The sequence below is a fragment of the Pelophylax lessonae genome (genome assembly GCF_965119305.1).
Source record: "Pelophylax lessonae genome assembly, chromosome: 6".
Lineage (NCBI taxonomy): Eukaryota > Metazoa > Chordata > Amphibia > Anura > Ranidae > Pelophylax > Pelophylax lessonae.
This window is the reverse complement of record NC_138773.1, coordinates 232,401,212-232,545,390: the sequence shown is the minus strand read 5'-3', so window position 1 is coordinate 232,545,390 and position 144,179 is coordinate 232,401,212. Positions and strand designations below refer to the sequence as shown.

At 40.9% G+C, this 144,179-nt stretch overlaps 1 protein-coding gene across 1 annotated transcript; it reads left to right on the top strand.

Annotated features, from left to right (window-relative positions):
- The first annotated feature begins 59,608 nt into the window (after positions 1 to 59,608).
- Positions 59,609 to 131,962, top strand: COL6A1 (collagen type VI alpha 1 chain). Its single transcript, XM_082260059.1, has 35 exons — positions 59,609 to 59,957; positions 70,526 to 70,655; positions 77,485 to 77,685; positions 77,852 to 78,011; positions 78,097 to 78,219; positions 78,960 to 78,980; positions 79,501 to 79,521; positions 79,608 to 79,652; positions 79,735 to 79,788; positions 80,805 to 80,849; positions 80,937 to 80,963; positions 81,135 to 81,161; positions 83,871 to 83,915; positions 84,021 to 84,074; positions 85,424 to 85,486; positions 86,172 to 86,234; positions 88,358 to 88,411; positions 88,498 to 88,533; positions 96,232 to 96,294; positions 97,112 to 97,174; positions 106,854 to 106,916; positions 113,449 to 113,511; positions 117,038 to 117,088; positions 117,420 to 117,455; positions 117,549 to 117,611; positions 120,575 to 120,640; positions 121,105 to 121,140; positions 121,503 to 121,539; positions 123,867 to 123,875; positions 125,743 to 125,876; positions 126,381 to 126,490; positions 128,355 to 128,538; positions 128,618 to 128,792; positions 128,912 to 128,941; positions 130,675 to 131,962. Exons 1-35 carry the CDS (start codon positions 59,783 to 59,785, stop codon positions 131,283 to 131,285), a joined length of 3,138 nt encoding a protein of 1,045 aa, XP_082116185.1. The 5' UTR covers positions 59,609 to 59,782; the 3' UTR covers positions 131,286 to 131,962.
- Positions 131,963 to 144,179: the final 12,217 nt, after the last annotated feature.

The window sequence follows — 144,179 nt, the reverse complement described above, 5'->3', positions numbered from 1 at the left end:
TGCTTCCACATGTTGCTGAGATCACTTACAGACCTTGGAGTGTATCGGATCACTTCCCCTTGGTGGTGCAACTACTGGTGTCCCCACAAACTGCCCTGTGTAAAGCCCAGTGGAAATTTAACGCATTCTGTCTGAAACTATTTGATTCCCCTGCCACTATAGAAAAGCATATACGTGACTTTTACTCATTCCAGAATCCATCTGGCTCCGGTGTTTTCCATTGGGAGGCCTTCAAGGCATATCTGAGGGGATTGTTGATTGCTGAAATTTCCAGGGTGAAAAGGTCCTCCACTGCATTGGTTAGCGAGGTTGAGTCTAGGGTGCGAGACCTAGAACAGCAGTACATTTCCGACCCTTCTGACTCGACCAGGGAGGCTTAGCGGGTGGCTCAATCTGCTTATGAGTACCTGTTGACTTCAGAGGCTGAGAAGAAGCGGTTCTTCTCCAAACAGGGGTTCTTTGAGGAAGGGGAAAAAACTGGACATCTCCTGGTGAGGATAGTTTCCTCTCATCAACGCTCACCCATCATAGGGGCGATTAAGTTCCAGACGGGGTCCTTGGTGAGAATGCCTGAGGATATCACGAGGGAGATAGCCAATTTCTATGAAACTTTGTATTTACCAACTACCACATATTTGCTGGGGGAGCTAGGACAGTATCTACTATATATCCCTTTCCCTACTTTGACTGACGCACAGAGGTGGAGGCTGGATGCACCACTCACTTTGGAGGAATTACAGGAAGCGGTATGCTCATTTCCAAATTGTAAGGCACCAGGGGAGGACCTATAGCAGTGTATAAACAATATGATGATGTGGTACTCCCACAGTTACTAAAGGTTTTTAACGAGTTCCTAGAGGGAGGAGCTCTACCCTCCTCTATGTACAAAAACCGGGTAAGGATCCGGTTGATCCTGGGTCGTACAGGCCGATATCCTTATTACAGTGTGATGTGAAAATTCTGGCTAAGGTATTGACAATTAGACTGAATGGTGTGATTACATCCTTAATACATTAATACATTCTGTTCAGGCAGGGTTTTCTGCTCCACAAATCCACTGCAATCAATCTTTGGAGCTTATGTCTGAATATGCAGTCCCAGGCGAACAACATGGGTTAAAGAGCGCTGCTATCACTTGATGCCACTAAGGCATTTAAATGCATGGATTGGACATACCTGTGGGAGGTTATGAAGAAATTTGGGTTCGGCCTGGTATATATCTCCTGAGTAAAACTTTTCTACGCTAAACCACAGGCTGCAATTAGGACCTTTGGCAAAATTACCCACTATTTTGAGCTAGGGAGGGGAACTAGGTAAGGGTGCCTTTTGTCCCCCCTCCTCTTCACTTTGGCAAATGAGCCCCTGGCAATGGTCTCATCCAGGCATAAAGGGTTTTCGATATGGGAATATTCATGAAAAGGTGATGCTTTATGCTGATGACACTTTATTTATGCTGGGCGACATGGGACTCCTAAAATCAAACTTGAAAATTTGCAGAGGCCCAAGGACGAGGGAGTGCTTGCTCTACCTAACCCATGGTTATACTATTTAGCTTCAAAACCTAATAGGGACACTGGGTGAAGAGGACACTGTAGATAGCATAAAGACTAACCCATCCCTGGGGATAATGAGACATACAACTCGCAAAGGTCCTCTGCCCTCGGCGTTGGAGGCGCAGGCATTTGGGAAACCACATAAGAGTTACCCAACCTACATCCTTATTCAAAAGGTATAAAACAAAATATATACAGGGGGCGGAGGGTTATACTGAATTTAGTCCTATATGGCTTAATGATACCTACCTGGAGATTGCTAAGCTGCAATCAGGGACCAGGTGGTGAGAGTATGGGTTGATGCACATCAAACACATTTTTTTAATATGGGATAATACTAAAGTTTGCTGAATTACAGGCTAAATACAACCTTCCATTATCTATGCATTTCTTATATCTACAGCTCTGACATGCGGTTGAGGCCCAAAGCGCATCCTCTGTATGGGCGTTATCCCCGACTCCAGATTTTGAAATGATTAGGGACACCAGAGTGTCTAAGGGGTTTATTTCACAATGCTATGCTCAGCTATTACAAATACACTTGAAACAGCACCCACTTGGTGTGCTGGCGAAATGGGAGAGGGATATAGGTCCAATGGAGTGAACAGTGGGATGAGGCTTTTCAGATGGTGACTGGCTGCTCTCTGAATGTCACACAAAGTCTGACGCAATTATACATAACACTTAGTGTATACTATACTCCTCACCGACTGCACACAATGGGACTCCCGACTGACCCCGCTTGTGCGTGGTGCCGGAGGAATATTCTTTGTTTTTGTAATACATGCACTGATGTTCCATGCATCCCATGCAGGCAGTCCTATTCATGTCAATTGAGATGCAGCAACAGAACAGACATGCCCGCTGCTTCTAATTAGACATTCCTTGGTGGCAGGCTGGCTGGCGAGTTGAGCTGGGAATTTTCTTTGTTTTTGTAATACATGCACAGATGTTACATGCATCCTCGTGCAGGCAGTCCTATTCATGTCAATTGGGATGTAGCAGTAGAACAGACATGCCTGCTGCTTCTAATTAGACATCCATGGCGGGTGCAGGCTCTTGAACGCACACAATCTGTGTTTGGTGACCCGCACAGGCCTGCACCCACACACACACATGTCTGGTAAATTGGTAGCTGTCCATGCTGCTGCTGTGTCCCAACTGACATCAATGGGACTGCCTGCATGGCAGGGCCGGCCCTACCATGGGTCCCACTGGGTCCATTGGACCCAGGCAGCACTTGGAGAGGGGCAGCAAATTGACTCCCAAGATTTTTTTTTACAGCAGTTTTGTGTGTCATCAGTTTGCGGCGAGTTACGGGGGGCATTTCCCCATCTCATACTGCCGCCTTTAGTGCAAACTAATGAGTACGAAGAGGCAGAGTGACTCCGGGTAACTTCCCTCCCATGATTGTTATGAGCACAATGACCTCAGACATCAGCACACTCTATCTCACACAGGGCAGGATGGATCTTCTAGGGCGGTGGGCACTGCAGACACAGGAGTGACAGGAGGACTGAGGACAGACAGTGGGTGTTTGGCGGACCGGTCCGGTGGTGAGTTATGGAAGAAGATATCAGTATATATAATATTATTTCCAAAAGTTATAGTTATATAAAATAATGGATGCGGGAGCCTTTTGTTGGGCGTGACTTTTTTTTTTTTTTGGGGGGGGGCAGCATTTCATTCTTGGACCCAGGCAGCACAATGTCTTGGGCCAGCCCTGCTGCATGGGGATGCATGGAACAACAGCTGTGCATTCCAAATATGGCCCTCACACATGTGTACGCTTAACTATGTGAACAAGGCCTAAATGTTAAACTTAACATTTATTCTGCTTAATTTTTGCCATCCTTGGATCCTCTATTCCCCACTCATTAATCATAAAATCTTTTTTTATTTTCATTAAGGCTACATGTACACGTGACGTTTTTAAAAAGTCCCTTGAACGCTGGAATTTAAAGGACGTTTAAAACGTCTGTTGTGTCACATTTGCAGCCGCTTTTAGCGGGTGTTTGCGCTCAGAACCGTTTCTAGAGGTAAAAAAATCATTCCATTAAAATGGAAAAACGCTAGCGCTAAACGCGGATGATCGTGTTCAGTCGCATTCAGTCGCGTGTTTGCATTTGAAACGCCGGTAAACACACGTTCTGAACATCCTGAACGCAAATAATTGCTTTCCAAAAAACGACACTGAACTCAACTGCCTCTAAATGACTGTAAACGACCCAGTGTACATGGACAGATAAGATAACATTGAGGTGGGTTCAGGGGCTTCTGAAAAAAAAACGCCCAACTGCTCAAAAACGTCCGTTTACAAGTTGCAGTGTACATGAGGCCTAACACTTTAAATTAGACCCAGTGATGTCATCAGTAGGCTGGGGGCCAGATCCAGCAGAAGCTGTATATGAAAACAGGTGTAATGTTCCGGTACCTTTGGTACCCTAAATTACTCTTTTCACAAGTGTATGCGCCCCACCATTCTCTTTTGGAAAGGTGCGCATACACCTTTAAGACTGAAGCTGTCATCACTCAGCGCCGGACTAGATGGCTATTTAAATCGCCGGTTCTCACTCACATGTGTTCGTTCAAACACCCTTACCTGGATGCTAACTTGGCTTGAAGCTTTCGTGCTTGCAAGCATACCTCGCTGACGGAACCTCGCTGCGCTGATCCCTGCATCCCGCTTCCGGATCATCCGCTCCTCCTGAACCAACCTTCGGCTGTATTGCTATTAGTGCTAAGTACCCCGCAGGGGAACCCTCTATAAACTTATACTAAGCTTACACTATCTAGCTCTGCATAGTAAAGACTATTTATCACATCTGCATATCTAGATTGCTAGCTCTTAAGACTACTGCTACTTATTCCTGCACTGGGTTGATCACTCTTGTATGTCCACCTGCTACTCTGTCATCTGCTACCATACATGATTGCTAAACCTACCTGCATCCATCTGCTACTGTCTTACCTTCAAGTGTCTGTCACCTACCACCTCCACTCAACCTGTCTCTTAAATCTTCATCACTGTGTTACTACATACATAAAGTCACTCTAGGAACCAGCTTGTTGAGTGTGTGTATTTACTAGCTGAATTAAGACCTTCCACACATGATGAGTCATTGAGGTTGGGAATGGTATCTCAGCATCTCTCTTACATGACTACTGAAGTGGAATATTTCTGCAGCTGAAAATCCACACCATACAAGAAACGCAGGAGCGTTACAACAGGAAACTGTGGCTGAGCCCCCATGGCTAAAAGATCTGAAATCCAATCAATGAAAGGAGTGGTTCAGAGACAGGAAGACCGGGGAGCAAAGCACTAGAGGAGGTTGAATGTCCACCACCCAGGAAATGAGGTGGGCTCTGTCTGACTTGCTGTAGTTTCTATTGCACTGTGAGAAGCTCAAAATGTGCAGTAAAATTAGAGTAAGCAGTTCCAGTACAGATAAGGGGCCTCTACAATGGTGGAAAACTGAAGATAAGGCTGGAGTTCAAATGTAACATTTGTGATAAATGCCTAGTTTCAGGTAGTCCAAATACTAATAATGATCAGATGTTTGCAAAGAAGAAAAACATTTTACTGTCCCAGAATAATACACACGTGTTACTAGATTTTCCTTCCAAAACAGAAGCCAAAAAAAATTGTCAATGTAATTTCTTTGGAAATGTTTGTACCCAAGAGTCAAGGTTTCCAGAGATTTCAGATAAGAATTATCTTACCAGCATGCCAAAAATGTAAAAATCTAAAACAAAACATAAACTGAAGCAAAAGCAGGAACTGCAACTGATTTAATAATGGGGCAGTTCATTTGGTACAAATTCTAAGGCACAAAGGAGTCTGGGGGTACGCTCTAGTGAAGCAGGCACCTCTCTTTACTCATGACTGGTTCTGATACTCAGCACTTTGCTCCATTCAGACCATTCCCAGTGTTAGTGGTGTCACAGCATTTTTTTACAATCTTTTCATGTGCCTTGCATGGCATTAAAACTGTAAAATTCCTGATTAGTGTCTATTGGCTTTTCATACATAAGAAGTGATAATAAGAATCAGACTTTTTTTCAAAGAAGCCAATTGTGTGGTTTTTCCCCAGTTCAAATGTGTTTACTATCAAAAATCAAACTGAATTTCTGTAGAAATATGACCTGTTCAAGAAATTCAAGATATGTTTCAAAACAAAATTCTGAAATATTTACTAAAACATAAACTGAAAAATTCTATGGCCATCACAAATAGAATTTTTAACTTGAATTTTATGTATTCAACAGGGCAGGTAATGTGAAGCTTTACTCTGCCCTTCCCTTCTTACCTTAACTGATAGGTTGTCCTCAAAAATCATACTCAAATGCCCAGGGAATCCAACTTTGTCTGCCTATCTGCTGACACATGGCGGATCCCACACCGTATTTTCTCTTTTGACATCATCAGGAGACTGGCTGCCTCTTCTGGGTTCTTGAAGCCAGCCCCTGATGATGTGTGGTGGCACATGCACATTTTACTGAAATTTGCTCAGCACATTCGCAACATGCTGGAGATGCATGAAGGCATTATCTCAAGAGCTTCAGCTGGCAGAGATGTTGTTCCTGCCTAGGAGCTAGGAGAGCAAGTCGGAGGTGCGGGACCAGGTCTCCCTAACAAAAAAAATTTAGTTAGGAAAAATTTCAATGTCAATTATGTAACAGAAGGACAGAGGAGGAAGAAAAATGTGTAAACTGTTAAAAAGGGTGAAGGTGAGCTTTACATGAACTGTCCCCTTGCAGTGTTCAAAGGAGCAGAATGCATACAGAAACACTATTCGAATTCAAATGTATTCTATTTGAAATTTGCATTTCAGAAATGGTTATATTCTTTCTATTTTACTCTGTTCTATTCTTTTTTCTATTATATCATTTTCTTTACTTTATCCTCTGTTCTATTTTGCTCTATTTGATTTAAAATGTATTTTATTTGAAAGTTGAAGTTCAGAAGACAGTTATATTCTTTTTATTTATTCTATTCAATTCTATTGATTTTTTGTTCTATTCTATTCTTTTATTTCCTATTCTAGTCTAATCTCTTTTATTTTAATTCAAATGTATTCTATTCTAAATTAGAATTTTTGGAAGATGGTTATATTCTTTCTATTTTACACTATTCTATATTCTAAACTATTCTATTCTAAACTATTCTATTCAAATTCAAATTTATTCTATTTGAATTTTGGAAGACAGTTTTATTCTTTCCATTCTATTGTTTTTTTTTTTGCTATTTTAATTTATTATTGTCTATTCTATTCTTTTATTTTCTATTCTATTCTATTCTTTTCTGTTCTATTCTTGTATTTTGTATTGTATTCTGTTCTGTTTTACTCTATATTTTTTCTATTTTATTATTTTATATTCTGTTCTAATACATTATTTTCTATTATTTTCTATTCTATTTTATTCTATTCTTGCTTTCTAATTCGTTTTCAAATTCGATTCAAATTTTCAGATTTAGTTTTTTTTTTTTTCAGATTCTTTCTAAGTTAATTTCTTATTGTAATTCGGAGATTCAGATAAATCAGAAATTCTAAATAACGAAAAATCCGTCCAAATTTTGTTTTAGTATGAAATGAACTGCAGATGTCTACTCTTTCATATTCACACACATTTTAGATCATTGGCCATAATGAACCACACAAATTATGGGTGACTATAAAAAAAAGACATCTTGCCTATTCTATCAAACTCTCCTCCCTCGATGGAGCCTATTGCACATTCTAAAATCTCTTACCTTTTAATCTTCTTCACCTACTGGACTCTTATGTGAAATCCTCAGAAATGTCTGTGTATACAGGACCCCGACACTTATCATGGGGAACCCAGACATCACTTCAGGCTCTGAAACTGGAAGACTATATATATGGGTTTCTCAGAATTCTTCACCTATCTGTTTCGCCTTGGTGCAGCCCTGCTGCTATAAAGGGATGCACTTGAGGCCCCCTTTATCAAGTAAGTTACCTTCAACTGCATTTTTAGGTATATATGAAGCCAAAACCTTTTTTTATTTTTTTTTTTAAATCCGTTTTTTTTTTTTTTTCTTGCGTTATGTGCCCGAACCAAGAGATTTCTTATGGACGCAACAAAAGGTGAGAGAAAAATTCTCTCTTATACAGGTGTTTCAGGATTAAGAGATTTTCATTCTATTATATATTATGTATTTGTTATACAGTAAATCCCCCTCCATTGTGGGGGTTACGTTCCGGACCCAGCCGCGAAAAGTGAAAATCCGCAAAATAGAAAAACCCTATTAAAATGCATTGTAGGCATGTTTTTTTTTACTGTCACTGTACGTGTAAAAGCATTTTAAGGTCTTTAACCACTTTAGCCCCGGAGGATTTGGCTGCTAAACAACCAGGGGGTATTTTGCGATTCGGCACTGCGTGACTTTAACGGACAATTGCGCGGTCGTGCGACGCTGTATCTAAACTAATTTGGCGTCCTTTTTTTCCCACAAACAGAGCTTTCTTTTGGTGGTATTTGAAACTGGAAGGGTGGGGGGGGAGGGAAAGAGGGAAATAGTCCCCACATTCCCAAAACTTACACAGTAGTTCAGGCAGTGACCGGTGCTGGAGCTGGGGGCATAGACCCAGGCACCTCCCACGGGAGCTGAGCTTACATTTGATAACAACTTGCTGGCCGATATTTTGTTTTATTTTACTGCACAGTAAGCGTCACGTCCTGCGCCAACGTGTGACGTCATTCTGGCGCCAACACACCGACGGCTACTCTTTCATCTCAGTGCATAAGAGGGAGACCGCTGGACAGTTTGCCATCTTGCCTGCCGTCTCAGTGCATAAGAGGGAGACCGCTGGACAGTTTGCCATCTTGCCTGCCGTCTCTGCATGTCCTTATTTATGCACCGACGTGACGCTGAGTGCATTAGAGTCGGCGGTCCTTGGCGAATCCGGGGCACGCTTCCTTCCTATTCTGGGATCTACTTTGGTAATTTGCTATTCTCACCTTACCACTTGATCTCTTTTTTGCACATCCCTCCTTTCCTCCAGCCAACACTGTGGTGGCAATTTCCCAGGCATATTGTTTAGTCGGTTGCACCCGACTTTACTCACTCTTTTTCCCTCTCTCTTTGATACTTACCCACATTGGTTCATCTTCTTATCACTTAATTTTCCTCACATCCAGTCCTGGGGTTACTTTCTATTCCCTTATTCACTTTTTATTTTACTCACCTTTCAGCCTTTCCATCCCCCACCTCACATTCCTACTCTCCATTTATACCATGCAAGTAGCATGATGCTTTTTCTATATAGTATACACCTACTTACTATTATTTTATACTCATTCTATATAGATACATTTTTTATGTGGCTACCCAGCATTACTCAAATCATCTCCACCCACACTCCTTCCGGTGTGTAACGATTTTCGCCCTGCCCGCGTGCCTCATGCGCCCTCAGCTCCCGTGGGAGGTGCCTGGGTCTATGCCCCCAGCTCCAGCACCGGTCCCTGCCTGAACTACTGTGTAAGTTTTGGGAATGTGGGGACTATTTCCCTCTTTCCCTCCCCCCCCCCCCACCCTTCCAGTTTGAATTAACCATCATTTAATGCAATGTTTCTATACGCATATATTTATTATTTTTTATAGACATGGATCATACACCTACTCTGAAGAAGTGGCGAATCTAGTCCACGAAACGCGTCAGTCTATGGATGTTATGATGTCATTCAATTACCTTGTTACTATTGTTTTATTGCCATGCTGGTTTTCTTGAATCTGGTCTTGGGGTTATATATTTGTTTTTACCATTCCAGTTTCATATCATTTACTCAATATGTCTGTATTTTACATCATGTTTACTCATTTTTGCATGTATTAATAAATGTGGTATTTTTGCCCTACCAGCCCTGTCATGTCATGTCTCTCATTCAAAGTCCCAACCTCTTTTTATTTTCTATTGATATTAGGGATGGAGGCACATGGCAAATCCCTCCGTGCGCCTCATTCAAAGTCCCGCCCTTCCCCCCTCTTGCAGATTTCACTTCTATTTCTGTTCTGGTGACAACTCAAGATTTTGGAGTTTCCCTCCCTTTCAGTCCTGGAGACAATGATAACTCTGACAAACAGACAAACCCTTCCCTGTGCTTTTAAAAACTAAGGTTTAGCTTCAGATACAGTTTAATTGTTATCTTGCAAATTTTTGGATGATTGGATGAGGGAGGGTTTTTCCCTACGCTAGCTTGTTTATTTTCATCTATGATTGTGTTAAAGACCCAAACTTAACCAAAACTTTTTCAATTGTTTTGGATAGAGTTTTATTGATACCCATGATCCTGTTGGGGAGATTTATCCTACCCTCCAGTCCATTTGCCATATCTAAACTGTAACACAGTATATTTACTCTACTCTACTTGTCTCTAATCTATTATAGTAAAATAAAGTATTTTGTTTCTGTGTGTGTCTCTGTTGAAGATATTTTCCCTCACTTTCTGTCCCGGTAGGAAGAGAATAGGGAGTAAGGGAAAATCCCCCTGATGGTTACATAGAAAGCAATAAACACAGGTAGCAGTATCAATTGTTCCCTACTCTGTCCAAGTAAAACAAAAATAAATGAAAAAGATTAACTGGAGATGAGCTTTAATTACTGGATATGGCCTTGTTCACATGGTTGTACTTACCCGTACCCCCATGTTAGGGCTGTGTTTCCCCGCATAGGGATGCACAGATGTTCCATGCATCCTTGTGCAGGCAGTCCCATTCATGTCAATTGTGATGCAGCAGCAGAATGGACATGCCCGATGCTTCTAAGCAGACATCTACGCCAGGTGGGAATCCTTAAATGTACAGAGTCTGCGTTCAGGGACCCATACACACCCACAAATCTATGAAATTGGGAGCTGTCCCTGCTGCAGCATCCCAACTGACATGAATTGGACTGCCTGCATGGGGTTGCATGGAACAGCTGTGCATTGTTGGGTGAGGGCATGTACGTAGTTTATTCTGCTTATACAGGGAGTGCAGAATTATTAGGCAAATTAGTATTTTGACCACATCATCCTCTTTGCATGTTGTCTTACTCCAAGCTGTATAGGCTCGAAAGCCTACTACCAATTAAGCATATTAGGTGATGTGCATCTCTGTAATGAGAAGGGGTGTGGTCTAATGACATCAACACCCTATATCAGGTGTGCATAATTATTAGGCAACTTCCTTTCCTTGGGCAAAATGGGTCAAAAGAAGGACTTGACAAGCTCAGAAAAGTCAAAAATAGTGAGATATCTTGCAGAGGGATGCAGCACTCTTAAAATTGCAAAGCTTCTGAAGCGTGATCATCGAACAATCAAGCATTTCATTCAAAATAGTCAACAGGGTCGCAAGAAGCGTGTGGAAAAACCAAGGCACAAAATAACAGCCCATGAACTGAGAAAAGTCAAGCGTGCAGCTGCCAAGATGCCACTTGCCACCAGTTTGGCCATATTTCAGAGCTGCAACATCACTGGAGTGCCCAAAAGCACAAGGTGTGCAATACTCAGAGACATGGCCAAGGTAAGAAAGGCTGAAAGACGACCACCACTGAACAAGACACACAAGCTGAAACGTCAAGACTGGGCCAAGAAATATCTCAAGACTGATTTTTCAAAGGTTTTATGGACTGATGAAATGAGAGTGAGTCTTGATGGGCCAGATGGATGGGCCCGTGGCTGGATTGGTAAAGGGCAGAGAGCTCCAGTCCGACTCAGACGCCAGCAAGGTGGAGGTGGAGTACTGGTTTGGGCTGGTATCATCAAAGATGAGCTTGTGGGGCCTTTTCGGGTTGAGGATGGAGTCAAGCTCAACTCCCAGTCCTACTGCCAGTTTCTGGAAGACACCTTCTTCAAGCAGTGGTACAGGAAGAAGTCTGTATCCTTCAAGAAAAACATGATTTTCATGCAGGACAATGCTCCATCACACGCGTCCAAGTACTCCCCAGCGTGGCTGTCAAGAAAGGGTATAAAAGAAGAAAAGCTAATGACATGGCCTCCTTGTTCACCTGATCTGAACCCCATTGAGAACCTGTGGTCCATCATCAAATGTGAGATTTACAAGGAGGGAAAACAGTACACCTCTCTGAACAGTGTCTGGGAGGCTGTGGTTGCTGCTGCACGCAATGTTGATGGTGAACAGATCAAAACACTGACAGAATCCATGGATGGCAGGCTTTTGAGTGTCCTTGTAAAGAAAGGTGGCTATATTGGTCACTGATTTGTTTTTGTTTTGTTTTTGAATGTCAGAAATGTATATTTGTGAATGTTGAGATGTTATATTGGTTTCACTGGTAAAAATAAATAATTGAAATGGGTATACTGTATCTTTGATTTTTGTTAAGTTGCCTAATAATTATGCACAGTAATAGTCACCTGCACACACAGATATCCCCCTAAAATAGCTAAAACTAAAAACTACTTCCAAAAATAGTCAGCTTTGATATTAATGAGTTTTTTGGGTTCATTGAGAACATGGTTGTTGTTCAATAATAAAATTAATCCTCAAAAATACTCATTTGCCTAATAATTCTGCACTCCCTGTATTTTGCCTTCCTTGGATCTTCCACTCCCCACTCATTAATCATCAAAACTTTATGTTTCCATTACCACTTTATATTACACCTAGTAATGTCATCAGTGGGTCCCTGTGCTTGTCTATGCAATCCAGGCAGACCATTACTGGTGAACGGATCCAGCAGAAGCTGTACATAAATACAAGAGACTGTGGCAATACCCGCATGTGAGGCTGAGCCTCCATGGAGAAAAAGTCTAAATACAATTAATTAAAGGGGTGGTTCAGAGATAGTAAGACCGGGAAGGAAAGTACTAAATGATGTTAGACATCCACCACCCAGGAAATTAAGTGGGCTCTGTCTGACTTGCTGTAGTTTCCATTGCACACTGTGAGAAGCTCACAAAGTGAAGTGAAATTAAAATAAGTATTTCAGCACAGATGAAGAGCCTCTACAATGGTGGAAGACTGAAGATAAGGCTGGAGTTCAGATTTAACATGCTTGATAAGTGCCAAGTTTAAGTAATCCAAATACTAATAATGATCAGATGTTTGCAAAGAAGGCAAACATTTTACTGTCCCAGAATAATACACGCTTGTTACTAGATATTTCTTCAAAAACAAAACGTTGAATTTCTTTGGAAATGTTTGCACCCAAGAGTCAATTTTTCCAGAAATTCCAAATAAGAATTACTAGAGAATATGTGCCAGGTGTCAGGTAGCTAAATGCACCATATCCCTTAATTAGAAATTAGTATATAGAGAGGAGGTAATGGGATTTTAAAGGTGCAAAAGCGTACCCAACATTTATCAAAGATTTTTGTAAAAAAAAACACAATATATTAACATCACAAAATTATTATTTTTTTAAATATACAGAAGTTAAAACCATTGCACAATATTCATACAATTGATGTATGTATGCGGTGACTTCAGCTCTACATGTTTCGCCAGCGATTGGCTTCCTCAGGAGACTTAATTGAGTCCGGCATACAAACTAGCGATGAAATTTAGAAAACAACAAATTACTTGTAAACAATTAGATTTTTACAGTTTATACATATTGTACATTTCTCAGAAGTGCATAGAAGTCAGGGGCCATCAATGAAGCTGCTTCTTACCTCAATGTGAAAATCAGCGTATTAGGAGAGTAACCCTAGTTAGGAGATCCATACAAGGGTCCATATAGGACAAAGGTAAGGCACTATACTGAAATAAAGGATATAGTGTATATAAAATAGAAACAGAATAGGTATAGAAAACCATGTAAAACATATGAAATTGATCTGCGGCATCACAGCAGAGACCTCCATCCCTAAAACTATATGCAAGAAGACAGAGGGGAATATGGGACTTTGGGTGAGGTCAATGCTGTCTCAAGTAATCCAGTCAAAAGGAAATGGTAACAAAATATAAGTTTATGTATTGCTACATGATGAAAGACAATCACGCAGCATATATCAATAAATAGAACAGAATAATATATAAATAAATGGAGAATGCATTTTGGGGTGTCATTTCACATTTACCAATGGCATGTGTGAGCAATATATCATTTAGTGACAACTTTGTGTAAAAAAAAAAAAATAATAATTTTCCCAAAACTTGTGGCAAAATATAAAATATTCCATGGACTCACCATGCCTCTTAGCAAATAGCTTGGAGTGTCTACTTTGCAAAATAGGGTCATTTGGGGGAGTTTTGTGCTATCTTGAAATTTCAGGGCCTCTGAAACTGACAGGTAGTGCGGAGGTAAAATGTGCAATTTACGCCATTAGAAAACTTGAAGGTGGTGATTGGCTTTTGGGGTCCCGTACACAGCTAGGCTCCAAAAAAGTCTCACACATGTGGTGTCCCTGTACTCAGGAGAAGCAGCAGAATGTATTTTGGGGTTTCATTTCACATATACCCATGGAATGTGTGAGCAATATATCATTTAGTGACAACTTTGTGTAAATAAAAAAAAACATTGTCACCTTCCCGAAACTTAGGGCAAAATATAAAATACTCCATGGACTCAATATGCCTCTCAGCAAATAGCTTTGGGTGTCTACTTTTCAAAAATGGGTCATTGGGGGGTGTTTGAATTGTCCTGGCATTTTATGCTCAATCTTAGCCACACATCACCCACTCTTCTAACCACTTGAAAACCAAGCCTTTTCTGTGACTTTTTTGTTTACATGAAAAAATATATTTTTTTTACTACTTTTATTACTTTGAACCCCCAAACATTATATATTTTTTAAAGCAGAGGCCCTACAGAACAAAATAGTGGATGTTGCAAAGTTTTTTGTCACACGGTATTTGCGCACAGATTTTCCAAACGCAATTTCTGCGAAAAAAATATTTTTTTTTAAAATTGAATGCACAAATACACTATATAATTCCAAATTGTTTGGTAAAATTTAAAAGATGATCTTATGCCGAGTACATAGATACCAAACATGACATGCTTTAAAAATTGTGCACGCCTGTGCAGTGGCAACAAACTACGTACATTTTTAAAAGCCTTTAAAAGTCTTTACAGGTTACCATTTTAGACTTACAGAGGAGGTCTACTGCAGGAATTACTGCCCTCAACCTGGCGTTCGCGGCGATACCTGCAATTGCGGTTTACATATGACACTAGACCAACGCTTGCGTGCGCCTTTGCGCACAAGCACGGGGGGACAGGGGGGCTTGATTTTGTTTTTTATTTATTTTGCTTTTTTATGTTATTTTGACACCTTTCCTTTCATTTTTTTTTTTTTTTTTTTTTATCATTTTTATTGTTATTACAGTGAATTGAAATATCCCCTATAATAGCAATCTGTAGTGACAGGTACTCTTTTTAAAAAAAAATTGGGGTCTTTTGGACTCTAGATCTCTCCTCTGACCTTAACGCATCTGACCACACCAAGATTGGTGTGATAAGATGCTTTCCCAATTTCCCAATGGCGCTGTTTATTTCTGGCGAAACAGAAGTCATGAAATGCTCGTAGCTTCTGGTATCTTAGGCCATAGAGATGATTGGAGCCATTCTCGTCTTCAATCAGCTCTATGGTTAGATAACTGAACCACTGGCTGCACTCCTGGGTTAACCGGTGGGACAGGAGAGCCCGAGAAAAACCGCGGAAGGCCGCGGGACCAAGCTGACCAAGCTGACCTCTGGCTGTAAAAAACAATACCAAGATGATGCCTAAATCTCTAGGCATCATCCTGGTATAACCACTCAAAGTCCAGCAACGTACCAGTACATTGCTGGTCCTTGTTTGGCATAAAGTGTAGGTTTTTTTTTTTTTTTTCAGGCAGCCTGTGGGCTGAACGAAAAAGAGAACCTAACAGAAATCTCCACAAGAAAATTGTGTAGTATACCAACCGTTAACCGCCCAACCATCCAAACCCACTTCTTAATGATGGGTATACATGGAAAAATGCCATGTATACCTAATGGTATTTTAACTGCAGTGGTGAAATCTCCTACCACAGCTGCTGCCATCAGAGGTATCCATATATGCTGAGCGCAAAAACGCTCTTTGTGTCAGAATATATAAAATCAGTGTGGCAGCCGATGAGTGTACCTGCAAGGCAAACTGGTTAACAATAGAATGAAAAACAAACAAAGTACAGTAAAAGTACAGTAGGAAGAGTAGAAGAACAGAAAAATAACTCAAACGACAACTGTTTTTGGCTTTTTTATTTTAGATTGTTTTTGTAAATTGATTTGTAACTTTTTTATATTTTTTTGTAAATTTTTGTAACTTTTTTTTATTTTTTTGTATTTTTTTTACACTTTTTTTCTGAACTGCAACTTTCCAGGTTAGGGTCTCTCAAAATGTCGATAGCCATCAAACATCTTTCGAGACCCTGTGTTAGTGTGCCCTACACTGTGTAGTGCTGTACCCTACACTAAAACACCACTAGTGTGTGGTAACGTTGGAAACATTCCCCGATGCAGAGACCAGGTTGGTCAGGACAGAAGGGACAATAAAAATGGGTGTCACTCCTAAATCTGCACCTGCTACAGACACAACATCTTCTTTGGGGGTGTCTTTGGGTAGGGGTACACGGGAGGGCATGTGGAAAATGCCTCTCATGCAGCCGGCTCACTGCATCTGGTAGAGGAAGTTGGGCAGGAGCACCTCCTGGATACAGGTAGGCTCCGATGATCTCTTCCTGGAATTCTAGGAAGGATCCAGTTCATCCTGACGCTTTGTATAGCACAAAGGCGTTCAGCATAGTCAATTGGAATAAATACACAGACACTTTTGTACCAGCATCTGGCTTTACGGGCAACTAAGTACGGCGCCAAAAGCTGGTCGTTGAGGTCAACCCCTCCCATATTAAGGTTATATTCATGGACACAGAGGGGTTTCTCCAAAACGCCAGTTGCCGTAGTAATTTGGACTGTCGTGTCTGCATGAAGGGAGGACAGAACAAAAACATTCCGTGTATCCCTCCACTTCACTGCAAGCAATTTGTCCATTTTCAAGCAGGCTCTCTCCCCCCGACTAAGACGGGAATTTACAAGCCGTTGGGAGAAGCCCCGGCGATTAGGTCACATGGTGCCACAAGTGCAAATTTGAAATTCAACCAGGTGACTAAATTCTGCAATTTTTGGTACAATATAAGAAGATAATGTTACGCCGATTAAATAGATACCAAACATGTCACACTTTTGCACACGCCGTGCAACGGCAACAAAGGACATACATTTTACTATCCATAGGCAACGCTTTAAAGGCCTTTACAGGTTATCACTTTAGATTTACACAGGAGGTCTGGTGCTAGAATTAGTATCCATGATCTGATGTTTGATACCTCACAAATGTGGGACGATCGCTATTTGTGTGCATGCGGGACCGATGCGTGCGTTCACCTTTGCAAGGGGGATGAGGGTGCTTTGACACTTTTTAAACATTTTTAAATAATTTTTTATCACATTTTTTCTGTCACAAGGAATGTAAACATTCTTTGTAATGCCAAGAGGCCTGTGGCAGGTACTCTTTATGGAGAGATCTGGGGTCTGCCCTTAAAAGCATTTGGTTACACCAAGATCTGTGTGTTCACATGCATTTGATTTTTATAAAAGGGGCCGTTTACATCTGGGTAAACCCAAAGTGATGTCAAGTCATCACTTTCAGGTTAACATAGCTCAGAGCCAAACAAAGGCTATCCAGTCATTGTTTGGCTCTCCCGTCAGCCAGCGGAAGCACCAAAGAAGTGGCGAATCTCGTCCACTAAACGTGTCAGTCTATGGATGTTATGATGTCATTCAATTACCTTGTTACTATTGTTTTATTGCCATGCTGGTTTTCTTGAATCTGGTCTGGGGGTTATATATTTGTTTTTACCATTCCAGTTTCATATCATTTACTCAATATGTCTGTATTTTACATCATGTTTACTCACATTTGCATGTATCAATAAATGTGGTATTTTTGCCCTACCAGCCCTGTCATGTCATGTCTCTCATTCAAAGTCCCAACCTCTTTTTATTTTCTATTGATATTAGGGATGGAGGCACATGGCAAATCCCTCCGTGCGCCTCATTCAAAGTCCCGCCCTTCCCCCCCTCTTGCAGATTTCGCTTCTATTTCTGTTCTGGTGACAACTCAAGATTTTGGAGTTTCCCTCACTTTCAGTCCTGGAGACAATGACAACTCTGACAAACAGACAAACCCTTCCCCGTGCTTTTAAAACTAAGGTTTAGCTTCAGATACAGTTTAATTGTTATCTTGCAAATTTTTGGACGAGGGAGAGTTTTTCCCTACGCTAGCTTGTTTATTTTCATCTATGATTGTGTTAAAGACCCAAACTTAACCAAAACTTTTTCAATTGTTTTGGATAGAGTTTTATTGATACCCATGATCCTGTTGGGGAGATTTCTCCTACCCTCCAGTCCATTTGCCATATCTAAACTGTAACACAGTATATTTACTCTACTCTACTTGTCTCTAATCTATTAAAATAAAGTATTTTATTTCAGTGTGTGTCTCTGTTGAAGATATTTTCCCTCACTTTGTCCCGGTATGAAGAGAATAGGAAGTGAGGGAAAATCCCCCTGATGGTTACATAGAAAGCAATAAACACAGGCAGCAGTATCCAGTGTTCCCTACTCTGCCCAAGTAAAACAAAAATAAATGAAAAAGATTAACTGGAGATGAGCTTTAATTAATGGATATGGCCTCGTTCACATGGTTGTACTTACCCGTACCCCCATGTTAGGGCTGTGTTTCCTCACATAGGGATGCACAGATGTTCCATGCATCCTTGTGCAGGCAGTCCCATTCATGTCAATTGTGATGCAGCAGCAGAATGGACATGCCCGATGCTTCTAAGCAGACATCTACGCCAGGTGAGAATCCATGAATGTACAGAGTCTGCGTTCAGGGACCCATACACACCCACAAATCTATGAAATTGGGAGCTGTCCCTGCTGCAGCATCCGAACTGACATGAATTGGACTGCCTGCATGGGGTTGCATGGAACAGCTGTGCATTGTTGGGTGAGGGCAAGTACGTAGTTTATTCTGCTTATATTTTGCCTTCCTTGGATCTTCCATTCCCCACTCATTAATTATCAAAACTTTATGTTTCCATTACCAGTTTATATTACACCTAGTAATGTCATCAGTGGGTCCCTGTGCTTGTCTATGCAATCCAGGCAGACCATTACTGGTGAACGGATCCAGCAGAAGCTGTACATGAATACAAGAGACTGTGGCAATACCCGCATGTGAGGCTGAGCCTCCATGTAGAACAAAGTCTAAATACAATTAATTAAAGGGGTGGTTCAGAGATAGTAAGACCGGGGAGGAAAGTACTAGATGATGTTAGACATCCACCACCCAGGAAATTAAGTGGGCTCTGTCTGACTTGCTGTAGTTTCCATTGCACACTGTGAGAAGCTCACAAAGTGCAGTGAAATTAAAATAAGTATTTCAGCACAGATGAAGAGCCTCTACAATGGTGGAAGACTGAAGATAAGGCTGGAGTTCAGATTTAACATGCTTGATAAGTGCCAAGTTTAAGTAATCCAAATACTAATAATGATCAGATGTTTGCAAAGAAGGCAAACATTTTACTGTCCCAGAATAATACACGCTTGTTACTAGATATTTCTTCAAAAACAAAGCGTTGAATTTCTTTGGAAATGTTTGCACCCAAGAGTCAATTTTCCAGAAATTCCAAATAAGAATTACTAGAGAATATGTGCCAGGTGTCAAGTAGCTAAATGCACCACATCCCTTAATTAGAAATTAGTATATAGAGAGGAGGTAATGGGATTTTAAAGGTGCAAAAGCGTACCCAACATTAAACAAAGATTTTTGTAAAAAAAAAACACAATATATTAACATCACAAAATTATAATTTTTTTAAAATATACAGAAGTTAAAACCATTGCACAATATTCATACAATTGATGTATGTATGCGGTGACTTCAGCTCTACATGTTTCGCCAGCGATTGGCTTCCTCAGGAGACTTAATTGAGTCCGGCATACAAACTAGCGATGAAATTTAGAAAACAACAAATTACTCGTAAACAATTTGATTTTTACAGTTTATACATATTGTACATTTCTCAGAAGTGCATAGAAGTCAGGGGCCATCAATGAAGCTGCTTCTTACCTCAATGTGAAAATCAGCGTATTAGGAGAGTAACCCTAGTTAGGGGATCCATACAAGGGTCCATATAAGACAAAGGTAAGGCACTATACTGAAATAAAGGATATAGTGTATATAAATAGACACAGAATAGGTATAGAAAACTGTGTAAAACATATGAAATTGATCTGCGGCATCACAGCAGAGACCTCCATCCCTAAAACTATATGCAAGAAGACAGAGGGGAATATGGGACTTTGAGTGAGGTCAATGCTGTCTCAAGTAATCCAATCAAAAGGAAATGGTAACAAAATATACGTTTATGTATTGCTACTTGATGAAAGACAATCACGCAGCATATATCAATAAATAGAACAGAATAATATATAAATAAATGGAGAATGTATTTTGGGGTGTCATTTCACATATACCAATGGCATGTGTGAGCAATATATCATTTAGTGACAACTTTGTGTAAAAAAAAAAAAAAAAAATAATAATAATAATTTTCCTGAAACTTGTGGCAAAATATAAAATATCCCATGGACTCACCATGCCTCTTAGCAAATAGCTTGGAGTGTCTACTTTGCAAAATAGGGTCATTTGGGGGAGTTTTGTGCTATCTTAAAATTTCAGGGCCTCTGAAACTGACAGGTAGTGCGGAGGTAAAATGTGCAATTTACGCCATTAGAAAACCTGAAGGTGATGATTGGCTTTCGGGGTCCCGTACACAGCTAGGCTCCAAAAAAGTCTCACACATGTGGTGTCCCTGTACTCAGGAGAAGCAGCAGAATGTATTTTGGGGTTTCATTTCACATATACCCATGGAATGTGTGAGCAATATATCATTTAGTGACAACTTTGTGTAAAAAAAATAAAAACATTGTCACCTTCCCGAAACTTAGGGCAAAATATAAAATACTCCATGGACTCAATATGCCTCTCAGCAAATAGCTTTGGGTGTCTACTTTTCAAAAATGGGTCATTTGGGGGGTGTTTGAATTGTCCTGGCATTTTATGCTCAATCTTAGCCACACATCACCCATTATTCTAACCACTTGAAAACCAAGCCTTTTCTGTGACTTTTTTGTTTACATGAAAAAATATATTTTTTACTACTTTTATTACTTTGAACCCCCAAACATTATATATTTTTTTTAAAGCAGAGGCCCTACAAAACAAAATAGTGGATGTTGCAAAGTTTTTTGTCACACGGTATTTGCGCACAGATTTTCCAAACGCAATTTCTGCGAAAAAAATAATTTTTTTTAAAATTGAATGCACAAATACACTATATAATTCCAAATTGTTTGGTAAAATTTAAAAGATGATCTTATGCCGAGTACATAGATACCAAACATGACATGCTTTAAAAATTGTGCACGCCTGTGCAGCTGCAACAAACTACGTACATTTTTAAAAGCCTTTAAAAGTCTTTACAGGTTACCATTTTAGACTTACAGAGGAGGTCTACTGCAAGAATTACTGCCCTCGACCTGGCGTTCGCGGCGATACTTGCAATTGCTGTTTACATATGACACTAGACCAATGCTTGCGTGCGCCTTTGCGCACAAGCACGGGGGGACAGGGGGGCTTGATTTTGTTTTTTATTTATTTTGCTTTTTTATGTTATTTTGACACCTTTCCTTTCATTTCTTTTTTTTTTTTTTATCATTTTTATTTTTATTACAGTGAATTGAAATATCCCCTATAATAGCAATCTGTAGTGACAGGTATTCTTTTAAAAAAAAATTGGGGTCTTTTGGACTCTAGATCTCTCCTCTGACCTTAACGCATCTGACCACACCAAGATTGGTGTGATAAGATGCTTTCCCAATTTCCTAATGGCGCTGTTTATTTCTGGCGAAACAGAAGTCATGAAATGCTCGTAGCTTCTGGTATCTTAGGCCATAGAGATGATTGGAGCCATTCTCGTCTTCAATCAGCTCTATGGTTAGATAACTGAACCACTGGCTGCACTCCTGGGTTAACCGGTGGGACAGGAGAGCCCGAGAAAAACCGCGGAAGGCCGCGGGACCAAGTTGACCAAGCTGACCTCTGGCTGTAAAAAACAATACCAAGATGATGCCTAAATCTCTAGGCATCATCCTGGTATAACCACTCAAAGTCCAGCAACGTACCAGTACATTGCTGGTCCTTGTTTGGCATAAAGTGTAGGTTTTTTGTTTTTTTCAGGCAGCCTGTGGGCTGAACGAAAAAAGAGAACCTAACAGAAATCTCCACAAGAAAATTGTGTAGTATTCCCACCGTTAACCGCCCAACCATCCAAACCCACTTCTTAATGATGGGTATACATGGAAAAATTCCATGTATACCTAATGGTATTTTAACTGCAGTGGTGAAATCTCCTACCACAGCTGCTGCCATCAGAGGTATCCATATATGCTGAGCGCAAACGCTGTTTGTGTCAGAATATATAAAATCAGTGTGGCAGCCGATGAGTGTACCTGCAAGGCAAACTGGTTAACAATAGAATGAAAAACAAAGTACAGTAAAAGAACAGTAGGAAGAGTAGAGGAACAGAAAAATAACTCAAACGACAACTGTTTTTGGCTTTTTTATTTTATATTGTTTTTGTAAATTGTTTTGTAACTTTTTTATATTTTTTTGTAAATTTTTGTAACTTTTTTTTATTTTTTTTGTATTTTTGTATTTTTTTTTACACTTTTTTTCTGAACTGCAACTTTCCAGGTTAGGGTCTCTGAAAATGTCGATAGCCATCGAATATCTTTCGAGACCCTTTGTTAGTGTGCCCTACACTGTGTAGTGCTGTACCCTACACTAAAACACCACTAGTGTGTGGTAACGTTGGAAACATTCCCCGATGCAGAGACCAGGTTGGTCAGGACAGAAGGGACAATAAAAACGGGTGTCACTCCTAAATCTGCACCTGCTACAGACACAACATCTTCTTTGGGGGTGTCTTTGGGTAGGGGTACACGGGAGGACATGTGGAAAATGCCTCTCATGCAGCCGGCTCACTGCATCTGGTAGGGGAAGTTGGGCAGGAGCACCTCCTGGATACAGGTAGGCTCTGATGATCTCTTCCTGGAATTCTAGGAAGGATCCAGTTCATCCTGATGCTTTGTATAGCACAAAGGCGTTCAGCATAGCCAATTGGAATAAATACACAGACACTTTTGTACCAGCGTCTGGCTTTACGGCAACTAAGTACGGCGCCAAAAGCTGGTCACTGAGGTCCACCCCTCCCATATTAAGGTTATATTCATGGACACAGAGGGGTTTCTCCAAAACGCCAGTTGCCGTAGTAATTTGGACTGTCGTGTCTGCGTGAAGGGAGGACAGAACGAAAACATTCCGTGTATCCCTCCACTTCACTGCAAGCAATTTGTCCATTTTCAAGCAGGCTCTCTCCCCCCGACTAAGACAGGAATTTACAAGCCGTTGGGAGAAGCCCCGGCGATTAGGTCACACAGTGCCACAAGCGCAAATTTGAAATTCAACCAGGTGACTAAATTCTGCAATTTTTGGTACAATATAAGAAGATAATGTTACGCCGATTAAATAGATACCAAACATGTCACACTTTTGCGCACGCCGTGCAACGGCAACAAAGGACATACATTTTACTATCCATAGGCAACGCTTTAAAGGCCTTTACAGGTTATCACTTTAGATTTACACAGGAGGTCTGGTGCTAGAATTAGTATCCATGATCTGATGTTTGATACCTCACAAATGTGGGACGATCGCTATTTGTGTGCAAGCGGGACCGATGCGTGCGTTCACCTTTGCAAGGGGGATGGGGGAGCTTTGACACTTTTTAAACATTTTTAAATAATTTTTTATCACATTTTTTCTGTCACAGGGAATGTAAACATTCTTTGTGATGCCAAGAGGCCTGTGGCAGGTACTCTTTATGGAGAGATCTGGGGTCTGCCCTTAAAAGCATTTGGTTACACCAAGATCTGTGTGTTCACATGCATTTGATTTTTATAAAAGGGGCCGTTTACATCTGGGTAAACCCAAAGTGATGTCAAGTCATCACTTTCAGGTTAACATAGCTCAGAGCCAAACAAAGGCTATCCAGTCATTGTTTGGCTCTCCCATCAGCCAGCGGAAGCACCGGCTGGCCGATTGGGACTCCCGGTGGGATGGGAGATCCCGGTAAACGGTGAAGCCACGCAAGGCGGTAGGAGTGTGGCCTCTAGGATTATTATGCTGACAAGAGAGTCAACCGCCGGCTAAAAAAAAAATGGTAGCTGCAAACATCATCCCGGTATAACCACTTGAAGTCTAGTGACGTACCAGGTATGTGACTGGTTGGCAAGTAGTTAAAGTGATGTTAAAGTGATTGTAAAGGATTTCCAATGGGGTCTTAGGTCATACCTACTGACAGCAGGGTGAAAGTAAGTCACTGGCGATTTGATTTTCCCAGATTTTCAGCTGTGTGGATAACATAAAGGGGACAGATCACTTCCGGTTCCCGGTGTAGTGAAGTGGGCTCTCAGGGGCACGGTATATGGATCGCTATGTGCTGCTTGTCAGCTGGCAGAGGAGGATGGCGGGAGTGTGGATTAGCAGCAGACTCTCCTCACAGGTACTACAGAACCCAGTCTGGGCTCACTGACGTAATATGGGGGATACTACCGCAGGCCTCTTCTACTGAAAATGTCAGCTGGTTGCCAAGCTAAGTCAATCTGAGACCAAGCATGCTGATCCAGAGTCCTGATGGCTGGATGCTTGTTGCAGAATGTCCTGTAGTCAGGCAAACAAACCCTGATGTAAGTGGTAACTCTGATGTAGAGGGGAATGCTGTGGGCTGCAACCAATCAGTGAGTGGTAATGATGTGCAGTAACCTCTAGCAACCAAAGAGTGAGCGGTAAGGATGTTCAGTAACCTCTAGCAACCAATCAGCAAGTGGTAAGGATATGCAGTAACCTCTAGCAACCAATCAGCAAGTGGTAAGGATGTGCAGTAACCTCTAGAAACCAATCAACAAACAGACATTGACAGTGCTAGTATACAGCGCAAAAAGGTTGTGAATATTCAGTGGTATTAGGAGTAATAACAATATTCCCCCTAAAGTGCATACAAAAAAATAAAGTGCAAAGGACTGTGCAATGATGTGTGCAAATAAGCTAAATATCAAACACATCCATAAATAAACACAACACTAAATATTCTTAATAAAGTGGGTGACAATAATAAATGAATAGTAATAATTCCACATAAAAGTTCATAAAAGGTGACAAAAGTGCTCCAGCAAGTAGCCAGTGAAAAAAAGTCTAAAAGTGCTTAAAGCGGAGTTCCACCCATTTTTTTGGGGGGGGTGCAGGTACCTAGTTTTGACAGGTACACGCTCCCACTTCCGCTCGGAGAGCCGCGGCGCCCTGAGCGGAAGTTCTCCTCTCCCCCTCCCTCCCTGCAATCTTCTGGGAAATGTCAGAGGTCCCAGAAGATTGCCGGCCAATCAAGACGTGTAGCGCAACTCGCGCATGCGCAGTGCGTACCCGGCTGTGAAGCCGCAAACTGTCACAGCCGGGTGCCCACACCAGTGATGCCGGCGCCGGAGAGCAGAGAGGGAGAAAAGACTGAAAAGACTGTGCAAAACCATGCCAGCAATCAGTTGCAGTGTTGTGAAGATCCACCCCCTTTAGATGTTCCACTTACCAGACAAAAAGGACCCTTGGACAATACTGTATAAGGGTCGATCAAGTGTGTGTCCAGTAAGGAACTAGGAGAATATCCTTTAGGGCTGATAAGGAACAAACTCTCCCGGCATGTAAATCAGGAGGCTATGCAACCGTATGGGGGAGGAAAGCTCACAATAGTGTAATACCGTTTAAAAAAGGTTTATTGAATGAAAGAAAACATATTACACTCACATTTTCTTGATAAAAGCAGGCTTTGTAAATCGTATGTGGTTCCTGTATATCTTCCGGATTGCGGTGCTCGCTCGGGACTGCGCTTGGTCCCGGCGTGAGTTCAGACATTATGTGCTGTCATTTTTAGCAACTAATCAGTGACCAGTACTGATATGCTGTACCTCTGGCAACCAATTGCTGCCAGATCTGCTGCAGTAAACTGATTTTGAGTCTAGCTTCCATTTATTGTATGTCTCCCAGCAGGTGGAGTGCAAAATGGCATAAGGATGGTGAATGGGGTCCTTTGCCCAGGGTCCAATCAATATTAAAGATGGCCCTGTGGGGACAGCAGTATGAATGCTGCTTCTTAAGGTACCAGCTTGTCCTTTCCCCCTGCTTCCCCTGAGCCCTTTAGTGTATTTTTAGTTTCCAATATTTTTTAATGTAGTTTCATCAGTAAAAATAAAAGTACAAAAGCACAACAGACCATCAACTGGTTGCATGTTCAAACAAGGCTTTCTTAACATAGATGTAGACAGCTATGTACATAGCTCAGAGCCGAACAAATGAGTTCTATTTAGGGAGCTAATCTTGAAGTTCGTCAGAACATGAGCCAGCAGAATCCGAGTCCACCAGCGCCATTGTTGCACAATTGCCCATTAGAACTTCAAGAAATTGTCATACAGTACAGAACCGTAAAAAAATATTTCTAGATTAGGAAGATGCTCCAAATATATATGGAACAAGGGAAAATAAAGGTGAGAGGGGAAAAAAGAAAGGCAGTAGAGGCAAGCACCCTCACGGAATGTGGTAGAGATGTTTTCTTATTCAGCATGTAGTGCCCATAAAGTATTAGATCCAAGGTATCCAAGTTTCAAACGAGGTTCAAACAAAGACATCTTATCATGTAATAGTGCCGAAGGACGTTCATTCATCATGATCCAAGTTATATTGCCCTTTAATAATTCAAGTTGGACTGTGGAGGATTTCCACGATCTAGCTATAGTGATTCTCACAGTGACAGGCGAGTAATATCTATTGTAGGGATTTAGTGAGGCTGGCTCCGGTGAGAGTGTATATAAGATTGTAGGTGCAAATCCAAAATCTTTTGACTTTTGGACCATCACTATATGTGAAAATGAACCCTCCTGACCAAAACTTCTGCCTATCCTAGCTGGAACCATATAGTATGTCAGAAACACTTTGTTATTAGCCTCTATTAACCACTTTGCCACTGCTCACTAGAGCTATACTGCGGCACAGTGGCTCTTGTAGGTCTGACGACGTAGACCTACGTCGGCAGACACTCCCCCTTCTCGGCTGCGCGCGCGCCGCCGGAGGCTCGCTCCCGCTGTATTCAGTCACAGCGGGAGTCGGGCCAGGGGAGGAGCAGCGGCGATCGCAGCTGCTCTTCCCCGATCGTCGGGGAATCGAGTGTGGAGATCCGCCCGCTTGTGTAAACAAAGCAGGCGGATCTCCTAAGTGACAGGCAGTGTCAGATTGCAGGGTTCAGCATAGCTGAACCTGCGATCTGTCCCTGTTTCACTTAGTCACCTCCCCCCACACATGTCAGTAAGCACCAGGCATACATTAACCCCTCCCTCTCCAATAAAATTAACCCCTTCCCTGCCAGTGTCATTTTTACAGTAACAGTGCATATTTATAGCACTGATTACTGTAGTAATGTCACTGGTACCCCCAAAAGTGTGAAAAATGTCAGTCAAGGGTTCGATCTGTCCGCCGCAATGTCGCAGTCCCGCAAAAAAAATCGCAGATCATCGCCATTACTCGTTAAAAAAACCCCACCAAAAATGACAGAAATCTTTCCCTTAGTTAGTAAACCCAATAACTTTTGCGCAAACCAATCAAAATACGCTTATTGCAATTTTTTTTACCAAAAATATGTAGCAGAAAACAAATTGGCCTAAAATGGTAAAAAATTTTGATTTTTACATTTTTTTGGGGGGGAATTTCGTATAAAAAAATGTGAAAAATATTGTTATTTTTTCAAAATTGCCGCTCTTTTTTTGTTTATAGCGCAAAAAGTAAAAATCGCACAGGTGATCAAATACCACCAAAAGAAAGCTCTATTTGTGGGAAAAAAGGATGTAAATTTCGTTTGGGTAGGGCGTTGCATGACTACGCAATTGTCAGTTAAATTCGCACAGTGCCGAATCGCAAAAAGTGGCCCAGACGTAAGACAGCAAAATCCTCCGGTGGTAAAGTGGTTAATGAGGTGTTGATTATAGTTTGATACTTTAGTGCATTTTTGAGAAACAATACTGTCATTTTATTCATGCTTATATAAGTATAAAGTCAACCCCAAAGCAGAACTAAACTCTCTAAAATAACATTAATTATTTTTAATCGTTATGCTTTTTTTTAACATTTGTAGTGCACCCACATAGGAGCTGCTGGTAAAATGGGATTCCCAACCCTGCACAGCCAGACACACCACATTTCTACAAGCACACTTGAGTCAGGAAACAGTCCAGTACTTTGTTTTTGTATTGTATTTAGGGGATACAACTTGGATAAGGATTAGGGAGATTATGGGATGCCCACTTGACTTTAGCAAACTCTTCAGGGACAACTTTTCTTTATACAGTCTATATACACTCCTCTGCTTCCTCCAGCACACTTACTTGCAGATATCCCAGCTGGCACACTGATAGTTAATCTGACAAAAAGGCAACTGGCAGATTCTGAAGCAAAAGCCCTTTACAGGCAGGGAACACGGGCCCCTTTGGTTGTGTAGCAAAGTTCAGTGTCCATCTTACATTCCTGTGGCTACTGAATCCAGCACTACCTCTTCAGGCACTGCCAGCCCGCCTCGCTGCAGCTTCCCCTTTCACTAGCTCACCTGGCTAAGTTCTCCTCAGTCCTCTCAGACTGACTCCACAGTCCTCCCAGACTGCACACTTACCAGCCCACTTGGCTGACTTCACCTTGAGACCTCCTGGAAGTGCTGACTCTCTCCAGCTGTCCTCACACCTGCTCCTGTGCATCCAGGACAGGATTCCTTCATGTGCTGTAGAGGATCCCTCCAGCACCCGAGCCTCAGGCCAGAGGTCACCCCCCCCCCCCCAGACTAAGGGGCACCCTCAAGGGCCACCAACAGCCTGCTCAGCACTCCATCTCCATCTTCCACCTAATTGCCCCTGCTGGCATTACTGCAGAGTGCCTATTCCTGGCCACCCCATTTGCTGGGAATTGGCTGGGGTCCCTGAGTCACTCAACACTGTCCCAGATTCAACACAGGCTTGGCTGCCAGCCAAGCTAAATTTACCTACACTTCAAAAAACTATTTACACTAGCACCTAGCTAGAGGGTGCTACACATTTTTCAGTTGCTTCCTGGTTTCTAACCTAGGCCAAAATGATTTCATATATCCCAGGAGTCTTCTTGGGCATTTTTTTTTCATCTGGAGGAGGGAAAGGGCTTTCTCCGCTAAATACATTCTCCTGCTTGCATGCCCTTTTCTCTCTCTCTGACCTTTACTCTTCTGCAAACATGCAGCACCCAACTCCACCCTTGGACACACTGGTGTCAACTTCTCTTCCTGACGAGCAGACTCTTCTCGCACAAGTAGTTGACTCTTTTCTTTCCACTTGAAAATGCACCCTCACTGGTAACTTTCTCAGGTAGACAGATATTTTAACTGTAGCAAATTATTTCAGTAATATTTTTTCTGTGCATACACACAATGGATAGTCCTCATAATACCCCAAATCTTGATGGAAATCCCAAACGAGAGTCCAGAGTGTTCACGTGTGACGAGTGTGACGAGTGTGACGAGAGTTCACAGCTGAGGACCATGAAGTAGCTTGAGTATAAGTAAGGAGGCTCTACTTTTAGGATCCTGGCACACAGCCAGTACATAGGTGCCGCCTCTAGTAAAGTTGGCCAGTATTTTGTCTAAAGGGCTTCAAGTGCAAGCAGGCCCTCTTCCTCACAGCTCACAGATCCCTCTCCTCAGGGGGGGGGGGGGGGGACAATTTCCTCAGGGCTTAATGCTATTTAACAGCTTCCCAGACACTATCTGGGCACCAGTTCCCAGGGATTGGCTAGGCCCTGCTCAATATTCAGGCTGGTCATTTGAATTCTCCCTCTCTAAGTTTCATAAACTTCTTCTAGAGCCGGTGAAGCCATCAAACTCCAAACCTGTGAAGACCTGAACGTCCAAATCAAACAATCACTGCTTCTCTGATTACAGAAGGAGCCAAAACGAAATTTCCCTAGCAGCCAATGGGTGTTACATATATTACCAGGCAGGTTCTGGCACTATATATAGCAACACATTTACAAATGATTGTACAGTCAGATTGTAATGTGTGTGGTCAGCTTTAAGGAAAAATAAGTTACATATTACATTACATGTTACATTATCTAAAAAAAATTACTGTTGCCTTTAATTGCACACATGTTTTAAAACTGTAATATAACTCAGTCTAAAAGACTAAGTTTCTCAGATAGCAAGATCATGCCCATGGCTGCCATTGTGTTTTTGCTTAATGTAAAATGCCTATTATACTACATTCTATTTTTAAACCAACTGTCTTGTGCTGCTACTAAGGAGTCTCATAGCCTTAAGGACGGAAAGTTTTGGAAGAACAAAGAGTAACGGCAGAGAAGACTCCTGACTGCTAGTAATACTAGGCCAAAATATACAATCCCACATTTACTTTCCACTGACACCTCCCACCCAAACTGTAAGAATCATTAAAAATGGACTTCTGTGCTGAGTTATTTTTGCTTTGTGATCTAACAAGCCCAGCCTGTGACAGTGACACTGTTCTTAAATTGAGAAAACCTGGCCAACATATGTGCAGAGGAAAGAGATGAAGTCATTTAATGTTTGGCAAAAAAAAAAAAGCTTCCATATTGTTAACATAAATTCTCCTGATGAGACTTTGATGTGTGACGTATTGCATTATAGCACTTATCAATGGCTCGTATGGTTTTAATATATTTTTATCACAGAGACAGCCGTTAAAACTGTCTGCATGAGCATCTTTTACTGATCATACGTGTGTAATAGTTTGTATACCTTGAAACCAGTATGCTTACATATGATGTTTGTAGACCCCTTAGGTAGCGATAGCCTTTTCTCTTGTTAGGAGAGCTTTAAAATCATACCCCTGTCCAAGAATATTGCTTCTAGGAAGTTGTGAGAAGTCGTTTATTTTAACAGCTGTGTGTTTTTTAACCCATAGGATGGCACCAAGAAAAAATGGTCATGTGTTTGGTTCTCTAGGTAATCATAAAGTAAAATCTGACATGGCAGAGTACAGCTGGTAACACTCTTGTCCTCTTGTCCATGATAGATGGTTGAAAATTTCAGAGATATTTTAGTTTAAGTTGGTCACAGTTAAACCTTTTAGCAGGACAGTGCATACAGAAACAGAAATATGCAAAGTGCAGTGCCCATAACAGAGAATCAGAAATCATTGTGTAGCACCCTGCAAGGTAGGTGCTAGAAGAGAGGGTATAGTTTTGGGGTTTTTCTGCTTACCAGAGAGATTGCCAGGTAAATTTATATTGCTCTCTGCCTACCAGAGAGCAGGATCCATTGGTAGGGTCTGCTCATGGTGTTCAGGTGAAGCTCAGCTCGTCTGAAATTTTTCACACTGGTCCAACGGGGAGGAATATTGGTCAGTTGGAGGAAATCTGACAAATGAGGGCACAGGCATTGTTACAACCTTGGTGATTGGCAGAGGAAAGTGCCTCGGTGCATGCTGGGTGACTGTATAAATGGCAAGGGCACTTCGACTGGAGAGCGGGGTCCCGGAAGAAGGGGGTGGCTAGCCCTTCTCTATAGAAGCTGTCATGTGGCCTTGGCTGGTCGACCTGGGGGCCTAAATGTCAGAGAGGAGCTAAACTCAGAGGTCCTGCAGAGCTGACTGAAAAGGAGACACTAGAAAGGATCTGATTCTGCCTACAGTGAGTACAGTTTAGTGTTATGGGGCCTGTCATGTAAGGGCCATCCCTTCAGAGGAAGAGTCAGTGGACAGGTGTCAGTCAAGGGGATGCTAGAGAGTGTCCCGAAGCTAAAGTAGTTTGCATCAGTGTGTCTGCTTCTGCAAGTAACCTGGTGAGACAAAGTGACAGTTGTCCTTATCTTCAGTGAATAGTTCAGTTGGAGTATCCCACTATTCCCTTCCCCCATCCAAGTTCCACAATAAATACAAAACCAAATACCCTGGACTGTTTATTGAGTAGCAAGCAAATGGGAGTAAGGATGGATGTATGCAAAATCTCCTAGTGACTGTCTGCAGGTAATCAAAGGGAGACCCAAGGGGTCAACAAACAGCCAGCCCTACAGGGACAGTGCTACAATTGTTTGTTTTTTTGACACTGGAAAATATAATAATTTTCATGACTTCATTGAATATGCACACTTTTCTGCCATGGTAAAGCGGTTTACCATTTCAAACAGAGTATTTTAGAACAGTGCTCTACTGTAAACTGTATTTATTGCCCTAGAATCACAAATCAGGTTCAAAGTTTTAGACGCCAATTTTTTCGAGAGGGCTGGGTCTGATTTGTGGTGTTTGAGGAATAGCAACAGTTCCTAACAATGACACATTAATGTATGAAGTCTATAGAATTATCTATGTTTCTTTTACATGATGGTTCTCTCAGTCACTTTGTGTATGCATGACTGCTTGTGATTATTGTGCAACTATTCTGTGTAACTGCATAGAGATAAGGGGAAAAGCATCTGTGTGTAACCTAGTAAAGTGAATGACAAAGATAAAATGCTAGTGCATGAGATAGTTAATGAAAGTAATAGAAATCCAAAAAGTCCATGGCAATGTCCACTAATTATCTCAGCTGCTTGTAGGCAAGCCATGGATAACAAGCAATCACTAAGGGCACAGTTCTTCCGGAGCAGTGTTGGTCATCTTACTTTAAAAAAGTAATTAGTTACAGTTACAAATTACTTCTCCCAAAAAGCAATTGAGTTACTAACTCAGTTACCACATTGAAAAAGTAATTAGTTACTCAGCAAAGTAACTGTGACTTTTTTTTTTTACTATTCTATAATGCAATTACGTTCTATAAGATATTAAATAGTGGTGGTGGTGTGGCACACTGTGGGGGTCTGAGTCCTGAGTCCTCCTGACTGTGTGAGTAACTGTATTTTGTTTTTTTTTGTTTTTTTTGGTACCTGCTGCCTGGAGTGGCTCGCTGCTGCTGGTGGTGGTGGTGGTGATGTGGCACACGGGTGGTGGCGGTGTGGCACACGGGTGGTGGCGGTGTGGCACACTGGTGGGGGTGGTGTGGCACACTGGTGGTGGCGGTGTGGCACACTGGTGGTGGTGGTGGTGGTGTGGCACATGTGGTGGCAGTGTGGCACACTGGTGGTGGCAGTGTGGCACACTGGTGGCGGTGTGGCACAGTGGTAATGGTGGTGTGGCACACTGGTGGCGTGTGGCACGGTGGTAATGGTGGTGTGGCACACTGGTGGTGGTGGTGTGGCACACTGGTGGTGGTGGTGGCGGTGTGGCACACTGGTGGTGTGGCACACTGGTGGTGGTGGGGGTCTGAGTCCTGACTCCTGACTGTGACTGAGTCTGTGACTGTGAGGTTTTTGTTTTTTGGTACCTGCTGTGCTGGCTGGTGGTGGTGATGTGGCCTGCCCAGGCACACTGTGGTCCGGGTATGTCTGGCTCCGTCCTCCACCAGGCCTGTCTGTCTGCACCTCTCTCTTCTCTTCTGGGCTGGCTGTGTGCGGTGGTGGACTGGTGGTGGACTTCCTGCTGCCATGGTGGAGTCCTGGTCCTGGACCATATTTTTTTACATTATTTAATCTATCTATATGGCCGGCCAGGCTGGCAAAGTGGCAATGGGTCGCCGCCGCATGCTCTGGCATGCCCTCTCTGTCTGAATCTCCTCCTCCTCTCTCTCCAGTAACCGCGGACATCGGTCATAGAGGAGAGGGGGAATTACAATTACATCTACTGCCGCCTAGTGGCGGTAGATGTTATTGCGCTAACGCAGCCGAAAATAGCGGCAACGGTGTTACAGGGAGGGGACGGGTAATCAGTTAGATTACTCGTTACCCTCAATGGTAACTGCGTTAAGTAACGCCGTTTGCTTAAACTAAGTTACTACCATCACTGCTCTGGAGTGAAGCCGACTCTGGATATAACACAAAAGGAGAAACAGAAGAGTGCCTCTAAGTGCAGTATTTATTGTACAGTTTTAACAAACAGCCAGGTTGAAACTCACATGGATAACATAATGAAAAAGGCTCATCTGTAGGTGACAGCCCAGCAAGGGAATGGTCAGCCGCTCTGATCCAGGACGGTGTAATGCCGCGGTATGACAGGGAACTCGCCAGAGAGGACCGAGTGGTTCCGGGCTCCGGGTAGAAGCTGGATGGTTGGTGGTGTGGAGCGTAACGCTGACAAGCGTGTGATGTCACCAAAGGGATGGAAACACAACGTGTTTCAAAGCATGCGCAAGGCTCGTACAGAGCATGCACGCTCCTTTCTCAAGTGATACAGGGATGGGAAAGGGGCAAGTTTAAATAGACAAGATAGAAGCACATACAGGAAGCAGCCACAGATGGCAGTAAAGAGTCCGATGTGAGCAAACTAAGAGAGCAGCAGACTGCTCTATTGTAAATTAATGCATAGAGAAAGACAGGGTGTTCCGTGAAAAAAACCTACCCATGAGAAATGCATACCCTCGTCACTTCCGGTGCACCTATGTCACCACTACGTCATTGAACAGCTGAGGAGCTGACTAGTGCGCATGCTCGGAGGGTATGCATTTTTCGCGGCAGTGTGTGTAACGTTACACCGCCTCAGCTGTTGGGGCGTTTACAGTAAAACAGCTCGGCTGCAACATGAGTCATCTCCACTCCTATCCCTGTCACTTCCCTGATGTCGGCTACTAAATGTAAAAGCGGATCACGGAGCCGAGATCTCCGTGATTTACAGGTCATACACCCGCCGCCGCTTTTACATTTACTAGCCGAGATCAGGGAAGTGACAGGGATAGGAGCGGAGATGACTCATGTTGCGGCCGAGCTCTTTTAATGTAACAGCCGCAACAGCTCATTCTGTGTAACGATACACACATTACCGTCTAAATTTCATACCCTCAGAGCATGCGCACTTGTCAGCTCCTCGGCTGTTCAAATATGTCACCGGGGCTTTGAGCATGCGCACTGCTGCGCTGCTCAGCTGTTCCTGACAGGAAGTGACGAGGGTAGGCATTTCTCACGGGGTAGGTTATTCTCATGGAACAGGGGCAGCTATGCGCCTCCCGGGTCTGCATGGCAGTCGGGTCCCTGGGAGCTCCCAGTCCCCTCACGTGTGTACTGGTTGTCCTGTGGCCTAAGTAGAACTCAATTATATCTAAGCATCACAAACTGAAAATGCTATTTTTTTCTACTCTGTGCAGGCCAGTCAATTTCCCCCACCCCAAACTCGCTCATCCATGTCTTTATGGACCTTGCTTTGTGCAGCGGTGCGGTCATGTTGGAAGGTTGCAGGAAGGTCCATCCCCAAACTGTTCCCACAAAATTGGGAGCATGAAATTGTCCAAAATATCTTGGTATGCTAACGCCTTAAGAGTTCTCTTCACTAAAACGAAGGGGCCAAGCCCAACCCCTGAAAAACAACCCCACACCATAATCTCCCCTCCACCAAATGATTTAGGGGGATGGCCCAATACTTTTGTCCATATATTGTGGATGAGCAAGTTTGGCGTGGAGGAATTTGACTGGCCTTCATAGAGCCCTGACTGCAACCCGATAGAGCACATTTGGGATAAATTAAAGCAGAGACTGCGAGCCAAGCCTTCTTTCCAACATCAGTGGCTGACCTCACAAATGCACTTCTGGAAGAATGGTCAAACATTCCCATAGACACACTCCTAAACCTTGTGGACAGCCTTCCCAGAAGAGTTGAAGCTGTTATAGATGCAAAGGATGGGCCAACTCAATATTGAACCTATGGACCGAGACTGGGATGCCATTATGGTTCATGTGCGTGTAAAGACAGGTGTCGCGATACTTTTGGTAATATAGTGTATATGACATCATTTTGGTCTAGGCCAGAAACCAGGAAGAAACTGAGAAAAGTAAAAAAAAGGATGTAAAACAAATAAATATAATATAGTTGACCCTGCTGTCCTACCCAGCTAATACCTTGATTAGAATTTTAAAAAGGTTTCAGACCTCTGCTATAGATACTGTAAGTATCTCAGGAAATGTGAACTGTTCCCTATACCATTAGAGTAACCTCCTTCTCCTGAGAAATAAGAAAAGTTTGGGATCAGTCCAATATGCTGCTTTATTAAGTGTCCCGGACATTGCTTAGAGCTTGTGATTAAAATGGAAAAACAGAAAAACCCACACATGCTTCCAGCAACATTTATGCAAGAAGATGTGCACAGCATTTAATGAGGCTTATCTTTATAGGCAGTTTAATTTATGCTTATTTTCTAAGGGAATGCTCCAAAAATTATGTGCTTTCAGGAAATTCATCTCATAAAGCAAGTATGCAGAAAGGAAAATGTCAGTACATTATCGCAGAGACATTCTGGAATACTTATAAGACAGTGCACAGAAAAAAAGAGTGGAGTACCTTAACACAACCAACTCAAGTTAATCTTTTACAAGGGGGGCGTGGCCTGATGTGATCAAGGCAGGTAGTACTTTCCCAGAGTTTTGTCTTTACTCCTGAATCGATCCGATTCTTGTGCTGTTACACCCGGCTAATTTGCACAACAGTTGGTGAGGGGGCTTCCGCCTCCCTGCAAATGCTAACATCAGCCTCCAAACACAAGAGGAAGGCACTGTTAGATCAGGGACAGACAAGCTCTTCACAAGGCCAGGGCTCAGGCTCCGCCCCCGCCATCTTGGCCTCTGTGTCATCCTCTCCATGCGCCAAACCGCTAGCCACCAGATGTAGCAGGCAACAGTTGTGGCTATACCATGCCCTGGGGTACCTCCACCGTTGCTTTTAGAGCAAGAGGCAGAACCTGCAGTCATTACAAAGCCCATCCTGGAAATGATAAACGCATGCAAGACTGCACTGATGGTCTGCATCGACCACCTGGCTTCTGAATGTACACTCATCAGACATGATATGGACAAGATCCAGGGTAGACTTACCATGGCTGAAGACCGTATATCGGAAGTGGAGGATTGTACTCACACTCATGGTTCCCAGTTATCCGAACTACAGGACCTGGTAAGATCGCTCTAACATAGAGGTGATGATGCAGAGGACAGGCAGAGAAGGAATAATGTGGGGGTGGTGAGGCTACCAGAGGGTGCAGAGGGCACCAAACCAGTCATCTTTGAGGAGCAATTCTTTGAAAATATCCTCTCCCTAACTGTTTACCACCAACTTATGTAGTTGAAAGAGCCCACTGGGTCCCTACTGATGCTTGCCCCCCAGATGCTCCCCCACGGTTCTTCCTCGTTAAATTCCTGATTTACAGGGATAGAGGCTTGATCTTGGCAGAGGCTAGAAAGCATCAAGATCTCAATCATGAAAATACCCATGTAATGTTGATTCCTGACTTCTCAGTTCTCATTTACTGATGTTCGGAGGCAGTTGAGCGATAGGAAAATCAAGTATAGTATGCTGTACCCAAGCAGGCTTCAAGTTCATTACAAAGGGTCGGGCAAGTTCTTTGACACTCCGCAAGAGGCCTTTGACTGGCTGAATAAGGAACCCTAAAGCCCATCCTGGCCTGTATTCAGCTTCTTGAAAATGAGCTGTTTCTAAATTCATTCGCATTATCCCAGTTGCACTTGTTGTGCCTGGAAACAGTCATAACCTATATAACAGTAAAAATGGCCGCGTATAGTGGGCCATACTGAACATTTCTTTCTGTTCTGTTATACTTTGTCCCACCAATAACTGGGAGCCCCTAAACCTATTGTGATAGTCTCTTAATGGCACAATTATATGATCCTTCTACACGGAGTCTCCCATTGGAGACGCACAATTTTATCTAGAACTGCCAGACTATAGATATCAACAGTTGAACCTCACAGGTTCTTGTTTGTTTTTGGGACTAAGCTGCATACCAGACTTTTCCTTTTTGTGTTGCTTGGTTTATGGTATAAAAACAAGGGTGCTGGTAATATGGTGGGCTTGTGTGTATATCTTGTGATGATAAATAAATATATATTCAAGATAAGTGATATAAATAGTATCTGTATCAAAAATGTATAACCAATGTATAAATAGTTTATGATACCTAATAAAATGATAAAATATACCAAATAATATACACACTGTAGTAATATATATTGTGACTTAGGTCATGATTTAAATTATAAATGTGACAATGGTGATAAAATGTAAATAATGAAATTACTGGATTTGCATATAATCGCATATGGTTGACAGCAAAATCCTTAATAAATAAAATTATTAGTGCAACTGGTGAAATAGTCCATGATAGTAAATAAATAAATAAATAAATAGAATCTTCAAAGTGCTTTTGTGCTCCAATTTTGTGCTCTTGGTAAAAGTATGCAATTTTTGTTTGTTTCTTACCAGATCGCTTTAGGTCGCAAGGACCTAAATCGCCTTTGATCCCTTTAAAGGATGGATCAATCCTCCATCAAACTTGTCCACTCCAGGTAAGTAGTTGATGTTCTAGGGTGGATCAGGATCAGGATAGTGGTCTCAGGCAGATGTATGTAAAAAGATATGGTGGGGTAGCCAAAAAAATAGTGTAATTCCGTTTTTTATTAGAGAAATAAAATAAAAGTAAGAATTGGCTGCTTACAATGTGAAGTGCCTAGCCTGGCACTGGGTGGAAGCGCTGTTTGCAAATTGGGATCTATGAAGATGACACTCTAGGTGTTCTGTCCTAGACAGTGTCTCACACACACACGTTTATCAAAAGACTACCTGAGGATGCAAAACGCATTGTGGTCTTCTGTAAACCGGAAATCGAGAGAGCCAGCGACGTCACTTCCGCTTTGTCTGGAACGCACGCCACCGCTGCCACGCCACCAGAGGCTGTGTGTGAGACACTGTGTTGGGCAGCCATTTAATACCTTAAACAGTATGAGCCACATGTCATCCTCCAAACAGTATAAGCCCATCAACATGGGGACAAGGTGCTCCTGGGTAGGGGGGGCACCCCGGCTCTGAGCACCCCCATGTTGAGGGAATGTGGCCTGGTTTGGTTCAGGAGGGGGCGCTCAATCGTCCCCTCCTCTTTCCTGACCTGCCAGGCTGTGTGCCTGGAAAAGGGTCTAGTATGGATTTGGGGGGGGGCCACGCCATTTTTGTTTTTAATTTTGGCATAGGGTTCCCCTTAAAACCCATACCAGACTTGAAGGGCCTTGTTTAGAAATGTAATTTTTGCTGTAAGAACTATACATGCTACAGATGCGCCACTTTACAGGAACATTAAGAGGACCCCCCAGCCCCAATATATTTAAAGGAATTTTTTATTTTTATTGTTGCACTCATCAATAAAATAAATGCTCCTGAAAAAAAAAAACTATTCTTTTTACAATTTTGTTTTATTGGTCCATGTCCCCCAGTGCAGTGTCCAGACCCCCATACCACTTTTATGGCCAACTACTTGCATATAAGCCTTCAAATGTGAACTTTTGATTTTTCTTGTTCACCTCCTATAGACTTCAATGGGGTTCACTGTTCGGGTTAAAACATTTCCCCTGTTCAGGAGTTCTGCGGCAAACCGAACAGAGGGGCGTTCGGCCCATCTCTACTGAAAAGTTACATTAAGAATCTGCAATTCAGTACAGTCCTGTACAATGGCTTTTCCATAACAACTTCCATGTCCAATTCCATTACTTTATACACCATGGGAACAGTTGATTATGATTTTCAACATTTCCACAGGTGTGACAACATTTTTCATTATGAAAATTCCAATAAAATACTTTAATATTACAATATTATTTGATTTACCTTTTGTAAGCAGTGCATCACTTTCCAATTCTCCTAGCAACAATATTTGAGTGCACACATGTTATGCTAATCTGTTTGAGTTTCAGGATAGGCATGTATTGCATTAATGGAGAATTGAGTGAAGATATGTCCTGGCTTATGAAAAATATGGAAATCTGGCCCAAGTCAGCAAGAATGAATTTGCAATTTGCTTATGTCTTGCATAATGAAAAGCTGAAATGTGACATGCTTGTTGAATTTGGTGAAAACTCAGACATCTGTAATCAGTTGAAAAAGGGGACATTTTCCCTGAGCGGTCAAGGACAATGGCTCAACCAGTACATTTTAGTGATCTCATTTAGTTGTTAGTGGCAACTACTCATGTCTTCCGGTCTTTAAGTTTAAAAACAATATTTGGTGCAAATGTACAAAACATTTTTCATCATCTGTTTACAGAAAGGTTGTCTGTTTGCTGTCTAGCAATTTATTTAAATCTTGCAGATGCAAAATCAGTGCCATGTCACCAATGGCAGAATCAGAGTTATTTTACACAAGTAACCACTTTGACATAGCTCCACACAAGCCATGTAATCTGTGAAACACGGTACTCATTGTGCCATTGATCCTGTGTTATCTGAGCCACCCAATACCACACAGAGAGTTGAGTTAACCAAATTGCACTAAAAGAAAAAACAACAAGAAGGGTGCAATAGCCTCGGGTATTGCCTTTGAAACATTTATGAAATAAATCTTACAAGCGGTTGTACTCAAAAACCAACTTGAATGAAAAAATCACCAGGAAACCACTCTCAGTGTAAAGCAAGAGCAATAATGATAGGTGGACCTTGACCACAATTCACAGGAGAAGCAAGAACCATGATCTGCCATATTGCTATAATAAAAAAAATGAGAAATCATACCCATGATAATCTTCATATAAAAGCCAGGGATTATTACATAGTATTACATAGTAGTTGAGGTTGAATAAAGACAATAGTCCATCCAGTTCAACCTGTGTAAGTGTGTGTGGCCCTAATCATTTCACAAACCCCTGAATGTTTTGATCCTTGAGATGTACGTCCAAGAGTCTTTTAAAAGTAGCCATACTCCCTCGCAGTTACCACCATTTGTGGTAGAGAATTCCACAGTCTTGTAGACCTTACTGTAAAGAACCCCCTGCGTAGCCTGAATACCTTTAATATTTCACAGACTAGATACCTTTAATATCCCACATCCTCCTAGTGCAAGATTAACAAAGATGTCCACAGCATTATCTTGCACTAGAAGCATGTGGGATATTAAACTGGTTGTAAAGCTTTTTTTTTTTTCTAAAAATATATATGTTATTCATAGCTGCTCTGGCCCCGAACCTGCTATTCTGGGGTCCGGGTCTGGGGATCATTGCCTGTTCACTCATTCGACGAACACCCGAACTATCGGCGTTTGACCGTTTGTTCGGCCTGCCGAATGACCACAATACACTGCGCCCCTACACAGTGCATTGGAAGCCCTGATTGGCTGAAACAATTAAAGCTTTGCGCAATCCAGGCACAGAGCACTGTCAGAACCATGATTGGAGAAAGTAATGATGACTCTATCCAATCATGGCTCATTGCTCTTAGTCCCACCTCACACTATAAAAGTATTATTTAATTAGCAGCCATTTGTAGTGTGATATCAGCATGGAGAGAGATAGAACAGGGCTCTGTTCAGTGCAATTATAAAGTCAGTGTGCTATAGTGTGTTTTTCTGTTTCTATTGTCAGTGTAGGATATCAGTTTAGTATGAAACTAGTGATAGTTCAGTCAGTGTGAGTGTATTAGACGTTAATTTTTACTTTAGTGTCACTTTAGTGTGAATCCAGTGATGGTTAAGTCAGTGTGAGTTTAGTAACCATGGATTTTTACTTTAGTGTCAGTTTACTTTTTCAGAGCAGGTTTACTGCATTATAGTTGAGTGCGTTCGTGCACGTATAATGCAGTATATTTATGTGCGTTATGTGCACGTTTAACGCAGTGCATTTCAGTGCGTTACTGCATGTTTAACACAGTATATTTCTGTGTGTTAGTGCATGTGTAACGCAGTAGTGATAGTTCAGTCAGTGTGAGTGTAGTAAACATTAATTTTTACTTTAGTGTCACTTTAGTGTGAATCTAGGGAAGGTTAAGTCAGTGTGAGTGTAGTGACCATTCATTTTTACTTTAGTGTCAGTTTATTTTGTCAGGGCAGGTTTACTGCATTATAGTTCAGTGCGTTAGTGCACGTTTAACGTAGTATATTTCTGTGCGTTACTGCAATTCAGTATATTTCTGTGCGTTACGTGTCATTTAACACAGTATATTTCAGTGCCTTACGTGCCGTTTAATGCAGTATATTTCAGTGCGTTAGTGCACGTTTAATGCAGTATATTTCCGTGCGTTTGTGCACGTTTAACACAGTATATATCTGTGAAGTATGTGTCATTTAATGCAGTATTTTTCAGTGCGTTAGTGCCATTTAACGCAGTATATTTCAGTGCGTTAGTGCACGTTTATTGCATTTTATTTCAGTGCGTTACTGCACGTTTAACGCAGTATATTTTAGTGCTTTACTGCACATTTAACACAGTATATTTCTGTGCACTAGTGCATGTTTTCCGTAATATATTTCAGTGTGTTATGTGCCATTTAACACAGTACATTTTAGTGCATTAGTGCACGTTTAACACCATATATTTCAGTGTGTTAGTGCACGTTTAACACAGTATATTTCTGTGCGTTAGCGCATGTTTAACAAAGTATATTTCTGTGCGTTAGTGCACGTTTAACGCAGTATAATTCAGAGCAGTATGTGCCGTTTACTACAGTATATTTCAGTGCGCTAGTGCACGTTTAATGCAGTATAATTCAGTGCCCTACGTTCATTTACGCAGTATATTTCAGTGCGTTAGAGCACATTTAAAACAGTATATTTCAGTGCCTTACTGCATGTGTAATGCAGTATATTTCTGTGTGTTAGTGCATGTTTAATGCAGTATATTTCTCTGCATTAGTGCATGTTTAATGCTGTATATTTATCTGCATTAGTGCAAGTTTAACACAGTAGATTTCTGTGTGTTAGTGCAGTTTTACTGCAGTATATTGTAGTGTGTTGGTGGAGTGTCTGTGTAGTGAGTATTCAGGTTAAAGTGCATCAAACACCACTTTCCATTGATTAAAGGGCATCCACATGCACATTTCCACATCTTTGTTACATTTTATTAATAAGCAACTCCCCCATCATGTCTGAGAGGCCAACAAGGATAGGCAGATGTTCCCATGGCACTATGAGGGGGGACAGCAGCGTATGTGTCCATAAGCAAAGGTGGACGTGGTCAGTCTTCAGGCAGGGCATCATTTCCTCTGTTTAGTGATGTTGCCCGTGCTATCCTGCCACAGCATGCAGAGGAGGTGGTGGACTGGCTTATTAAATAATCCTCATACTCCTCATCCTCCATCACCCAAGTAGAGACTAGTGCACAGTCCACTGCAGCTGCCAGAGTGGCTAAATCTGCCTCCTTGGCCACAGCTTCAGACACTTGCTCTTTGACGATGCACAGCCATTATATGATTCAGATATTGGTTCTGAGGTTAAGGAAGGTAGGAACTGTCACAGACTTAGGAGGCTTTTGGGAGAGGACTGCAGGCTAGACTTCTGGCCACTGTCTGTGTGGAGCAATCCTTATTGGTAATCTCATCAACTCAAGCCACCTGTCTTTCACACATTATTAGTTACCAAACTATTATCTACTGTAGGAATGTGTTTACACTTATAATAATGTGTATTGTTCTTTGGGAGCTCAATGCTGGTGGATCTAACCTGGAATGGATCCCTGATTGTTCAGGTGGTTAATTGTGTCATCTATTGTTTGCCTGACAGCATTTCGTGCATTCCGCCTAGGCTGATTTAAGTGCTCAGTTAGTTGGCATGTTAATGATATCATGGTCAGCTAAAGTAAGTGTGCTAGAGGGGTATTAGCCATGAGTCAGTCCTACCTCGTTATCTAACCATTGTGTGATGTTTTGGGTAAATATTTGACTGGTCACTGACATACTTCTCAAGTGTATAAAAAGTCTGTAAGTTGGTTCAATAAACAGTTTAATTCTGGCTGACTCCAAAACTGGTACTGTCTAATTCTTGGGGTAACCATAGCTAGATTCACGGGTCTCATGTTCCAGAGCTTAGGGAGTGGCTTCTTGGCGGAGATACCCAGTCAGAGTGTCTGGTTCCGTCACATTTAGTTGGCAGCGGCAGGATGCTTCCTTGTGCCTGGAACATCCAAACCACCAAGGGGACCTTGTCGGATGGAGCCTTGCTACTCCAGCCTTAAGCAAACCACACTCAAGGATCTGCTGGAATCAAGAGGACAGAACGCTGGCAACAAGTCAAAGGCAACCTTAATTGCCGAGTTGATGGAGAGTGTCCAGGCCAGCGACTGAAGCAGAAATACACATTATTATAAATGTAAACACATCCTCACAGTAGATAATAGTTTATTAATTAATAATGTGTGCAAGACAGGTGGCTTGAGTTGATGAGATTACCAATAAGGATTGCTCCACACAGACAGTGGCCAGGAGTCTAGCCTGCAGTCCTGTCCCAAAAGCCTCCTAAGTCTGTGGCAGGAACATGAGCCTACAGAGAGGGGAGAACACTGGTATACAAATTGGCAGTCATGTTCCCCCATCTGCAGCTTATAGCCAAGTTGCCTCCAGTGGTAATGAGGATGAAGGAGATGATGATAATGAGGTCACTGACATGACTTGAGTGCCAGAAAGAGCAGAGGAAGAAAGTGAGGGTAAGGAACAACCCCAACGAGGCAGCCATCATGAAAGAGTAGAGAGTAGCCACCCAATTCCTTCACATTGTGGTTCTGTTATCTCCCGACACCCTTCCCACAGCTCAGCTGTCTGGGCCTTCTTTAGCACATGTGCAGCCGATCGTACAGTTTCAATATGGAAACCTTGTCTCAAGCACATCAAGCGTGGCAAAAACACCAGCCATTTGAGTACCATATGCTTGACAAGGCATTTAACCTCCCACCATTCAGTTCGTTGGCAAGAGCACCTGAAAGCCACACAAAAGGGATGCAATTCTGTTCCTCCTCCTTACTCACCTCAGTCTACCCCAGCTATACCTCTTGACCTCTCAGCAGCCTCCACTGACAGGGATGATGGTATAGCGCAGAGTGTTCTAGGTCCTTGCAGCAAATCTGCCACTAGCACACCACGAGCTGTAGACTATAGCCGGTAAATTTCTCTGCCCCGTCTGCTGCAACGGAAAAAAATACAGTCACTGCCACCCACATGTCCAGTGTCTAAATGCAAGTTTGTCAAAGCTGCTGGCTTTACAACTTCTGCCTTTCCATCTGGTAGATTCTGCTTCCTTCCGTGAATTTGCAGAATGTGCTGTACCACAATAGTAGGTTCCCAGTCGGTATTTATTTTCACGTAAGGCCATTCCAGCTCTGTACCATTATGTGGAAGGCAATGGTTGGACAAGGCAATCAGTCCACGTTACTGCTGACACGTGGTCCAGCAAGCATGGTCAGGTTCACAGCACACTGGGTAACTCTGCTTGCAATTCCGAAGAATGCAGGACAGGGCCCAGTGCTGCAACATTTTTGTGCGCCACGTTTCCATAAAGCTAGTGGTGATGATGCAAAATTTGTCAGCTCTGCCCCCTTCTCCTCCTCCTCCTCCTCCATCCCCTCCTCTGCTGAATTGTCCTACGAACCACAAGTACCCCCTAAGCGTTCAAGGGGCTATTCAATGATTCAGGCCACAAGGTACCATACAGTGCTTCACGGTGGTGTTTTGGGGGTCAGGAACCACACCAGAGCAGAGATTCTTGCAGAGGTGATTCACGCCACGCCAGCTGGAGCCAGGAATGGTGGTGTGAGATCATGGCACAAACCTCCTGTCCACCCTTAGACAGGGAAAGTTGACACATGTGCCATGCCTTGCACTTGTCCTCAATTTGGTGGTGCAGTGTTTCATAAATAGGTACCCAGAGTTGGAAGATCTACTAAAGCAGGCCGGGGGGTCTGTAGCCATTTTGGGCGGTCATACACAGCCAGTGCTTAGTTGGCTGAAATTCAGCGGGAATTCCACTTACTCGTAAATCGCTTAATTTGTGACATGCCCACCAGGTGGAACTTAACTTTGGCAATGCTGCAGTGGCTGCACATGCAGCAGAGGGCCATCAATGAGTACCTGTGTGATTATGGCACAACGACAGCCTCAGACTGGCTCCCCACGCCACCATTGGCTGCTCATAAAGGGTGCATGCACTGTACTGTTACCAGTTGAGGAGGCCAAAAGGATGGTGAACCGTGACAATGCATGCATCAGTGACACAATCCCTGTTGTGTTCCTACTGGAGGACTTTCTTTTTTGAACCCAGAGGTCCAGAGGAGCTGACTAAGAGGGTAGACACTGGATGATCTGTCTCTGCAGTACAGTGAGTACAGACTCTTGTGTCAAGGGGCCTGACCTGAGTGGGGTCACCCCTGCTCCTAGGATAGTCAGTGGACAGGTGTCGGTTGAAAGGGGTCTTGCTAGGAAGTAAAGAGCAAGAGACTTAACTCTTTCTACACTTGTGGCAGTGTCGATTAAGCAGCCTAGCTGTTTCCAATCAACCCAGAAGGCTTAAATATAGAAGTTATCAACTAATGTGAATAGTTCAAACGGGAGTATCCCACTACTCCCTTCTCCTAGCCCAGTTCCAAATAAACATCAAAAAACCAACACCCCTAGACTGTTTATTTGTGTGACAAGCCATCAGGAGCAAGGAAGGGATCCACAAACTATATCTCAAGGTAACCGTGTGCTGGAAATAAGGGGAGCCCGTCAAGTCATAATTCAGCAGGCCCTGCGGGGACAGTGCTACAAAAGGATGGTACAGCATATGGTGGAAGCTGAACTTGAAACCCTAAAAGAGACCTGTCATAGTCACAAAATCAACCCATGACAAGCAGAGGTAGATGACCTTAGTTTCAAATCCAAAAGCCAGTTGCCCTAATGATACATGATGCATTCTAAATCTGGCTCTAGTGACAGCTTGGAAATTCTGACATTGTGCCAATGCTAGTTAAATGGAAAAAAAAAAGAACACACTGATCATCTTTTGTCTGTGAGCTGACTAGAGGGGAATGTGCGTACCTAAGGTTCTGTACTAAACACGCCAACACAATGGAACTGAAGCCAAAATGACAAAAGATCATCCTGCTTGCTGGAATTAAATGCAATAACCAGATGTTGATATTATACAGATCATTACTCCAAAATCATTAACTGCATATCAGGAATCATGTGCTTAGTGGTGTTTGGTAATGTCAATGACTGAGTAGACTGTGATTAAGTACTGTAAAAACATTGTACTTTCTGGAACAGTCAAATAAAGTTTCCTAGTCCCTCATCCTCAGGATTTAATTCTCTCTAATCAAACACAAACATAATGCTTTGCATCTTCACTATAATTAAACTTAAGCGGACTTCATTGCCTAGCCAGCCATGCTCATTCATGCTTTGTTTGCAGACTAGCCAATCATTTTTGTTCCAGACCACCAGAGTCATAGATCTCTTTTTTTTTTTTTAAATCCAGACAGATGTGGAATGGTCCAGTCTGCTGGGAAACAGATGCTAAACCCCAGCATCCCCTTCCAACCATGACTTCACATACTAATCTTTTGCCTGAGTTTCTAGTACTAGTGTTCTTCCTTTTGTTCATCCCCCTCTCCCATCCTACTCCCCATATGTATTCATAAGCCAATCTTTGCCCCTTTTTTGTGAATGCTAGCCAAACGTGTCCCAAGGCCTCAGTTTTTGAAGAAATATTGTAAGCAGATGTGCACAGTCGCAGCAAGAATGGAATATACACCCTTTCAGCACCACCAATAAACTACTGAGGGTTAGTTTGTATTAAGGCCCTGTCACTGTACAGTACTCATCCAGCTCTAAAATCCCTAAAGATGATTTCTTAAAGTGTTTGAATGTAACTTATGTATGTGATATACCATAATCTAACATATGTGTTTGCAAGTTTGTAAATTACTGTTTTAAACAGCTTCTGCACTTTAACGGTGAATGGGGATGGGGGCAGCTGTAGGACTATACGTGGGGAATGGGTGTGTAGGAAATGCTGAGCCAAAATTAAACAACAGAGAAGTGGGAGATGGGAACTTACAGTTAGGGAGGGGAGCACATTATACAGTGGGGGGGGGGGGGGGGGGAGAAAGCAAATGTTGAAATTATGTATTTGATTTTTTTTTTCCTATAGAGATGCATGCAATGCTTTGACTTCATCTTTCTGACTGCAGCACTAAAAGAGTACTCCAGGTGGCAGTGTGGTTCTTCAGCCTTAGTTGCCTGTTAGTTGAATGTGCTAAGATTTGGCACAGATGTGCTTGGCTGTTTAAAGCATGTGTCTCTGATCATTCCCAGATGTGGCAGAACAGCCATATATGGAGAGGGATTGACTGCAGAAACTACTAGTGTCAGATGCTCTTTCCTGGAGTTATTGCAGCAGTTGATTCTTCAAAGTAAAAATGTGAGGTGCAGAAGATTGCTGTTCATGTATTCCATCTGTACCAAGGACAAGGTCTCCCCTGGGACAGTATGTCATGTGATTTATGCTAGGTATCTGCATGTGTGTACCAACTCCTGATCAGAGGCACAAGCAAAAGAACAAGGCATTTTGTATAGAGAGTGTGCGTACACTCTTAGTTTTATGACCATCTGCAGATATGGGGGCATGGCCACGTATCATAAAGGTGTGAGCAATGGTTATGTCATTAGATGACTGAGGCAAAGTGTAGACGTATTCACTGCAATGAATATATACAGTTTGTACTTAGTTTAATGACTTTTACAAACCATGGCAGCGATTCGTAATAAAAGCAGAAATGTGCAGTAACTCAATGATAGTTGACGTTAGATGTTAGACGTTAGTTAGATGTCAGTCTAAGTGCAGTTAGAACTATAAAAGATCAGATCTGATTAGTTCTTACAGACTAGTTAACTTTGATGGTTGTCCCTAGCCGGATAATGCATTTGAAATTTAGGAAATGTAAAGGATAACTCCTCCACAGCTAGATTACCTCTTCTTCCAGTTTCTTTGACTTCTTGGAGACACTATTGGCAAGATTTGCCTATGGTAGTTTATGTATTGTTCTTCTCCCAAAATGCTGACAGATCTTGTTAACTGAATTTTGACGGTAGGTCCACTTTTTTAGAAACGTAACATGGTTTCGTTGATTGGGCTGATGCTCAGGTGATCAATATATGAATAGCCAGGGCTATAAGTATGTGCTATGAAAGAAAAGAGAAAATCCCCTCTAAGTGCAGTATTTTATTATGCAGACAGACAACAAGTGAAGACTCACATAATGGCTGCTCAATATAGGCTCATCTGGGGGGTGCGAGCCCAATGGTCGATGTCCAGCACACGTGTGTCTTGGCGGTCCAGAGATGTGGCAGTTGGGATGGCTGCGGAAGTCGGGAGAGTCCGGCAAACCTGCGTCTTCGGGGGTACAACCCGTGGTGGACCAACTCAAGACAGAGCGTCGTTCAGCGTGTGACATCACCAAAGGGCAGAGGAGAACCACAATGGGTTTCAGAGCATGTGCGAGGCGCAAACAGAGCATGCGGGCTCCTTTGTCAAGTGATTCAACTAGTTTGTTGACAATATACCTTGTGCGCTAACTTTAACCCTTTCATATGTATATGCTATGAACAGGGTTGCCAAAAGGGAGGTACCACCTTGCATCTTGTAGGGGTTTGGGCACACAGGGGTGCCCAGACAGCAGGGTGATAAGTGCAGCGGGACAAGAGGACAATTACAGAATGATGTACTGTGTCTATGTCTCTCCCTCTAGCAGCTGAATGCCGGCGGGAGGGATAGGGGGTGAAACCGTCTTTCAGCTGCTGGAAGGCGAGACAGAGACACAGTGCATCATCTGTATTTGTCCTACGATACCGCCACAATGGTGCCCTACAGCAAAACTTAGAATCCCCCCCCCCCCCCCCCAGCTATCTAATTTAAATCTCAAAGGCAAATAGTCTAGTGATACAGTGTACTAATTGCATAACATTTTTTTTTAGAGGATCCCAAACTATATTTATATTTATTAAAGGTTCTTTCACAAGAACAATGCAGGTCACCACTAGGTTGTTGTTTTCTATGTGTCCTGTTCGCACCATAATGCATTGGTAATGTGTGGGAGCTGTGTGAAAATTTGCAGAAATTCTGCAGAAAGTGGCGTTACAGCTTGTTAACACACCACTGCTCAGCTGCAGCATATAAACTTTAATTAAATTCTGCGACACTTCAATAAATAAAGTTAAGCAAAAAAGAAAAAAATTAAAACAGTGTGATGCGCTAAAACAGTACAACACCAGCACTGCTGATATACAAAACTGCACTAGAAAATGCTTCAGCCTGGTGTGAATGAAGCCAGAAGATGCATGGGCTGTTCACTTGGCAAAGTGAATTTTTACTTTACAAGGGAATTTTTCCTTAGCTTAGTTAAGAATGTAATCATCCAATCGTGTGTAAGCATTTTTTTTTGTGATTAGGTATACTTTGTAAATTAAATTTTCACCACATTTACTAAGCTAAGTAAAAATTCTTACTAAGCTAATTGAATATGCTTTACCCCCTTTACTAAATCAACCCCATTGCATCCAAATATAGTTAAAGATTGCTATTGCAACCTGCATAAAATCCCTGTGCATTCTTCGTCAGTATGCTTTGCACCCTATATCGGTTGCATAGTCTTTTCTGGCAATAATTACACCCCTGTGGATAGCTATATCCCTTGGGTTGGTAATATTTGTTAGTATTATTGGCTCTTTGATAGGGCCTACCAGCACCTTAGTGAATACTTACCCCATGGTTTATAGTTTGCAGAGATACATGGATATTCATCACTCATGATTGGACAACACCAGTGGCTTAGGCACTGCACAGGTAAATTAACCATATACTGCACAGTATGCATAGCTGTAAAGCTACAATACTAATATAATGTGAGAAGACATTTAAGCGCCACTATACTTTGTAGAACAGATTGATCTGTTCATCTACAAATAATCACTGGAAATGAGAGCGTAAGAACAACATTTCTGGGGATAAAAGGATAGATCATGCTTGGCTTTCTAAACATACCAACATAAGCCATTAATTTATTTAATTTACGGAAAGTGTTTTGCAGTCTAAGATGTAAAAACAGTATTAGATTAAAATGCTTAACTATGAATATACAACAGCTAAGAGGAGATAAAGGAAATAGAAGCTTAATGTGATTGCCAAAATAGGGAATGTGGTTGATTTACTAAAGGCAAATAGGCTGTTCTCTTTGCAAGAAAATGTTCCCTTTGATTGGTGAATGAGGTGAAGCTCTGATGACTTTCATCAACAAATTATGTGCAAGCAAAAAATACCTTTTCTTTTTTTTACTTGCAGGTGGTTGGGTATTCTTTACAAAGTGAATTTTTACCACATCCACTGAGCTAAAGGAATATTCCCTTACAAAGTGGACTGCCTATTTGCCTTTATAAATCAATTGCTTTACATGAAGGGCACTTTTCCAGCCACTATGCTACCATTTTTGATGATGTAACAATTATTAGCATATTTTAAGTGTGGTCATTTATGTGTTGCATGTTATTGATATGTACAAGTATTGAATTAGAATGTTCTACATCAGGTGACACTCAGAATCTATTAACACGGTTATTGTTAGGTGCATATCGCCATAAAATATAGTCTCCTATATAAGTGCAGAGAACTGCCCAAACTCAAATATCAGCTCCCCCCAGTAACCACACCATAAAAGTTACCTTGGGACATATATATCTGAAATCCAACATGATCAATTCATTAATGAATACATACACAATTATAAAGATATATAGATGTATTGTAATGGCCATCTAGATAGATATGTGTCTAGCACAGAAAGCAGTAATTACGCAAAATAATCAATCAAGCGTACCAGTCACAATATACAAAATAGGTATGCATGTTTTTTAAAATCTTTTATCATTATAGTCTTCCTTGAGCTTTAGTCACTTGATTTATCTAGCCGAAAATGATGTCATTAGTCTGCTGCAGGTAAAGGAAGTCTCCATTACCCCGGTGATCAGATTGCGACAATATAACTTTGTAGCCAGCCACAAGGAGGGGGCTGTAGCTAGGGCTGATCTGTGTCAGATGTTTGTGAACGCAGTCAAGAACTGCATAAGCACCAGAATTAGTCTAGGTTTACACTCGTGCAGGTCCTGCATGCTGCTTTTGCACAGGCACAGCAGTTCATTCTTTTAATTGGCTGCTGTACCCATAGGTGTGCGCAGCCTATTGCATTAGGGTGTGCACCCCAAAGCCCAAACACATATCCGTGTGTATATACTGATGGTGCCAGTAGGGTAGAGATCGGTGTCTGTAGTTTTATTGTTATTTTTTATTCTTTTTTACAACAGTTTTTGTTGTTGTTAGTTGTTGTTAGCCTAGTTACGGAGCTTTGGTGAAATTTCAGGGGTCAAAACAGGGGGAATCTGCACCACAAGGGGTGATTAGGGTGTGCCCAGGCACACCTGGCACACCCTGTGCGCAGGCCTATGGCTGTACCCCTGGGAAACATGTGGAAAAAGCCTTTTTTTTAAGAAAGTGGTCACACGGAACTGCAAAGTGCTATGGCATGATGCAGTTTTGCACACCTGAAAACAAGTCACAGTTTCTGATGCATGGTGGCACCAATAACAATTAATGGCACCCCCGTGTGTCTGCTGAAGAGCAGCATGTTTTGCCTGGTTGTTGGCAGCGCACGCGGTTGTGCACAGATTCCTAACCTGCACAGATGTGAATCTAGCTTAAAAATGGAATTGAACTAAAAAATGTAAAAATGCTGTGCCATGATGATGTGACTCCTGTGTACATGCCAAGGAGTGACATCATTGCAGCCTGGCCAGTCAAGCAACCGGACAAACCAAACCCGGAAGGAACCCAGGAAAGAACAGAAGCCCCCTTTACCAGCAAGAACGCTGATAGCGCAGCACTGGAGGACATTGTTTGACAGGTAGGTATGCCTTGATGTGCTATTATGTGGTGCACACTAGCCCAATATGGCATAAAACTCCTAGGGGTCCATTTCTAAGAAAAAACATAGAGAGTTTAATTCCGCTTTAATATGATCGTGTTGTTTCTGAGCCAGTATTTTAATGCAGGAAGCATATCTGACCCTGAATAATATCTGAACAAAGATGGTGCCATCTTTCTGGAGGGAAAAGCCAATGAGAAGCAATGCATACCTTTAAGTTGTAATAATTATTTGAGCTTGAATGCACATAAAATATTTAAAAATTCAAGGTTTTTTACCTTTATGCATTAGTGCAGTGGTCCTCAACCCTGGCCTACAGGGCCCACTAACAGGCCAGGTTTGCAAGATAACTGAAATACATCCCAGGTGATATCATTTGCTGCTCAGTGATTGCAGTACTCTAGTCTGCATCTCCCCAAGGTAATGCTTAAAATCTGGCCTGTTAGTGGGCCCTGAGGACCGGAGTTGAGGACCACTGCATTAATGCATGTGGAAAATGCAGTGGCCCCCCTCATCCCCCCTAATACTCATCTGAGCTCCCTCTCGATTCAGTTATGATGATGAGAGATGAGCTTCTCCCAGGTCTCTCATTCCTCACATGCTGAGACAATGGCTCCCACTGCTTTCCATCACAGCCAGTGAGCCAATGAGGAGAGAGCAGTTTGGCAGGACTGAGCCACAGCTCTGTGTGTTTTATGGAGGTATACAGTGGGGCTTGGGAGCAAGCACGCACCAGTGCCCCCCAAAGCAAGTGGCTTGCTATTGGGGGCACTGGCTGAAGTGGAGGAGCGACGTCATGGGACCCAAAAAGAGGAGGTTCAGGGCTGCTCTGTGCAAAACCATGTTTGATATTTACCTTTTTTTTTTTTTAAATTAACGTTTAATATCACTTTAACATCAAAACATAAATCTGATGCTAGATTCCCTTTTAATTTTCATCGGATCGCATGAAGAGTGTTACACGGGAAGAAAATATTTGTGTTGTTGGTTGATACATTTTATCTGAGACAGTATAAAGTTCAGCATTGCTAAAATATTGTGTCAAACCCTATTAGAAAAGTTAATCAGCCCATACCAACCAATAAAAACCTCTATTTCATCATTCTGACTTGATTAAATTGTTGAAAGCTGATATCCAGTTGTTATGCAGCTCTTTACTATGTACAACATGTTAACATAAGCCATATGGTATGTACCACATTTACAATATGATCAGTGTATTTTATTGTTTGTGGTTGGGTAAACTGCATGGGGACTTTAAAGTTGTGGACAATAGGGTACAATCCACTAGCAGGTTCCATTAATCTTACAAAGTCCAAGAAAGTTCTGCACTGCACTTAAATGCTGAATGGAAGTTTATTTTTGAAGGCAAGGATACATAAGCATGTGCATGAACAATGGTTTTGGATGTCCCTGTTCTTTTTCACCTTGAACTTAAACTTCTATTCATCATTTAACGGGTGCAGCAACTTCTTTTTTGGACATTATCTCAGCAAACATTCTATTTTCTCCATAGAATATGTAATGATCCTTCTGCTACAGGTGCACCATTTTATAAAGTCAACTGAAAATTCTTCTTCTTTTTTTCTGTTTTTTTTTCGTTTGGGGTTTTCCTGTTTTTGATAGACCCTACTGGTTGTGATATGCTATGTGTGTATTTATGTGTATATATATATATACTTTTTTTCTATTTTTAGTTAACAGATATTTGTGAAATTAATGTGGACAAACAAATAGTGCAGAAGAAGCCGGTCAGATGTGCAGCGAAACATGTCTACAACAGTTTTGTCCTGATTTCCATTAATAACACAATATTATGTGTGTTCAATCTTCCTATTGGGGCATTATTTTGCCCTTTGGTGTAATGTATGCTTGTATATTGTATCGATCTTTGTAATAATAAAAATTACTATGTATATATTTTTTTTAATATACTTTGTAGTTTGCATTTATTTGGGAGTCATCATTTAAAGGCCCATTTCTTGCCCAAACCTCTTTCTTGCCCCTCTCTCCTGGTGGTGAGATTAGGGTAATATTGGGGTTTTTATATTTTTCTAGATTTCTTATCACCTTTCGGGCTTGGGGAGTGGTCTGCTAATCTCTGGCTACACTTGGCTTCTAGTAAAAATGAAAAGTTACTCTTATCTGATTTGCCATCATAATGTACAACGTTTTCATCTGCCAAAACCAGTAGCAGACCATGCAGTGCCAGGACAAGGTCATCCAGAGCCAAAGGCAAAGATGCCCCCCCCCCCTTCATGGTGTGCAAGTGTTGTCAAAATCACTGCTGTTGTCACTACTCCTGTCAAGGAAGGTGCCCTCATCCCTATAGCAAGCCATTGCGCCCAGGGCACTGGCCCCTCCCGCCCAACCCTTTCCTGGCCCTGAGACCATGTTCCTGCTGGGTATTTTAATAATGGAAGAATGTGTTTAGTCACACACCTGTTTTTATTGCTGTTAAACCAGGAATGCTCAAATCAAGAATGTGATAAAAAATAAAATAAAAAAATAAAACAATAGCAAAAGGCACAGGTTGTGTTCAGATCTGTCATTTAACTCATTTATAGAAGAGCTAAGATGGTTACACACAAGCATACAGACCTGGTTCACACTAGTGCGATGCCAGACATATCGCATGTGATTCGCACTGCATTGCTCTGCATATCACATGCGATGTCTGTGCGATGCAATTTTAGCCATACAAACTATTGTATATGGCATTGCATTGGCACTAAAATGGTGCAGGACCCTTTTTTTGGTCCGCACTGGAATCAGATGGCATGAGTGTGCACACCTATGTGATCCAATTCCTGCACCACAATCTGCAAGCCGATCTGGGGGGGTGTCATTAACTTTACATTGACACCCCCAGTGGTTTGCAGATCTCAGTGTGAACCACTGTGCGATTCTGGTGATGCAGGAACCGGCAGGAATCGTAGGGTTTGCCACATCGCACCAGTGTGAACCGGGACTAAAGTGGAAGTCTAGGTATCATTAAAAAATACAATCTCCGGATCTCAATTATGTGCATCTTAGGTCTCTTTCCCACAGGGTATACTAAAGTGTACATCCATGGAGGGGCATTATTATCTGCAGGGGGATGCACAGGTGTTTTATGCATCCCCATGCAGGTAATCCCATTTATGGCAACTGAGATAAAGTGGCTACATGGACACAGACACAGCGCCCAACCTGGTATCTGTGGGGGAGCATGGATCTGAACACACGCTGTCTGCATTTGGGGTCATGCACCCGCAGGGATGTCAGATTGGGATCAGCGTCTGTGTCCGTTTATCTGCTTTGTCCCAATTAACATCAATGGGACTGCCTGCACGAGGATGCATGAAATACCTGAACACGGGCATATGCTTTAATATGCTCCATGTAAACAAGGCCTGGCTTATACTAAACATCATCAAAGTGCAAAGGTAACAGCTCTCAACCACCTGATGGGTGACTAAAGGAAAAAAAATGGCTGCTGACATTCTCCTTCCTATAGTCACCAATACCCCACCAGCTCATGATTAGCCTTTAAAGGAGAAGCAGTATATTAAAGCTGAAGTTTAGGTATTGACATTTTTGTGTAGTTACATTGATCCATCTTGGACCAGTGTAAGTATACAGTACATGTACCATACCTTGCCGATCCCTGGGACTCCAGGGGTCACTACTTGTTTCCAGGTCCTATGCCATGCAGCTACCCTGTTGCTTTGTGAGCACAAACGGTCATTCACTTGGCACAGGTGCCATTCACAGAACACTTTGCATTTTTTCAATAAATGGAAAACATTTTCTCATTTGAGAGGTGGGGCTGCGACGTCACTATCTCCTTCTCATACAGTCAGAGATCGCCTTGCATTTATAGGGAAAAAAATACAAAGTGTTCTGAATGGCACCGGGTCAAGTGAATGACCCCCCTATGTTCACTAAGCAGCAGAGCAGCTGCTCAGAACAAGACCAGGGAGACAACTACAGTCATCTTCTACAGGGATCAGCCAGGTATGCCACATATATACTTACACTGGTCCAAGCTCGACCAATGTAACCATGCAAAAAAAAAAAAACATACCAAAATGTCAGCTTTAATGAAGCCTTCCTTGCTTCCACGTCCACTATAGGCATGTTCAATTGTACATTGCAGGGATTTTACCAAATTTTGTTGCAGGTTCCTACCTTTTGTTATTCTGAAGCAATCATTGTTTGTGCCTCTGTGCTGAGTGGGTCTAATAAGAGTGGTTTCCTAATTATCAGTCAGCTGTGGTAGCTGCAGGGCTCTAATGAGGAAATCTGCTGGGCCTGCATCCCTTTAGACGTGTTTCTTTTGGGAGTATCTCACCAAAAATGACATTTTTGTTGCAGGGGATGTCAGAAATCTGACTTGTAGCTTAGGCAGACTTCTGGGAATATTGGTGAGCCAATCACACAAGCAGGAAATTATGTTTCTGGGGTGTGGTCAGTACACATTCTGTGTACAGAAGAGCTCCTGGTAGCCATATTGCATTGCAATTTCAGAAAATTATAACAGCTGCAGATTAAAAAGGTAAGGTCATTTTTAATAATATTCAATTACAATATGATTTGTGTCGCAATTGTATACGCTATATTGTTTTTTATTTATTTGCTATTTTTTTCCCCCATGAAAGTGGAGTTACCCTTTAAGCTCTGCAATGAAACAAAGCCATTATTGGCTGAGAGCGATTCTGTATTGGGGCTTGCCAGTTAATTTACTGTGGCTGATATAAAGACATATTCAGTTTTAAATTCAAAAATTTTTTTTTCACCCTGAAAGAGAAACACATAATGAGCTAGTATGCATCGCATACTAGCTCATTATTATTTTTATAATTTTTAGGTACTTATATAGCGCTGTCAATTTACGCAGCACTTTACATATACATTGCACATTCACATCAGTCCCTGCCCTCAAGGAGCTTACAATCTAAGGTCCCTAACTCACATACATACACAGTATGTATTTATATAATACTTACCTTAGAACGATCCCCCGCCGTGCCGCCCGCTTACCTCTATGACGGGCGACATGTTCAGTCGCCCGTCTTCCGGGATCGCGGCATCCGGCCATCTGATTGGCCGGAGCCGCGGTGACGTTACTCCCGCACACGCGCGCGAGAGCCGATGGTCACGGCACGGGGCTCTGAAGGAACGGCACGAGCGGCCGTTCCTTCAGAGTGCATGCGCCAGTGACGTCACTGGCTGCATGTAAGGTAAATATCTCCTAAACGGTACATGTTTAGTAGATATTTACAGTACCTATAGGTCAGCCTTATCATAGGCTTACCTATAGGTACAACTTGCAGAGGAGGGTTTACTTCCTCTTTAAGACAGATAGAAAACAATTTATTTATTTGTGTCCTAGTGGTGACTGCCATTCTTCCAGTGCAGAAATGACCCTTAAGGCTGGGTTCACACCTAATGCGGATATGGCTCAGCAGGGTCCGGTGGGTCCCTATTCTCTGTTTCAGGCCCGAATGTTTGGCTGAATTCGGACCTGAAACAGGGCCAAAAACGCACAGGACCTCTGTGCAATCCGCTCCACAGCAGCCACGGAGATGTGTGAAGCGGCTCCAATGAGAGCCAGTCACAGTCTCCTGTCATGCGAACTGGATCCAGGGAAACCTACATCCAATTCGTATAAATGTGAAACCAGCCTAAGGGAAAAACTGCACCTTAGTGCAGGCACCATTTGTATTATGAACACACATTGATTATAATGGGGTTTTCATTTTCATTTGAACATTATATATATTTTTTTGTTGTTCCAGAGATTTTTAATGTTGCTATAATAATTTTGGTAGAATCAATTCAGGCATCAGAAGATAATCTTTCAGAAAGGACTTTATCAAAATTGAGCAACCAGAGTCTGGATCAGCTTCTAGCTTTCTTTTCCTAAACATGAAAGGGTGTTTAGAACTCAAAAAACAAAGATGTAATATATTGCACCTTGCCAATCCTTAAAAGTGGTGGCTACATTAGTTTCTTTTTTTAGGCTCTTTTCCTTTATTATCACCTGGTGATCCTACCAGTAGCATATCTCCTGTTTTAGAGTGTCTCCACTCTGGATGGAGGAGCAATGAGACACATTTGGGCAGCAGCATATCAATCTGAGGAGAGGGTAGGCGCTAGCAGATTTAGATGGACTTGACTAATAAATGAAAGTCAAACTCCTGCTAACACTATGGGCAGTTACAGCAGGGGAGATTTTTCATTGTATACACACCTGTCAAGGTTGAATGATTGGTCTCAACCTTATAACTAACATTTTGTCTGGACTGCTTGGTCTGTTAAAGAAACATATCAAACTTCGGGTCCTTTCACATGGGCTTTCCGCCCGGCTGGGATCGATCTGCTGATCCCCGCTGGGCAGGTGGATGACAGTTCAGTCTCACCTTATTTAGCAGAGACAGACCTGTCAGGGCCTCGCTCTCCTCTATGGGAGATTGGATGATAAAGGACCGGCCCTATCTGACCTGATCCTCCAGACGGATAGAAAAAAGGGTTTCCATCGGTCTGAATTTCACGGGTAGGATCAGATCGGATAGCAGCGGACATGTCGCCGCTGACATCTGCTGCTCCATAGGGCTGCATGGAGCACCTGATCAGGTCCGCCTGAAGAACTGACAAGCGAATCTGATCGGAAAGCCCGTGTGAAAGGGGTCTTACTGACCTGATCACCAGCTGAAAACTAAGGTTAAAAAAAAAAAAGAATGCGGCCACAACAGTTAAGAATAAGCAAGCTGTAATATATTACATTTTTGTTTTTTTGGCTTTATTATCACTATGACTGAACAAATTGAAGTTATAAGCTGATTGATTCCTCCGTAAAGTTGCTCCAGTTGTGATGAATTCCCACTTTTGTAGGACACATGATGTATGAGGAATGCATTGTCAGCGTCACTTCAAATATGGTTCTAGAGATCTTTTTCCTCTATTTAAATTCTGGCCCTAAAACGTCTTTGTCAGAATCAGGGACATAGGAACACAACTTCCTAGGAAAGCCCTCCTTTCCACTAATATCATCCCCTCCATTTGTGTCACTCCACCCTTTTCATCCCATCACTCCCCTTCATGAGAAGTAGCAGCACTCCCCTGTTCCCTGTGAGCTCAGCACTCCCCCCTCCCTGGAACTTGTCTGTGAGTTCTCTCTCCCTTCTAGCTCAGCATTCACTAGTTAGGCGCTCACTGAAACCTTTCCTCCCCTCCTGCCTGGGATACAGGGGAAAACTATGAAGATGCTGCGGGGAGACCTCCCGCTTACCCTGCTGCACCTCTTTCTTTTTCTAGGGGGTGGCACAGCGCAACAGCAGGGGCAAGGGCCCATCAAAGTCCCCCCAGAACCCGGGACTGGACCTAATACCAATATCGTCTTCCCTGAAATTGACAGGACTTCATCTTATCAAGGTAATAACACAGAAAGTACAATGCGGTCACTTTAACAAAACTCATCTGAAAGCAATTTTTCATAGAACAGATTGCATCTCCAGGCTGTGCTTACCTAATGATCCTGTCTTACTTACTTACTCCCAGTACAGGCGTTCAAGGCTTTTTTTATTCCATCTTCGCTTTTCTACAGATCCCAGGCTTCAGTGCATGCTGTACCTTGTAGTTCTACAGCAGATTTAGTCTTTTGGCCATTAACCCCCCTTTTTTTACCAGTACCCACTAGGCAAGGTTACATTTCTATCTTGATCTCACATTTTTAAAATTGATTATCTGGTTTAAATAACTTTAATATGTTTGGGTTCACTTTTATTGCTTTAAATAAAAATTTTTTTCTAAAAACTTCATAGCGAAAATTTAACTGTAGTTCAACCTTTGTTGTGAGCAATAATGTAACTTTATACCCAGAAATCCCAAGCACAGAGCAGTCTGAAATTTTATGGATAGGTAATATCATGGAATACACCTACCTCCGTAATATGACGGATTACGGTTCAGACTAGAAAGGTGGTAGTGGGAGGGGCAACAGGAAAATGGGTTTTGCCAGGACAGTGGGAGGAGCCATACAAACGGTGTTCAAAAATGTTCCTTTATGATTAAGTAGGTGGAGCTATACATATTGCTCAATATTTAAAAAAAAAATATATATATAATTATATAAAACTATAAATATTACTATCACAATACAACACATTACACACTCAAATAAAAGTTTATATATTATTATATTATATTCTATAATTATACCTTATATTATATTATATTATATTATAATATATTATATTATATTATATATTTATTTTTATATATCAATAAAAAAGTGATTTTTGTGGCAATTTTTGTAATTAGATGTTGGTATTTTGCAGAAGTAAAAAATTCTGCTATTCCTGATATTTATATTGATTTGACAAAATGTACGATTGTATCCCATTGTTAACAACAGCAATCCAATCCAGCAACTCGTTTATGTACCGACAAATAATTGTATAAACTCTTATCAATAATAATGTAGCATTTAACTGGATGTTCTTATTTTTGCAAAAGGAAGCATTTGAAGACATTATCCTGTTTTTTATTGTGCTTATATGTTTAATAAGTACTTTGTCCTATCAGTTGGTTGCATAATATATGGGTACATTTGCATTTAAATACACATAACATATCCATAATATAATTTGTAACCAGCAGAAAATATTAAAAAAAAAAAAAAAAAAAAAAAAGATCCATATAATCTCAGCAAGCAGTGGGCCTCCGCTATCTTAGAAGCCCTACCAGGCTGGGTATACTGAGGCTTGCAGTTACTTAGGATCTGCAGAGTCACATTTTTACTCCCATCTGGTTATCAGTTGATATTAGCAGGCCAATCAGATTTAATTGAGGACCGTTCATCAATAGGTAGCTTAATTCTGTTTTGCTGTGGATTGCTGGAAATTGTATGTTACCCCCTCTCCTATTGAAGAAGACAATGAGTTTTGTATTGTTATATGCAATGTTCCAAATTCCAGTGTCTTGCAATATCACAGTTTGGGCTTGCTTTCCCTATTTTGTGTTTTCTTGAAACACCTTCTTCTTGTTTTGGATAAAAATAGAAAGTTTTTATTGCTGTCTATGTTCCATTTGGAAAGAGTCCAATTGCAGTGACACCCTGCCATACCCTGTCACATAGGTTGTCACTTCAGACCGGAAGTAAAAGACATTCACCCAGTTGGTACACACCCAGCAATAAAGGGGCACTTAGAGTATATAACTTTAAATACAGGGAAATATGTATTGTATATCATTGTGTTTTCTTCCTTGATGTCCTTTCCAGACAAATAGCTTTTATTTTCACTGACTATTTGATACAAAAGCCATTCATTTAAAAAAATCCAGAACCCGGCCAACACCAATAATCATTCATAAATGTTACTTATTCACAAAGACTGCAGTACACTGCTATAACCTGAAATCTGGATGTTTTCTGATTAAATGCTCATCTCTGGGTTTTTTAATGCACTAGGTATGTTTAAGTCAGCATTGGCCTTAAAAAGGATTGATTTTGTAAGTGGACTTGTCATTTTCTTCAGCCTTAGGATTTTATTCACTCCTGCCAAAGAGCCCTTTCAGGTCCTCAACCTAACTTTTATCTAATTTAGTTAATGTATTACAACTTGGTCATGGGCCTGCCCAAGCCTGTGATTGGATAGTAAAGCAGCAGCATACTGATGATGTCATCATAATGCTCTCTTTTCTTTAGGTCTATGTTAGGTTAAGTTCACACTGGCATTTAAAGCAGGCATTAAAAACGCCCCTCAAATGCCTTTGCACAAGATACAATAGACAGCACACAGTACTGTTCACACTGTCAAAACATGAAGCGTTAGCATCACGTCGCTTCAAAATTGAAGCCTCATGTTGAGTCAGGAGGCATTTGAAGCCGTCTATGGTAATGCTTCACAAATGCTCGGGCAGGCAGTTGCAAAGCAGTTGTGGGGCATTAAGATTAGCTTAGTAACTCTAATGAAATAGGCGTTTGTGGAGCAGTTTTAACGCTCCTTAACGCTCGTCAAATGGTTCAAAACTGCCCATAATGCGTTTGGGCAGCATTTTTAACTCCTCATTAACGCTGGTAAAATGCCTGTCTAATGCCCATACTAAAGCCCATTAAAGTGAGTCTAACACCCATACTAACGCTACAGGAGCGTTTGTTATGCGTTAGAAATGTAGTCAAGTGTGAACAAGTCCTTAGATTTACAGCATTACGTAATGCAATATAACCTAACTGGCTTATATTACTGCTATTTCCTCTCCCTGTGTGAGTCTTACTTTACTAGGGGTTACCAGAGGGTAATATGGAGATTGATTAAGGCACTTTTTAAAAATATTTTTCCCTAATGATTATAGAACTGGTTTAAAGGTGGACCTTTAATGACTATATATAATTTTGTGTGAAACGTTAGGTTGAGTGTAAAAGTTAATAGGAAAGATAGGGTTAAAAGAGAAGTATGGCCAAAGCTTTTTGACCATACTCTTCATATGGGTCACAGGAGTACATTTACTTTTGTTCTCCTGTGGCCCAGAGCCAGCCGATGGCGGGCTAAGGCTGAATTGGAGCCAGCTGTGCCTACCCCCTCCCCAGCCCAGTGCTCCAGTGAGCACCGGAGAGGTAGAGTGGAGAGCAGGGGCAGACAGTCCCTGTTCTCCACTTAGAACAGGCCAAGAACTGAGCAATCAGCGGTCGTGTGATCGATCAGTTCTTGCTCTTAGAGCATGGGACAGCTGCAGCATCACACTATTGCTGCAACATAGAGGTGAGTATGGATGTTTACTTTTATTTTTATAAACCCATACTTCTTTTCTTCTAATCTTCTGGTGCAGCAGGGGTTAATAGAGCTGAGGGAGCTTTTAAGAATGCCCTACTATTCTTGCTCTTCTGCCTAGCTCCTCCATTTATGGAAGTTGTACTACAGATTCTATGAATGAAACAGTATTTTTGTGTAGCATTCCCAAGGGAGCCACTGATGTATGGATCCCCTAGTTCCGGATGAGAACGATCCTTCTGGCAATGCCACACCCTCTGACACACCAAGAATGAAGAAGGAGGTTTTTTTATGGGAAATATTCCCAACAAGGCAACAATAATAGAACAGCCACATAAATTTACAAAAATGAACACATTTGTACAACACCACAAACAATGAAAGTACCAAGAGTCTCTGCACTTGAACCCTAAGTCTAGGGGGTTCTAATTAAAGAGACAGTACTGAAAGTTAAAAGGTCCTTATGTCTCTCCAAACCCCTCACACTACCAAGTGTAGTATCATTCATTGGGGCCCAGAGTTCTGCATTGGAGCACTCAAGTTCCCAAACTATGTCTCAGGTTAGGGTGACTGTGTCCCCTCAAGAGGTGGGTAAGGAAGTTGAGGACATCGGTCTCTTGCAACTATGCACCAAGCACTCTGTTACTAACCCCCATTCTGCTCTCTGGCATCTGGAACAAGTATCATTGGCTACTACAGGTACTGTAGTTTTGATCTCTGCGATGCCCCTTTCTTCCGGGCTTCTGGATTTCTCTGTTCTCCATTCCTCTCTCCGTCACTGTGGCAAACTCTCATGACAGGCAGCATCTCCAACTCAGCATGTGGGTAGGTGCAGTGTGGTGTGTGTCGGCAGTAAACACTCAGTGTCCACCTGCAGTAACAGAACTGTATTGAAGTTAAAGCTCAGTAAAGCACAACTACCTAGCGAGAGGACAACCCAAACGGGCACACTCACAGAGTGTTGCAGCAAAGTATATAACAGTACATCTCGGGTGCATCGACAGCATCTGTATTGAGGGGCAGAATGTGGCATGGCCAGTCTGTACCTAAACGGGGAGGCTTCCAGGAAAGATGGCATATCCCTGCACTTTTCCTATCCATCTGGAACCTCTCCTGCTGCTAATTACTGACAGACTGTCCCTACACTTCCCACAGGCAAAATCCACATCAAGCCTAGGACCAGGGTCTCAAATAGACTCTGCCAGTCCCAAGATGGCCACCAGAGTCACATGAGGTGCCAGCCTCCAAAAGGATAGCTCCCCCAGTGACTCAGAAAACCATAGAGGAACCATGTTCCTTTTGACTTTCCTTCCTTCTGCAATGCTGCTACTTTCTGCAGTGGAGAAAGTACACTGCACCTGCCAACAAGCAGCCCTGTCACCTCGTCACCTCTCAATTCACATGTGAGGCTGCCCTAAACCCTGGGCTTCTCTTCCTTTTTCCTCTTTTTGCCACACCCCATTATGCTTGGACTTGCTGTCCCATCTAATACTTGGCTTATAAAGGCTATGTTCTGGGGACTACATTCCCCATAGTCCCAGGCGGCTTTCAGCTGTCTTTCCTGCACTCTATGAGTGGGCTTTGCGCAGCTGCCCTATGGCCAATCACTGATCTCCTACTCTCCTCGGCGGTGGGATTGACTCTCCTCTAGCTCCATGTAGCTGCAAACTCAGCCATGTCAAAATGTCCTCTAGCCATCTCTCTTTCCTCCTACTTTCCCTGCGTGGCTACTCCTCTGCTCACTGGAAGGAGAGAAGCTGCAGTGATGGTGGCTGTGACATACCCAGTGACAGCCTGCTTGAGCGCCTATGGGTAGGGAGAGTCGCAGACCAGGATTCATATGAATAGAGGGGATGGAACTTCCAATCATCTGCCCATTCTTAAAGAAGAAGTACAGCCAAAGCTTGTTTGGCTGTACTTCTCCTGTGGATCACAGGATTGCAGTTCATTCTGCACTGTGACCCGTTTTTAGCACAAAGTGGGCTGAAGCCGGCTGTAGGCTGATGTCACAGAAACGGCCAAGGCTCGGAAAAGATCGCATCCATATGGTCAGGATCCACCCTGGTGCATGGACCGGCACCAAGCTCATCCTCTCAGTGAGCTGCTGAGAGCCCGAGCCAGCCGCTCCTGTCCCCATCCACAGCCCAGTGCTCCAATGAGCTCAGGGTGGGGGCAGAGCAGAGGCCGGTGACTGACAGTCACCAGCTCTCTGCTCAGGGAGCTCTGAGAACCGAGCAATCAACGGTGTTTGGTGGGACAGATGCAGCATTGGACTGATGCTGTATCCACCTAGGTAAGTATGATTCCCCCAAAAAAAAAAAAAATTTCCCATACTTCTCTTCTAATTCATAGAAGCTGTAGTGTCAGCTTCTATGAAAGATGAACTGGGCGCAAATGACCACTCCTTCTTATAACACCCCACCAAACCAATAGATTATGGAGGTGGGGATGGAGAGTTGATGGAGAAAGGTTTTAAAAAAAAACAGGAGGCAGCAGCACAAGGGGCACTGCATAATAATAGCAAGTTATTTGCTTTATATTTTGATTAAAAGTAGGCTTTAACTGTTAGGGGTTTGTTCAGTGTTATGTTAGGAGTTATGCTTTAGTGGTAGGGACTAAAGTTGGGCCGAAAACCCCTGGTTTGGTTCTAACCAGAATTCTCGAATATTCAGACCCAAACTATGAACCCTAATAAAATCTATGGGTCCTGAACTTAAAAAATCCAAAGCGCCCCTTTTGAAGGCTTATATGGAAGTTTTGGCCATAAAAAGTGTGTGGGCCCGGGTACTGCCTGTGTGCGATTGTCTTAGACCTGAGCTACAGGGCCAGTGATCGTATATGGGGGGTGGTTTTCTTCCTCCACTATTGTTGATTGATTGGTTTCAGCTGTTGACTAATGGTCTTAAGTGCACCCCTTGGGTAACTTGAGGTAACGAGTAATGAGTAAGCACAAGAGTGTGAAACGCATTTACTGAGCACATTTAGACCGTGTGTGTCATGTTTTTTTTCTTTATGCATTTACAATAAAGCATTTTTGAATATATTTTCTGGATTTCCCACCCCCTTTCTCTCTCTCTGTGGTTTTGGGGGTGTGTGGGCAGGAGGTATATCAGAATCTCAAATCCCACTTTAACAAGCGGGCCCCCAGATTATGTAAATGAGTTACATTGCACCCCTACCTATTCACCAAGAAAAAAATGTCAAAAAGAAATAAAAACCCAGACACAGTTTTTGACAATTCCTTTATTAAAAAAAAAGCCCCCGATGTAGATCCATTGTCAATCAGGCTGCCCACCACCACCGCCAGACCCAAAAAAAGAAAAAAAAATATCTCCTCTCGGGACTAAGGCTAACCGTCAACTGCAGGCTCTGCCAATTTATACAGTAGTTCTTATATAGGTAAAGGGGGAGCCACCTGGCGACATCACCTGGTGGCAGCACCTTCATGCTGGTTTGGTGACGTCACAAAGGGGTGGTGCCACCAGGTGGCCCCACCCCTTGCCTATATAGATTCCGTAAAGCCCCCTGCCCGCAGACCCCCAGAACCCTGGGCAGAGCCTCCCCTGCCCCAAGGCACTCCCCTATGTTAGGCCATGTGGCCTGGTATGTTCAGGAGGGGGGCTCACCCCCCCTTTCCTGGCCTGCCAGCCTGCATGCCCAGATAAGGATTCAATATGGATTTTGGGGGGGGGGGGGGAGGCTCCACGACAATTTTTAAAAATGTGGGTGTAGGAGTAATAATCATCAGAGGAAACAGGGGTATCAGTGCTTATTGTGAAGTTCCAGTTTGTCCCTAGCACCAAAACTCCCACTCGCAAATGTCCTGTGCTGGGTTTTGGTGGTTGAATACTAAGGCATAAATCCACTACTGTTTGCATAGAGGCTACCATTGCTGCTTCCTACTTTTGATAATGCTAACATCATGTCAGTCATGCTTATCTATTGGCTTGAATACGTTTTGAGTCAATGACCTAAAATTGACCGTAAAGATAGGGAGACGGAGCTCTTATTTTGTTTTGTCCTCACTTCATGAAAGTTCCATGTTAATGCCTTAAAAAGTACTGAAACCAGAGGTCAACTAGCAATTTCAGATTTCAATTTCTCTTTCCTTGTAAAACTGGTTTCCTTTATAGCCTCTTTGCAAATTGTAAATCTCAGTAGAGTTTATATAAATTCTACCCATGTAATTCAATGCAGATGTACAGTAAATAAATATGAAACAAAACATTTGCCTATTCTGGCAAGGAAATTTGTTAAATGTATTGTAAGCCATGAAGAAAATGAAGAATCGTTATACCATCTGATATTTGTCACTAAAATAAAAGATATACGAGTTATGCAGAAAACAGGGCCAGATTTCACTTGTGCTCTCTCCCCAACTCCCAAATATACATGGCACATTTATAATGCCTTTCTTAATAGGTTTAGAGGTTGGTAGGTACACCATTCCCATTACACCTCATGTAAAGAAGTACAGTATTTAATGCTTGCTTTGTCACACAAGAAATGTTATGGTCGAACAAGCCCATTATTATCTTTCTTATATTTTGCAATCCTAAATCAGGATCTATACAACCATTCCATAAATTCAGGCCTAGTAGGTGCCTGTACAAATACATGTTTAGCACAGAAAAGTCTTCTTAGAACAGAAGGTATTCACATGTCTCATTCCACCATATATCCAAAAATTTTAGGATTGTTAGTCACTTCTGGACTGCAAATCATTCCTATATGCCCCATTAGATAGATGCACACACAGAACTGAAAATATAGTCTTATATTATAAAGCTGTTTAAACCAAACTGCATACAGCTGTTTTGGGCTTTCTGGCCATCAAACCCTGGTTTTCATGATGTAGCGCTTGGTACCCAACAAGTCAGTACCTATCTTGTTATACTGTAAGGTAAATGCATTAAAGCCCAACTCCCCAAAATGTCTGTTAGGGTCCTTTCACACGGGCGTTCCATATGTCCATTTTTCCTCCATCTGTTTGCGGATGAAAAACGGACATAATGTATGTCTATGGGCTAGCGGACGTTAGCGGATGACCATCCGCTGACATCCGTTTTTCGTCCATTCCGTTAAGTTCCGTTTTTTGAGACGAAAGGGAAACCCTTTTTTCTTCTGTTTAAAAAACGGAACGGACGAAAAACGGATGTCAGTGGATGGTCATCCGCTAAGGTCCACAAGCCCATAGACATCCATTATGTCCGTTTTTTATCAGCAAACGGATGGATGAAAAATGGACATACGGAATGGACCCTAAAAAGTGACATCCGAACTGAACAAAAAACGGAGCTGACCGTGTGAAAGGACCCTAAAGTTTTTATTGTAGTCTAGTTTTTACCTCAATTCCTGTTCCTGTAATAGCAGGATACAGAATGAGGAGAGTGGTTGTCACCTGGACAGGAAGATGCAGACAATAATAATAACCTGACAGAAGTTCTAACTATTCCCTGTTACAGTAAAAAAATATGTTGTTGTAATCTATGTATTATTCCCAGTATAAGGGAATAACAGTATAATACTGGAGGTATATGTAACATTATGATGAATGGAGTCATACCTTGTGGATCGCACTAGAAGGTGGAAATCACTGAAGAAGCATCCCTACTCCAGTGTTCTTCACTAGCTTCCAGGTCCTGTGCTGAATGACTGCCCTACTGCATTGTGAACACAGGAGGCCAGCCATTTGGAGTGGGCCCCATTCAGAGAATGCTTTACATGTTCTTTATGAATGCAAAACTTTCTCTAATTGGATAAGGTGGATAGGTGGGGCAATGTTCACAATACAGCAAGGAAGCTTTTCAGCATGGAACCCAGAAACTAAAGGTGGAGATTACTGGAGTAGCAGTGTTTACCAGCTTCTAGAAGGATTCCACAGGTATGATATATGCATAGGCATGCGCAGGGGGTGTGCCAGGTGTGCCTGGGCACACCCTAATTACTACCCTGCAGGATGGAGAGTGGGGAAAGGGGCTAGTAAATATGTAACTTACTGGTGCCTTCCTTTTCCAAATGAACATTGTGAACACAACTAGGTTTACTATGCTTCAGTTTGTGAATGAACAGGAAGCTGCTCAGCACAGGGCACTTCCCATGCATTCACTGTCCAGTGCAGCTGAGGCTGCAGAGAAAGGCATGTGTGTTTGAGCTTTGGGGTGAACACCCTAATGCAATAGGCTGCGCACACCAATGGATATATGCATGGTTACATTGATCCAAGCTGGACTAATATGACCATGTGAAAAATGTCATACTTGTAATTCTTATTTATGTACTAATAATCTAACTGTGGTTCTTGATCTTCACTTTTGTATCAAATTTTATTTGTTGCAGTCTCTGTCCCCACTAAAGAGATTTTAATCACTTCTGGTCGAGACAGGAAACAGACGTCAGTAAAAATCTGAAAGGGTCTGTAACATTTGCACACTCTGTTGAAAACGAAAGTAAAGTTTTGGCTGGAACTGGGCTTTTTATGATGGTATCATACATATACCTGTAGGAGATGCTAATTATATGTAAGAATATGGTACTTTGCTACAGACACTGCTAGTTGGTTTCAGGCCTTCCCCAGGCTAGCGTGGACCCACACTCTATAAAAAGCAATGACACAAACAACCATGGTAGACACCTGGCCCTCAAAGCTGTGGGGTCTTAAGTACAGTAAAACATCCCCCCACATGTTCCAGCCCCCTTCCAATGAACCAAGTGCATACTAACTCCACCATGTATAGGCCACAGACAAAGAGAATAAGAACAGTCGCGTCCAAGTCTTCCATCTTCTTGCTTTACTTTACTGAAGTGCAACAAGAAACAATACAGTCTTCACTTCACCAAGCAGTACCCATCCAATATCCAATGGTGTTCAACTATTGCCCACTTTCAGGGTATTCATGACTGATTCCTTGCTATTCCTAAGTATAACCTAATATGGAGAATGTACCTACAGCAAACTGTGAGATAATTATTTGTTTTTAACCATAGCGAGTCCCCCCCCCCCCCCAATATAAAACATCAAGCCACAAATGTCCAGAGGTGGCCAGGTGAGGAAAGCAAAATATGGAAAAATGTATTACAGTTAGTAAAGTGTGGGACTTGATGCTACTGTAGGCATTGGACTACGACTGTCCAATGGTACATTCAGCCATAGTTATCCTTTTTGAAGGCTTATGATTAGTTGCATACGTTGCCAAAGGCATATAACATGGGTACACTTTTCTTTTTTAGACTGTCCAGTGGATATCTTCTTTGTTTTGGATACATCTGAAAGTGTTGCTCTTCGTGTGAAACCATTTAAGACTCTCGTGACTCAAGTCAAGGATTTTACCAAAAGATTCATAGATAAACTCACAACAAGGTAAAGACATCTCTGTGACTACATCATGTACCGTCAAATGTTATTAGTGAATTATTTTATTTGCATGGAAATTTAAAAGAATCAGTCATGAAGCAAAAGACACACAATATAATATTTTTAGGGCAGTTTCACTAACCCAGGAATACTATGTTGTATATAAGCCAGGGATTAGCTGTTTCCACCACTGACCTGGTGTTTGGTTATGACAGGTTCCTTTTAATACAGCTTTTTAAAATAAGTTTGGCTTTACAGCAAAGCTAGAAAGAGGCCAGACTTTGTCAATGTAATCATTATCATCCTCATAGCTACTGCTGTAATGGATCTGTAATGGATAATCCGATGTAACAAATAAAGTATATTTCAAAGCATCACAGTGTTGCCGGCTCTCTCCATTTTTGCAATTTGAAAGATACTTGGTTTTATCTTTAAAATGTAGGGGGGCCTTTACTTTTCCTTTACAATAATAAAATAACCCTCCTTGATTTCACATCTTTTTGTGGTATATCCCACCACTAAACAGGTTTCCAACAGGAACACTGCAAAGAGATAAGCAGGCCATACACAGTGCAGTTTTGCCTGTAAAAGCCGCTCAATGGTATCCTATGTGTAGCACTGCCCCCTAGAGGACTGCTGAGAATTACACTTTCTGGATTCCCCTGGGTTACCCTTAGCAACTGATAGCTGATAATTAGCATTGAAAGTCCTTGGCTCAGTCAATAATCAATCCAGGGGATATTGTTTTTTTTTGTGTTTTTATTTAGAGCTGGGATAGGAGAAGGGATGAGTGGGATACTCCAACAATGAACTATGCACAATATTGAGGACAACTAGCTGTAGTGTTGTGCAGCAAGGCCGCTGCTTCACCTTGCCACTGAAGATAGATAATGTGTTCCCACTTGAATTACTCTTCAGGGGGTTCTAACTTGGCACCCCCTTTCTCACTTGCTGAGTGCGCTGACGCCTGTCTACTGACTCTCCACTGGAGTGGTCCCCTTCCTGGGCAGACCCCTGGCAAGCTTCCCAGTACTTCGCGGACACTGTTTTTCCCAAGGTTGCTCTGCCTGGGTTTCCTCCACTGTCCAACAGGCTCTCCTATTGGATACAGTGGGGACACTCCCTCAGATCAGATGAATCACACATGGACACATGCAACAGGCCTAACTAACAATCAGGCCCCCCTGATAAGCAGATGGAGACACTAGGCTTTACCTACCTAGCACCTAGCTAGGAGGGTGCTACATATGTGTCCATGCACATTAGGACGATTACAGGCATACTTTGAGCTCAACTTTTAGAGGCAGAAGAAAAAACGTTTCTGGTTTGCGTTTCTGATTGGAGATTTCCGGCAGAAAAAATGCAAACCTCTCCTAAACTCGTCTAAATTCTGTACAAAAAATGCTCTATATGAGCGTTTTTTTTTTTTTTCTGCCAAAGGAACTGTCATTTTTTAAGCCCAGTGTGCATGAAGCCTTAAGCAGTTAAGTAGAATCCTTGTATTAAGTTATCTACCATCCCTCTAGTGGCTAATCCTAAAGTCTCTACAAGTGATACAAAACAATTGTAAAGAGCACGTTGTTGAAAATCACATCGAATATTTCTTTAACGTATATGAAAACCCCGACAAGAAATTTCACTTACTTACTTTTTTTTAACTATTAAATACAAAATTGGAAGCATTTTCTTATATCTTTACAATACATGCAAAAATCCTGTAGTAGGCTGACCACACAATAAGCCTAAAGGACAAGTTCACCTTTGGGAACTTGCTACATGTTCCACCTGTTTTAAGGGTCAAAATTTTCCCAATACTGCAGCCGCTGTACGATCCCCCCCCCCCCCCCACACCCTCTCCCTGTTACAGCAGATTGGGGAGAAGTTCTCCGTACTAGCTTTCACTTTTTGAAATCAGCACGGCGTGTGTGGGACTTGGCCCACACTGCCGTGTCATTCATTCATTCACACAGCTCTGTGTGTAAATGAACTACAAGCCCAGACATCCTTTGCGGCTGTCGGTCTGTAGTTCTCAATGAACTAGCACGGTGCTGTGGAGCGCAATGGTGGTTCATTGATTCTTCCTGTCAGATTGTATCTGCTTACCGTATAGGATGTATACGCACACAGACACTCTGACAGATCTGGAGGAGACCTGCATAGCACCAGTGGTCTGCTGATCGCATTCAAGTCAGGATCTTTCCAGAATCTGGATTGGCTGAGTGACAACTAAGCTAAATACGGGTCCCAAGAGTTGAAAATGAAGTGCACTTTTGTGATCTACAGAAGTAGGACCAAAAGAGCATTGGCCTTACTTTTACTTTAAAGCAGAATTTTTATCACCTGATGTCATCTCACAACTTGAGTTCTATGATCCCCAGTGTAAGGGCTGCCAACCTCCTCCATATTATTTTTTACTGTCAAAATGTACAGACAGAGCACTGAGCATATTTTTTTTTTTACTGACAGCCTGAAATACGACAGAAGCCCATATTAAAAACGCAAACAATATTTTATTAGTTCAAATCAGTGGTATTCAAACTGTAGCCCTTTGCTTGCCTTATCTGGCCATTGGGTACCATTCCTCCCACTGATACAAGTCACTATTCCTCCTACTGACACCACTGATGAGTCACTATTTATTCCATTGACGCCAACAGTGGGCATATTTCCTCCCACTCCCTCTATTCGATGGTGGCCTTATTCCTTCCACTGACTCCAACAATGGGGCATATTTCTCCCAATGAATCCAATGATGGGGCACTATTCCTCCCTTTGATACATATAATGGGGCACTATTCCTCCAACTGACACTAATGATGGGGCACTATTCCTCCCATTGACACCAATGATGGGGCACCATTCCTTCTAGTGACATCAATGATGGGGCACTATCCTTCCCACTGACACCAACAATGGGGCACTATTCTTCCCACTGACACCAAAAATGGGGCACTATTTCTCCTACTACTTACCACAGGGGATTTTTTTTTTCTATTCCTACTGGCCACAGTCTAGCCCCCTAAAATCTGAAGGACAAGCTTGCCCTTTGTTTAGAAAGTTTGGAGATCCCTGGTGAGAACAACTAAATGTTCAATTAGGTGTTTGAACTCAAAGCTGCATACCTCCCAACTTTAAAACTTGGGAAAGAGAGATAGCTGGAGAAAAAAGAAAGAGGATGTAGTGTGTTGTGCACCCTGCAGCAATGAAACATGGCTACAATTCTTTAAGTATTGGGTCTGACCTAAAGAGGAGTTTAAGCCAAATTAAAGAATAAACGGTATACAGTCCACAGTCTTTATACCCACATAATACCCTTTACTTTCTGTGCCATTAATGAGGGTCTCATAAACACAGATAATTCTAAAGGATTGTTTTAAAAAAATAAAATAGGATATAGACAAGGAGCTTGCATTTTAACTGGGCCTGGTTTGAAAAAGACCTTGTATAAAATAGTTACAAACTACACAGCAACAGGCAACGCATAACACTGCATATACAGATCAGGTCTATGTAATGTTCCAAAGAGTATATAAAGCATAACGGTCAGGACTATGCAATATACATTACAGTGGACAGAGTTCAGAGGTCAAGATTATGTACTTACTTTCCTTTTCAGCGGAAGGAAAAAATACCCCCTCAGCAGTAATGGTCAGTGGGGGGAAAAAACACCTGATGCCAGTGTCTGGTGGAAAAAGAATGCAGTGACATCGGTGGTCAGTAGGAGGAAGATTGCCCTGTTGAACAAAAATAAATTAGTCATTTTTTACAAACTGTAGAATCTGCATATCCACTCTGTTACATTGGTGGTCAATTAGACACTGACTAGCAATGTAACAGGAATTTAAATTGGCTGCTAATGTAATGGGTATTCTATACTGACCACCGATGTAATGGGGATTTCTACAAGGGTCACCAATGTAATGGGGTATTTGCAGTAACCCCCAATGGAAAGGGGTATTTCTACGCTGACCACGTTAGGACGATTGATCACTGACCAGTGACCACCAATAGGGGTTTGCAATGACCACCAATAGATGGGTGATTCTAAACTGACTGCATATGTAAGGGTGATTCTACATGGAAAATCAATGTAAGGGCAATTCCATACTGACCACCAATGCAGGAGAGATTGGGCACTGACCACAAATGTAAGGGAAATTCTACACAGACCACCAATGTAAGAGTGATTCTACACTGACCATGAATGTAAGGGAAATTCTACACAGACCACCAATGTTAGGGTGATTCTGCACTGACCATAAATGAAAGGAGGGTCCTATACTAACCACTAATGTAATGGATGACTCTACACTGACCCACAATGTTACAGAAACATTCACACTGACCATCAATGTAATGGGACCTTTAATTTGACCAACAATATAGCAAGGGTAATTACACTGCCCAGCCCTCCAATAAAATGGGGAATTTTACACTGACCCCAAATGTAATAGGAAGACTTACACTAATTACCAATGTAGAAGGGACAGTTACCCTCGCCACTTATTTTAATGAAGGGATTCTACGCTCAATACCAATATAGAAAAGTAATTAACACTGACCACAAAGAAATAGGAAGATTTACACTGAGCACCAACATAACTGGAGTGTTTACACGAAAGACTGATTTAACAAGGTCATTGAAAATGAATAACATTTTATCAGGTTTATTTACAGTGGCCACCGAACCTCTTATTTCTGCTTACTACTAAACCCCAACCCTCCTTTCCTTCTGCTAACCTCTGCATCCCAATCCCCTTTCCCCCTCTTCTCACTTTTGCACCCCAAACCTCCCTGCTAACCTTTTCACTCCAAACACCCCTCTGCTCACCTCTGCACCTCATATCTCCCTGTCTCTGCTTACCTCTACACCCTCTCTCCTTTGCACCCCAACCCCGCTGCTTACCTGCACTCTCTCCTTCTGTCCTCATTTGCACCCCAAACCCTCTCTGTCTGCACACCTTTCCACTTCAACACCCACTTAAATTTTCACCCTTGCTCACCTTTGCACCTCAAACCTACCCTCTCTGCCCACCTCTGTTCCAGAGCTGCAACCTCCATTAAGTGTGTTACTTGATGTAAACCTCCAGAAATTGATAACACAGCAGCATAACAAAACCTTATTTTTCTTGGTTGGGATTTTTTAGGCACAGAACAGAATAGAACAATGTTAGAACCTTTTTTTCTAGTAAAAATATAAACAGTGTTTATTACACCCTTGTTAAAATCATCATGCCTATATTTTCATGATTATATTGAGGCACTACAAATGGCAACATGTTATAGCATGGTGATCTTCCTGTGAATGATGTCATCAACTAGTCAATGTTGCTTTTTATATCATGATTTTAACAAGATGTAATAAATGTTAGTCATATTTTTTAATACAAAAAAAGGTCTGACATTGTTGTATTGTGCCTAAAAAATCCCAACCAAGAAAAATAAGGCTTTATTGGTATACGCATGGATGAGGCACTGCAATCAACCAGGCTAAACTTTTTATTTTAAGGTCTTCCATTACTTGCTTTCTCTGCTGTGTTCTGACAGATGACATGATCTAATGAAAATCTAAGCAGAGGAAGTGAGTAGTGAAAGACTTCCTCTGCTCACTCTGCTAACAAGCTACAACATTGAGTGTTGATCTGCTGTGTTATGTGAAGGTTTGCACTCACCAAGGTCTGGGCGCAGCACCAGGGGTGCTATAGGTGTGCTTGATTACATTTTGTTAATGTTTTAGCATGCCCAAGCACTCCCTGGCACTACCACTATCTTGCAACAAGTACATGAAGGAGACAGGTTAAGACCTGGATGAAGAATGAGCTTAAATTGACTATTTGTGACCCTTAGCAATATTTTTTTTTTTAGGAAACTACATGTGAGTAAAGGTTTCCTTTGTTAAAACCCAGTTTTTAAAGTTAACAATAAAATAGGCCTCAGAAGTTGATGAAAGCGTATTTACTTACTTGTATTGCTATTGGATACGATTCTACATTTTCCGCCATATCTGTTATTATATCTGACAGTCACCAGGCGAGTTATATCTAGAATTTATTTTTAAGGTATAGCTAGATGCGAGCTTTGTGTGTGGGTGATACCTAATATTTTTTGTTACCTATTTTCTGACTAATGAATAAAAGTTATTAAAAAGTTGCTTTATGACTGAAAATATATATCATTATCCAAACAGAAATCAAAATAAAGTATCTAATGAATTCCAATCAAACTGAATCTTTAAATATGTGTCAATAAATGTATCAATAAATACTGGGAACAATATAACACAAAATGCATTTCTAGCTTATCTATATTGACCCAAGAATTTGTGAGCATATGCTTTATTCTATGTTCTAGGGCTGCAGACCTTCTCATATTTTCCATTCTAGATTCTTTCATATATGTAGCAAGATCAAAGTGTTCAAAAACAGTTACAAATTAGGGTATTTAGCACCTTTTGTTTAAACCTCTGACACTAGTACAGCAAGTTGCATGGAGTCAGAAACCCCTAACACTACTCTGTATTAATTTTAAAATTATTTAAATTCCACAACTTTGTTGTCACCCATGTAAAATGACTTACCTCTTAAAACTGACCATTATTCATCATATAATGACTACATTCAAATTGCCTGTGTTTAATCAAAAGTTATAACTCTGTAATCACACCACTAAGTACACAATATATAGACACAAATCCAGTGTTAAGAAAGAAATGTCATCCCATTGCCCTTGCTTCAGTATGGAGTGTGAGCAATATCCTACTTCACATTTATAACCTTTTTTATTTAGGGTGGTAGATGGCAAATTTTAAGAGCTCATAACATTTCTGTTTTTGCAGGTATTATCGCTGTGACCGTCACCTGGTATGGAATGCTGGAGCCCTCCACTACAGTGATGACATCATTCTAATTAAGGGTCTAACCAGTCTGCCCAAGGACCGTGATGAACTGAAAACCAGAGTGGATGAAGTTGAGTACATTGGTAAAGGAACCCATACTGACTGCGCCATCAAAAGAGGCATTGAAGAGATCTTAATTGGGTTGGTATATTCAGTTCTGTTAGACTTTAATGCTCAGTGTCCTTTGTTTGTCAGTCTTGTGTTTTCTAAACCTAATATGATAAGCATGGAGAAGTTTGCCTTTTATATATGCACATGTAAAATGCATTTCTTTTTACAGACATGTAACACGTATTTTCTTTTACAGAGGATCCCACCAGAGAGAGAACAAGTATTTAATTGTGGTGACAGATGGTCATCCATTGGAAGGGTATAAAGAGCCATGTGGAGGTCTAGAAGATGCAGCAAATGAAGCAAAACACTTGGGCATCAAAGTCTTCTCTGTTGCCATTTCACCAAATCACCTGGTAGTATCCAATTGGCATTTTTAAAGATTACATAATATCAGTTTTCAAAATAAGTAAGGGTAACAATCTTTGTTTTATTTTTCAGGAACCGCGTCTCAGTGTTATTGCCTCTGATCCAAATTACCGTAGAAACTTCACAGCCACCAGTGCCATTGGTCTGTCCAGTGATGAGATCGATTACACAATTGATACTATTATTGACACTATTGTAAGTAACTTTTTAATCACATTTCACAGCCATTTCATGGGAATAAAATGCAGGAATTTGAGATAGTTAGAGGCAGAATGGGACTGTAAGCAAGGTAGCAGCTTTGCCCCCTGCATCCCTTCAATTTCATAAGGACTAAACTAGCCATAGAGAAGCCACTCATTAGCATTAACTGTACTGGCATGTCCCTATCAGACACCACATGCCTACAAGTGCATTCTCCCTTATGAAGTTACAGGCAATTGCACAGCTCTGACCAGTTTGCTATCCACCTGGTTTACTGCAGAAACATTAGGAATGTAGCTGCCCCCCCTCCCCCCTCCACACTGGTTTGGGGGTTCTAAGCTTCTAACATAAACTTGTGGATGACTTTGCAAAAGATGCAAGGGGAATAGTAAAAAATTCATGGGGAATGGGAAACATAGCTCTAGATACAGTAGTCCTGTAAAGTACTTTCTGCATAGCACTGATGCATATGCTATCAATCAAGAGAACTGACAGCATTATTATGTAAAGAGTGCAAAGTGAACATACAGCTAGTAGTCAAACAGTGATTAACAGAGCCTACAGTTGCATCTTACAGTAATATAGCCTAGTTTAAAGATATAGCATATCATGAGGTTTAACATTTTTGCTTTTATATCATATATATATTCATGTCAAATGACATTAAAGTAGAACTGTGTCATTTCAAATTGTCCATGTAACAAATGTTTTTTTCTTCCTTTTTTTTTCTTTAGAAAGCTAATGGTGAACATGGGGTAAGTACTGCTAAGATTTCAATTTACAAGCGGTCCCTGGGTTACAAACATCCAACTTACAAATGACTCCTAAAAAGATGGAGGCAACAGGAAGTGAGAGGAAATCTCCCCTAGGAAGGGAAATTCACTCTTGTAAGAGTTATTATGGGAAAAAGATGTCTGCACTAAAGCTTTATCACTAATTCTTGTTTCCCTAACAACCCAAAATTTTCAAAATCAAATTCTTACAGGGACAGAACATGAGGTTAAATCTTTTGAACAGGGGCACAGAGAGCCAAACAAATGTTACAGGGGTGGTAACTCTTCCCTATGCTGTCCAAAAAATGTACAAACATTTTTTTTGGCTGGAGCTCCACTTAAAAAATGTACCTGTTCTGACTTACAAACAAATTCAACTTAAGAACAAACCTACAGACCCTATCTTGTTTGTAACCCGGGGACCGCCTGTATATAAATACACCAAACACTGGATACTACCATTATTGATTCTTTCTTTTTCTCTCATCTTTGCACATTGCAGTGCTGCTCCTATGAGTGTCAGGTAAGAAAATTATATAACTTTATGGAATGTATGTCCCTTATACAACTTTAACTCTTAATAATTAATGTTTTGTTGTCTTCCTGCAGCCTCGACGTGGAGGACCTGGGCTACCTGGTCCAGCAGGCTATGAGGTAAGGGATCCTTGTTATATAAGGTTTGTAATTTTGGAGGAAAATCTAGACAAGCAATGCTAATATTCTGTTATCCTTGTAGGGAGAGACTGGAAAAACAGGACTTCCTGGTGATCGCGGACCCCCTGGTGACCCTGTAAGTATAATATTGCTTTGAAACCTAAGCACACTAGTTAGGTATTTATTTTCACACATATGAAAACATCAGTTTGCATTAAGTTGGTGCCACCAGGGTACAACCTTACAGTACCAATTTTGCTATTTACAACCCTGACTCCCCCACTCTCTAAAGAAACCCTTATATTCAGTTCTTCTAAAGATGGCCATCCACTTTATCATTACAATTGGATTATTCTATTTATTTGCAATCTCCTTCACATTTACCAAAACTATATAATATAAGGACAACCCTAAAACAATATTTATGCCTGGTAAGGTAGGCTATCATACTACATGGTTGATGGTAGATCTAAAGGAGATTGTACAATCCCATTGTACCATCACCTTAAAGCTGTTGTGATGTAAGAAAGGTACAGAGCACCACTCTATATTTAATAAGGCAAGGTGTCAAATGCAATATCCCATAAAGAAGAAAGCAAAAATGTTATTGAGAGCTATAGGTGACTGTGCCTTTTTGCCCTTGTACCATTTTATCAGTTAAACAATATTTTCTTAAGGAACCTCAAACATAACACTTGTTTCAGACTATTCACTGCAGAATGAAAAACAAAAAACGATTATGTTAAATTGATATTATTATTGATAACAGCGGACAGCCAAACACATACTCCTGAATCTGATTGGCTGGAAGCCTATTGACATATCAGAACTTTTAGAACAATATTAGAGTGGAAAGTTAAGTTCTCATATTTTTTACACAAGCTTGAGAAAAACATCCTGCAGTTAGTTCTGTTGTAGGGATCAAACTCAGTAACCTGTCAAGACATTGCTATGAACCCAACTGTGTCTATTATTTCTTCTGTGAATCTTTTCTGTCACTGGCACTCAAAAGAAGTAAATACATAAAGCACACAAAATATACAAAACATATATTAATATTATTATTAGTCAACAGTTTTTACACACCTAATTTTTAATTTTTGTTTAAATGTTTTTGTGATTTTCTAATTATATCTATCTATCGCTCTATAGGGTCGTCCTGGAGATATTGGTCCTGTAGGTTATCAGGGAATGAAGGTAAGTGTTCCATTCTAGTTCCCTATAATATTTTACCCATTTTTTCACATTGATCACAACTTTAAACTGTATTTTCTTTTCCCATAGGGTGACCAAGGTGTCAGAGGAGAGAAGGTAAGGAGGATACTCCCATATGAACATAGAAAGTAGATAATGATCCAGAAGTAGTATCGCTAATATTTACACAGTATATGTAACCTTTCCCAACTTACCATGCGATAGAGTAGTCCAACAACGTTATGTATTGATATATTTATATTTTTTCTTTTTGATCTGTCTCATTAGGGTGCCAGAGGAGCAAAAGGAGCAAAGGTAAGCATTTTTATCAGCATACTATTTAATTATGTCAACTGGTATTCTGCCTTAAGTTTCTCTTTAAGGAGGAAGGACCACCACACATTTATCATAAAGAGAGCTGATTGACATTGCTTGTCTCAGGCACGCGCTGGAGACAAGCCCCACAATTCAACACAGTGGGGGGGCAGGGTCAATTTAATTCATTACACAAGCTGTCACGGTCTGGGATCAGGCTTGAATGTGCAGTGGCTATAGCAGTAGAGCAGTTCACAAATGATTAGCTGGAAATATACAAGCAGATCCTCCTAGCGGATGATGTGGGCTCACCTGAGGCATTTAGTCTAAGCACTAGCCGATCTTCACCAGATCTCTTGATGGTAGAGATAGGTTTCTCTGCATGCTAATGCCAGATCGCAGCTTTCTGGATTGCCCAGCAGGGAAAGAGCAATCTGGCGTCAGGTATTGGATGAAGCAGATAAGGAACAAGCACAAGCGTAGTTAATGAACAAGCCAAAATCTCAGTAATGAGAAGCTGTATGGGATCAGATGGAAGCATAGTCAATGAACAAGCAAAGGGTCGATAATGAGTCGTAGCAAAGTTAAAGACAGGAGCAGGTATGCAAAGAGTATGATATTGGCTAAAGAGAGCACAATAATCTGGCAAACAACATCTGGAAGTGCAGAGACATGACTCAAATCAGGAAGTTCATGGGAGAAGCAAAGAGTTCAAAGCTCACCAGAAACAAGATACAAGGCAAGGTAGTCCAAGGGACCAGGCAGGGAGCTGACCAGCATCTCAGGTGGCACAGTGAGAAGAGCTACGGCCAGACATCACAGAAGTACCAGGCTCAGATATGGATCCTGACATAAGCACTGAGTTTTCATTCACTAAATTTAAAGATCAGTTAGCTGTGTCAGCAAAGTGGATATTTACTGTCATCTGGCAGATTAATCACACAGCCCCTCACCAAATATACATACACGGCACAGGCTATAGCTCACAAAGCCTAAGAGCCGGTTCACATAGGCGCGACCCGACATTGCCGGGCGACCTGTGAAGACCTTGGAGCGGCATGCATGGACTTCATATCATTGAAGTCAATGCAGGTCGCTCCAGGTCACCCCAAAGTAGTACAGGACCCTTTTTCTAAGTCGGAGCGACTTGTGTCGCTCCTATTAGAACGGGTCCTGTGCTAATCTATGGCAGGCAACCCACGGCGACTTGTCAGGCGATCAGGTCGCCTGAAAAGTCGCCCCAGTGTGAACCGGCTCTAAACAGTGCTGACTGTTCATTCACAATAGTAAACAATCAGGCAGCCCTGTAGAACTTAGTGTGAGGAAACAGAAACAAGACTGTCATGATTGTGTGATGTATCTGCTGATGTTTACTAGCAACCAGAAGTTCTGTCAAGCAGCCTCACAGCAGTGATTGTTAATTCATAATAGTAAAATATCATTGAGTTTAGAGAGGGGCATGGGGCTCAGTGCTGGGCTGTAGATCCCCAGTAGGAACACCCGAAAATTGAGGTTTAGCCGGAAGGCGGAGCTACAGCACAATACAAACAGAAAAAAGGATTTCTATTTTTAAAGTCCTGCATGGGTCTTAACAGGATTAAATGCTACATACATATGGTCCCCTGGGGATTCTACAATGATAATTCTTCTTTAATACTGTATTCTATATATGTTTTAACTAACCTACTTCTCTGTGCCTGTATTTATTTCTATTCAGTAGACACTTTTGTTTATCTTATAATATCTAAGTTATCCTATATGAACAATCATGACAATCCAGTACAATAGCCACCTATCAAGACCCATGATACATTTACATTACAAAAAGGAACTGCAACCTCAAATATTAAAATTCCCCACTATGAGCAAATTTTTGAAGCTGAAGTCTGATAGTATTTATAATATTCACTGACTTCTCTGGTAAATCCTAATCACCTTAAAGTTGAACACCAGGCAAATAGCTAAATACATATTTGAAATACATATATTGTTTTTATTGAGTTTTTGGAGAACCTATGTAAATACCAACTTTCTAAAAGTTAAAGCATAGTTAAGTTTATATTCCACAAACCAATATTGGTACTTGGAAAGCTATTGACAGGCCATGTTAAAGGTGGAACTTTTCTTTGTAGACTTATAGAAAGCCAGTATTTTAACTGGCACTTTAGGACCACATGTAAAATTTAACGTATGTCCTGACATCTCTTGATGCTTTTCTTTGTCTAGAAATGTAAGATTCATGGTCAACACAGATTTACTATAGCTAGTAAGAGGTTGAATTTGACTGATATTTGAGGACAGCCTGCGGTCAAAGTGATGTTCTCAAGTTCCAAATGTCAGTTGAGCTGGTTGCTAACAATCAAACAATATGGAAGAACAGGGTTTTGGTGTAGGCCTTAGCTATGATATTTCTAAAACACCGTAAAATTGCAATTACTGAAAGAAACAAAAACAGAGTCTACCTTTTCTATCTTCTCCTTCAAAGTAGTATGCCTGTTACGCAGTGTGAGTGCTCTTTGCATACTAATGTTAGTCTGGCATTTTACCATTATTGTACCTAAATGTTCTTTTTTTTTAAGTAATTAATCTGACTTTTATTTGTGTTTCGTTTTATGTTTGTGCCTCTATGTCCTTTTATTTACTCTCAGTTTGTGGCTTTCCATCTGTTAACTTTTATTATTCTAACATTGGTTTCTTCTAATCTTACAGGGTGATAAAGGCAAAAGAGGAATTGATGGCATTGATGGACAAAAGGTCTGTGCTTTATTGAGATGTTAATTGGTTAAAATATCTAAAATATCATCATAGAACTTACTTTTGTTACATTGACTTATTTTCCATTTGATGTGTTTTTTATAGGGTGAAGATGGAGAACCTGGTTTCCCTGGGTGCAAAGGATCACCGGGTTTTGAGGTAAATGTTAAAATGAAATTGAGATTTTATATTTATTATGCATTTGAAACAAGTTTATCTTTATCATTTCTGAAACTGAGAAAGTCTTGAGCTGTAAATTCAATTTAGCTATGGTGACTGATTAAACTATAATGCAGGTACCTAAAGAGACCAACTATGCAAATTGTGAGGGTTTTTGTTCCACCTTCTGGAGTTGGTAGCCACATTGTAGGTTTTGTGTGATTGTGAGTGTAGGTTCAAGATTATACAGCACATCACTATTGCCTTAGAAGCCAGTGAGTGCACACCTTTTTGTTTTTTTCATAATGTGGCTGCATCTTTTGAACAAATACTGCATTTAAAGTAAGCCTGTAGTGTAGAATAATATAGTTTACCATTTCTTCCCTGGAAAATTCTGGTTCCTTGACTTTCATGCTGATCCAACTAGCCTAAAACGTGTATGCAGTTTAGGAGGTCTACCTTCACTTTGACTTTTCTGTCTTGCAAGCCTATTTTGGGTAGGTGTCTCAGAAAGTACTAAAGCCAGAGAACACCAGGCAATTAGTTGCTTAAGTTGCTATTTGTAATAAAAGGCTTAATATACAGCCAGAAGCAAGAACGGAGGTGGCTGAAAGTCACTTGATCTGTAGAGAGTACACTGCTTTCCCATCCCCCCCCCCCCCCACTAATTCATTCATCTTTTGGTAGTATCCATAATTGTCCAGAGTCCACAGACCGAGAAAAAGGTAAAAATGTTGTATTTTAGTGCTGCACCCTATTACTTGAGTAGTCTAGTCCAGGCTACAGAGTACATGGTAATATGGTCATGCCTTTTTGAAAGCCCACCACAATGTGTGTTGGTAGAAACAATATATTTGCTTTCTCTCTCTTCTAAAAGTGGTTGTATAGGCACAATTCAGTCTATGCATGAAGGTAAAAAAAATTCTGTGTGTAGTAGCCCCCCCTAATAACCCCCCCCATAGCCCCCCCCAATAGCCCCCTCTTAATCTAGCAATGTCAATCACAGCCAGTCAGGAAATAGAGGGGGTGGGGCTGAGCCACGTCTCTATGTGTGAATGGACACACAGAGCAGCGGCTCAGGAGCATGCCTGCTTCAGTGCCCCCACACTAAGCTACTTGCTGTGGGGGCACCCGGCAGGAGGGAGAAGCCAGGAGCGATGGTGTGCGACCGAGAAGAGGAGGATCCAGGCTGCTCTATGCAAATCTTTTTGTCAGTTGCCATAACAACATATTTTTGGGGGAAAAAAGTTTGAAGGTGTAACTAAGCTTTGATAATCATTCCAAAATCATATTCAGATCCATTGTAATATAATGCTCCTATCAGTAAATATGTATCTGTTCTTTTTCAGGGGGAGTCTGGACCCTCTGGTCCAAAAGGAGATGCCGGATCATACGGAGCAAAGGGAGGAAAAGTAAGTTTTAGTCAATTAGGGCGACATAGGAAAAAAACAATAACTGTACAAGGAGAAGTCGGGACAAAATACAGTAGATAAACAAGGATTATAGTCTGTAGAAATTGACTAGGTGTTAACTTTGATTGTTTTATCACATTTTTACAAAAATTAGACACAACATCTGTCTGTATGTCAATATCAAGTGCTTTAAAGGAACCTGTCAAGATACAAAAATGGGAGCTGCCACTGCAAACTTGGTCTTAAAGGTGCAAACACCAGGCCTCTAATCCTTCTCCTTTCTTCTCTACTTGTTGAGTGATTGAGGTGGTACAATTATAAGTATATCATGTATCCTAATGGTTGTTCCATGTCAGTGACTCGCTAGGCATTTAAACATGCCTAAGGATGATAGCGCCCAAAGCTTGCTCCTTAAAAAATCTCAGCATATATATATATATATATATATATATATATATATATATATATATATATATATATATATATATATTTATATTATTATAAATAATGTAGCTAAATACTGAGCAACTGATATGCAGTCAGTCAAAAATATAAATAAAAAGATTGTAGTTGGATGAAGTAAATACTTAATACTTAGTAATACTTGGATGCATGGGGAAGCAATAGGTCACATGGAGCAAATACCCATATTTTGTTGGCTATTATATATATATATTCTTTGCAGGGAGAGCCTGGAGTATCTGGTGGTGCAGGAAAACCTGGTAGCACAGGGAATATAGGCGAAAAGGTAAGACTTTATGATATGATTTGTAAGTGTTTGTGCATGTGTCATGGCATCCCTAAAGATTTACCAAGTCAGAGATTAGATAAAGTGATGCATAGTTTTGAAATTGTGCTAACAGAGAAACTGGCTACTGAAAACCAGAAACTCTGCTCATCTGGCTACCCAAAAAATAGGCTGTGAGAAAAAGAGGGGGTGAGGCCTGACCTTCTTACCTTCATTCTTATGAATTGCTGCGTAAACTAATTACTACATGGAAATCTTCCAGAATACAATTCTACAGTTTTTATAAATAATCTCTATTATTATTAATATTATTATATAGGATTTATATAGCGCCGACAGTTTACGCAGCGTTTTACAACTTGAGGGTAGTAGACAGTACAATACACTTTAATACAATAGGAATCAGAGGGCCCTGCTTATTAGAGCTTACAATCTAAGAGGGAGGGTATTACAAGCATATTTCTGTGGTATCGTGATAAACATAAGAGTAAAGAAATGGCTTAAGTTTGTTCCCCCAATATAAATCTTAGATGGGATTTTGGAAAGTTCAACAGACTCTGTGCTAGAGTTTTCATTTTTTTAAAAATCCAAATAAAATGGTACTTTTATTATTGGTAATTATAAATCATATGGATTGCATATTCCAAATATTGTATATCAAACTATACTAATAAAAAAATGTGTGACTGTTGATGAAAAATTCATGATGACTAATTATAAAGCCTTGAAAGAAGCAAGCAACATTTTTGGGAAACTCATGACTGCCAAATTTTAGACTGTTTGCTCATGAAAAATTTAGCCCACTAACCACAAATAACACAAATTTACCTGCTAATAATAAATTCCTATTTACCATAAATAAATGCATGGTTACTAATCACTGGCAAATCTGTAATCACCAATGACAAATACATGTTCAGGTTTTATTAAGGACAAATTGTTAATTACCAATGATGAGTCAATGACTAACAATATTAATGATGTTAATGCATGTTTCTGATTTATAGACTCATGACTATCATGACAGTATAACTACCAATGATATATCAAATACTAACAATAAAGCTGTAATTGTCAATAAAAAAACATTAAAGTTATACTAAACACACTGTTTTAATTTACATTGTCCCCTCTATTTCTGTATGGGGATGTTGGCACTGTAATTATATTAATAGAAAATAAAAATACCTTTTTACTAATTGATATATACAGCTGTCACATGACCCAGCTCCTTCCCAGCCTGTCTGCAGGGAAACATAAGCAGGGGGAGCTTCTACTCCTCTGATGCTGGTCACATGTTCAAAAAAAAAAAGAAAAAACAGCCTTTGGAATACAGAAAAATGAATAAATAATATCAATTAACTATTTTAAATTGTTCTAAAATATATATTTTAAATAAAATCTTTAATATTTTGTCGAAATAACATGGTGTGGGCGGATTTCTGTCAGTCGCAGGCTGTGTCAAGCCCCTAAAGTTGGTGTCTTAGAATAAGAGGAAGGTGAAGCCACCATTAATCTACATGTAATATCCCACCCCTGTTGTGCTTTTGTGGGAGGAAGTGGGCTGTTATTTACCACTGTGTATACACCCACATGTGTGACTCATAGTCACACGGCCTGCTTAAATGTGAAAGGGAAGAAATGCTCAGCATAGAAGCCCACTAAAAACTGAGCATGTTTTGCCGCCAGAGTTGCCACCACAGCTGCAAATTCCCTAGATGAATAGGGGACATAGACACAAGGTGGAGATAGAGAGCAGCACTATTAAGCAAGTTTTTTTGCAGAATACAGAAAACCAAACTCAGAGTGAGTATGAACAGCATTTATTGATCTATTGATGAATGATTGTTTTTTACGATTTGGGCTTAGTGACACTTTAACTTTCAATGCGAAACCCATAACCACCAATAAAATGGTTTATTACGATAAATGAGTGATCAGCAAAAGAAAAAAAATATCTACTAATGGAATTGCCATGAGAACCAAGATGATAAATAATTTGAATTCTACAATAATATTAGGTCATAAGAATTCTATAATTTAATGGTTGAAAAAGTCCTAAATACAAAATCTCACCTTTTAGTTTCAATTGAGTACATTAATATATATTTTTTAAATTACAGGGAGATCCTGGAGCAAATGGCCCACCAGGAGAAAAAGGAGAATCTGGTGATGAAGTGAGTGGCTGAAACTAAATAAGATTGTGTGCAAAGAGAATTACCAGTAGCCCCATACCACTGAATATGTATTTGGTCTTTTTTAGGGTGACGCTGGATCAGACGGACCTCCAGGCGAAAGGGTAAGGTGCATCAAATATACTGTATGGTTTCTGATTCAGAAATTTGTTTTATTTATATTAATATTTTCACATTTTTACACGACTAAGCATAGTATGTTAGCAAATGACCATTCTACTGTAAGTTTACATTTGTGGTTATCTGGTAACTATACTAAAACATCCAGTCTTTATATGATTGTTGAGCCAGCTCTGAACTCCAAAGGTCTTTTTTAGAAAAACTGGACATATGGTAAAGTGTTTCTGCTTATAATCTCTGATACTAGTTCTAGCAACAGATCAATTGTTTACTTTTTTTTGTGTCGATACCTTGTTTAATTAGAGAAGGTTAGACCCGGTCCACACTGCCATTTACTGCTACAGGACCCCTTCTAATAGGAGCGACACAAGTAAAGAAAAAGGGTCCTGTACTACTTCGGGGAGACTTGCATAGACTTCCATTATGTGAAGTCCATGCAAGTCGCTCCGAAGTCGTGGTGCATGGGAATGCACAAGTCGCCCCCGAAGTAGTACAGAGTCGTGTCGCCCCAGTGTGAACCGACTCTAAGCTGATTTTCCTGGGGCTCCAAGAGAAGGGCAAAGGGTGTCTTCTAGAGCGCAGGAATACCTTAAGATTAGTGTCTTGAGTTCACTTAATTTGGAGGTCACATTTCAAATTTTAAATATTAAAATGCGCATTGCACAACTATTGCACAATTTGAATAAACATCATTAGGATATCTTTGCCAAAGTTCACACTGAATACAGTACATACATCTGACAAGCTGGACATTCCACATTGTTTGCTATTATTAGTACAAGGAAATGCCTAGTAATACAGTTAATTATGTAAAAGGTACTACTTTGATATCAGCTGAATTGTGACTAGCCATGCAGGATACGGGATGATTGCATTGTTGAAACATTACCAACTAGATATCCATTAACTGATTACCTTATTCAACCTGGATTGGGCCAGTGCAGAGATTAATGAGCTTTGGCCAGTTTGAGTAGTAGTTTTGCCTCTGGTCCCATGCAAATTTGACATTTGGAAGATATCCTACAGATTCCCTCACTCTACCGTGCAGGCCCTATGGATAAATAACTTGGGAGGAATTCTGTTATCAGACACAGAGTTATTATCAGGGCATAGCAGGGATGCATATTGGCTAGTTTGTGGGTGCATATTGTGCTTGGGCTGGCCATACATTCATTGGTTTCTTTTGTTCACCGTGTTTTTGTTAACAGGAGACATTACATTTAATTATAGTTAATTTATTAAAATGAGCATAAAAAGGCATGGCTGCATCTAAAATAGGCAGTTCTAGGCCAGACTAGGACATTTTCAAGGAGCAGTAGTGGTGTGTGGGGATCTCCAGTCTGGTAGTTTTTCTCTTTATCATTAGACAACATATCCAAAGCTGTGTGTCATGTATATAGGCAGAGGGGAAGGAATGGTCATCCATCCAGTCACCACCACTTGAGTTATCATAAACAAATATGAAAGACCACACATGGGTAGAAAAACCAGAGTGGTCATTATTCCTGAGCTCTTCCTCCTAATCCATCTCATCACTTCGGGTCGCAGACATAATTCAAATAACATTACCTTAGCTGTAGCCATAATGAATTAAAATGGAAGTTGTAAAAAAAAAACAGTTGCACAGGTTTATCAGTTTCATCTGCACCAACAGACAGAACATCTTTCTGCTTCTTTTAAATAAGGGGCATTCCAGTCAAACAGGGACTTTTGAGTTTCTATAATAAAAGAACAAATTTCAAGGAATGAAAACTGCAGTTATTTCTCGACATACTCCCCTGCTACATTTATACACTTATCCCAGTATTTAACTAATGCCTTGAAAGCTTTGGCCTAGAAAGATTTGTCAGTACGCCTGAACCATCCTAGGACACCCTGCTTCACTTCTTCATCAGTGCTGAATGCTGACCTCCAAGGAACTCTTTTAAGGAACTCTTTTAGGGGTTCAAATAGGTGCAAATCACTCGGCCCGAGGTCTGGGTTGTAATGGGGATGTGGCAATACCTCTGTGGGCTGGGAATGACTACAGCCTGGATTGTCACTGACAGAGGTACGGCCATCTTTGAAATGTTTAGATCAAGTGTCTTACTGTGACTGAGCGTCTCATCACTGTTCTCTGCTTGAAGTCTTCTGTAGATATACCTGTGGGTTTTACTCCTTCGTTCACAAGAAATGTCATCACCACACTCTGTTCCATGCACGTACTAACACTGTTGTCTGCCATCTTGATTACCGGTCTCTGGTCTGGCCCGCAACATGTGCGCCACCTATCAGTAATAGGAAACACTTCCCTCTTACTACTGCGTGTAGCACTGCCACGCTAGCATCTCTTTTTATACCTGACCCGGTTAGACTCGAACACCCCTCGTAATAGCCAGTAATTCACTGTGAAGTATCTTGGCAGAAAATTAAATATGCACTGTTTTCCTTTAGTCTGCTGACAAAATATTAATCATGTTGCTGGTGATCCTATCAGTACTGTATTAATAAGAGGGATTTAGGGTCTCTATAGAGTTTGCTCAGCCTAATGGAATGTGCAATGAAATCCAAAAACTGGGTGCATGCTGTTCACTGCTTGCCTAAAGGTTTACAGCTGCCCAAAACAAACAGATATCAAAATGAAAAGGCTTGACACATTTCACACTCAAAGTGATTAATCGTAGGGTCTATTACAATTACGCAATTTATGTGAAAAGTGCATCAAGGCTTTTCCTCTTGATGTCTGTTTACATTGTGTATCTGTTTGTACCCTAAACCTTCTGTAAAGCAGTAAGCAGCATGGGACCAGTTTTTGGATTTTTTTGCATGCATTTGGACAAAGCAAGGTTTGGGATCTCCTGCAGAACATGCCTAGCTGCCTTTATGTATATAATATAAGTGTTACTTACATGTTTACATGGCCATAAACAGAGTGTACTCTATTTTTGTGCTGTGTACCTTAGTCAATGCAGCTACTGACACACCAAGCAGCAACTATAGTCAAGGACAAAACATGTCTTTTATGACCTAATGCATCAACTTGTGAACCAGCAGCTTTGATACATTACGACTGCAACACCTGGTAACACATTCAGTTTGAGTCTAGCACTCTTCCATAGCCAGTAATAGTTAGGCACACTTAACTTTATTTGTTTTGTAATTCTGAATGTATTTTACCACTCATTCGAATGCCATTCACAATTCCAATGATTTTTACGAACATACCCCAGCATTTATAGTCCCACAAGTAACTCACCTTAACCACCTGCAGTCAGGACCAATTTCGACATTTTGCTCCTACACATAAAAATCTGCATTTTTTTTTCCTTTTGCTATATATGATATGTTCGTGGGGTATGTTCGTAAAAATCATTGGAACTGTGAATGGCATTCAGATGAGTGGTAAAATACATTCAGAATTACAAAACAAATAAAGTTAAATGTTTCTAACTATTAATGATTTAATGATTTTTACGAACATACCCCATGTACATACCCCATAGCCAGTAATAGCCATTTTTACGAACATACCCCATAGCCAGTAATAGTTAGGCACATTTAACTTTATTTGTTTTGTAATTCTGAATGTATTTTACCACTCATTTCAATGCCATTCACAGTTCCAATAATTTTTACGAACATACCCCAGCATTTATAGTCCCACAAGTAACTCACCTTAACCACCTGCAGTCAGGACCAATTTTGACATTTCACTCATACACATAAAAATCTGAATTTTTTTTCTTTTGCTATAAAATCACATAGAATCCCAAAGCATTATATATATATTTAAGCAGAGGCCCTGGATGGTTGTTTTTGCATTTTTTTTTTTGTGTTGCATAATATCTGTGCAGTGATTTATCAAACGCAAATTTTCAGGAAAAAAAAACACTTAATGAATTTTAGTACACACAAACACAATATAATACCCAACATTTGAGTAAAATTTAAAAGATGATGTTACGTTAAGTAAATAGATACCCAACATATCACACTTTAAAACTGGGCATGCCCATTGAATGGCAACTAACTACGGTACATTAAATTATCCATAGGCAAGACTTTAAAAGCCTTTACAGGTTACCAGTTTAGAGTTGCACAGGAGGTCTGGTGCTAGAATTATTGTACTCACTGCACTCAACATTCATGGCAATACCTCACATTTGTGGTGCAATCACTGTTTACCATTTTATTGTGAGCAAAGGGGGATGGGGGCAGTTTCATTTTTTTTTTTTTATTAAAATTTTTTTACACTGTTTCTTTATGTTATTTTTTTTTAAACTAAATTTTATTTCTATCACAAGGGATGACCAAAATCCTTTGTGATAGCATAAGCCATGACAGGTCTTCTTTATTGAGAGATTTGAGATCTAGTAGATCGCAGGTCTCTCCTCTGCCCTCAAAAGTAGCCGATCAAACTGAAATTGGTTTGATCAGCTGCTTTACAAGTTGGTAATGGCTTGCAAGCAACCACTGGATGTCACCATGGGAAGGAACATTGTAAGTTTCTCTCAGTCTGTCTAGGGCTTTAGAGGTGACAGGTTGAATTGGTAATGGGCTCCCCAGTGGGACAGAAGAGCCAGGTAAAGACAGCAGTGGGAAAAGAAGACCCCCTTTCGGTGCCTATGAAAGTGATTGGGCAGCTTTATAGCCACTCAGACCACTTTTACATTGTAGGGAATCATCAGCTGAACCAATTAATATTTGGGTCATGGCTGCAGCTGCTCTCATCCAAGGATGTACAGTTACATCCTAAGTATGAAAAGTGGTTAAAGAATATGTTACCTTAACATTTTTTTATTCATCATATATATACCTGTTGTACCATGTACTTGTGTTAACCACTTTTGGAGAGGAAGATTTTCCCCCTTAATGACCAGGCCATTTTTTGCGATTCGGCACTGCGTTACTTTAACTGACAATTGTGCGGTCGTGAAACGAATGTAATTTTTTTCCTACAAATAGAGCTTTCTTTTGGTGGTATTTGATCACCTCTGCGATTTTTATTTTTTGCGCTATAAACAAAAATAGAACGACAATTCTGGAAAAAAAACAATATTTTTTTACATTCTTCTATATAACATTCCCAAAATAAATAAATAAAATCACATTTTTTCATCATTTTAGGCCAATTTGTATTCTCCTACATATTTTTGTTAAAAAAAAAAAAAAAAAAAAATCCCAATAAGCGTATTTTGATTGGTTTGCGCAAAAGTTATCGCGTCAATAATTTAGGGGAAAGTTTTATGTCATTTTTATTTATTTTTTTTTACTAGTAATGGTGGCGATCAGCGATTTTTTAGTGAGACTGTGACATTGCGGTGGACAGATTGGACCTCCTAACTGACATTTTTGACACTTTTGGGGGGACCAGTGACATTACTACAGTAATCAGTGCTAAAAATATGCACTGTTACTGTACTAATGACACTGGCAGGGAAGGGGTTAACCCAGGGTTAAATGGTCAAAGGGTTAAATGTGAGCCTAGGGGGTGTTTTCTAACTGTGGAGGGGATGAACTTATGGAATCATCACAGGGACCTGTGTTCCTAAAGAGGAGGAACACAGGAGCCCTGTGATGATTACTGAGAGAACAACAGTCTGCTGTGTTAACAACAGCAGACCACCGTTCTCTCTCCACGGGGAGCAATCGCGGGTGCCCATCGAAAATCGATGCCGCCAGCCCCGCGACTCAGATTCCCCGCTGACAAATGGTCACCGTACAGTATATAGGCGGCGGTTGGTTGGCAGGTGGTTAATTAAACAGTCTCCTGTTCACTTTGTGTGTAATACCCGGTGTTCCTGCCAGTCCCCTTGCTTTTCGTATTTCAAGCTGGCCACACTAGGCATGAAAGCACATCCAACTCAGTGTGGTCAGTTTTCTGGTTGTGCTGGGAGAACAGCCTGTCTGTCCTCCAATAATCAGATTTGTTCTGACATGCCCCCCCCCCCCCCTGCACAGCCATTCGCTGGGAGGATCTGTAGTGTACTGCTTTTTCTCCACCCCCACTTCTCTAAGCCCCTAATGCAGCTGAAAACAGAAATTATTTGATCACTTATAATTAAAAAAAAAAAAAGGTATTTATTATTGTAGCGTTACCCCTGCAGGGCCACTGGTTTTAACTGGTTCTCCTCCAAACAGCACAGAGGACACCATCCACCCAAGCAACAGTCCATACACTCCAGCTCCAATAAACAGTCTAGGGGTTTGTCTTTTTGTGATTTATTGCTTAAAGAACTTGTAACAGGAGAGGGATTAGGACATGGAATACTTCAAAACGGCTAGCAACATCAATGGGGAGGCAATCTAAACTCTCACAGCTGTTGACCATTAGGTATTTTCTAAACAGTCTTAAAGACTCACAGCTTGCAACCATCAGACAAATCTCTTTGGCACCTGATTACCCTGCACAATTGCACAGCTGTAGGTAACTAGCGCAACTTCAGGAACACTGCACAGTTCAGGAAAGCATTCTTTACAAAGCTCACAGTCCAGAATCTTGCAGAGGACAGGGAAATTGACAGTATTTGAGACCCTAGGAGAGCTGTCTTAAGGGCAATACACACTATAAGATTTTCTGAAGACTTTTTCCTTTAGACTTATCAAAACCATATAATATGAGGTCAAACCTAAGCACTTTACATTTGTATGCAGTCAGACAGGCCCTTGCACTACATAGAAAAGGTAAATCTGAAGAAAATCTAACCACAAAAGTTGGATAGTGTGTATCCAGCTTTGTTCAGAGGAATGTCTGGTGCTTATATCCCAAAAGCACACAGTCACCAGGAATCAGTTCAGGGTCGTTCTATACAAGTCCCCCAGACAGTTGAACTCTTCCACCCTCCTTTGGACACTTGCTGGTGAGTTCGAAAAATCTTTCTCAAGACTAGATCCCTTTGGTGAAGTCCTGCAGCCAGTTCCAGGTCCCTTCCTGGTCTCAAGCCCTGAGACCTTAGAGAACAGCAACACAATCCAAGGCTTGCCTCGGAGGGGCAACTGTCCCCATAAGGCTTGGGACACACCTTCCTGAGGAAAGACAATCTTTCCAGGGATTCAGACTATTTAACTGCTTCCCGAGCCACCGTCTGGGTACACTTTACCAGGGATTCGCTAAGCCCTGATAAATATTCAGGTTGGTTTTTTGAATTCTCCCTCCCTAAGCTCTAGAAACTTCTTCTAGAGGCAGGAGGAAGCAATCAAACTCCCAGCCTGTGAAACCACAAACAGACCAGGCCAAACAATCTGTGCTTCCATATTACAGAAGAAGCCAAAAAATGAAATTTACCTAGCAGCCTAACTAGTAGGATGCTATATAATGTTTATATATATATATATATACACACACAAATGTTTAAATGTTTTGTCTTTTATTTTTAATTTAAACTAAAACAGGTAAGGGTTCACATATACTTTAAATCAATCACCATGCTGTCATGACATGTGTGAAGGCCAATGTTGAAGTATATAATAATAATACATGATGTTGACAAACCTACATACATACATAATAATCCCAATGACCTTACCTAAACACACTTTCCCTATATCAGATAGATACATTTCTTGTTGTACAGGTCTAGATAGATTTGGATGGGTGTGGGAACTCAACAACAGAAATTGTAATACATGACAACTATATCCCCTCAGTGCAGGTGTCAATGTATCTGATTTGTTACTTAAATCTAATCTCTAACTTTCCACAGGGAGGTGCAGGAGAGCGGGGTCCACCAGGACTGTCTGGAGCCCGAGGACCTAGAGGAGACAAGGTATTTATCATGTGGATTAATAAAAATTTCCTAACAGTGCCAAGCATATATATGCCTAATGTGTCCAATTCTAACATGATTTAATGAGCTTTCACTTTTGGCAAAATCCAAAAGAATAGTTTAACTATACTTGTCATGAGATAAACGTGGGTGCTGACATTGCCTGCGAAAAGTCAACAAAAACCTTACATCTATACTTGCTTCTGGTCAGTTGTTATAGTATTGATGCCAAAACATCATTATGATAAGCGGAAAACAAGCATTCTCAGAGTGGTCAGTAATGTAAGCCTACATACTGTAAATCTCTTGTGATGAATGGTAGAGTAATGGTCAGTGGTTGGGGACACAGCTTGAGGCCCTTCTAAACAGATGTATAGTGTCTATGTGGCACCAGAGGTCATTTCCTTTGGAAAGTGTTATTTACATATATTATTTATTTATGCTATTTATTCTATCGTCATTCATAAAATAGAAGAGCCCGTTCACACTGGGGCGACCTGTCAGGCGACCTGGTCACCTGACAGGTCGCCGTGGGTCGCCTGCCCATAGATTAGCACAGGACCCGTTCTAATAGGAGCGACACAAGTCGCTCCGACTTAGAAAAAGGGTCCTGAGCTTCTTTGGGGCGACCTGCATTGACTTCAATGATATGAAGTCCGTGCATGCCGCTCCGAGGTCGCCCCGGCAATTAGCGTCGCCCCTATGTGAACGGGGTCTAACTCTCTATGCTCATGAATAGTTTCTAATATGAATATTACAGGTGTTTATTAAAGTATCTAGAATATTTTGATTTCTCACTATTTTGTTTCTTCTACAGGGTGATCCTGGACAGGCAGGAGATCAAGGACGAGATGGGCCTGTTGGTCCCATTGGAGATCCAGTAAGAGGCAAATCTTTGTGATAAAACTTGGGCTTCTTTTTGTTTTATTGTGAACCAAGATAACAATCGGCACAGTGCTAAAACTATGTTGTGTAATGTTACCCAGCGCGGTCTAGGTTCTAGGTTGGTCCAGGCATATAGTTGGTTGATGCTTCAATTTCTCTATCGCCATCACTTCCTCATCTAATACAGCATACCAGGAGCACACTACAGCTCATGGATTGGCAGAAGTGCTTGGAATTATGTTTAAGGAAAGAGGACCTAGGGACTGGATCATGTGGTGATGGCATATGTGACCCTTATAACTGTGGCTCCTATCCTAGATCAATTCATATTGGGTTGAGAGAAAGATATTCAAATTCTTAAGAACCTTAGGACTCTAACCATATAGTGAAAAAAGTATTGCATTGCCTTCCTAAACAGAAGGTATTAACATCTTCCACCATAACCCAGAAAACAAAGGATTTATTCCTCATTTATAGACAATGGATATAGCCATATCATTTATTCCTTAACAACAATCATTACCTCTGTATCCACAACCACTAGTACTAAATTAGATGACTGGTCATCTATAACAATTTATATACACCAATCTGTTTAATGGAAACACAAATCTATCCTTTAAAGCCCATTCACACTGATCCGACTTGGACCGCGACTTGTCAGCCTAACAAGTCGCGGCCCGTCGCGTCCCATAGTATAGTACAGGAACGGTTCTAATAGGAGGGACACAAGTCGCTCCGACTTAGAAAAAGGGTCCTGTACTACTTCAGGGCGACCTGGAGCGACTTGCATAGACTTTCATTTTATGAAGTCCGTGCAAGTCGCACCGAAGTCGCGCTGCACGCGACTTCACAGGTCGCCCCGAAGTCGGATCCGACATAGTTTGAATGGAGTCATAGAACACTGCCATCCCAAAACAAAATGTAAACAAAAGGTCATAATTTTGTCACAAATTCAAACAACAGCAAGTACCACACTTCATGAGCTTACCACAGATTATAGAGATAAAGTCTATCGTTAATCACAGAATTAAGTAAAACAGTCGTTTTAAAGAAAATTTAAAAGATCTCTCATTCCTTGAATTAAAGGCTCCAAATTCAAAATGGTAACAAATAAAAAGGCAGGTCCTATTCAGCTATTAAACAATTAAAAAGCGGTCCGATTCATCTCTTGGGCTTTACCAACACTGAAATTTTCTGTCCTGGCTCCTATTTTCGTTAGTTCCTCTCACTTTCTGTTTTTTTTTCCATTGGTGTCAGACAGGACACCCCCACCCTATTGAAAATAATCAAAATTTTAAAATAAGTCATATATCTCATATTCTGTCCCTGTGTTGATCGCCACAGCTTCTAAACTATGACCTGTCCATAAAGAAACATTATATAAATGGCTGCAATAGGAAAATGGCAAAAGAGAGGCAGTCATGTGAGTTTGACCCAGGTACTGCAATTCGATTTAATATAGAGGATAAATGGATAATAGAAAATTGTGGATCTTGGCAGCGTAGTGCAGCAAGTTAGAATCCAGTATGATAAGGTAACCACTAAATACTGAACCTTCCCACTCAGACCCAAATGGTGAATGGTATGCAACAACTCCTGAGCAGTATAAAATGTTTAAAATCAAACTAGAGTGTAGATGTTGGATCTTGATTTTACAAATATGCTAATTTATCAGAAACAATCATAAGTGATTTATTGATGTTTACAGTATGTTTCTGGAACCCTCCTTCTGATAAAATAGTACATACTCCTTTTTTAGGTTTTATCTCATTATAATTCCCTTTAGCCCACTTCAAAAATTCTTTCACTTTGACCTTATTTCCATCTGATGAATACCTTTCAGTATGAACATTCATTTATATAAACACTGGCAGCTGCATTCTTAGAACTTACAATAAGGAGATGCAGTAGCAAAGATGTAAGAGAAATTAACCAGAAAATCAGTCAGACGTGGCTGCAGGACAGAAATTGGCATTCCTCCATTATAATAACAATGGGAATCTGTGTATATCATTGCAATAACAGAAAATCTCTGAGTCTGTCCAACTGGAAATGCAGTTATATACTGTTTATACATGGCTCTGAAGCTGTAGATAATTAATTGGTACCATGTTAGGAGGCATTAAGGCCAAGTTGGCGTGCTTTTGATTTTTTTAATGTTGGTTACTTTTATATAGCAAAGATTGAGTTATTTCAGGATCTGAGTCTCTGAAAGATTTAATTTTTTTTTCAATGTCCATTTATGGAGAAGTGTAGAGACCAGGGGCCAGGTGCACATCTTAAAGTGAGCCTGTCACTACACGTTCAAAAATCAAACATGCCCAACCTGCATGCTATTTTGGTGGGTGGCTTGTGTATGGAAACATTGCCATGTCACTGACTCCTGGCTTCTTGCCATCAGGTAGAAGAATAGCTCCATTTTGTTCTGCTCAGAGCATACACTGGATTTAAGTCTCCTTCACTTGGCTACGCTGGGTCCTGGCAATTTGCCACTTAGACACAGATTGCTGCATTGTGGAAGCAAGGGAGCAGAGTCACCATACCGATATCTTTCATACTGATATCTTTCTTCCCTCCAGGTAGTTGAAATGAACAATGTAGGAGTACATAGAAAGCAATTCTATATATTCATTATATTAGGCCCATAGTAGGAGAAGTAGGGCCATCACTAGTAGCCGACTAGGTTCTACTGCTGTGCAATGTGATTTGCTGACAAGAAGAGTGGAGAGGAGCAGAATGAGCTCCAGATTCATCTGATAAATGTTCTTCTGCCCCTATCCAATCAGCAGGCTGAATGGGTTCCTGACCCATTATACATATTGTATTTCAGCTCTACACTTCACTGTTTACCTGGTGGTTAATGCAAAAAAGTTTTGCTTTTTTTGCAGTGGAGAAGCTACACATTCTTTCCCCTGGGACAATAACTCAGTTCAGCACTCCTCCACCCCATAGGGTTTAGGGGTGTTTTACAAACAGAGTGCAGGATTTAGAGGGGCCTATGTACAGAGTGCAGGGTTTAGGGGTGCCTTTGTACAGAGTGCAGGTTTTAGGAGTGCCTACTGCCTATGTACAGGGTGCAGAGTTTAGGGGTGCACTAAATACAGAGTGCAGGGTTCATGGGTGTGCTGCATACAGATTGCAGGGTTTAGGGGTGTGCTATGTACAGATTGCAGGGTTTAGGGGTGCTCTATGTACAGAGTGCAGGGTTTAGGGGAGCCTATGTACAGAGTGCACAGTTTAGGGGTACCTATGTACAAAGTGCAGGGTTTAGGAGTACCTATGTACAGGGTGAAGGGTTAAGTGGTGCACTATATAAAGAGTGCAGGGTTCAGGGGTGTGCCGCATACGCCGCATACAAAGTGCAGGGTTTAGGGGTGCGCTACATACAGAGTTTAGAGTTTAGAGGTGTGCTACATACAGAGTGCAGGGTTTAGGGATGCGCTACATACAGAGTGCAAGGTTTAGGGTGCACTTCAGAGTGCAGGATTTGGGGGTGTGTTGCATACAGAGTGCAGGGTTCAGAGGTGCGCTACATACAGAGTGCAGGGTTTAGGGATGCGCTACATTCAGAGTACAGGGTTCAGGGGTGTGCTGTGTACAGACTGCAGAGCTTAGGGGTGTGCTGTGTACAGAATGCAGGGTTTAAGGGCTCAATACATACAGCGTGCAGAGTTTAGGGGTGTGCTATGTACAGAGTTAAGGTGATGCTGTGTACAGAGTGCAGAGTTTTGGGATGCCCTGTGTACAGAGTGCAGGGTTGAGGAGTGTGCTTCATACAGAGTGCAGAGTTTAGGGTATGCTGTGTATAGAGTGCAGGGTTTAGGGGTGCACCATGCACAGTGTGCAACGGCTGATACAATAGACAGATGGGATAAGAAGAAGCTCAATAAGGCAGGAAAACCCAGTCTCAGACTCATTTGTCTGGCCTCCTGCCCCTTCTTCCTCCTCTATGCTCTCTGGTCCCCCCCCCCCCCACGCTAACTTCCTCTCCTCCCGCTGGCTAGCTGTGCAGTAAACAGGCGGGCTGAGTAAAGGCATAATCTTCAGCATGGAAAAGTTCAGTATGTGATTGGTAAAACAGCCACAAAATATTTACAGCTTAACCCTCCTTGGCTCCGATTCAAATTGTTCCAATGGATTTTGAGTATTCAAATCTAACTTCACGTAACAGAGCCGACCTGTCGCAGTATAACTATGGCGGCTGGTTGGCAAGTGGTAAAGAATTGTTTGGGTAAAATATTTTGGCACAGATGGGGAAGGACATCGATGGGGAGTAAAGCGATGGGGAAGGACATCTATTGAATGCAAACAGGCACCTCAAGAAAGTATCAATCCATGTATTCAAGTAACGCAAAGTGGCAGTGCAGTGGCCCTACATGGATTTTCCCATCATTTGTGCCTAGTGGGCTCAATTGTATCTACTGTGCAACAGCAAGACTTGGCATTTTCCTTGCTGATCTTACATTACTCTGTCACCAAGCCCTTACAATTAAACACAGAATGACAAGCTGTATTACGTGTACTTACAGCAGCCCCTGACCTACCCCACCTCCGGCCCCCACGTTATCAATTAGTTTTTACTGGAAGTACAAATAAACTCCCAATATTTGCACTAAGTTACTGCTTAGTAAACAGTGATAGTGGGTTTTAGTTTTAATATAGGTGACATTTTTATATATGGGGGGGGGGGGGGGTATCTCAGCAGGTGGCACAGAAATCTCAGCATCCAACATTCAGTGCAGATTTTCTAGCAGATTTGCATTGCTGATATCTTTGCATAGAATTCTCAAATTGCGTTAAAAAATGTATATAGGCGCAGTTGTATCTGAATAAATTATTTGTAATTCTGTACAGCCAATCCAGACCCCCATACCAAGCAGCATAGCCAGATCCAAAACCCCAGCTGCTAAGTAGCTTGACTAAGAACAGACCCCCATCCTGCTGATTGGACAACGAAGGAGCAGCAGAACAATCAATGATACTTCACCATCAATCTGCTCTCTCACATTGGTGCTACAACAGAGCCTCTGGCTTCCATTCTTTTCCTCTCTAGGGTTTCCTTTTCAGGGAATTACAGAAAGATGATATCAAGGATTAGCACTTAAATATGCCAGCTCACAGGAGGTTCATCAGTGGTTCAATATTTGCAGTGCTTTCATCATCCTAGTACTGACTCATCCAAATCTACTGCCTGGATTGCAATTTTTTTTATAAAATACACCTTTTTTCAGAAATGTTTTCCTTTTATTAAAAGTGTAAGTAGCAAGGTTTCCAGGCCTGTGGTCTGATGTGAGTCTGCCATTAGAACCGATACTCTGTCCAGCCCATGTGAGCTGCGGCCCTGGGTGTGATAACTGAAGCAACGACAACTCTGGCATCTTTGTTTGTGGTTTTTATTTGATTTAAAGGGGATGGGAGAAGGGAATGAGTGGGATACTCCTTGCGGCTCAAACTAATTACACATGGGACTTTGTTACTGAAAAATGCCCCTTGGCGCTTCCTTGACGCCAGCTGGCACCAGCCAATGCTCACTGACTCTGAGAACTCTCTGTGTAGCTGAAGAAGTGTTGAATCCCCGACTTATAGTCCTGTAGATCCAAGACTGAGCTGTAGAACTCCTGACACTGTTGTGCTGTGGAAGTCACTAAATACTGCCCCCCGCTTGGTACAGCTTGAGGTAGTAACTTGTAGAACTTTGTGTAACTGTCACTTCACTGACACTCTCTGTACAATTCAGGACCCAGACTGCCGGTACCCCCTTTACAACTTCAGGGCCCTCTACCTAGGCACCCCCTTTACAGCTAGCTGACACTGGATCCCAGAACCTCTTTTCCGTAGTGGTCTCCTCTAACACTTCAGGCGAACCCCAGGGGCAATCCTCAGTACTCACGACCTGTGTAGGCTTTCCTGGGACTGGATCCCTCTCTCTCTCCGCAGGCTCTCGGCACACCGGATCCCCTCAGCTCAACTCAGCACTCTCTGGATACTCAGGCGACACCCCGAGACATCCACCTTCCTCAGACAGGAGGAGAGACAGCCGCACTCTCCTTCCTGGGACTCTGCTCCCGCTAAAAAAGACAATCTGTAACGCACTTCCCCCCAAACTTATACCCACTCCCAGAATCCTTTGCAGCCTACTCTGCCTTCTGGGGTAGTAACAAGCTGGGATATGCCCCCTGATTGGGCTTCCCACACTGCCCTATGAGAAGCCTCTCACAGGAGCCAGTGGGGATACTTCTCCCCTCAGCAGGCACATCTGGAAGTCCTGACACACTACCTAACAAATCACAGCCCTGCTGTTAGGCAGACAAGGCCCACTATATATTTTACCTAGCACCTACCTGTAGGATGCTACATGTAACTAAAGGCGAAATAGTTTTTTGTTTCGGATAGAGTGGAGATTAATTAGAACACTAATCAGGTTTTTAGTGCTATCTGTGCCTTATTTAGAGAAATCCCCCCTCTCTATTTGTCCTGTTTACCATTATCATTGAAAGTGAAAATAAAAGAAAATCACAAAATGTAGGTTGTCCCCAGAACAGTAATTGAGGGGAAAACTTCCAATGGAGACACTAGTTCTGGTGATCTGGGGGGCCCCCAAGAGATTCCCTTAATTTGCAGGGATTTACTCTCACTTCCTGCTTAGGCTATGGGACAGGAAAAGAAAAAAAAAATGGACAGGGCTTATAACCCTTCCTTACGCTATCAAAAAAAAAAGTGTTGCCTAAAAATCCACTTTATTTAAAATTCAAGTAGACTGATTGCTTTAATGTATCATACACAAAAACTTTTAGTAGTCTTCTGGTTTAGCAGTAACATATCCAGTCCCATCATGAACTGCTGGATAATTATTCTTTTCATTTCTAGGCTATTCAAAAAGCCAATGCAAGCAATAAAAAGTGCAAATGATATGACTTGCTACACATTGTTCTTTGTCCCCTCAAACAAGAAAGTACCTATGCCAATTTCAATTTACAATGGCCAGTTTAGTAAAGGGATTAAAGCTGAAGTACATGCTTATTTGGAAAGCAAAAAAAATGTAACATATGCTGTATTACCAGCTGTTATAAGCTGTTTGCTTGGAAGGATAGCATTATATGTTTAAGGTTTTTGGCTAATTGGCTTGCTTCTCACCTTGAACATCCCATATACAATCCCCTCTACTGACCTTCTCGTCCTGTTGCAGGCTATGCTTAATCCATTGATCCTACAGTTCACCTTAATGAGCTGGTGTGCTATAGTGTGCATATGTGCTTGTTTCTCCATAGACTCAAATGGCATGGATAAATGGGTGTACACATGCAGATCACTGGGGCATTCCAGCTCAGAGATGAGGATAGAATAGCTACCCCAGCCATTATAGACCATGCCTGTCAATAGTGGGAGTATATATAGGAGGTGAAATACAAAGAGATCAGTTGGCACCAACGTCATTAAATATATTGTTATTCTTTAAAAAAAAAAAAAAAATCCTGCTTGTACAACTGCTAATACCTGTCAACCAGTGACTTCCAAAATGGTGCAGAGAGTCAATATTATATACCCCTCCCCACCCCTTCTAGACCAACAGCAAAGAGTGGTACAGTGGTTGCATTAATTATGGGAGTTTTTAAAGATAATAGTTGAAAGTGTATTTAAAGTTAAATTGTTTTCATAGCCTTGGATAGGGCAGGAAAGGGTTAGGATCTATTTTATGTATTTATTGCTGTGAGGATCATTGCTGGGGAGATTCATCCTCTCTATTTGTCCTTGTAAGTATCCATTGTTGTCAGGATGGAAAATCAAACATTTTGAGTTGATTTACTACTGGCAACTAGACTGTTGCATTTTGCAAGGGAAGCTGCACTTTGCAAGGAAATTTCAAAAGCTTAGTGAATGAGGTGAATCTCTGCTGACTTCCAACATTCAATCATGTGCTATCGAATATGCAGTTTTTTTCAATTTTCCTTGCATGTGATTGGGTATATTTTGCAAAGTGATGTTTTACTACATTCTCTAAGCTCTGGGGAAAATTCCCTTGGAGAGGGCAACTTCACTTGCAAAGTGAACAGTGTATTTGCCCTTAGTAAATCAACCACTTTGAGTTGTCATCGGAACAAGATGGATAGATGGATCTTCAAGTAGACATATGCAATTTGTTTCGGTCCAAATACAAATTCGGACAACTTTTTGATACATCCGCATCTCCAAATGAAATAGTAATAAATTTCATAAAAATTTGTTAAAATTGGTTTAATTTTCTAATGAATTCCAAGTTTTCGGAACAATTCAAATTGAGATCATTCAAAATAATCAAGTGATTAAAATTCTGTGAAGAATTGCTGCTTGTTAAGCACTGGGCCAAGTCCTTACCAACCGATGACTCATCAGCTGTCAGCGGGCTTCCCAACTGAGAGCTGAAATGTAAACAAAAGAATGTTGCCAATAGAAATGTCATAAAAAAACACTGTGGTCCCCCCAATCCATACTAGGCCCTTCAGGTCTGGTATGGATTTTAAGGAGAACCCCCCCCCAAATGTAAAAAAAATTGTGTGGGATCCCCCCCCAAAATCTATACCAGACCCTTATCCATGAATGCAGTCCAGCAGGCAAGGAAAGAGGAAAGGGGGGGGTGAGTGGCCACCCCCCCAAACCATGTCAGGCCACATGCCCTTGACACAGAGAGTGCTTTGAGGTAAGGAGGGGTCTTCCCACCCACCCCAAAGCACCTTGTCCCCATGTTAATGGGGACCAGGGCCTCTTCCACACAACCCTTGTCCGTATTTGTGGGGGTCTGCGGACGGGGACTTATCGGAATCTGGAAGCCCCCTTAAACAAGGGGGCCCCCAGATCCAACCACCCCCATGTGAATACGTGTGGGGTAATATGTAACAGTTGCCAGCCCCATATTCTAAGTCTAAAGTACCACCATACTTTTGGATGACTATAATATAAAATAAAGAGAAAGGATTCCAGTGCTTTAAATCCAATTTCTCCTGGACTATAACTATTTCTTAGTCTATTCAAAACATAACTTATATTTTAAGGTAGTTTCAGATGTTCTTTCAGAAATGTAAAAGATATATTTAAGGTACTTTCCGTCAGGTTTATTAACATTCAAATTGTAAGTGAACCCATTAAAACTCCAAGTGAGCATTGGTAGGGCCTGACTTCTAAGTGCTATGGGTTACTGCACTTGGAACAGTCATCACACTATGCATTGTTTCATCAAATAAAGAAATGTGTATTTGTTTTAGGACTGGGCTCAAAAAAAATTCTCTGTGTGTAATTAAGTATGCATTCTTTCCCACCACCGTTTTCGTGTTCACATTGTCTGGAGCAAAATAAAAAAAATACTGTTTTGTTATGTAAGCATTTCTATTTGATTGGTAAGTTTTTTCCCTCTCACACCTATTTTCAAATCCCTACTGTCAATTTTCTGTGGACATTTTCTTCTCACTTCTCACTCACTACGCTCCTCTTATCCAGCTCTGAGTTACAGTTCTGTTGAACTGCAGATAACCTAAGTGAATCAGTAGAATGTTTTCTTTTTTAACCTTATCAGTAAAACTTGTGGTTTTTCTGGGATGACCCAGTTCTCATGGCCTTTTTTTAAGCTCTCTTAATGTTATGTTTCTTATGTTTCTTGATATTGCCTTGGATGCAACCTAATGCTTTACTCTTTTTTTTAGGGTGAACCAGGGCCAGCAGGAGCCAAAGGATACAGAGGAGACGAAGGACCCAGTGGCCCTGAGGTAGGTAATTAGAAGAGCTTTGATTATAATAAATGCATCAGAGTCAATTATTTTATTATATAACACACACAAAGAATAGTTACATTTGGCATGTCAATGCTGAAACTTCACAACATTCCATACCTCCCAAGTTTCAGAGTTGAGCAAAAGAGACATCTTTGACCACAAATTAGGTAAGCTGCCACACCCCTTCCCTTCTATACCCCCTCCCTTCTACACCCCCAATTACAATGGCCACAAAGAGTTAATGCCAACTATTTCTCAGTTAAACCAAGAGTTCTTAAACGTTTTATTCTGATGACTCAAATTTTAAAAAAAGTTACCGTACTGGGACTCCAGAAGGGAATTTTATTTAATCAAAATGTCGTGGGCGTACAATAAAAAATCAAACCAGTACCTAAAAATGAATTAATGCAGCTCTGTATTCATAGTACATCATGGAGTATGGGCAAGGGATGTATATGAGAGCCACTTCAAAACCTAAACTGATGGTATGTTGCTAGCAAGCTACCAACAGCTACAGTCTTACCAGCTGATTATGCTTTAAATGACTTGCACTGTCTAAGCACTGTGTTTGGAAGCTTATGGCCATACCATTAAATAACTCCTAAGGTTTGTTTTCATACTGTGGATGTTTTGTTAAAAATATTCTTTTTATTGTGTTAAACTTAAAGCTATAGAACACATTTAAGATGTTTTTCAGCGGTCCGACGCACACCCCCACACACTGCTCCAATCAATAATTCTGCACATGGAGCATGAGCAATGTGCAGAGGAACATGTCAGACTAATGGGTACCTGGACTACTGCTCTTGGTATCAATCAGAGGTCTGGCTCCCCAGTGTGCTGCTAGCATGGTTGAACCATGACATTTTGGTATCCATCAGAGGTCTGGCTCCCCAGTGTGCTGCTAGCATGGTTGAACCATGACCTTTTGGTATCGATCAGAGGTCTGGCTCCCCAGTGTGCTGCTAGCATGGTTGAACCATGACATTTTGGTATCCATCAGAGGTCTGGCTCCCCAGTGTGCTGCTAGCATGGTTGAACCATGACCTTTTGGTATCGATCAGAGGTCTGGCTCCCCAGTGTGCTGCTAGCATGGTTGAACCATGACATTTTGGTATCCATCAGAGGTCTGGCTCCCCAGTGTGCTGCTAGCATTGGTTGAACCATGACATTTTGGTATCGATCAGAGGTCTGGCTCCCCAGTGTGCTGCTAGCATGGTTGAACCATGACATCTTGGTATCGATCAGAGATCTGGCTCCCCAGTGTGCTGCTAGCATGGTTGAACTATGACATCTTGGTATCGATTAGAGGTCTGGCTCCCCAGTGTGCTGCTAGCAAGGTTGAACCTTGACATTTTGGTATCGATCAGAGGTCTGGCTCCCCAGTGTGCTGCTAGCATGGTTGAACCATGACATTTTGGTATCGATCAGAGATCTGACTCCACCAGTGTGCTGCTAGCATGGTTGAACCATGACATCTTGGTATCGATCAGAGATCTGGTTCCCCAGTGTGCTGCTAGCATGGGTTGAACCATGACATCTTGGTATCCATCAGAGGTCTGGCTCCCCAGTGTGCTGCTAGCATGGTTGAACCATGACATTTTGGTATCCATCAGAGGTCTGGCTCCCCAGTGTGCTGCTAGCATGGTTGAACCATGACCTTTTGGTATCGATCAGAGGTCTGGCTCCCCAGTGTGCTGCTAGCATGGTTGAACCATGACATTTTGGTATCCATCAGAGGTCTGGCTCCCCAGTGTGCTGCTAGCATGGTTGAACCATGACCTTTTGGTATCGATCAGAGGTCTGGCTCCCCAGTGTGCTGCTAGCATGGTTGAACCATGACATTTTGGTATCCATCAGAGGTCTGGCTCCCCAGTGTGCTGCTAGCATTGGTTGAACCATGACATTTTGGTATCGATCAGAGGTCTGGCTCCCCAGTGTGCTGCTAGCATGGTTGAACCATGACATCTTGGTATCGATCAGAGATCTGGCTCCCCAGTGTGCTGCTAGCATGGTTGAACTATGACATCTTGGTATCGATTAGAGGTCTGGCTCCCCAGTGTGCTGCTAGCAAGGTTGAACCTTGACATTTTGGTATCGATCAGAGCTCTGGCTCCCCAGTGTGCTGCTAGCATGGTTGAACCATGACATTTTGGTATCGATCAGAGATCTGACTCCACCAGTGTGCTGCTAGCATGGTTGAACCATGACATCTTGGTATCGATCAGAGATCTGGCTCCCCAGTGTGCTGCTAGCATGGGTTGAACCATGACATCTTGGTATCGATCATAGGTCTGGCTCCCCAGTGTACTGCTTGCATGGTTGAACAATTACATCTTGGTATCGATCAGAGATCTGGCTCCCCAGTGTGCTGCTAGCATGGGGTTTTTTCAATACCAAACAAACAAATTTAAAGATGACCATAGTTTTTACTACGTATGCAGCCTGATTGCATCACTGTAATACAGTCAGCATATTTAGTTGGTCTTTAATATACTGTAAACCTTTGTAGTTAAATAGTATATTTTTTATAGAGGTCTATACATCACCAAAAAATAGGGACAACTGGAGAGGAAAGAGACACAGAAGGCTCCCAAAGTAGGGTTTTCCCACAAAGAGGGACAGCCGTGAGCCCTTGCATTAGCCATACTGCTGAAAATTTGAATGTGAAAGAAAGTGTATTCTTTTTAACAATACAATTGTAGAGTGTGTGATATTATCTTCTAACAATTTGCAATGAAAGATGTTTTTATTATGCATGTTTAGATTTTAAGTTAAATAATTAGTGAAAATGAGAAAAATCATATATTCACATCTAAAGTTTTAGGTGAAATAGCTGTCTTTGTGTACAGGGACTCTGAGAGTAAATATATTTCTAAAAACATACATTTCCATATTTTAGGCCACCCAAAGAGCATGCTGTAACACGAGGCAGCCAATTAGAAATCAGATTAGGTTAGCTCACCTTGTTAATCTAACTGTAAAAAAATAAAAAAAAAAATAAAGTTGGCTAAACCTGCAGGCTGAATGAAAAAAATCTAACAGATTCCTCCATCCAAGCTACACAGCACAGATGGATGAATTTCCTTCTGTGGCTTTTGTATTTTTACAGCCAGCCCTGCAAGCTGTCAAAATATCTGACCAGTTCCTGCGGCTGACAGGACTGCCCACAGAGTAAATTTTGTCCATTTCATAAGGACCCCACAGAAATTCGCTCTGTGTATGGCCAGCTTAAGTATACTTAATTTTTAACATCCAAAATCCTAGCCTTTATTGGTAGCTGTGATTTAATATGACTTGCACATTTGTAAAGGTTCCTTTAAAGATCACTGCTTGCTTCGGTATTTCCCAATTTGCAATCATTCTAGCAAACAGGAACTGTGTCCTTCTGATATTTACATTTCCTCAATGAGAAAAATATAATAATTTTACGACCTTGTCCCCCCCCCCCCCTTTTCTCTTTCTATACTTGAATGAGTATTGCAACAAAATCTATACATGCTTCCATTAACAACCACAAATTGAAAGCAGTGCTGTATGTGCATTGTTTACTAAACGTTCTGCCCTCCTGCTATTAAATGAGTAGTTGTGTGGGAGCTTCAGGGGACATAGTCCAGTAGGAGGCCCACATTGCTTCCAAGCTATATATCGTGAAGCTGTTTGACATTTATTTAACTTTGCAGGAGGGAAATGAACGTAGGAGGACAGCATAACATCAGGCAGACGTAAATGGGATAGTAGCCTGAAATTGTAGAAGCTTAAAAGTATTTAAGGCAGCAAGACATGGAAATGCAAGATAAAAGCTGGATAACAACATGACAAATGAGGACTATACGACATTGGAAGGAATACACTCAAGATGACAGCACGACACAAAACAGAATAAATGCAGGAAAACACAATGACATATGACATAATAAATGCAGGACCCCATGACATTAGATGTGACAGAATATATGCAGGAGGACCCCATGACATGGGACAGAGTAAACGTAGGAGGAAACAGTGACATGGACCAGAATAAATGCAGGAGGATACAATTACATGGTACAGAATAAATGAAGGACACTATAACATTGGATAGAATAAATGCAGGAGGACACAATTAGTACATAGATAGTCAGGTTGAAAAAAGACACAAGTCCATCTGGGTCAACCAATAAAAAACAAAAAACAGTAAAGATACCCCAACCATATACACTATCCTATACCCGCAGTTGACAATGGCATGGTACAGAATAAATGCAGGAGAACACAATGGCATGGTACAGAATAAATGCAGGAGGACACAATGACATGGTACAGAATAAATGCAGGAGGACACAATGGCATGGTACAGAATAAATGCAGGAGGACAATATGACATGGGACAGAATAAATGCAGGACACTATGATATGGGACAGAATAAATGCAGGACACTATGACATGGGACAGAATAAATGCAGGAGGACAATATGACATGGGACAGAATAAATGCAGGACACTATGACATGGGACAGAATAAATGCAGGACACTATGACATGGGACAGAATAAATGCAGGACACTGACATGGGACAGAATAAATGCAGGAGGACAATATTACATGGGACAGAATAAATGCAGGAGGACAATATGACATGGGACAGAATAAATGCAGGACACTATGATATGGGACAGAGTAAATGCAGGACACTATGACATGGGACAGAATAAATGCAGGAGGACAATATGACATGGTACAGAATAAATGCAGGACACAATGACATGGTACAGAATAAATGCAGGACACTATGACATGGTACAGAATAAATGCAGGACACAATGACATGGTACAGAATAAATGCAGGACACTATGACATGGGACAGAATAAATGCAGGACACAATGACATGGTACAGAATAAATGCAGCACACTATGACATGGTACAGAATAAATGCAGGACACAATGACATGGTACAGAATAAATGCAGGACACAATGACATGGTACAGAATAAATGCAGGACACTATGACATGGGACAGAATAAATGCAGGACACTATGACATGGGACAGAATAAATGCAGGACACTATGACATGGTACAGAATAAATGCAGGACACAATGACATGGTACAGAATAAATGCAGGACACTATGACATGGTACAGAATAAATGCAGGACACAATGACATGGTACAGAATAAATGCAGGACACTATGATATGGGACAGAATAAATGCAGGACACTATGACATGGGACAGAATAAATGCAGAACACTATGACATGGGACAGAATAAATGCCGGACACTATGATATGTGACAGAATAAATGCATGACACTATGACATGGGACAGAATAAATGCAGGACCCCATGACATTTACAGAATGAATGCAGGATGACTAAATGACATGAGACAGAATAAATTACATAGGACACCATGACACATGAATTAAAAACACTGTGGGGTTGATTTTCTAAAGGCAAATAGACTGTGCACTTTGCAAGTGCAGTTGCACTATGCAAGGGAATTTGCTCCAGAGCTTAGTAAATGAGAGGAAGCTCTGTTGACTTTCATCATCTAATCATGTGCAAGCAAAAATGCTGTCTTTTTTTTTTTTCCCTTGCATGTGATTGGGTATTCTTTGCAAAGTGATTCTCACCTCATGTACTGAGCTCTGGAGAAAATTCCCTTGCATCATGCAACTCTACTTGCAAAGTGCACAGTCTATTTGCCTTTAGTAAATCAATCCCTATGACATGTAAGTAAATGCACATTGACAGAATTACATGGGACAGTGTTAATGTAAGACACCGTGATACAGAAGAAATGCAGGACATCATAATATTGGACAGAATAAATGCCGGCTGACACCATGATGTATATGGAGGGAGGTATGACACAGGAGAATATTCAGTTTAAGCTAAAGAAGGACAACCCTCCTAATGTGAGAGACTGCCCTTTTATGAGCCCGTAAGAGGGTAGAGAATTGGTTAGAATTGAGTGTGGTTTTGTCATATCTCAGCATGATATAACTATGGTCACATGCAGGAGTTGTTTTAAACACATTTCAGGTTTCAAGTGTTGGAAGGTGAACATTGCTGATAGTACAATTTTATTTCACTGCAACCATTCCACAGAATGGCCCTGTTTTCTCTGCATAGCCATGAAAAGGTCATAATTGACAATGTTGCATCTGTAATAAAGTTTACTTTTGACGTACAAAGAGAATGTTACACTCTATGTGCTTCATGTACTATACTTTAGAAAATAACACCAGATTTTGAAGCAAGAAATGAATTCTCAGTGCCATCCTTCATGATGGGTTCCATGCTGTGTCACATGTTGTGCCTTAGTACAGTGTACTCTGATTGATGCCATATTTTAAGGGACGAATGTCCAAAGTGAAACTTAATGAGCTGCTTTTGATTCCCGCTGGACTCCAACATGTGTATTAAACTGGAATCATCTGCAGCTGTTTCCTGTGTCTCCTCTGTTTCCCATTAGCTATAAATCTTTTTTTTCTTTCATTTCTTCTTATTTTTGGCCTTATTATTTTATTTCTTAGGGAACGAAAGGACTAAGAGGAGCTAAAGGACTACCCGGAGAGCAAGGACTAGCAGGCGAGAGGGTAAGTGCGGAATTTAGAGAAGAATGATAAATGTTGAAAGTCCTGGAAGGCAGCAGTGTTTAGTGATTGTTATCATGGTTACAATGTATATATATAGCATGGAATCCTGTCTAAAATTAGATAGGGGCAGTTCAGTGCTCTTATATACTGCTGCAATTTTGCACATACATAAACAAAATAGATTTGAGTGCAGGTTTGGTGGGACAGACCAAACTTTTTAAAATCCATAAAAATTTGGGACATATGACAGGTACCGTTTGGCCCAAATATGGCTTCACACGCAGTGTATGCCCACATTTATGTACCTATTTGCAACAGGTACTTGAATCTTTTGCCCACACCAACGTTTGTCAATGTCATGTGGAGGCACGCAGAATTCTAAAGTATTTTAGACACTCTTTATGAATTCCTTTAGTTGTCTTTTGAAGATTACATATGCACTAGCTGCTTGTTTCTTAGGACCATTTGAAGCTGGTATTCATGCTGCAAGCAGAGTAGCATTGGCAATACTGGGAAAGCTTAAAATTACATGCAGCGCTTTTGATATTAAAATCCACAAAAAATCAATTGGGGAGTAAAAGTTAATGGGGAGGAAGTCCACACACATATGAATGGATGGGGGATCCCAGGAACAGACAGAGTAAAAGTTGTAAGTTGTGAATCCAGAAGCCACCACCAGCAAACACCAGGTGTCCAAGCCTCTTACCGGATCTGACAGACCCCCATTACAGAGATCAGTCAAGCGTGCCCAATAAACAATCACTCATGTGGAGCCGATCCCAGATCCAAAAATCTTCCAAGTCAAGCAGCCCAGTCTCAGTGAATGACAGACCTCAGATCAGAGATATAAAGGAAGACTCCTCATGGTATAGTACATCAGACTAAGGTTTTATTGAAAGTAAAATTGGCCACTTACACATTATCCAGTAAAACACAGCATGGAACGATATGTATGCAGATCAGTAGCTCTGGATTCCAAAAAGATGGCCACTGGGTCTTCCACAGCAACAAGCACCATGGCAGCCAAGCTCCGCCTTTTTTTTTTTAACTCTGTCAACTTATCCTTAATTAAATTGATCTCACTATCCAATCTAAGCAATTTCTGCCATTTTTCGCTCAACCTGAAATTCAATAACCCCAGACCGGCCTGATTAAAGAACTGGAACCATTCTTTGGTGTCAAGGATGTCAATTTGGGGGGAAACTTCCCACCGTAGACTCCTTGGCACCATCCCTTCAGAGACATACTTCTCAAAGAAGGCTATGTCCCAGTTCGTGTGCAGTTCAGTGGTCATGAGGTTTTTTAATCTCAAAAACAAGCCACTGATATCCTCAGGGGACTCACTAGGAGCAGAAAAAATACCATCTGCACTAATGGAATATGCCGATCTGGATTCAAAAATATCCATTGCCAAATCAAACAAGACAGAAAAAAGAAAATAGCAGTAGCACTCAAATTTCAAGAAAACAGTAATAAAGATATATTACTGCGCTAAATAAACAAGCCCTATATCAACAGAAAAAAGCAGCTTGCACTAATCCTGAAATGTGGATATAAATAAGCTTAAAATTACATGCAGCGCTTTTGATATTAAAATCCACAAAAAATCAATTGGGGAGTAAAAGTTTATAAGAAGTCCACACACATATGAATGGATGGGGGATCCAAGGAACAGGCAGAGTAAAAGTTATAAGTTGTGAATCCAGAAGCCACCACCAGCAAACACCAAGTGTCCAAGCCTCTTACCGGATCTGACAGACCCCCATTACAGAGATCAGTCAAGCACAGCATGGAACGATATGTATGCAGATCAGTAGCTCTGGACTCCAAAAAGATGGCCGCCGGATCCTCCTCAGCAACAAGCACCATGCCAGCCAAGTTGCACCTTTTTTTTTTTTTTTTTTAACTCTGTCAACTTATCCTTAATTAAATTGATCTCACTATCCAATCTAAGCAATTTCTGCCATTCTTTGGTGTCAAGGATGTCACTTTGGGGGGAAACATCCCTTCAGAGACATACTTCTCAAAGAAGGCTATGTCCCAGTTTGTGTGCAGTTCAGTGGTCATGAGGTTTTTTAATCTCAAAAACAAGCCACTGATATCCTCAGGGGACTCGCTAGGAGCAGAAAAAATACCATCTGCACTAATGGAATATGCCGATCTGAATTCAAAGATATCCATTGCCAAATCAAACAAGACAGAAAAAAGAAAAAAGCAGCAGCACTCAAATTTCAAGAAAACAGTAATAAATATATAATACTGATATAGGGTTTGTTTATTTAGTGCAGTATTATAGCTTTAATACTGGGAAAGGAAAAGCATTCCCACTATTTTCACAAACTTTGATTAGGCCCATTTCTCAAAATAATTTTTCTCAGAATGCTGACTGCATGACACAGTCACCTTCCCAGAAGTCACCAAAAACTACCAACTGACCCATAAGTTCGTTAGCTAGCCAGCTAGTGGTTAGCACTTCTACTTTGCAGCTCGTCTTCTTTTCACTTGGCAGGGCTACACATGTGATTCCTGTAGACTTCTATAGGGGTTTCTCCTGGCTCATTATAAAAATGTATCTGTGTGTCAAACATATCAAACCAGCTGTATGCATGACTTTTGTCATTTAAAGATGCTTTTAGAATGCCATGATATAGAAATGACCAGCAACGTAAAAAGTGATCTTTTATCAGTGTAATAAGATCACCACTTACTGACTGATATGATAAGGGCTATTAGGGAAGGGTAGAAGGATACTTCTGACCACCAATGTAAATGTATTAGGAATATAGCATAGCCTGTTGGTCACCGAAGCAGAGTGCTGGGTACTATAGTAGATTTCACTGAGAGGAATAAGAAATCCAAAAAACAATATTTTATGGAATCGTATAATTAATAGTTATGCACTTGTAGAGGGATATCTTTTAACTGTGTAACAGGTGCTGCCCTATCACATGGATTAGCAAAACTATTGTTTATTTTTAAAAGAAGGCTCAGCCGAAATTGGCTTTGAAACCTGACTTGCTGCTCTATGCTTATATGTTGGTTATCTTATTTTTGCACTGGACTCCTGGCTTGCTGCTTCATTTTGCCATGACCCTCTTTGTAAAGTCCAACGGAAAAGTGCCAATGGTTGCACAAGATGGTCACACCTTAACTCATCTGCTTCATGCTTGATATATATTATCCCAGTCCCACGGATAATTGGTATGCAGACTGAACCAATGGCCTGGACTTGTCCAGTTTATTTTCGTTTTTTGCTTACCTTGCTAGCCTAGCCAGCATTTAAAAAAAAAAAAAGAACATATAGCTCTAGAAAACCCTTTTTACCCAGTTTTTGGGGTAGATATTCACGGAATGTGCCAACTTTAAGCTTGTTTATCTCTATAGTAGTTGTTATCATTTTGGGATTTTTGACCAGAAGTTCTTTTCTAAGTTTCAAGGATTTTAAGGTGATCATTATGGTATGTAAAGTGTTGAAAATGTTATTGTAAATGTACATCATTGTCTGACATCACAATTATGTTATTAGGGAGATGATGGACCCCAAGGAAATGGTACTGATGGATTCCAAGGATTCCAAGTAAGTTTCTAGATCCTAACAAGGTAAACATTACCAGAGACATTTACATCTAAAGAAGGGTCTTACTACAAAATCTTTATTATATGTACTTCTTTATAATTGATGGATTATAATTTACATTACTTATAACTTTCAGTTTACAAAAAAATATTAGGTGAGTGAGATTGATGAGATACAGGCTGCAAAAAAATACATAGAAGGTATGCACTTTGGATTTTGACTTACTGACTTACAGAACAGGTTGTAATACAGTCAGGGCTGTAGGTTGGGCAAGAAAAACCTTTAAGATGTATTCAGTATGATATATATTTGCCAATTTTGTCCACTTCAGGGGTACCCCGGAGGTAGAGGCGATCGAGGAACTAATGTAAGTCAATAATCATAAGCAAGGAAACAAACTATTCACAAAACATTTAATATTGAACCAGCCGTAAAATTCTATTTATTTCATTTTTTTCAGGGAACAAAGGGATATCCTGGACCAAAAGGAGATGAAGGAGAGCCTGGAGATCCTGGTGATGATGTGAGTGTGATGTTTTTTGCAACTATCTATAGTTGTCTTCAAATCTCAAATTCTACCATTTCTGTCAATAATCCTTTTTTTTTTAATTATTATTATGAATAGGCTTTGTCATTCCAGAGAAAGAAAAGTGTTAGGCTGACTATACACTTCACAATCTGATAGTATGCCTGTTGTGCAAGGGCCTGCCTTGTTTGATACTATTTGAATTAATTATTTAGGTTTGTCCTCATATTACATAGTTTTAGTCAATCTATTTTTGTGCAGAGTGTACAATAAAATTGTATACTGTATGGCCAGCCTAAGGAAAGACTGATAAACTGAGTTTGAAACTATTGACTTGTTTATTATTTATCATCTACAAGATAGTTAATAATTCAGGTGTCTGATGTGCTGGACATCCTCTAGTTCAGCCATCAGCCGAGAATTACATTTTGGTGCTTTGTAACTACTTGGTGTTAGTAAAAGGTGCCATGAAAGACATTTGCGCCGACAGCTCAGTAATAGAAAACCAAGTATCGCAGATTCATGAGATATTTGGAAAATAATTGACTGCTGTACGCTGTTTGAACTTTCCCTTCGTACTCTCGTAGTTCAGTAGCTAAGGCTCAAATCTGCTTGTCATCGTTGATATCAAATTGTTTTTGTTAAAGTGTGGTTTTGTTGAAGCCTTACCTTAGACATGCCCTGTAATGGAACCGCGACCCCACAATGTGCATGTGTGCTTCCGCCAGAATACTGCCTCCTTCCGTCTTGAACATAGATATCAGATATTCTAGCCACCCCCATACAAAACTAGCCGAGAATAGCTTGTATAAGATCTGGAACATTTATTGAACAAACTCACACCGAATATATACCACATCAGGTCAGGTGCCTGATTACTTTATCATATGCAGATGAATTTGTGTACAGAAATATAATTAACATATCTAAGGAACAACCAACACAAACAGTATTCTACTTTCCCACTAGCAACTAAAAGATGACAGGGATTTGATTAATTTGAGTTAATTAACTAGCAGACTTGCCGTCATCGAGCTCATGAAATACAAAACACAATATTATAAGTGTAAACACATCACACCTTAATACACAGGCAATAGCAGGAGACCACCAGTAACAGACTGTCCGTCTCCTACATTGAAGAACCTGGAATCCACATCCAAGCAACGCCCCGACCATTTAGAAGTCACAGACTTTATGGCAATGGTCTACAATAGTCTATGAAGCAAAGTTTATACAATGTTCTATCATTCTGATACAGAGGAATTAATGTATCATAGATTTCTTGAGGGATGTTGTGGACAAATATCACTGTCCTATTTGAAGCACTCAAAACCACATTCTCAGTGTCCACCAACCTTGTTTCCCCCGAAAATAAGACCGGGTTTTATATTAATTTTGGCTACAAAAAAACACACTAGGGCTTATTTTCAGGGGATTTCTTATTTATTTATGGCATGTAAAATAATTTACATTTATTCAAAAACAGTCATGTCACCATGCCGATCTTAAAGTGGTTTTAACCCTAACAAAAAAAAATCCTGATTCTTTAAGGCATGATAGACAGCACAGTGCTTGTATTGTCATTTTCCCCTCTCTTTGTTCTAAAAAACCTGGAATAAAACAATAAAATGTTTTTTAAAAAGTTCCTGCGTCCCCTGTCTTCTCAGGAGTCAGCATTAGGACATTCAGTAATCCCCAAAATAAACCTTGATTAAAGGCATTATAAAATTATATAATCCGTTTTGTAAAAAGATTATAGAGAGTATATAAGAGTGTACAGTGTGTCTCTTTTTGTAACTTTATAGTAGAAAATACCTTATTTCCCCACTTTCAGCACTGCAGAGTGAGGGGCCACTGACGTAAACCGCAAGGATAGGAGATCTACCTCAAGTCATATGAGCGCCCTGCAAATAATCTATTTTCCACAATAAACTTACAAAAGGAGACACACTGCACATTATATAATCTTTTTACAAAATGGATAAAATCTTTTTCGAACGACTTTAACTAGGGCTAGGGTAGGGTGGGGTAGGGCTTATATTGCAGCAATCCCCAAAATTAATGCTAGGTCTTATTTTCAGGGTAGGGCTTATTTTCAGGGAAACAGGGAAGTAGTTGTCCACCATTTTCTCGGTCACCTTGTGCCCCTAATTGACACAGGGTGATTTACACATAAGAGTGGCCCAATGAGCTGAGAGAGGGATTTCTCAACCTCTCTAAGGGCTCTTTCACACGGGCGCTCCGCTTGTCCGCAAATCATCCTATTTTTTTGCGGATGATTTGCGGACATAATGTAAGTGAATGGCACTGCGGATGTCAGCGGAATACCATCCGCAGACATCGATTTTCCTCCTTTCAGTTCTGTTCCGTTTTTTGGAACGGAACAGAACCCTATTTTTTCATCCGTGTAAAAAACGGAAAGGAAGGAAAATCGGATGTCAGCGGTGTCATCCGCTGACATCCGCAATGCCATATACTTACATTATGTCCGCATATCATCCGCAAATGGATGGGATGATATGCGGGCACACGGAGCGGATGACACAAATGTCATCTGCTCCGTGAAAAAAAAAAAGTCCCGCAGCGGACTTAAGCAGCGGAGCGGCCGTCTGAAAGAGCCCTTAGGTAAGCTGAGTTCCACGTCCCCCCATCCAAAGTGACTCCCACATGCCCCCCACACACACTTTTAGAGTTCAGTTCTTCTATAACTATAAAGCTTAGCATTCCAGTTTCTTTATAGTCTCTGTATATTTATCATTACACTCCACAATGTTCTCGGAGAATATTGGACAGGTGAAAAGCTGCACAAAAAATAAGCATAATGAATAAGAGCAAAGGGAGCTATTTATAGCATAGAGTATTAGACATCATGTTTATTATATATTCCTTACACATTTTGAAAGTCAATAATTATTACATTTAAATACATATGTTTTGTTCTGTGTGTCATATTTCAGAGTCCAGATAAAGGTCCTGATGGGCCCAACGGAGCAAAGGGTTACAGAGGACCAGAAGGACCATCAGTGAGTATAATGACACAAATATAACATTTTATTGTATGTTTCCATGCTTTTGTGAATATGTAGAATTAGTGTTTTCTAGTGATATAATTTCTACGGTACATCATGCAGCCTGTCATATTTTAATCTTAAATAATAAATGGTAGAGTTTGAATGAAAAAATAAACTGTATACTATCAATATTTATCAAGTATACACAGTATTCTTGTACAAAGTATGCCTTCAGACTGCCTGATGTCAGGTTCAGATGTTGCTCTAAAAGAGCGTCTGCAGCACTTCTAAACATGGTAATGTTCAGCATCCAGATGCCAGAAAGCAGTGCTAATATCCTTAACTGTTCTCCTATGAGAGATTACTGGCAGTTTTACTGCCTCTTATAATGTAATATCATTTACCACTCTGGCTGAACAAGTTTGTGCTCTAATTTTTTTTGACTACATTTTCTCTTTGAACATCTTTCCTTCTAGGGACCTCCAGGACCTCCAGGCCCACCAGGCCCAGATGTGAGTCATATTTTGTTCTTGCTGGCATTTTGCCTGGTAACCATATTCTACCCCCTTTATTTCAGTGATGTAGCCATAAATGTGGGTTGTGATAACAAGTTATTGGGGACTGCCAAACTCCAAACTACTAGGCATAGCAACCCAACTTTTGGTCACATATTGATGCCATGTCTGCCAGTCACTGGCACTAGGAGATTCCACACAGAAATACAAGGCTATATGAAACATTTATTCCAAGTGACTCATTCTTTGTCTAAAAGAGGAGCTTGGATGGTGTCCATTACTATAGAGTTTTACCGTTTAAGGTCTGGTTTACACATTTACTTAGAAAGTTAACCAATCTTCTTCATGTGTATTCACAGGAGTGTGAAATTCTGGATATTATAATGAAGATGTGCTGTAAGTACTAACCCAATTATCTTTATAGCTTATTCTAGGGAGGTTCCAAGCAAATAAATTCATGTACATGAGTGCAGAATGTTTCTAAAACATATGATCTTATCCAAGCAATAAAACTAGGATCCAGCACATGTACCAGCAATGTGTCAGTCATTCCACTCCACGAATATATTCCAGTGAATGGGAACTACGCAAATACTAAACTATATGCCAGATAGTGAAAGACTGAGAGGAACAGCCAGTGGGTAGAATAATTTCATTGTTAGGAGATATAGCAAAATATATATAGTGTGTTTGAAGAGGAAAGTAGGTGCAGGCATAGAGGCAAGTTGGCAGCTTAGTAGCATAGCAACATAGGTACTTCATCATTGTCTTACCTAATATGGAGTAGGGCCTAGGGTATATAAAATGAACCTATGCTATGCCCATGCAGGAAAAACCAACACATTTGCTTTAATGTGACCATGCATAGCTTGGGATACCGCTCTAGATATGCATGCATGCACTCCATGACTAAGCCCTGTGGTTGGGGCAAAACACATAGGGGGCATGGCCTGGATGGAACAGGGCTGAGGCCGTTTACTATTTCTGGTGTGTGGCTGTTGGATGTTTTCTTACTACGTTTGCTTTACTGTCTCCATCCCCCCCTCCCCCCACATACATAATTATTTCACTTTCACCTACCCATTACTCTGTACAGCCCCTGGGAGCAAAGAAAGAAAGTCCTTCTGTAAGCTTTAAAGTTGAACTCAAGGGACAGCAAAAGTCCTGCCTTGCAGTGATTCTGCCACCATGCTGCAAGGGTAAATGATGGTTTACATCTAGGGTACTGGGAAAAGCCATTTTACCTACTCAATCTTGCAATCCTGCAAACTCCTTCTTGCAGTTAGGGGAGCAGTCTCAACATGCCCATGGCATAGCATTGGGCCAATGATCAAACATAAGTACTGCCACATCAGAAGAAAAGTAATGGGATAAATGCTCCTCCATACCAAAAGATACACTATATTGTCAAAAGTATTGGGACACCTGCCTTTACACGCACATGAACTTTAATGGCATCCCAGTATTAGTCCGTAGGGTTGAATATTGAGTTGGTCCATCCTTTGCAGCTATAACAGCTTCCCCTATTTCCCCTATTATGGGAAGGCTGTCCACAAGGTTTAGGATTGTGTCTATGGGAATGTATTGGATGAAAAGGCCTGGCTTGCAATCTCAGCTTTAATTCATCCCAAAGGTGTTCTATCGGGTTGAGGTTAGGACTCTGTGCAGCCCAGTCAAGTTCCTCCTCCCCAAACTTGCTCATCTATGTCTTTATGGACCTGACTTCAACCCGATAGAACAACTTTGGGATGAATTGCAGCGGAGACTATGAGCAAGGCATACTCGTCAAGCATTAGTGCCTGACCTCACAATGGGCTTCTGGAAGAATAGTCAAACATTACCATAGACACACTCCTAAACTTTGTGGACAGGCTTCCCAGAAGAGTTGAAGCTGGTATAGCTGCAAAGGTTGGGCCAACTCAATATTTAACACTACGAACTAAGATAGGATGCCATTAAAATTCATGTGTCTGTAAAGCCAGGCATCCCAATACTTTTGACAATATAGTGTATATACTGTAGATGCTGCTGGGCATGGATATATTATAGTAAACCTGTTAAATGTCCTGTGTGGGCAAATCACAAACTAGCTTTAATCAGATGTAGGTGTCTGTATAAGCTAAGAACTCATAAGATCTGCAAAACACAGAAAAAAAGCAATGTGCTTCATAAATGACTCCCAATGATAGCAGTAAGAAAAATAATGAAGATTAAGCACGTTGTGTAACTAGTTTTAAATACACCACTTTGTGTCTTGGATGTTAAGTCCAGATTCCCAGCTGTTAAGCAATAAATGTTCATAAACGTATTAAACATTTGATATGAAGGGTAACCTGACTTGATATCCACTGTAGTTATATGTGTAAATGTAACTTTTGAAGAAAGTTAAAAGGGTTAGTGTGGCAGAAATGACAGGTTAGTAAAACATTCAACAATATTTGGTTGAGGGGTCTATTCTGAGCTTATTAGACACATTTGATTGAAAGGTCGGATATTGGATTATTTGTAATTGGATGACCTTCTTCTCATGTCTGCTCTGACTCGTGATGTTTGATATGCTCTGTAAGAACTGTCCTTCAGCACTTCAGAGAGTTCTTTTGTAATGTTTGCGCTCTGTATGTCTGATGTCAGGCCTGTTCATTCTCAGCCTCATCTTTGATGTTGGCTTTGTTTATGACATGATGTTTTTTATTGGCTTTTAACTGTATCTTTCTATTTTTCAGCTTGCTGTGGTAAGTATGTGTTGTCTTCTTCTCCTCCTGTGTTTATTTATATTTTACCTTTTTGGCTTGCACTGATGCATGTTTCCATTGTTCTTGTTATCTCTTGTTATCCCTTGTTTCTTTTGTTATCCCTTATCAGTGGGCCTAATAAATGTCCTGATTCCTGAGGCAGGACCACTGCCCATGTTATGTATCAATTCAATATACTATTTTCTCATATATATACTTTCATATGACTGGTGTCCTGACTAGAGTTGAGCGGACACCTGGATGTCCGTGTTCGGCGGGTTCAGCCGAGCTTGAAAAAAAAAGTCCGGGTCCGTGACCCGGACTTTTTCCGAACTTTACCCGGACATCGAACCCCATTGAAGTCAATGGGGACCCGAACTTTCAGGCACTAAAATGGCTCTAAAAAAACACTGGAAAGGGCTAGAGTGCTGCAAATGGCAGCAAAATGTAGTAAAGAGCATGGCAAGTGCTCTTAAAAAAATTCCCCTTTAAATTTGTAATTTTTAAATAGCAGATTAGAACTGCACTCAGTAGTAAAATATAGCTGAACGCTGCACACAACAGACTGATAAAAATATGTTTTTTTCTCCCTCCTCCTCCTCCTCCTCAGTGGGCTCAAGTGAGGGCAAAAAGATCGTTCACTGCACCACCCCCCACACAGCAAAATCGATGTAGATCTCTAACGGACGATTGTTCTGTCCTGTGTCTCCTAATCTCTCCCTGCCTACTCTCTCCAGCCTGTCCCTAAAATGCTCAAATATCTTTCCCTGCCTACACTCCGACCTGTCCCTGCATTCTTGCCGGGCACAATGTTGTTTTTCCCTGTCTGTCCCTAATCAGCAGGAGCCAGCACCGTTATGTGTGCTCTCTCCCTACACTACAGCAGACTGACGCACAGCGTGCTGTGTCTCTAGCTTATAAAGACCTGGGTCACATGCTTCAGCTGGCCAATCACAGCCATGCCATTAGTAGGCATGACTGTGATGGCTTCTATGGCACACCAGTTAAACGCTTGTTGATTGGCTGTTGAAAGCCCGCCATTAAAACAGCGCCATTAAATACAGGAAATAAAATTATCGAACACGGATTTTAAACCCGAACATACAGTAAAGTTTTCGGGTCCGTACCGGATAATTGGATTTTTGTTACCCGGACACGGACCCGAAAACTTTACTGTATGTTCGGGTTTAAAATCCGTGTATGTTCGGGTTTAATACAGTCCGTGTTCGCTCAACACTAGTCCTGACTGTATCCAGAACCATGACTACCTATCTTCTTTGTTGTCTCTTTGAAAAGTTATTCTACCTTCCCACAATAGGGTAGTTGTTAATTTTCCTAGCCCTTAGCTTCTTCACTTATGTGGTATAGCTGTCATCTATATATGAGATCTGAGCCCTTATCTGAAATAAACTAAAGATCAAAGGGGGGCCCGTCTCTACTGACCAGTCAACTCAGCATGTTTGATTTCAGACTACAAAGAAATTAGCTCTTCCATGACAGTTTCTGAATAAATAATGTTGTATTGAATTATATTCTTTAGAATACCCTAGTTTACTGGCGCAAAGCCTTTCTTTGTGCTGTCCGATCTTGCAACAAATGCATAAAGCACTAAAAGGGGAGATTTACTAAAACGAATGTACACAGAATCTGGCGCAGCTATGCATAGTAACCAATCAGCTTCTAATTTCAACTTGTTCAATTAAGCTTTGACAAGAAAACCTAGAAGCTGATTAGTTTGTATACACAGCTGCACCATATTCTGTATGCCCCAGTTTTAATAAATCTCCCCCTATAGCTCTTTACAAACTTTCAACTGCAACAGATTGAACTGTTCATGGAGTCATTTATCATTTTTTTTTTTTTATAGACTGCGTGTGTGGTCCTATTGATGTACTTTTCGTAGTTGACAGTTCTGAAAGTATTGGTAACGCCAATTTCCAGCTATCAAAAGAATTTATAATAAAGGTTATTGATCGGTTGAGCAGGGATGAACATGTCAAGGTGAGGCATAATCACAAATATGACTTCAGCTGATATTTCATTTTTGTTCCAAACAAGTTTTATTGAGAAAAGTAGAACAATACTCAATGTCAACATACAAAAGATAATTGAACATCGAGAAGGTATACATTGTGGATGTGGCAGTAGTTACTGGAGCAAATCAGAACAGTTTACGTAGCCATTAGTCCGAACATTTACCGGGGGGCCTGTGCAATAATCAAAACAAGGGACTCAACCAAACCAAAGCTAATGAACTGCGGTCACATGACATCAAGTTACACGTGTCTTTCAGTGTTTTTTTCCTATACCATCATTATACAATTATAGAATTTCCATACAGCAACTTTTACCAAATAAAATCACTATTACTAACTAAAGCTGTCATATATTTAGTAAAGAGAAGGATGATAAAATGCAGTAATGTATAGATAACAGATTTTAGTTTAGTAAAGTTGTATTCACAGTTTAGTAGAAAGCTATCATTTTGTTTTATTTTGATTCCAGTTTGACTCTGGAGAATCCCGAGTTGGAGTGGTGCAGTACAGCCATGGAGACACCCAGGAATCTGTAGCCATGGGAGATGCCAATATCAAAACTATTGGGCAGCTGAAAGAGTAAGTGACGTTCTTTCAAATTCAACCAACTTGGAGCAAATATACATACAAACAATATATTAAAAAGAGTATTTAAAGAATAAATATCTGCATCAAAATAAAAAGCAAATTCACTGCTCAAAAAATGATAAGTCCAACTGCTAGCTGCGGGGCTAGATAAAACTCAACATATAAAGTTGTACTAATCACTAAAATAAAAATAATTTATATAATGAATATGATGAATATACCGTAATCAAGATTGTATTCCTTAAAATGAACTTGTGCTTTCATCATTTAGAATAAAGCAACAAGATGACTTTAATTTCATCCCTACCAGCTGCACATTCTTACCTTCACCGTGACCCCTTACCATTCCATTGAGTCAGTGGGAGTAAAAAAAAAAAAATAAAAATTGCGAAATTGCATTTTGATCTGGGGGCTATCAATGATTGCATGAGTTTTTCTTTTTTTTTTTTAAGATTTTTAATCAATGAATCTTCAAAGAGTAGGTCTATAGTTGAAGACAGATGCCAAGCTGAAGAACAGATGTTCAGTCTTGCCCAGGGTCCTCACCTGAGAACACATCAGAGTCAAATGCCTGGGGGCCCAGGGATGACCTTTAGTGAAATCCCTATGTTATGTGTAGGCAATGCAAAAATAGATAGCATTAGAAAAAAAAAAATGGGCAGACTCGATGGACTACTCAATCTTTTTGCTGCTGTCACTTTTTTATGTTTCTAATGCCACTTGCTGAAATGCAGAGAACATAGCATGTGTGTAAACAACATCACCTTAGCAATATAATTTCTCTCTCCGGCATCAAAGATGCTAATAATGTGGAGAGAACAGCACATTAGCGTAGCAGGGCTACAAACTGGACAATGACAGGCATATCCTTCTGGACATTTCTACTTAAATATATGTGAACCCTCACCTTGTAAAACAACAGGAACAATATAGATTCCCCTGAGGGTGGGACTTTTTAGGCACAATTGATAATAACAAGAAAAATTGATATTAATAATGTTTATTTTATTATACACATATGAAAACAAAAATAGATATAATAATATCTTGAGAAAACAAATTTAGCAAGCAATGATGTATGCAAAATGATTCAACTCAACCATCCAGTCCAGGCTAAATATCCAATGCGTTTCGAGGTTTTTCACCTCTTCATCAGGGATAATGCTGGAATCTTTTATGGTTGGTTTACATATTGACAGACAAAGAGCTTGCTGCTTTAAAAACAAGGAATACGTTGGAACCCACACAATGCTGTATATTCAAGGAGTGGAATTTATGGAGATGCATGTGTCTCAAGCACAATGAGGAAGGGCTGATGAGGGGTGTACCCTTAAAGCACTCAGAACAGCTGGAGTCCAATGGTGCTTAGCAAAGCAGGCGAGGTAGAAAACATGCCAGAGCTTGGTGTTAGATTAGAATCATTAAAGCCAAATGCTGCATAGACTCCTTCTCCCAGCGGTGGGTTGCACAGGATACATTTTAACATAAATACATAGTACTTCAGACACATATCATGAACATAAAATGTTGGGTTAACAAAACTTTACTACAGATTTTCTTTATCCCAGTTCTAATTTATATTTTCATGCATTTATTCCAGTGTTTCTCGACTCCGGTCCTCAGGGCACACTAACAGGCCAGATCTTAAGTATTACCTTGGGGAAATGCAGACTAGAAAACTGCAATCACTGAGCAGCAAATGATATCACCTGTGATGTACTTCAGTTTTCTTTCAAACCTGGCCTGTTAGTGTGCCCTGAGGACCGGAGTTGAGAAACACTGATTTATTCTACTATCATAGGAAGCAGGTATTATATTTCATATTGCTAAAATGTTGCATCATTTCTATTGGCAGGGCTATTAAGAAGTTGAGCTGGATAGCCGGTGGCACCTGGACTGGAGAGGCACTTGCTTTCACTAAAGATAACCTACTAAAGAGGTTCGCATCTGACAAAAGAGTAGCACTTGTCTTGACAGACGGCCACTCTGATATCCTGAGGGACAAGACACCACTGAACACATTGTGTGAGGTTGCACCGGTGAGTAGATATTTGTGGTCTTTACATTTCTGACCCTGTATTAATACATTAAAGCTCACATTTCTTGTCTCTTGGATAGGTTGTGTCTTTGGGAGTTGGAGATATCTTCCAATCTCCTGCAAACCCTGATCAGCTGGGTGAGATTGCATGCGGAGGAGCATCATATACCCAAGGACTGTCTCTACAGAAGGCCAGCTATACGGAGCTGCTTGATGATGGCTTCCTGCAGAATTTGACTGCTCATATTTGTAAAGGTAACAATTTTGTTTTCTAAGAAATTTATTTTAGTAAGATTTGTGTTGCTAAGTACTGTATACTTTTTTTTCACTTTTAATTTACTTCTTTTGATGAAAGTTTTTTTTTTCACTTGCAGATAAGAAGTGCCCTGATTACACTTGTGCTAGTAAGTATACTGGTTATTGCATCTATTATGCATGATGTTTTAGCTTGAAGATACATACTGTTCATTTACAGATAATTGCAATTCATTTAGCCACTTTTTGTTTCATCTTCTTTTTTGGACCTCTTTTCATAACTAAGCTGAATCACCATATCAATTCCTGTCTGAGAGACGGGACATCAGATAGTTTTTGGGAACTATGTTTTGCAGCAGCATAAAAATAAGAGACATACATGTCCTAGAAAGGGCTTTTCACAAAAAGAAAGAAACATAACCACTAAATTTGCATGATATATTACTATGAAGATCTCCGTTATAATGTTCAGATCTTTGTTAAAGGTTAAGTTCATCCAAATTACAGTATATAGGTGTATGTTTTCTAAATCCCATTTTCTGAATTCTCTACTTAAACTACTACTAAACCCACAACAGTTAAATCAGTCGGTATATGCAGTAAAGGATGCTTGTTATACTCACTGTGGAACCTAAGGGGTTAATCCTCTGCATTGTGTATAAAGGCTGTGTGATCCTGTCTTCTCTGGTTCTCCTCTTCTTTAACTGACTCCAACCGATCTCATGATAGAACAGAGCATTAGGAGTCAGGCTGCACATGCTCAGTTTGGTGTGTATTGCTAGAGAGTTTTTATTTTTTTTGGGAGGGTGCATGTGATCAGCACAGGGCCAATCAGCACTGTCCAGACAGAGGATCAGGGGAAAATGAAAACTCCTCCTACAAGCTTTACTAGGAACTGATACAAGTAACAAGGCTGCTAAATACTACTGATGAGAAAAAGTATTTAGCAGTTTATATTTACTAAATTAATTGCCTTTCCATATTCTGTGTACTGTGGGAGACCAGATAAAGTGAATGAAGGGTTCTGGGTTTAGGAACACTTTAACTACCAGCATTGCCTCATCTACACTACACTGTGGCTTTCAGGATGCCAAGCAGAGGTATTTTACTCCTCCTGTTGCAGACTTCACAATGTAAAAATAGATGAAAAATCTAGCAACAGGAGTCAGACACTTTTGTAATGCACACAAATGAGTATAGCTGGTAACTAACTAACTGGGTACCCAAAAAAGTATAAGGGCTTAGTGAATATGTACACTTCTCCACCCCTATTGTCCATACAAACTTGGGATATCTATTACAAGCAAGCAAAAGCAAGGACATGTGGAAGCTTGGGTAAGGAAGGTGATCAGTTAAGCACTGCATTCCCCTAAATGGATTAATAATCCCATATCGGTGTATGGGCTAATTTTAGAAGTTATTCAGTAGGCAGCTCTTCCATATAAGTAGACCATGATTTGGCTTCTGTAGGAAAAGTATTCAGAGGTACACTGGACTAATAAATAGTCCAGAAATAGTTTATTGATTTTAGCATCCATTTAAAGCCAGCACATTTCTGTTATTTCTAGGACCTCTTTTATCAGAGCCAGTACAACGTTGAAAGTAGGGAAATATGAACAAATATAAAATAAGGATTTCTGAAGCTTTCAGTTAAGAGTAATAGGAGGCAGTTAGGCAAACATTCTGCTTCAGCTGAGCACAGAAACAGGAAAACTGGTCCTTCAAATACTGGTAAAGGTTACCAGCGAATATGTTTTTATTGTCAGCTGTAAGTTATCGGATAGGACTACCAAAAAGAAGTTAGCCTTTTCTTATTTTTGTAAATTTACTAATAGATGAAATTATACACATGAATGAAAAGCTGTCATTTTTTTTTCTTCAGTATCATTTGATGTTCCTGCTGACATCACTCTAATTGTGGACAGCTCTGCAAGTGTTGGCAGCCGAAACTTTGAAATAAGCAAAAGCTTTGTGAAGCGACTGGCACAGCGTTTTCTAGAGGCTAAAAGTCCGGCATTTGACTCTGTGAGACTATCTGTGTTACAGTATAGTGGCCGCACTGAACAGAGTGTTGAGCTGCAGTTTGTTTCCAACTATACAGAAGCAGTGATTGGAATAGACAGTATGAAGTTTATAAATGGAGGCACAGATGTGGGAGCAGCATTGCGCTCAGTCACAGAACTATATCGCGAAGTTGGTGAACCAGGGTCAACTAAGAAGGTGTTGCTCTTCTCCGATGGAAACACACAAGCAGAGGGAACACTTCTACAGGCTGTAAGAGATGCCCGGGCAGCTGGCCTTGAGATTTCGATTTTGGCAATCGGAAACCGACCTCATGAGGACAATCTAAGAATACTGCTAACGGGTGCTCCTGCTGCTTCCAAGATTGCCATAAATGAGAAGAGCCTATTCCGTGTTCCTGATTATCCTTCTCTACTCAGAGGTGTTTTGTACAAGACCGTGAGCCGTCGAGTGTCTCTCAAAACCCAGTAAACTAAAAGCACCCCTACAGTTAACAAAACAGGCATGAATTGTGCCTCAGCCACATGCACTGTGGTCTCAGAATATAATGAAGGGATATGACTTACCCTGCAGATTTTTATATTTTCTAGTCCATCAAAGCCCCTCTCATACCTTTTACTGGATTTTAAAATGACCTAACTTGTACATTCAAATCAACCTTGCATAAGAAATTTCTATATTTTTAATACCTTTTTTCTTTCTGGTCTTGAACATCTCAGGGTCCCTAGATGTTTGAAGAACAGTGTCATTTTAATACTGGTTCCCGCAGGTTCAATCTGCCCATTGGCAAACTCAGCTTTTAACGGGTATGAGAGGTGTCAATAAATTGTGTGTATAAATGATGTTACATGTATGTATACTGTAAATTCAGATGTACACACAGTATCAAGTTTATTGAAAAGTTTACCGGCACTTGAGGTTTTCCCTAGTATATTTCCCCATAAACCTTATTCAATGCAGAATCATCCAGAGATAGCTTAAACATTCTGTATGCCTATATGCTTTAGACCAAAATGATGGAAACATACTCTTAAAAGGCTTTCTGGGGTCATTGTCTATCAAATAAAATATAAGAAAGCTGAAACATTTTCTCTCATTAGAACCTGCAAAATAAGTTTTAGATCAGTCCCCAAGAATAAGTTAGGACATTTAGAACATTACTAGTTTTTATACTACTTACATACCACCACACAAACCACCGCAGCCTTATACTTTATGATCTGCAGCTGTACACAGTTGTGTATGACTAAGGTGCACTTATGATGTGCACATGGTGGAACAAGCCATTTTGGTAAATGACAATGTTTAGTGCATCAATTTTTTATGAATTTGTAAACATTTCTAGGTATAACACATTATGGGGTTGATTTACCAAAGGCAAACAGACCATGCACTTTTCAAGTGCAGTTGATCCAGAGCTTAGTAAATTAAATAAAGCTTCACTTTGCAAAGAATACCCAATCACATGCAAGGAAAGAAAAAAAATGAAGAAAAAAAAAAAACAGCATTTTTGCTTGCATTATAGGATGATGGAAGGCAGCAGAACTTCCCCTCATTTTTTAAGCTCTGGAACAACAGCACCTGCAAAGTGCACAGTCCATGTGCCTTCAGTAAATCAACCCCTTTGTGTTTCTTTTGTCCGTTACATCACAGCTTTTACAAATTTTGGTTCAGTCCACAAAATGGCAACCTGCACTGTAGTTTGACGAGGTAGGTGAGGGGATGCTTAGCAAATTCAATAAGGGGGCACAGAAGGTACACAGAAGAAGATTAGGAAGCACTTTATATACAAAGTATTAAGATATAGTGGTCAACATCAATCAGAAAATGAAAATTTAACAAAAAAAATAAAATGTAAATTTCCTTTTTATATTCAGATATTTGGAACAGTTCAATAAAATAAAAGTTTGTGCAGGTTCAATGTTCCTTACGTTTCAAGCATTACAGAAATAAAAATATTTCTACAAATCTCCTTATAATGAAATGTCTGCAGCATTTTATCTAGAGCTTCTTGGTAAACCACTTGCCAAATATAGGTTGCCCAAATATGGATGTTTAGCTATTTCATGAAAACCTAAAATTAAAACTTGAGAGTTATGAGAAATGAAACCCCAAATAAAAGGGAATCTAGGCAATAAAAGTAATGTTAATGCAGATACAAGCCACAAGTTTAATCTCTTGGGGGGGGGGGGGGGGGGGGTCACACGGAATCAACAGAGCAGAGTAACTAATCAGCTTCTAGGTTTTATTGTCAATGCTTAATTGTACAAGCTGAAAGTAGAAGCTGATTGGTTACAATGCACTGCTGTACCAGCTTCTGTGTGCACCAGTTTTAGTAAATCGCTCCCTTAGTTTCCATCAGACTCCAGGAGAGCAAGAAGACAGGGACCATTGTGTTTTTTTTACTTTTTACTTTCAGAGAATTGTGTAATTTACAATTTAGATGATGCAGTCTTAAAAAACACTTTTTTGCACTTCCATTGAAAAATATGTGCACAAAGACTGCCAAGCCTGATACAGCATGCTGGAAGTGCAAGGGTTAATTAGTGTTTTCTTATTGGTGCTATATTCAGGGAAGGGAAGCATGTGTGGAGTCTTATGACCTAGTTTGTCTCTGTGTACAGGAAATCCTGTAATGCTGTCAGTGCTGATACAGGAGTGACAATAATACCTCCTGTGCAATACGGTTGTAAGACCACTCTCTTTTTCAATCTAAGCTTACTCTGGTCTCTGAATAAAGGGTTTTACCACCTACGAGTCTGTGTTCTTAATGTGTGCTTTTCAAATGTGCATGGATTTCATTAAAATAGCAGCTTGAACACCATCTTGATTTTATTACTCCCATTCCTCTTATTCCCTTTTATCTTCATTTTGGTTCCCTAGACACTGCATTTATACCCACTCATATGTTAGCAATATAGAGTACTGAACTTAAATTATGCAGATCCTGCTAAAAATATAATCATTTAACAAATTCATTTTCTGACTATTTAAACTTAAGGCAAAACGCAGAAGGCTTTTACACAGATCAACAGATCATGGAGAGCTGGGTGTCCTATAACATTCAGTTGTGAGGCTTGAATATATTGTTCCTCACATTTTGTGAAACAAGCAAAGCTTTCTCCATATTGTGGTCATGAGGTTTAAAAATGTTTAACCATGATCGATGATTATGAATGCCATTTTAGAATTTTTTTTTAGGGAGCACCTGTATTTTTGCAGACAAATGGTATGCTGCAAAGTAATGGGTAAAAGCGGACAAACCCAAACTATATTGAGGTTTAAGGTTTTTGAAAATATAACTTTAACCCTTCTTTCTTTACCAGTTAATACTCCCACTGTCAGGTACCTGAGTTTGGAGTCCGAGATGATGAGGATGGCACAATTCCCGTCCAAGCACCCTTGGTAGTGGAGACAGGGACTGCTAGGGCAGTGGAAGGGCGCAGGTGCCAGGAAGCTGTAGTAGTAAGCTGTAGCTTGGAGACACAGGAGTCCTTCCAGTGGAGGTGTGGAGTCTGAACACAAGCCTTATTCAGAGGGAGCCAGGCAGACAGGTGCAGAATCAGGTTCAAGGTCTGGAACAGGCAGAAGTCGGTAACGTGCTGGCGGTGGGGTACCAAATCAGGAAGCGGAGACCTAGTCATAAATCCAAGCCGAGGTCAGTAACATAAGTGAGCAGCAGATTTAATAGGCAGGGGTGATCCAGAGGTGCCAAACGTATCCGGATCAGGAACAAGGTTAGCAGACACAGATTAGAATGAGGAACACAGGAACCAGAGCTGAAGACAATCCAGCACTTAAGGCAGACTCACAGTTCAAATAGGCTGCTAGGCACCAGAATCTGTGGATGCGTACATGTATGTGGCAGTGCAAATTTGCATGTGCATTCTAGTCTTGCTTTGTCTTCAGCTTCTGTGCTCGTGATTCTGAACATGTGCATAAATATTAGCATCTGCTGCACGGGAATAAGCACCTGCAGCATGAGATCCCTGACACCCACCTATATTGTTAAAGCAATACTAAGGCCTTCTCTTTTACACACCCTAACAGTACAATACAGGATTCCTACTAAAAAAAAATACTTAATATTACAGTCTCATCCATCAGTTCCCTGTATGCTGCTCCCCCAAATTCTGGTTGAAGAGGGCGCACTGTAAATCAAAGTCACATGATATTTGTACCACATTTGCCATTAGTGCCCCTGAGCATGTGTGCCCCATTAGCTTATGGGGTTGATTTACTAAAGGCAAAAAAACTGTACACATTGCAAAGTGCAGTTGCACTCTGCAAGAGCAGTTGCTCCAGAGCTTTATAAATGGGCAGAAGCTCTGCTGACTTCCATCATCCAATCATGTGCAAGCAAAAATTATGTTTATTTTAAATTTTCCTTGCACGTGATTGGATATTCTTTGCAAAGTGAATCTTTACCTCATTTACTAAGCTCTGGAACAACTGCTCTTGCCTAATTGCTTTTAGTAAATCAACCCCAATGTGAGGATGATGCCAGGCAGTCCAAAAAGACAGCCTCAGGAGCCACTGTAAATTACTTACCTAAGAAGAGAAGCGTGTGTTCTGTTTGTGGAGTAGAAGAAATGTTCTTTTTGTTGTCTTCTCCGGTTGTCTGTGATTGTTTCCACAAGCAGCATCTTTATATAGGGCCGTAGGCCTTTTCTTGGGAGCAGGCATGTAAGTGTGACTCCAATGGGTCATTGTACAACCCTGCATGCCAAGGAGCCCCCTTACAATGGCAATCAGTGGCCAGAGGTCCAGGGAGAGCATGAAAAAAAAAGGATAGAAAGCCATACATTTTTTTTTTTTTTAAAAAAGGAGACGACAACAAAAATGCAGCCCTTATTATCTTTAAAAACAAATGGATTTAATATTCTTTTAAGTTTTGCCCACTATTACTACTATAATGTTGAACTTGAATTGTGGAATATGTTGGTATAATTGTGCTGAATTTTGGGCCTCTAATCCCTCATTCAGTAGGCTAATCCCCCAGCATTGTCATAAGCCATTGTCGGTTGCTCTAGACACTGACTGGTAGCAGGGAAATTATATCTTTACTGGTCAAACTTACTATGAAAGAAATGCTACATTAAAGTAGATGTAAACCCTCACATATACCCAGTGAAATGAACAGCCTCAGATTATACACAGGGATTAAACAAATCTCCCTACCTAAGTTTTACATGTATATCTGCTGTCTTCAGCTTTATACATTCTTTAGAAAGTCCACATCATGTTAGAAATGCTTCTTTCTGTTTCAGTGGGAGGGGAGTCTGGGCATACACTGTGTGGCAGCTGATTGGAGGAAAGGTAACCCCCTCCCCCTTCACATAGGCACAAAACTTGTAGAGCTGTGCTGTTAATAGACCAGCTCTCTGCTTATCTGTCTCTAGGTTACCTCCTTGACAAAAATTTCAAGCTGCTCTTATCTCCTGTGTCAGAGAACTTGTCCGAAATTATCATGCTGATAACAGAGGAACAGAGTGGCAGAATAACACGGGACTTAGGGCTTTGGAGAGAAATTAGTAAACACTACAGATATATGTGCCCAGGTCAGATTTCCTAAATGGGCTTTACGTCCACTTTAAGGTTAATTGGAGAAATAGGGAGGAAAAGTCTATTTTTTTTAGGGGAGCTATTGCCACTTTTTGCTTCCCCGGTAAGCCTAATATATCCATTGTCCAAAATGCATTAAATACACTAATGTCTTTTTTTTCAACATTGCTGATACATTTTGAAGTAAGTCATGTAGAGTAAAGGGAAGATGTTCTTACATTTATTGGGTCCAAATGTCCTCCCCAGGATCCCCGACAAACTATTTAATAATCCCCGTAAACCTGCTGTGTAGGTTTACTCAACACTAAAAATTCTCACTATGGAGTCTTTCTACTCCTGTGCTTGTGTGTCACAGTTTATATTAATTCCACTGGAAACCTTTTACTGTGGTCAAGTAAAAAAAGGACTTTATATTTATGATAACTAAAAAGTTAAACTTCAGCCTTACCTTCAGTCTTGGACAGTTATATAGGCTCTTCTCCTGTACTGCTAAGGGCCCCTTTCATATGGATGTTCCTTCTGTCCATTTTTCATCCATCCTTTGATGGATATGGGCAAACAGATGTGAACAGATAATCATCCACATCTGTTAAGGTTATTTTTTTTTTTTAATGGAACAAATCTCTAAGCAGACCTAAACACATGTTAAGGGACAATGCGTCCGACTTTGCATTGGTTGTTAGGAGCCGCCACCCACTAACATCCTAACAACCATGACTCATCTCTGCTGTCAATGGAGAAGTCCTCACTGACAGCAGAATGTAAACAAAAGAGCCATCATTAAAAAATATAAAGTGGTTGTAAACTTTTGATGTGCAAAATGAACAAAACTTGCCCCTCCCCCCCAAATAAAATCTATACCAGACCCAAAAGACCTGGTATAGTTTGGGGGGAACCTTAAGCCATTAAGAAAAAAAAATCTGTTGGCATCATGAAAGTTTGTCAGATGTTACTTATGCAAATAGCAGAAGAACAAGGCAGCAGAGAGAAATTACACTTATTGATCTGGATTGAGACAAGTACACAATATAGAAGGATATGCTTTTTTTATATTTCAAGTTAAGTGGTTGGCAAGTGCAGGCTCTGCAATGTACATGTATGTTGCTGGCTTGCTCCTGGGTTTGGCAGGAGTTTGGCAGCCGATTTTAGCTAATGATTTCAGCTGAAACCTAACGATCGGCTTTATTCAATCACACGTAGAGTTCTGTGTTTACAAACACACAGAACTCTGTGTACAGAAAACAGCAATCTGGTTGTTCCTTCTCCCTAAAAAGCAGGGAAAAAAATAGCCAGATCAGTAAGTAAAAGCAGCACTCATTACACTTGTTAGGCACACAATTTATCCCTTGATTATCCCTTGATGTTAACCTCTTCTCAGCCAGTGCCATTAGTACAGTGTACAGTATTATCACTGATCACTGTATTATGGCTCGTTTCCACTGAGCAGTACGGTACAGTTCGATTCGGTACGGTACGCTATTTTTGTTGTTTCCATTGTGAATGGTACCCTAATTCTGAACCGTACCGTACCACTTTTTTGGGACCCTTTCGTTGGGGTACCAAGCACATTAGTACCGTACCAACAGGGTGGAGCTACACTCTGCAGAACTTTTATTGGTTGACAGAGAATCGTCTATCACAGCTTTCCTGCTACACCACGCCTATCATGAAAGGGTACTATTGGCAGTGGAAACGCAAGGTGTACCGTTCTGAACCGTACCATACTGAACTGAACCGTACCGTACCACTCAGTGGAAATGAGGCATTAGTGTCTCTAGCGACATCAATGTCAGTCAGTTAGTGTCCCTCCCAGCCTGTGTCTGTTAGCTCCAGATTGTTCACCACACTATCACAGTCTTGTTTTAGGTCTCTGAACATTGGCATTACATTATAGTGTCTATAGCAGCATAAATTCCATCTATACCATAATTTGTAGACACTATAACTTTCACACAAACCAATTAACATATACTTATCGTGATTTTTTTTTTCTTTTACCAAACACATGTCACAGAATAAAGTGTGGCCTAAATGAATGAAGAAATTAGATTTTTTTTTTGTTTCTTTTTATTGGATATGTTTTACAACAGAAAGTAGAAAATTTTTGTTTTTTTTCAAACGTTTTGGTCTTTTTTCATTAATATTAAAAACCCAGTGGTGATCATATATCACCAAAAGAAAACTCTGTGTGAAAAAAAAATTATATCAATTTCATTTGAGTACAGTGTTGGCCGCACAATTACCAGTTAAAGAAGCACAGTACTGAATAGCAAAAATGGTCTGGTCATGAAGAGGGTAAAACCTCCCGGTGGTCACGTGGTTACATTTCTTAATGCCGGTTCTTTTGTTTATATTTTGCTGTCAGTGGGGAATTCCCCACTGACAGCAGGGAATCCCCCACTGACAGCATGGAAAGTCATGGATGTAAAAACAGAACTTCTCATGGTGTGCATTGGAAGCTTCAGCGAGACAGATAGAGCCCATCTTATTTGCTGGATGGAGAATCTCCAGCATCTTCTAACACTATCCTTCCCAGGCCTTATAATCACAGGACTGCCTCTTTCATTCATTGGATTTCAGTTTTTTCAACCAAGGAGGCTCAGCATCACATTGGCATTACCTAAAGTGGTTTGCATGTAAATACAGTCTGCCTAGAAACTTTCACACCTCCAAGGTGACATCCATCCACCCAATAAGATCATTTGTTAATTGTATGACTCCTCCCAAAATCATGCCTACTGCTTGCATCATGGATCCTGAGAGCACTACCAAGGCAAACCAATTTCAGCAACAGTTAAAAATTGTTATGGAAAGAAGGGTTCATTGTTTCTTTTTCATTTCTGCCTTTGGCTAATTTCACAGACCTCTCTATTATTTGTTTCAGCTTAAAATAAAAGAGAACATGCGTAGAATGGGATGCAGGTTTTTAGTGTTCAATTCTATATGTAGTTAATAAATAGTTATATATAAGTTAGGAGGAAAGGAAGGTGGGACTTTAAATGAAACATATAATAATATATGTCTCCATCCCTGTTCAGTTGCATTAAAGTTGCATCTAACAGTATGCATTAAAAACAGGGGTTTGGTTGCACACATTTGCAAATACCTGCTTAAGCTGCAGGCCCCGACAAGGCACCCTGTGATCTGCAGTCCCTAACTCTACAATTTAAAGAGTCACTACAGTGAGAGCACATGCATTTAATGGGATAGATGGAGGACAGGTGACTAGAGGGAGCCCACCCCTCCTTAGAGGCACAGGAGCATTGCCTGGCTCAATATACTGTAGATATCAATATTCCATGTATTTGCAAATGTGTGCAACCAAACCCCTGTTTTTAACGCATACTGTTAGACAGGTCAATTCGGTTGGTCGCTGGCTGGTTGGTAAGTTGTGACTGGAAATCTCTTCGTTTTTTTGATCTGCGTCCGCCCTTCCAGTGTTCCTTACCACTTAGACCAGTTATAGGTAGATGCGGTGACCACTTTTTGCAGTATTTAACCAGAAGTCTGTTTTACGAAACACTTTCATTTGGCACAGAGTAAAACAGTGACAATATAATAACGTGACTATTAAATGTAACCCAGGTAGATCAACTGTGTCTTACTGACTAAAAGATTTGAACAATATGATCTGACTACTTCCAGGGTTCTCCTTTAATGCGAATGACCCTGAAAGCAAAGATTACAACACAAATAATGACAAATTGCAGTATGATAAGAACACTTCAATAAATTAACCCCCAACTCTACTTCAGTTGGGCTCTATGAGTCCGGGCAGGAGGAGGGCAGAGGAATGACACCTTTTGTATGTCAAACCTTTCCCTTCTGTCCCCTGACATCATAGTCCCAAAGAACCGATCAAACGCAGTATTTAGTTTGAAGCAACTAACTTAACCCTTGGGTCTTAAACCCGCTCACTTAGTAACTAGAGTCCTGGGTGAAAGTATGAGTCCTTATGGCACCAATGATTTTAATCCTTTGTGAGAGGGATATGTCATAGTCTCCCAGAAGAAATGAAGGCCTTATGTCTTCAGCTAACTCTTTGTTGGTGCACTTGTTGTCCTGTTTGGCAGAGTGAACGAGGTATATATGTTTAAAGATGTCCTTGCAGGCAGGGCAGATGTGCAGTATGCTGGCAGTATCCAGGTAAGCAAGGTGAATACTGTGACTATTCAGCAGGGTGTAAGTGTTATATAGGCTCTACAGGTTTAGGCAAAGAGAAAGCAATGTTGTTTGCTTGCAGTGTCTTTTGTTTGTATCTGTAAGATGGGCAAGTGCCTGCTCACCAATCCTGTGACCAAGGACCAATGGAGAGATGTCATGGGATAGGTTCCTCAGATTGCCCGACTGGCTACCTAACCACTGGAATTCCTCACACCTTTAGGAATGTGCCTGGAATCCCTCTCTGGTGGGATGTCCAACACCAGCTGTGGATATGTCTCAGAAAGCAGGCACACCAACCCTGGATGACAGCACCTCTTCCTATTTGTCCAGCCTCCCCCTCGTCTCATGGTCTCTTCCCTGCTCCCAGGCAGCTTTGCGGTGTCTGCTACCTCCTTTTCTGTGTGGGCATGCTGGGGTGTGTCGTTTTTTCCCCTAGGGGATTGCTATAGGGCAACCTGCATTCGGGACCACATATCCTAGGATCCCTTGCTGCTCCTGCAGTCCTCCAGATAATTGGCTCCTGTGTCCCTCAGAGCCGGGCAGTGTGTGTGTTCCGGTGGCAGCCGGTGGGAGGTGCGGGGCCACGGGCGGGCTGAGAGGCACCCACTACATATATATAATAATTTATTATTTTTATCAATTTACAAAATGCAAAGTGAGAGAACAGAAGAAAAATCTAAATCAAGTCCATATTTGGTGTGGCCACCGTTTGACTTCAAACCAGCATCAATTCTTCTAGGTACACACTGTACTTGTACACACAGTTTTTGAAGGAAATCACTGGTAGGTTGTTCCAAACATCTAGGGAAACTAACCACAGATTTTTTGTGGGTGTACTGTAGGCTGTCTTAAATTCTTCTGTCTCTTTATAAAATCCCAGGCAGACTCAATGATGTTGAAATCAGGACTCTGTGGGGACCAAACCATCACTTCCAGGACTCCTTGTTCTTTTTTATGCTGGAGATAGTTCTTAATGACATTGGCTGTATGTTTGGGGTTGTTGTCCTGCTGCAGAATACATTTGGGGTCAATCACACGCCTCCCTGATATTATGGCATGATGGATAAGTATCTGCCTCTCTGCCTGTATTTCTCAGCATGGAGGAAAAGTCAAACATTTTCAGCTGTCACCAGAATAGGAAGTAGTAGCAGTTAAGTTTTTATTGGAGACATCTGTTCTGGTAACAAATGTCCAAGACAAAAGTTCTCCTCACTTCCTGTTGCATCTCCAGTACAGGAGGAAAATGTTTATAATGGAACAAGCAGCAAAAAGGTCAGGGGTTGTCAGGGGTTTTCATTGTTTCCTACTCCATCCAAAACTAAGTTGTTCAATCTTTATGTAGCACCCTCCTAGCTAGGTGCTAGGAAAAAGCATCTATTGCTCCTTCTGCTTATCAGGGGAGCCTGATCTGTTAGGTTGCCTGTTGCATATCTCCAGGTGTGATTCACTGGGTCTGAGGGAGTGTCCCCACTGTATGCAATGAGGGAGCTTGTTGGACAATGGAGGAAACCCAGCCAGTGACACATTGGCTTTTGTAGGAGTCTCAGTGAGAGGGCATTCTTGCAATGCATCCTGGGATTGCTCATAAAAACCGGGGGGACATGTGACAGGGCATCTTTGGCGAGTAGCAAAATCCCAGGAGGAGGCAGATAGCTGGTCTCTCCTTCTGCTGTGTATGAGGAAGGGGGTCTTGGGCAGTCGGCCTAAAGAACCAGGTGTGGAGCTAAGCTGCAGAGGATCCAGTGCAGCTGATGGTGGGGTTGCTGGCAGAGTCTCTCAAGAAAAACAGTGATTACTGTGGGACTCACACAGAGAGAAGTATAGTAAAGGGGGTGCTGTGTAGAACCCTGAAGAATAGGGATAAAGGGGGTGCCTAGTTGGGCCCTGAAAAGCGATTCACAGAGCAATTCAAGTCCATTAAATTCTTCTTCACTGTTAGTGTTAAAGTGAAGCAGCAGCCTTACCGCACTCAGTTATCTCTAGACGTCCCAGCAAATTGTGCACAGCTTATTCAAGTTGGAGTATCCCACTCATCCATTCTCCTATCCAAGTTCTCAAATAAAACTACAAAAAACCAAAACCCCTAGACTGTTTCTTGACTGAGTCAAGTACTTTGAAAAAGGCTAAGCCATGATGTTGTTGCTATGGGTAACCCAGGGGGTAACCCTCAGGAGCTCCCAAAGGAGTAGTGCTACATTTACTTTTTAAAAATTCTTAGTTTGGAAACTCTGTCACTGTCCCTTCTGACATCATATCCGGGTACCTGTTCTCCATGCCGGTCCCAGAAGCGCAGGCGTTCTTCCGGGACTTCCACACACTGCCCTCCACCGCTGAAACCCTCGCTGGACGGTCACCCCCATTTGATGAGCATGTTCATTTCTTACAACTTGTATTTTTTTTTTTCTTGTCTGGGCAAATAAATTCTTATGTTTTCTGCACTTAGAAGCTCCTTCTTCTTGTTGTTTTTTAAAGAATTACTAATACAGCCTTTTTCACAAAATCAACGACACAAATGCTATGACTGTGTGCAGAGCGCTAAACAAGCCAAATTATTGGCTAACTGCTCTTAAAACATAACTTGAAATCTGTTTGGTTGTCATGGGTTGCTATTTGTTGAATATAGTGACTTTGTAGTATGAAAAACCAAATTTAAACCCGCGCTACACAGTGTGTTAAATTATTATTAATGAAAAAGTGAATGTGTGCAGCTGCTGCAAACACTAAGAAATTCTTAGAGCAGATAGTTATAAACAAATTTATGCAGCGCTAGCATCTATATAATTTAGTGAAGATGGTGTACCATATAATTATGGCTCAAATAATGCATAAAGTGCTATAGTGCTAAAATCAAAATAGTTAAACATACAGTATACTAAAATATCAAGTGTATATAAGTCCTTGTGCAATAGTAAATTATTAAAGTGCAATGAATGATATTAATCAAATGAACAATAAATAGTAAGTGCATAAAAAGTTCTTAAATTGTGATCCAAATAAGGTGCCAAAGTGCCAGGAAATCAAGGTGCTTGTGAAGTGATAGGTGCCCCTCTCAGTTCCCCACTCACCGGATTGCAAATGAAACAAGACGTTTATGGTTATTGCACAGTAGCCCAGGATCTGTATGGAACCTCTCCAATGTGACCTCCGATATTAAATGGGTCCGCCTCCGATATTTCTCTGGAACGTGTTCAGCAATTCATGTGTGCTTCTGTTTTAACTCTTCATAAATATTTCAGCAATGGAAATAATTTTTGGGACACTAATGGTGCAAAAATTATTTCCATTGCTGAAACAGAAGCACACATGAATCCTGGGCTACTGTGCAATAACCATAAAGGTCTTGTTTCATTTGCAATCCGGTGAGTGGGGAACCGAGAGGGGCACCTATCACTTCACAAGCACCTTGATTTCCTGGCACTTTGGCACCTTATTTGGATCACAATTTAAGGACTTTTTATGCACTTACTATTTATTGTTCATTTGATTAATATCATTCATTGCACTTTAATAATTTACTATTGCACAAGGACTTATATACACTTGATATTTTAGTATACTGTATGTTTAACTATTTTGATTTTAGCACTATAGCACTTTATGCATTATTTGAGCCATAATTATATGGTACACCATCTT

What these genes read in the sequence shown, in the direction of transcription:
- COL6A1 (XM_082260059.1), top strand. Translation starts at nt 59,783, where the DNA reads ATGAAGATGCTGCGGGGAGACCTCCCGCTTACCCTGCTGCACCTCTTT. An exon ending in ATGGATTCCAAGGATTCCAA is followed by an intron (nt 117,089 to 117,419) that starts GTAAGTTTCTAG and finishes TGTCCACTTCAG; the next exon opens with GGGTACCCCGGAGGTAGAGG. An exon ending in CTGGAGATCCTGGTGATGAT is followed by an intron (nt 117,612 to 120,574) that starts GTGAGTGTGATG and finishes GTCATATTTCAG; the next exon opens with AGTCCAGATAAAGGTCCTGA.